This window comes from Lytechinus variegatus, chromosome 17 (assembly GCF_018143015.1).
Source record: "Lytechinus variegatus isolate NC3 chromosome 17, Lvar_3.0, whole genome shotgun sequence".
Classification (NCBI taxonomy): domain Eukaryota; kingdom Metazoa; phylum Echinodermata; class Echinoidea; order Temnopleuroida; family Toxopneustidae; genus Lytechinus; species Lytechinus variegatus.
The window spans coordinates 18,632,317-18,737,053 of NC_054756.1; the positions used below are offsets into that span (position 1 = coordinate 18,632,317).

General features: G+C 36.1%; 1 protein-coding gene across 1 annotated transcript; it reads right to left on the reverse strand.

Annotated features, from left to right (window-relative positions):
* Window positions 1-20,660: 20,660 nt before the first annotated feature.
* On the reverse strand, window positions 20,661-90,270 carry LOC121431356 (neurogenic locus notch homolog protein 1-like). The gene is made up of 66 exons (XM_041628896.1): window positions 89,844-90,270; window positions 82,589-82,702; window positions 81,777-81,905; window positions 80,083-80,202; window positions 78,932-79,048; window positions 78,484-78,597; window positions 77,612-77,722; window positions 76,802-76,912; window positions 75,447-75,557; window positions 73,357-73,470; window positions 72,799-72,918; window positions 71,238-71,348; window positions 69,865-69,978; window positions 69,251-69,364; window positions 67,128-67,241; window positions 66,685-66,795; window positions 65,791-65,922; window positions 64,631-64,744; window positions 63,806-63,919; window positions 63,184-63,294; window positions 62,503-62,634; window positions 61,554-61,667; window positions 61,060-61,176; window positions 60,233-60,349; window positions 59,341-59,457; window positions 58,703-58,816; window positions 57,697-57,807; window positions 56,267-56,377; window positions 54,891-55,001; window positions 54,189-54,299; window positions 52,672-52,782; window positions 51,919-52,029; window positions 51,031-51,156; window positions 50,508-50,624; window positions 49,746-49,871; window positions 49,114-49,242; window positions 47,459-47,578; window positions 45,698-45,811; window positions 45,109-45,228; window positions 44,548-44,667; window positions 43,590-43,703; window positions 42,932-43,051; window positions 42,167-42,286; window positions 41,119-41,238; window positions 39,757-39,876; window positions 39,454-39,573; window positions 38,808-38,915; window positions 38,245-38,358; window positions 37,583-37,693; window positions 36,729-36,842; window positions 35,866-35,976; window positions 34,763-34,873; window positions 33,904-34,014; window positions 33,137-33,247; window positions 32,700-32,810; window positions 31,782-31,901; window positions 31,169-31,282; window positions 29,890-30,006; window positions 29,034-29,153; window positions 28,032-28,133; window positions 27,390-27,506; window positions 24,989-25,381; window positions 23,669-23,779; window positions 22,790-22,900; window positions 22,278-22,391; window positions 20,661-21,881 (listed from the first exon to the last, which is right to left on the reverse strand). The coding sequence occupies exons 1-66, from the start codon at window positions 89,911-89,913 to the stop codon at window positions 21,220-21,222; spliced, it is 8,412 nt and encodes a 2,803-aa protein (XP_041484830.1). The 5' UTR covers window positions 89,914-90,270; the 3' UTR covers window positions 20,661-21,219.
* Between the last annotated feature and the right edge of the window lie 14,467 nt (window positions 90,271-104,737).

Genomic DNA, 104,737 nt, shown 5'->3' on the forward strand with positions numbered 1-104,737 from the left:
TGAATTTTGATTGGGATTATTTATATTCCCTTTCTTGAATAATTATTTGGCTGTCAATGAACAACTTGGTTCAAATTTTGAATGATTGTGAGGTGAATGTTGCACTTGAGTTTACAGGGAAACAAATAAAAATATGTATAATTACGGTATATAATACAAGTTAGTCGTAATGAATAGTCATTTTGTCTGGTCTCTATGGCAACGCTACGTCATGTACGTGTTGGAACAAAACTGAAACATGTAACAAATAAACATTACATCAATCCCTTCAACGCCTACGCTAATTTTGATTCGGGCAACAATTTGTCTTGTATCGCGATAGAACTTAAATCTTTTTTAGCTAAAATCTTTTCTCGAGTCAATTTCGAATATTTCAAATGATTTTTTAGGTGAAATAAATGTAGCCGAACAAGTCTGTTGAGAAAATAAGGATACAAGTAACGCTTTAAGATTATTTGGCTGATGCAAATTTTGATTTGAGACCGATTCATGTCTATGTTTTTAGATCTATTGATGATTAAAATTTTAACGTTGCGTAATAAAACAAGGATGCCATTAAACACTAATCGACTATCAATATACAGTTACTATAAGAATTTATGCATTTATATGGCTATTTTCTCGGGCCTTAAATCTTTTATCGAGTCAATTTTGAAAATATTGAATGATTTTCTTGGATGTATTGATTTTGGCTCAGAGCCTTCTCCCTCTAGTTCAGATACTAATCATGGCATTCTAATATTCACCTACCATTCAACAATTTGCTAAATCAACAGCCTAAATCGAATAAGTCTTATTCGCCCCTGCCCTTTCCTTTTCACATTTGATCCACGATATGAGCACAAGGGGGGCTAGCAAAGTGGAAAAATGTCCCCAAGGTTTTGTGATTGTTTTAAGACATTAGTGGTAGGCGGAGTATAGGGATTTGGGATGTTTTTAATAACAGCAGCTCCGAGGCAAAGCTTCAACCGCAGATAGGCGGCCAATCACGCCGGTATAAACACGCAGAACCAGCCTCGTGTACTAATCCCAATTAGAAGATGGTTTGGAGGTGATGGGGACTGCTCGAAGGAAAACATGAAACCGACAATTTCCTCGGGAGATAACTTGACGAAAAAGTGATTGAATTAGAGGAATGAAGAAGGTATGGAAAAAATGGGGTAGAAATCAGTCAAAATAGGATCTAAGGATTGGGAATTCTAGAACATGGTTAGAGAGAGGATGTGCTGGCTGCGGAGAGCCGGGGGCCTTTTGGTGCGATCGTTCGCGCAGTCCGCTCACCGCAAACCAGGCGTGCAAATGGCGCCAATTTGCGGTGGAATCCCACGTCGAATCCTGTACGATGACAAGTTACCATTTCAACATGTTTATCTGCCGCGTTCACTTACCATGTCAACATCTGTCTTCTACGAACGCAAGGAAATTGCGATTGTTTCACTTGTTTCGAATGTTCCTCCTCACCCGATATAAAAACAATTTTCATCAATCTTTTGTAAAATATCAAATCTCATAAATCGATGTTAAACGTTCAATATCACTTCTAAAAACACATGTACTTAGTAAGACCAACTCTTACAGTAGAATAATTAAATAGACAATCTAACTACTCCAACGCTGTTTTGAAGTCAGAGTTTACAAAACGTTGTGTCATGTCAAGAATAGTTTCTTTCGTTTTTCCATGTTGACTTTAATTATGCCTATAGCTTTCGACTTCCAGTTAGTTTAAAAGTTGGTTCCTTCATAAGAGTGATAATGATGATAATAATCATAATGACGATGATAATAGTTTTGATAATGATGATATTAATAATAATAATAATGTTAATACTAATGTTAATAATAATGATAATAATAATAGATCAATAATAATAATGATAATAATAATAATAGCGCCAGATATTTACAACGCGCTTTTCAAATGGCTCAAACCCCTCAAAATTTCAATTAACCTTATACATGCAAAACCATATAGATATCTTAATTGGTTCATAGACTGTTTTGTTTTCGTTTAGAAAGAATGGAAAACATAATTAAAATATTTAGAATTAAATGTATTTTTCAATTATTTTATTGCTTTGGTCTCATTATTTTGCTTTTGTGAGAAAGAAACAAAAATGACCAATATCTTAAAAGGTCCTTTTATTAAATGTGTACACATTCAGATATCGATTATTACCCCCCCCCCTAGATTTATAGTCTAGCAAAAATGTTTTTCCTTTTCAGTTTGAAATTTCGGTATCTATTAGATGAGGGTCAAATTATAGACTTGCTATTCCATGAGAAAAAACAAAAAGTCTGGAAAGAAACGTACAATTCTTTTAAAAATGGTGCAACCAGTGGTTGCTGTACAAAAAAAATCGGGGAACATATCGCCCCTACATCCTTGATCACTGTCGGTGTTCAAGAATATTGCTTATTGCTACTAAAAACGCTCTTATGAATATAAATAAGACATCTTTTAGTTAGCGTGTTTCCGACAAAATAAAGGCATAAATGTCAAACGCAGCCAATTCTGTTAGATTCCCTCACCAATGATTTTGCATCTTTATCAATTATCGTTAGGATTTGACACATATTATTCGCCTACACACAGGTTATTTAAAAACAAATGGGGACATTTATATCAAGTTGTCTTTTCAATCTCACCCCGGAATACTCATTCACATCCTCACAGTGATCATCCGACATCGCTTTCATCTCTTATTCTTTGTTTTTATGATACTAATAGCATGACAGATGTTAAGGAAAGTGATGCCAAGGTCAGCCAGGGCGCCACAGACTACCCTACCCCCGAAGATACGGCATGATACACAGAAAGTTTCTTTATCCACCGCGAACACGCTGGTTAAATCCCCTATTCGTCATTTGTTTTGGCGTTGCATATTTTGTGTGTATAATGCGTCGGTTATTTGAACATATTAGGAAGCGCACTGATGATTTTTATTTCATGGGGAGACAGCGAGCAGTGGACATGGTGGAGAGCTTTTTTTTGTTGTCCTGTGAACTCCTGTTTAACAGTTTTACGATCTTGTAATGCAAGTAAGATCAAATGTATAATTTGCGTGTTACAGATTCCAACAAAATTTAATATTCCACCTGATTCTTTCTTGTTTTGTAAACTTCATAATCATAAAATCACATTGTGCATGCTGATGTCTTATTGTTCATTATTGCGATGAAGCTTTGATAGAATATAACGCTGTATCGGATCTGCGTAGAAGAAAGATCTAATTATGCAAAAGAAAATAACACAACGATCGGTATTAGACATCACAGAGTAATTTTAGATAATAAATGGGAAAGAGAGAGAGGGGTAGACAGGGAGAGAGGAGGGGAGAGATAACGTGACGAAGAAGAAGAAGAAGAAAAAGAAGAAGAAGAAAAAGAAGAAGAAGAAGAAAAAGAAGAAGAAAAAAAGAAGAAGAAGAAGGAGGAGGAGAAGAAGAAGAAGAAAAAGACAAGTCGATAGAGGGTGGATAGATAAAGTGTCAAACAGTGTGAGCACAGTGTGTTCACATAGTGGACTATGACTGTGAAAATATTATTCACACTGTTAAAATGTTCAAATTCAACAGTGTGAAGATATGTTCACACTGTGGACACCTCGATAATGTGATTGTTCACATGGTCGACTATGTGGATACGTAATTTACAGTGTTGAAATGCTCAAATTTAACAGTGTGAAGATTGTTCACACTGTGGAAACCTCGATAGTGTGACTGTTCACATGGTCGACTATGTGGATACGTAATTCACACTGCTGAAATGCTCAAATCCAACAGTTTGAAGGTGATTTCACAGTGTGTTTCACACTGTGGCACCACACTCCGGGACACCATGTGCTTTCCAGTAGCGCGCGTATTTCCACTGCGTCAAATTAGACTCTGAATGGCGTCGGCTGGGAGCAAATTACATTCTGAATTGAAGTGACAGAGATTTTGAATCAATTTTACCCATAATGGTGTGGCATCAGCCAAGATTCACTCAATACTGAGTCAAAATTACACGGACTCGAAAACGAGTAATTTTATTTGACTCGGAACAGAGTTCACTCCCAGCTTACGCAACACCGAGTTAAATTTGACATTGTAGGGAAGAAAGAAGTGTGGGATGATGGCAAAATGAATTACAGTGAGAGTTACAAAGAGGGTTAAGTAAAATGCAAGGAGTTGATACAAATATGATACACGGAAAGCTGAGAGTTGTTTAATATCTAACTATGATTGGACGAGCTAAACTTCATCATGTTTATCGTGTTAAGGACACAATTTCTCTTCTCTTTCTTGTGTGTGTGGGTGTGTGTGTGTGAGGGTACCATGAATATTTACATGTTCATGGTGCTTTTTACACCATAGGAATTTGTCATGCCATAGTTTCATGCTTTTAAACGGATGAAATCGTGGCATTTATTCTGCTGAAGGCATGGCAATTCTTAATGTTAGACATGGTGTATAAATTATGATATGGGCTACCTCAAACAGGATCATGCACTGTTAAAAACCCCTGATTTTATAGAAAAAAAAGGGAAGAATTTGCAAAAATCAATAACACTATCATTCTGCAAATTCATAAAACAGGAATTTTGCCGCAATTTAACAGAACAGGTCTGTTTAAAAAGGGGAAAAAGATGTTTTATTTAAGGAAATTTGTAAGATTCCATACACCAAATACCAATTTCCTGTAAGATTGCGCAATCTGGTAAGATTACAAGTAATCTCGAGAATTGCTGCAGGAACTCCTTTTATTTTAAGGATGATTTTTCTAACAGAGTGCGTTTCAAAAGACACAAAAGGGGAAATGACTAATTCAAAAGCAGTAATAACAAAAGAAAGGTTTTGGTCGAGTTTCTCGTCATATACTCTCCATCTCTTCTCTTAATCACACATCGAGACGCATACGTACAAACTTTACATTTTCCAGATTGCTTGTTCCGATTTAAGAAAAAAAATATACAAATTTATCATGTTGATATTGAGAGGATGTCTTGTATAGAAAATATCAGAAAAAACAATGACATCAGTATTTGTATAAACTAACACACATTTACCCACTATTTCAATTACTTATATATCATGTATATTTTCTTTTCTTTTTAGCTCTTCTTCGTCTTATTGTTCTTATTTGTCCTCTGTCTTCTTTCTTTATTTTTCTTCTTTCTTTCTTTTTTCTTCTTTCTTTCTTTCTTTCTTTTTTTTTTTTCTTTCTTTCTCATGGCATTCACAAGATGATCCGTCAATCAGTATAATCTTCATCTTCTTCTTCTTCTCCTCTTCTTCCTCCTCCTTCTCCTCCTCGCCATCCTTTTCCCTTTCTTATTCTTCTTGATTCATTATAGTATTATTTCACTAACTCTTCTTACATTTCTTTCTTACTCTCTCTTTCCCTATCTCCCCCACCCGATGCATCCAACCCCAATATATTGTCATCTCTCCAAGCATTACGATGATGGAGAGATATTGACACGAGCTCCTGTACAAACCCATGCCAATGACTCCACAAGATGAAGGGGATAAGCCCCATCATTATCACCACTGCGCCTGGACACACTCGAGCCTTAGACAAGTTTACTTAAGTTAATACAGGCTACCGATGACAGATGTGCCCTTAAAACACCCAGCCACCACCGACCCACATTCGCGGGTATGCACTGCGTAGGGATTCCTGGCGCCACGACCATTGGCAGTGTGTTAACGCTTTCATTCAACTCCTTACACTCTAGAAACACAGAGTAAAAGTTTATCCAATATTGGTTAGAAAGGGAACATGCATATTTGCTGCTGGGATTTTTTTAAAACCCCATAGTGGGTTAAATGCATGTTTTAAGGGTAAATTTCAACGCAACATTGCATAAAATTTACAAAAGTATTCGGTATCTTTTTACCCAACTAACATACATGTTCCCATTTTACCCCTTATTGGGTAAATCTTTTTTGAGTGTATACAATATGAACCAGGTTAGCAACCATATGAACACCTACATCATGTATGAAGAATCAGGTTATATCCAAAGTTTAATTTGCTCTTATGATGTGAATAGTTAAATTATGAATTAGAGCATATATATATATATATATATATATATATATATATATATATATATATATATATTAATCCACAATGTGCTGCACTCAACCCAGGTGAGGTAAATGGGTGCCTGGCAGGAATTTATTCCTTGAAACGCAGCGCGCGTAACAGCTGCATTGCTTAAGCCAGGGTAATTATGCTGCATATACTGTAGCGCGCTTAAAGACTTCTGACAAAGTAAGTATTAAGCGCTATATAAGCAAGTATAATTATTATATCATAATTATCCCCTGTTATCGCTGATAAAAATATTGCTTCCTCCTAAATTATGTACAAAATTTTTCAACAGTGCCTGTAGTATCCTTTATCAATGTGTCATGTAGGTCTATACAAAAATTGTTGCTTCACGCGTGGGGTGATGCAATGTTTTAAAAAATTCAACTTGCAAATCTTTAAAATGCCGCAACACTGAGGTTTATATGATACAGTGGGGGGGGGGGGGGTCTTTAAGGGCACGACACCACAAAAATAATCATGACAAAGACAGTCTTTGAGATTTGATGCACCCTTAACAAAAATGAAGGTGTTTTATTTAAAGGATGTAGGCCTATGTTTGATCTTTGTTGCTTTTTCACAAAACCTAAATAGGCCTATTCCTTAAGAAGGATAGTTTTGTGTATCAAAGTAGATTTGTTTTCGTAAAGGCTACACATTATGCAAAGAGGAAATGAAGAGAGAGAGAGAGGGAGGGGGGGGGGTCTCTGAAAAACTCTACACGCTGAATCAATCTTGGGAGGATGATGTTAACAAATATTTCCTTACAATCTAGATTTCGATATTGCACATTTTTTTATACTTATAATAATTATAAAGATGTTACTTAAGAACTATAACCATTTCGTAGCTTATCGGATATCATTAGTGTAAGGGAGAAAATTAATTATTGCAATTGGTGACTCTAGTTGTACGAATGTGCGGAATTGCAACTTTTGCGTGCCAAGGTTTAAATAAGTAAAGTAAGGGGGGGGTAAATCACTGTTGTATTGCCGTGCGAAGTAATATGATTGATCATGTGACTGATATGGCGCACAGCTCAAACAAATCCTATTTTGTTTCCAATCAGTATTCCTTTCTTCGTAAATATCACGGAGATGATAATGAATGGATGTGTCTCTCTCTATATCTCCCGATTCTATATAAACAAGGCTTGATGACTACTTAGAGCAAATTAGCGCCATGTCCTTTCGGAATTAGTCGCGATCGGCTTACTTCGACAAATTCGTGATCGATTGGGATGTAGTCTGTGTATTCAGGCACGGCCGCTACTTTGCTGTACGGAGAGATACTATTTGATGACTTGACAGATAATTGTAAGAATATTTTTCCAGTGAATGATCTTTTTTAACTCAGTTCATATGAACTGACTCATTCATGTATATTACTTTTGGTAGAATTATATTGCTAAATTGCATTACCACACAGTGACATCAGGGGAGCGTTTCATCAACATTTTTGTCCGACAAGTTGTCAGATCTGACAACTTTCCCTGATTCTCATTGGCTGACAGGTACTGTTACTATGGTAATTGTCGGATAAAACAAGACTTGTCGGATAAAATCCTTTCATGAAACGCTCCTCTGGGGACAATATGGTTTTAAAAATTTATCTTTTAAATCTTTAAAATGCCACAACACTGACGTTTATATGATAGGGGAGGGGGGTCTTGAAGGGCACGACACCACAAAAATAATCATGACAAAGACAATAAAGGGTGGTGGGGACAGGATGAATTCTAATGAAAGTTTTTCCAAATGGAATGTCCAAAAACTATCGACAAATTTCAAATCTGACGTATTTGTATAGAAGCATAAATATATAGGAAAATCGTCAAAAGAAGAGACATAAATAATAATTTTCATGCCTTGGGCGTATTTACCTTCATGCTCATTTATACCAGTACTGACACCGCTATGTTGTTTACATTGCCATTGCTCTTGTATTTATGTCATTGTGAAATATAAGTTGGCTTCGTTTGAATGCTTTCCTGATCATTTTTCCTCCCCCTCGTTCGAAGACATCTGCTCGAGGGTATGAAATAAGACTATTTCTGTCAGACGATGACAAAATACGTCACGTCATTTCACATCCGACCCGATCAATCTCGCATAGCTTGTGTGTCAACTAATTTCATTATTCCGGAAAAGCTACGGTAAATAATTTTTTGGAAAAAGGGGATTTCTTTTTTTGATGGGGAGGCGGGAAAATTGAGTCAATGATAACAACCCCTTCTTGCAATGTTTGTTGTTGGAGATTTGCTCGGATTTCCACCATGACGGCGTGATCTGCCGAGGACGACGGCGCAAGTGTCAAAACGCTCTCCGTCAGCACCGCGAGCGATGATGTCAGATTTGATGTATAGTCTGAATCCACAGCTCAGAAGACCCACAATTCTATCATTAATCGGACAGTGAACATTCTTAGAAACATTTTAAGTAACAGCATATTTGCAAGATGACCGAAACCGATATTTTTTTTTTTTAAATGGGGCTTAAAAGATTTGAAATCCTTAAAATGTTAATGTATTTTGGAAATATCGCCGATAACTTTATTAGGGCTGATATAGCGGTATGAAAAAAAAATCAAAATGACTTTATATATGAGGACCAAGCATCAAGTAAAATGATATAAAAGATGTTTTCTGTGTTACTATTTTAAGAAAGCTGGATAGTGCTAAAGACAAAGAAAGGTGGGAGTGACTTTTATATCTCACAGTGTCTCATAAGGTGTTTTCGTCATTACGATGCAGAACACTCTCAATAAGATAGGAAATGTATTGTCAAATACCCTGTATGAAGAGCAGACACGAAGTCTTTCTCGAAATGTTAAAATTAAAACAGTAAGTTTGCCCTGGACTAGGGATAATCGAAAAATTTTCAACTATTCGTCAGTTCCGATACTTAGGACGAAACTGCTGCTCCGGTTTTACCAACTTTCGACAAAGATCTCCCAGCTATTCATTGTTTTGACAGGCATTTTAATACATTTATTGTTTCTTTAAATCACTCTGCATGACGATGCGAAGACTCTATTCACCTTATAGAAACATTGTCAATAAGATCTCTGCCTATATCGCATAAGGCAAGCAATATGGAGGTTCAGGTAATTATTTATAGTTTGATTTTCGTAAAAATTATACCGAAACGCTAATTATGATTTGTCTTACACTCTGAAAAAAAGGTGCTGATCAGAATCTTTCTTTGTCCGTATTTTGGAACCTTTTTCATGGCCCTGGGAAGCGGAGGTGTGCTGCATGACTAGGAAGCACCCCCTGGTATGGGGTATGACAAAAGTAACACCCCCTTTTTTTGCTTGTCAAATTATTCGGGATCGAAACCACCTACATTTTGTAGTGAAACCCCCATTTTTGCTTGTCAAATATCCAGGTCAATACTTCAGCACCCCAGTAATAAAAAACCGTTTAAGGTCCTTCAAAGAAGAGAAATGGGCTCTGAACAATCATTTTGATTTTTGTTTTCATTCTACAAGAAACCCTTTATTTTATACAACTTATGGGCCCTGTAAAAATCTTGGTTTCACACCATCAACAAACACATAAAGAACCTTAAAATGTTTATTGGAGAACCAAAAAAAAAAACCCAAAACGGTTCCCATGGACGATTTGGGGGTTTGGAAACCTTTATGATTCTTTGAGGAGGTTCAGAATACTGGGCGAAGAAAAATTCTACAATTTCTAAGAGCATGAAGAGGGTACTTTTGATGAAAGTAGAAAAGGGAAAAGGATAAAAGATATTTCTGCAATTGGAAGCTCAACTTTCATCTTCGGTATTCACATCATGATAACGAACATTTAGAGAACCTTCCAAATATTTTCCATATTAAGCCACATCAGGCTCTTTCCAAGAATTCTGCAAACAAATATATTCGTTGCAAGCAATTTAAAACCAGTGAAAATATCATTTAAAATTATAAACTAATGAAAGTTAATCCTGTTATGTGGAAAACACGATATACACCCATGGCACAGAAATGTACTAATTCTGTGATTCGAAAATGTCAATGTTATATCCCAGATATAGGAGAAATAGGATTGATCTTTCTTTTAAAACAGTTACAGAGCCTGAATAGTCTCGTGACCGATTTCACTTGGGCCCGTGTATAACAATTTAGATGCTCTCTCTGGTCAGCTCTATGCTTTGGTGTATAGATGATAGATGGGAGCACTAGGGGGCCAGCCCCCCCCCCCCAAAAAAAAAAAAAAATCACGACCAAGGAAAAAGAAAAAAAAATCAAATTTAGATAATATAGAATTTTTTCTTTTTCATCCTCTTATATCCGTAGATGATAAGCGAATTCTTCAGTTCATTTCTTATATATACTTGCTTACGAGCCCTTCCTGTGTTCAGTCATGAACCGATCATCTTCGGTGGTATTACGTATGGTCGGCACGCGCCTCTGATAATGGGCGGTTCGACTATAAGTCTGTGGGGGCACATCTCTTTTGAATGAAAGAAACACAAGTGCGTGTATTTCAATACCCCTCCACCATCATCGGATCACGCAGACAGGCATCGTTCTTACACCAATTTAACAGCGCTTTAATCGGGGAACTACACTCAAACCAAACGACGTACACACAGGAAATAATATCATAATTATGACAATACCACAATATTGACTAAGCAGAAGCGCCGTGTATTATTGTCAAACGCATAATGCGCTCACAAATTCCATGGGGGAAACAAATCACTAGTTTTGGTAGAGGAACGCCTAAAGGTCCCGACGACCGTCGTCTTTTGGAAAGGTTAAAGTGGTGTGTAATTGCGTTAGACTCGCTGGAATAAATTCGGCCCATTATCGGGCTACTTTCCAGTGCAAATTACCATCATATCGTTTAGATGCACCTCGTGTGGCTTACAGAAATCAGAAGCTTCAACAGCCTGCGCTAATGGGAAAAGACAAACAGGAGAAGTGCCCCTATTCAGTTTGTTTCAGACCATGGGCTAATCCGAGATGAATAGGTAGTCAACGATATTTTAGCTTCATATTTATCTGTTTGCTAAAGTATATATGACTAGCACCATTTTTTAAATGAGGATTTGTATATTTTATTTAAATATTTACAACCTCTTAGACGAGGCCAGCTTTCACTGAATTACTGTTCCATGGAAAATGTACAAGTTGAGGAATTAAATCATTCTCTTTTTTTTCCAGAGGAGTAGGCATATGATTTTCTCTGAAGATAATGATTGTTCCTTCATTTCTCCTAATGAATTATTTTAAACAACTCATTTCATTTGAATACTCCAAAAGCACCACAACAAAAGACTACAAATTACCTGTTTATCGCCACCCCCCCCCCCCCGTACACAAAATTACATTTAAAAAAAAATCACACAAAAATTGTTCAGAGTCTCCCATTGCGTTTTTCGGACTTTTCTTTTTTTGTTTGTTAGATGAATTTTTCCAGTATTCAAGCTTGATGCCCTTTCAAGTGTTTTTAAGATCCCAAACATCTTTGATGAGATCTTATAGCATGATTTCTTCTTTCGATATCAGGTCCAAAATCATATAATGTCATAACATAAAGTAAGACAAAAATCAAATAAATTTGTATTTCAGATATTCCAATTACAGAAATTAGAGTCTCCATCAAAACAAAAACATGCACAATTTATACAAAGAGGAAACATGTCACATTGAATGTATCAAATATATTTTATTCATTCGGCACGCATAATTTCAGCTCCAATTCCCTCACACATTGAATAAGCAAAATTTGTAAGAAATAAACATATTTCAATAAAACTCAATAATATGACAGCAAATAATAATAATAAAGTTTGATCGGGATCTCATTTTGTGGCATATTTAATAGTTCCGACTGAATAAATGATTTAATTGCTCTTCTTTTATACAAGTTTATGAATTTTGATTGCTACTCAGTAGTACAAATTAAATGATGATAAATATCATCACCACTAAAAGCAAGAAACGATTCAAAGTAATCATTTCAACTATAATAGTTGAAATGGATCACAGCATACTAATAATGATAGTAATTCATAAAATATAAACAAGTAAAAAAAGTACTCATGATATATTATATGCTTATATAAAAATGGTACAATAATATACCTTGTATACTGCAAATTGCTTCCCTTTGATTCAATCTTTGGAAGACCATTTGCTGTTTAATACAGCTTGAATTTTGCTTATGTAAATGCATGATTATGTTTGATTTGTATCGTGTAGCGAAATAATGAAGAAATGAATGATCTTTGACTTTTAAGTTCATAAAGTTCTGAGAAATACTTGCAATAAAAGATCCGTGTAATGGGTTTTCAATACGAGGATAGTTCATCTCGTCAAAGTAAAGACAATAGGGGAAGGGGATAGCATCTAAACTAAGTCAATGTGCCACCTTCTGGATCAATAGTCTTGACATATATACACTTTTAAAGCAAGTCATGTGAAGTTTAGCAATAAGTACAGCACAACCTACAAATAAAAGATTGGAAGTGTAAATGGTAAAGAGTGACAGATACGCTCTAAATGCAAGAGCTAATCTGGTTCGTAATCACACTCGTCTCAGAGTGAGACAAGGGACCAGTCATTTTTGGAGTGCAATGTAGCTCCTTTTTGGAGTGAACTGTGCATATACAATATTTTTAAAACATTTTCACTCCAACAGGAGCTATAATCCACTCAAAAAAGATGCAAAGACCACTCCAAAAATGACCGGTTCCTTGTCTCAATCTGAGAAGAGGGTGACTAGGGACCAGATTAGCTCTTTTGCATTAAGAATGTAAATAACTCGGTGGGCATAGATATACTACAAGAATACAATATTGGAAAATTTCACCCTGGGTAAGGAGGGTGGGGGCAATTTGATTAGTTCACCATGGACCTACGTGTCCACGGTTTCACAAAAACATTTTCTCATTGATTTCATTTCATAAATTTGGTCTCAGCCAATCAGATGCAAGGACAGCAGTAGCTTAAAACAGCTGAGAGCAGATGACAAACTGTCTTATGAAATGCTCATTAGGGTATCAGTGGTAACACAAAGCTTATTGCTGAATTGTAATGGCAGACTTTAATGCATGATTACATTGATCATTATGTGCGATCATCAGTATCAATACATATGAACTGTGTGATCAATTGCTGAGCTGTGTGTTATATGCGCACCAGATCTGGGGTTGATGTTTACAAGGTTTCTGTGGTGATAGTCAATAGAGGGCGAAATCTGCATACAATTCTGGTTACTGTAGACAAAATCATAATTATGAAATTCAAAGTAGAATGAATTTCCAGAATTTAGTAAAAATCGAAAGCACAAATTCTGAACTAAAGACAATCATAAAAACACCTATTAATTTTTAACATAAAAACAGATTGGAAATTCTTCAGTGCTTCTAATTCAAAATTAAAGGCAAATTACAGCCAAATGCTGCCAAGTATTTTTGCCAAGTATTTTTGCTGCCAAGTATTAATTGTCATATCATCTAATATATCATTCACGTCAACTTAATGAGGCACTAAAATCAACGTCAGCTTGTCAGTATTAGCACCTGAAAAATATAAAACATTCAAACAATTATCCCGCCATAAAAGTTGTGAAAAACCCCTAAGAGATAAAGGCAACCGAATAAAAAACATGGAATTTGTATGAAATCAAAATACACATTTGCATATCAACTAACTATGAAAAGCCTCATTTGAAAAAAAGATGCAAGGGTATTCTTCAAAATAATGAGGAATGTGTAGATTTAATTTTATATGATTTGTAAACATTTTCTTCCATTTTTTATTAATCTTAATACTTATTCAGTATTTTGAGTGTGAGTCAAGTCACAATATCTGTTTGCAAAAATTAGATAATTGATCATATTACCAATCTAATACTCTTCAGTATTATTCAATCATAACAATGCATTCCAATAAATATGTAAATAATACTGGTTTAATGTAACTATAAATAGGAAGATCATTTGTTGGGCTATGATACTGTAAATTATGAAAATACTTACCTGATTTTCTTATTTACGAGATAACTCATACATCTACTTGATTTGCTAGTTCAGCCCTCTGGACTGCCATACCCGAAAAGAACTCCCAAGAATTTAAAAAGCGCGAGCGCGCCCTCTCCCGTTCAGGCTTACTACCCATGATCACCGCGCAATTAGCGTCCATCTTCCTCACCTTTCGCAAGCCCATACGTTGAAACATGTTGCTGCGCAAGGCGGAGGGTCGGTGGGAGGGTATCAAGTAGATGTATGAGTTATCTCGTAAATAAGAAAATCAGGTAAGTATTTTCATAATTTACTTCAATAACTCCATACATCTACTTGATTTGCTAGACCAGCACGGACTCAAACCGTAGGGAGGCATGTTTTCAATTGTAAGCCTAAGAAAATTTGAAAAAACAAAAACAACGAAATTTAGGGAGAGGGGGAAAAAGCCGCAGCTGCTTTAAGCGCCGAAGCAGCAAATATCGCCTCGCTGGACGGAATGTCCTTCAAGTAGAAAGAAGTGAAGGAGTTAGTTGAGCGCCAAAAGGCGGCCCTCAAAAATGTCCTCGAGAGGAAAGCCCTGTATACTCAGGAATACTAAGTATCATGGGCCCTCGGCCTAGTGTCAGGAGAACAACATCACCTGCTGACTAGAGCGTAAGAATCGGAATTTGTTGAAAGTTTCAACAAGAATCGTGATCGGAAAACTGAAGCTTTTAAGGCTCAGTAAGTGATCAATCGACCAATCTGAGAAGGCGAGATATCTCAGAACCCCTGCAGAAAATTAAGCGTGCCGCTTGCTAGTAACTAGCATGCGACTAGCAGGGCGCTCGCTTAATAAGCGAGTGCCTGCTAGCGAACAGTCCCTGCTCGTTAAAAGAACGCTTAACTATTACTCTGCACGCATATCACACGCTTATTAAGCTAGCCGCATGCTAGTTACTAGCATGCCGCAAGCTTGCGCAAGCTAGTCGCACGCTTCCCGCAAGCTTGGAAATTTCTGTAGGGGAAGCCTCCGCGTGGGAGAAAGCGCCCAGAATTCGATATCTGTCTCAAATGCGTGAGGGCAGAAAATCTGCAGAATTCTGATAGAGAGCTGTGGTAAAAAGTTACTAGCGGTCCGAAGGGGACCAGGAACGACGGAGAGTAGGGATTTAGGAAGAAAACCACTCGTAAGGCAGACAAGGGTCGAGAAAGCGACTGAGTGCCATCCTGTTAATAAGGAATGCCGCGGACATGTTGCCTATGTAGAATAGAGCAGTCTGGTCAAAACAGCTCAACCGGGCGTGTCAGGGAAACGGCGCGGTACACATCACGACAAAAGTGTGTTAGACCGAGTGATCGAGAGAGAACTCAGGATCCCCTTTCTCCCATACTGATTGAAGCACCCATCTGAGGGTGCAGTGCCCGCGGTGGAAGAGGTGGCTTGGCTCAAGCCACCATCGCCGAGAGAGCCCGTGAGGCTAGGCTGCGATGGCTGTCCGCTGGGCGGGGGAATCCCTAGCAGCAGCAAGCGTACGCCAGAGGGAGCTGGCGAAAAAAAATCTGTCACGATATTACGTGTAAACGACCATCAAGAGATGCTCTAGACGAACAGACATCGCCAGATATGATACCTCAACCGTTACATTCCCAACGGAATCGAATGAGGTAGCAACGGCCCTGTCCTATCAAGTTAGGGACGGAAACTGGCTAAGAGTGTCGAAGTCCTCGCTTGAAGAAACAAGCGAAGGAGACTTGAGGAAGTAATCACAAAATTTCCATCAGTCTGCGGTGAGAACCAGTTGTTTATGAAAACAGTCACAAGGCCTGTTTCTCAGGTGATCGTAAGAGCAAGCACCGCCGGTGCCGGTTGCGGCAGCGTGGAACAGTCCGATATCGGTAAGATAAGGAGCTCCAAAAAGCTGCGGGGGGCGGCAAAAATGACGCCCTAAGCAGCGGGGGATGAGAATCTAAATTTCTAAAAGAAGAACTCCAGTGAAGTAAATCACTTACATGGAGAGGCTCATCCACAGTCGGCCCGAGAGAAGGCGGGTCGTAGTGATCGTGGTTAGGAAGGCATAAGCATACATCCATCCACGGTTACATCATCCTCGGTCGTGCGGTGACCCTGGCCACATGCATTGCATGGAAGGAGGATGAAAGCAGCATGCGGGGCGACTCGAGTGTGCCGTGAAAAAATTTCTAAGAAAGAAGCCGATTCGACAAACGGGCACGGTAAAGACATCCACCGTAGACCACTCCGCACAAGGAGGGAACGGCGGAGACGCCCGCAAGATTGACCCACATAGAGGGCAGTCTATAAGATAGACAGTTAGAGCTCGACCGATGGTCTGGCGGTGTACAGTTTGGTGTGAACTCGCCGACCCGGTACGGTGGGTGTGCCCAGAAAGTAGGCATAGAATGCCGACAGAGAATCCTGGGGCTTTAAACAAGTTTGAACGCACGTACATAGCCAACAATCTCATGAGATGTACGGCGGTTACTTTCCTCCGAGATGATGTTTACCCAACCGGGAAAGACTCGGGGAACAGCTGTGAATGTCAACAGGAGGGATATCTAGCATATGAAAAGCTGATTCCTTCCACGTATTCGGTGCGGGTGCTGCCGGCGGTGTCCGGGGGGACGACCGGTGATGGCAGCTCGGGCAGGGTTCGTACGAGCCGCCCGAATACGAGACAAATAGGTTAACATAACCATAATGCACCGGGTGGTGAAGGCATAGCGATTATTAAGCACAGGAGAACTTTTAATCGCCGTGACATTCAGATCCGATATACATACTCATAAGCTCGGAGAGCTATGAGATAGTGAGACATACCGCTGGGCGGTGATGGTGCTCATATCAGAGTCGCCCTCTCTTCAGCGGCGATCGCTGGAGAACGGGTATCTGTACTAGCCCTGACTCTGGCGTTGCAAGGGTAGGAGCTAAGTAAGACAGGGCACCCTTACTTTCGAATAGAAAGTGAGGTTCAGGCCAGAAAAGCGACGGTCTCGTCGCCTGGGCGGACGGTCCGCGGACGTGATAGGTTGCCCTCTCAAAGCAGTCAAACATTCTCACGAGAGAAGTGCGGCATGCGGTATGTAAGAGATTCATACCTCCAATCTACGGGCCCGCTTAGGGGGAAGAATGGAGAGAGTTACCGCTGAAGGAGTCGTCGCCGTATGTGAGCTTGACGTAGAGGGCGAATTCGGGAGTACCTGCATAATAATCGCCCCCCCCCCCTGCCTCTGCCTTCTCGCTAGCCTCGAGAGGCTTGAAAATTTCGAGACGGCGGCGCCGGAGCCTGGCGCTTCCGGGCAGCAGCAGAGCGGGGGTGGATTTACACCCTCGGAGCTGGCGGCTTCCTCGTCGTAGGAGCCGCCTCGTCTAGAGCGACCCCGTCACTCTCCGAGACCCCCAATTCGGCCGATTGAGCTCGGGGCGCCTGAAGAGGCGGGGCGAGAAAATATGGACTCCCTTGCTTCATCAATACCCCCGCTCGGAGGGTAGATGTGAGGTAGATACTTGTCAAGCAGCGCCTGAGCGCTTACTGAAAAGTCGACCGCAGGATAGGGGTTGTCCTCGCACTGTCCGCCTTCGAGAGACTCCTCGTAAAGGGAGTCTCGCTCTATGGACTGAACCGGGGGGTTGTCCAGTAAGCGCCGGGGTGGCCCCGTGTGTCGGCTGGGACACGTGCTCTGAGATCGACGAAAATGCTGGAAAGCACACGCGATCTTGGGGCACCCGGTTAGTCGGTGCACTGGCTGGCAATTTAACAGAATCGCTCGAGGATTTCCCGGGTGTCTGGTGGTTATTGCCCACTTGTCTCGCTTGATGCTCAGGGGCATCAGCGGGGTGAGTAGACGTCGAGGGTGGGGTGAACCCGCACTGCTCGAAAGCAGAATGTAGCAGCATGAATAGCTGTGACATCTGACCACCGACACAAGGGTCTGAAGGAGGGACGCCCATGGCAACAGGGCTGGCCGACCTCACCTTCGACCTCTTCTTCTTCGCGGCCTCCGCCGGCGTGGCCGGGGCAGAAGAAGGCACAAGAGGCACGGGTGATTTCTTACGATTTGCCGCCCCTGGCAGGGCGGCCGCCGGCAACGAAACTTCACCCGAATCTGACGGGGTCAGATTGTGGTCACAGCCTGATGTGTGACGCCTCTCGCGGTAGCAGAATATAGCAGCATAACATGTATGACTGTAACATCTGACCACCGATACAAGGGTCTGAAGGAGGAACGCCCATGGCAACAGGGCTGGCCGACCTCTCCTTCGACCTCTTCTTCTTCTTCTTATTTTGCGGGCTCCGCCGGCGTGGCCGGAGCAGAAGAAGGCACAAGAGGCACGGGTGATCTCTTACGATTTGCCGCCCCTGGCAGGGCGGCCGCCAACAACGAAACTTCACCCGAATCTGACGGGGTCAGATTGTGGTCACGATCAGATTGTGGTTACAGTCTGTGTGACGCCTCTCGCGGTCAGGGGCTGGGCGATCTCTCCCGATGCTGTCAACGGAGGACGACTTATACGGCAGAGATCCTGACCTGTGCCGGGGGGAGAGAACCGCACTCTCCCTCCGGACTTCTGGTGACCCGGTAGCCGGTGGGTCGCATAGCCCTATGGGTGCTGCGGCGGCAGGACCTAGTTTAGGCTTGGAAGCCTTGGCTACCACTTTTTCCTTTGTCCGAGACCGTGGCACCACAGTCTCGGCCTTCCTTCTCTTAGCATCCGACCGCAAATTCGGAATGCTGATCGACGCACCCTCATACTCACCGCCGCCGGGCGCTCACCGCGGCGTCCCTCCTACTCGCCTGGAGGCGGCCGACTTCTGTAACTTGCAATCGGGACGGTCCCCGTGGAGGGCACCAGGTCCTCTGGGGCTGTGTTAGTCCCATTCAAAGGTACCTCTCTCTACCCTGAAAAAGGAAAAACAAGAATTTTTCTTTTTTTTTTTTTTTTACAAAGATCTCGCTTAGATTAAAAGTGGAGACCGGAGTGGTCTTTCCCTCCTCCTAAAAGGAGTTTGTTTGAGCAAACAGAACAAAACAAGAGGGGAGGGGTAGGGAGGAAGAAGAACCTAAGAATAGTTTAGGTATCTGCCTGTAAGAAAATAAAAAGGAGGTCGGAGACTTTGAAAAAAGAAACTCCTACAAGGTTCCCCTACTATATTCTCTTTTTTTTTTTTTTTTTGTGCCCGAAGGAAAATTCGAAACAAAAATTCAAAAATGAATGCAAGTTCAGAAGAGGACGAAGTTTCCACCTGCGAAGAAACACAAGAACAAGCATTTCAGAGCAGGAAGAAAAGGGATTGAGAGACAAATAATTCCAGATAAAAGAAATTTTACGATAATTTCCAAGAGGAAAAAAGTAACCTCCTGTGGAAAGGTAAAGAAATTCAGAACAGGAGGAAGGAGGAACGTCTCTAGTAACGATTCCAAGAGGAAGAACGACACAGTAAATCCTCAAAGGGAAATCGTAGAGCCCGCCTGTCGAAGTAAAAAAATATAAGACTAGGAGGGAAGAGGGAATTGAACGAAGAAAACAATTCCGGGAAAGGTCAAAAAAAATTCTAACAGGAAGGAGACCCCACCTGTAAAGAACAAAAATTTTTTTTTTTTTGAGGGGGGGGATTGAATAACCAATCAATCAAGGTATAATTAAACAATCCCCGAAGCGTCTGTGAATAAAATATTAATCAAGAATTTTATTCAGAACAGAAAGGAAAAGGAATTGAGCTTTAAGATCCGCCTGTGAATAAAATATCAATCAAGAAATTTATTCAGAACAGAAGGAAAAGGAATTGAGCTTTAAGATCCGCCTGTGAATAAAATATCAATCAAGAAAATTATTCAGAACAGAAGGAAAAAGGAATTGAGCTTTAAGATCCGCCTGTGAATAAAATATCAATCAAGAAATTTATTCAGAACAGAAAGGAAAGAGAATTGAAGAATTAATCAATTAATAATCAATCGAAAATCTTAATAAATCAATTCCAGAAAGCAAGGAAGGAACAGAGTTGAAGATCCCAACCTGCAAAAAGAAATAACAATAACACCCTCGACAACAAAGTGTAGAGGCTGTCTAGAATTTAATTCAAAAACGGCACCAAAAGCCACCACGCTTTGAACGTGAAGAACAATAACCATGACAGGTGGTGAAGGCTTGCTGCCACGTAGGCAGGCCAAGCCCGGTGCCTCGCGAACGCGCTAGCGATGCGGCGCGACGAGAACTCAAACGTTAGAAAAACAATTTAAGTGTCACCAAAAACACGTCTAAAAAGTCACGCCAGGTGTAAATTCTGAACACAATCTTACACACAAATGGAAAGATTGAAATTAAAAGGGAGAATGCACCACAGATAAGCGAAAATAATATACCACAGCTCAAAAAAGATTTGAGCTCTTAGGAGACTTATCTGAGCACGTCTTGACAGGTGGCTTGCCGAAAGCAAAAGAGGAAGATGGACGCTAATTGCGCGGTGATCATGGGTAGTAAGCCTGAACGGGAGAGGGCGCGCTCGCGCTTTTTAAATTCTTGGGAGTTCTTTTCGGGTATGGCAGTCCAGAGGGCTGAACTAGCAAATCAAGTAGATGTATGGAGTTATTGAAGTAAATTTTTCAATATGTAAATTACATTTGCTAGAAATATTTTGTTCCTTTGTTGGCTTTTAATTCTTCTTTTACTTTATACAGTGAATCACAAGTACTGTCTGCTGAAATGTGCATATTAAATAGATCCACTTTTTATACTCAGCTTCAATAGATTCTGTTTGGTATAAAACAATTTGATACTTTGTCAATTGTAAAATGCTTATGAATAAAAAAATTAATTATAAAATTTGCATAAAAAATGTTGAAAACGTATGTTGTTCAATGACTCTTCTAAAAATGTCAATGGGCCAATACCCTATAATAATTTCAATTTTAATATGAGAAAAAGTTTCGAAAAAGAATTTCAAGGTCAATCTCAAGGTGATACATGTTGTTGCATAAAGAAATCTAAATGACATTGGCAAACTTATATCCATTCCAACGATATATACATACAATCTTGAACAATTGCAAGTGATTGCCCGCATCAATTACAAATGCACATCATTCAAATCATTACACCAATTTGCGCTGGAACGTCTTTCAGTCAATCAATCACTATCATTATAGTCTGTTGTCATGGTTACTGGCTAGTATTATTCATTGCCATACTGACCATGTATTGTTCGAGTTCAGCGCTTGAAATACTATAGTCATCACCATCCCCCGTGCTTTGTTCAATTCGAGTTGGGGAGTAATCCGCATCGTCTACAAAGTATCCAGAGTTCTGTACCCCTTCTAGACTGTAGGAGCGACTATGACGGGTGCCCGAACCCCCGGGCTTGGATGCCTGGGGTGTACTCGTAAGCACTTGTCCATTACGGACATTTCCATTTTCAATGTAACTACGATGTTGGTAGTGTATCGCCCGTGACCCTGGACGTGATGATGATTCACCTTGCCGAGGAATCGGCGTTGCGCCTTCAGCCACCGCTCGGGCACGTTGTGAAGCTTGTAGCGATCCATACGTTGGCGGTGGAGATCGACTGTCATCATGCGTCCGTGCATGTCCGTTTTGTTGTGTTCTTGCTCGGGCCACCATGGGAGTGATGAGGGCGCCATTTTTCATTTCCCAGTTTTCGCGGTCTGACAGTTTGGGTGTCTTTGAGCGCCTCATACAGAAGAGACCAGTGATCAGGACACTGATTACGATGAGGATGACGACCGCCAGGACGATGATGACGATCAGCCAGGTCTCCATTTGGAAGCCGCCTGTGCGTGGAGCTTCTGTGGCTCCAGTGATACCTTTGAATTATGAAACAAATTAAATACATGGTGCATAAATATCCTAAAAATAAAAAAGGCAAAAGTACAATAATTCAATTAGTTTGATGAAACAATTATTTAATATGTAATACACTATAATATAACCTCTCTATGCACTTCTAAATAACTTGGATATCATGACCCCGCATTAGCCTGGCAGACTCTTACATCATGCCAGCATTTTAATATGATATGAATGCATGAGCACAATTTATCAAACATAATACGTTTTGGTGGGTCAACGCAGTGAGCCCCATATAAACGCTAAGCTATCCATTTAATTTCACTAGTAGATCAAAAAATATTTATAGTTTCATTATAAATAATGTTCATATTTTCTTTTCCTGATTTTACATTTATCTATACCATACTTACGAGATTCACACTGTTGTCCCGTGAAATTTGCTGGGCAGACACATCGGTAGATTGCAACATAGTTCTCACAAGTTGCTCCATTCTGACAAGGGTTGCTCTCACATTCATCAATTTCTGTTGCAGGATAGTATAGAAGAGAATGTTTGGTATTATCTCCTTTCCAACATGCAGTAAATATTTTTGTAATTGTATCCTTAGTGTCTTTTATTAAATGATTATGGAGTCGATGACCATAAGTGGGAACGTGTTCCCTATTTTATCCATTAAAATCAAATCCGATAGTATTTAATATTTAGTCAACGGGGAAAAAACAGAGCTATATCATATGATAAATGGGTGAGAGACAAGAGCTATCACTAACAATAATGAAGAAAATAAGAATAACAATAATAAGAAGAATAGTAAAAATAGTAGAATGGCAAGAAAAACGTAAATAAATATATGTACACATTGTTGAAGATAAGGGGAGGGGGGGGTAGAAGAGGGGAAAGAAGAGAGATGTGAGTGCTCACCAGTTTCGCACATAACACCTGTGTATCCAACCGCACACAGACACGTTGGGTCACCCAATAACTGTGTGTTACACGCACCTCCATGATAACAACCACTCTGTGTGCAATCAGCTGAAAATCATTCAAAAGAATTTGGGAAAAAATGCATTTCAACACGATAATTTGTGAAACAACTCTCTACGTTCATATTCACCTCAAAAATTCACGACAAGGTGTAGATTTTATAGCTTAACAGACGTTACATTTTCAATAAAAAGAAGTTTTTAGAATTCACCAGGAAAAAATGTTTGTGGACAAATGAATGTTCAAATGTTTTATTCCACATCTTTTAAAATAGTAAAAAAAAGTACAATACTTACTTAAAAAGTTACTTAGTACAATCAAGAATTATACAAATACAAAATAGAAACCAACGAAATATAATATTTTGCGCAAGAAAAGAAAAGCACAGCACTAATAATAATGCAATTTGAAAAGTGCTCATATCCACTTCGCACATTTTACTCAAGGTGCAAAGTGTCAAACGAAACTATGGCAGTAAACCGTCTATGATACTCTTTTCAAATAACAAATGGTTGATTTTTTCTCATCAAAGTCACACAGTGATCTTATCAAACAAAACGAAATGTCACAGCATGAACTGATGAATATACTATTTGACATGTTGAACATATTAAGGAGTATTTCCAAAAATGTGAAACATGTGTGTGATATTCTAAAAACTACACAACAGTGTGCAATGTAGACTCTTGTACATATTCTAGAAACTGTACAAGGTCTATATCTGTGAAGTTTGAATAGAGTATGATATAGGATGCTGTCTGAAACAGAATCCTTTATGGTAATAGTTATAAGCTAAAGATCTGAACAAATTCTTACCATATTGGCAATTTTGACCAACAAATCCTTCTGGGCAGTCGCAGCTGTAAGTATCAGCATTGATCACAGTACAAGTGGCACCATTGACACAAGGTTCCGCAGAGCAGGAATCTAAAACAATAAAAGAAAATCACAACAATTTAAGTTTTTTTCTGAACTAACTACAGACAAAGGTTTTTTTAAGGCAATTCAATTTAGTTCATTCTAGTTGGTATGCACTCTAGATAGATTGTAAAAATAAGTACATTTGTTTTAAAGACACATCCTGTATCATCAACAATTAAAATATTCTCTTCATCTTGGTGATAATATTAAGTCAAGTTTGAATCAGAATAAGGATTCAAGCTGATGCTATTTCAGTTAAATCTCTCACTTTGATACAGAGTGAATCCTTATCATGAAAGGTGCATCAAATACACCTCAAGTCTTTCCCATTAATTACTTTCCTGAGATTATCAACGAATATCCTACTCTTGACAATAAAACAACCAAACTAATCAAGTATAACAACAAACTAGTGCAGATTTTGCAACCTCAATTGAAAATCTTGTATAGAAACTAAATTGTGAAAAAAGTGATGTAAAAAGGCCATATTCTCACAAGTGTTCAATCATTACAAAGCAACCAAAGCACAAAATGAATATCATCATCTGTGTAAACAAACTTTGTATTCTTCATTCATAACAGTGTCACAGGAAAAGGCTTCACATCAATAGTGACATAACTTACCTCGTCGGATTGTACGTGATCTCGTAGTCCGACATTCGCAAATTTCTTATGAGAGAGAGTGAAATATTTGTAAATGAGTTTGTATTCTTTGTTTTGAATCTTATATTCACTTGACCAAAATATATACTATTTATATATTTGAAACCCAAATTTCTTTTGTTTTCAATATCATTCCTCTATACTGATACCTAATCATATGCTTTGTTCAGCATACCAAGCAAGGGCTAGAAATTTACATAAGATTTTTTTTGGGAGGATGTTTACAATATAAATATCAGTATTGTCTGAGCAAGTTAATGAAACCGTTATCAATACAGCCCTTGGCACTTTCCATCCAAACATTGAAATATATTTCAATATTTATCATCAACTCACATAATCAATCAATATTACAAAAAATACATAAGATGATGATATAGTATACTTTCCATATTAAAAAGATGCTCAAGGCGGGTGAAGAACTTCCAAATAAATATGGCATATCATAACTTTAAATGCCCTATACATTGCATTTAAATGGTTTGGAGTGGTTTGAATGTCCCATGTTAAGCATACATAGACCTACATTGCAGATGTATATAAAGTACTCACCTAGATTGTTCATTGCTGTAAACACCAAAGAGAAACCACTCCCCTCATCTGCAGAATCAGTGATCATGACCATGGTCACAGAATTACTGGTTGACACGAAAGTGGTATTTGCGAGGCTTGCTTGTGGACCCGTCAAATGAAGGAGCAAGATGGCTCCTGCTGGCGCCGCCCGCCTCCTCCTGCCTTCCAACGAGTTGGTGTCATAGATGTCCAGGTAGTCATTTGGAGCAATCATGTCAAAGGATGAAATGACACCCTGGATGAGCTCGCCTTCCATGGCGGTTACGGTCCAGGTGACTTGGAGGTTTGGTGGGTAGGTACTGGGAAAGTTTGGGGAGTTCACCACTTGAGGATCGTTGGCAGCAACGTTCATGTCAATACCCCATGTCGTTTCTATAAATCAATATGAAAAATAGAATAATTAACTACTTTTGATATACACAATATATTGTCTACTTTTTCGGAAGAGTAAAGTATTTACACTTTTGACGAAACATGGTTTCTTGTGATTTCAAATCTATAAACAAACAATAGTTCAGTATTTGAAGATTTGGAGTTCCAAATTTCTGTACTTTCTTAAAGGGGAATGAAACCTTTGGAACAAAGAGGCTTACGTAGAAACAGAAAAATCAACGAATAAGAATAAAGAAAGTTTGAGAAAATCGGACAAATAATGAGAAAGTTATGAGCATTTGAATATTGCAATCACTAATGCTATGGAGATCCTCCCATTGGCAATGCAACAAGGATGTGTGATGTCACTGATAAACAACTTTCCCTTTGGTGGACTATAAAATACCTCAAAGTGTCTCTTTTTACTTTTTCTTATGATGATACAAACTCTTTATCCAAGATGTTTTCTCAAAAAATATGTATTGCATGACCTCAAGTAGAAAGAACACATGATCTATGGATAGATGTGATAAAAGAGGCAATATCTCCAAAGCATTAGTGATTGCAATATTCAAATGCTCATAACTTTCTCATTATTTGTTCGATTTTTCTAAAACTTTTGTTGATCTGTTTCTTTGATTTTTCTGTTTTCACACAAGCTATCTTGTTCCGATGTTTCATTCTCCTTTAACTGATGATCATGTTATCTTATTCTGTAAAAAATATGAGAATATTCTAATCATCAACATAAATCATTGTCATCATCATCATAACTACCCTCATCACCTTCATGATAAGAATTATCATCATAAAGATAATCTCGGTCAAAATATTTTTTTTCATCACCAGCATCATCACTGTCATCATTTTCATAACCACAATCCACGTCATCAGCATTTTTGTGACATACATGCAGAGATGCCAACTTTTGGAAATCAGAATTAGGGAGGATTTGCAACCGCCACCAAATTATGTGCGCATAGCGCACATCTCGAGCGCGGAGCGCTCGACCCTTGTGGCCGGGGTCCAGGGCCCGCCTTAGGGCCCTGGAAGCTCTGGGTTTCTAGATGCTCTCTGGTGCAATCTGACCCTTATTTTGGGGCATTTCACATGTTTTGAAATAAACATTGTTCCCACTTTTTTAACATTAAAAATATCAAATATGCATTTTCACATGTAAATAAAAAATGAGGGAACAAAAGAAGTACCTGTTCAACAACAATAATAAGGATGCATTATCACTATCGGCTATGGGCAGGTTATGTTCCACTATAAATCCAGTAAAGAAAAGCTCAGCGCTGGTCCCTTGCTTGGTGAAATAAAGACAACAGGGTACTAGTGGAGCTCGAAGATCTTGCCATCGCAATGTCCGTAGGCCTGTGCCGTTTGCTCCCGAACGTTAAGTGCCTCCGAATTATCATCACGACCTCCCTGCTAAACTGAAATGTCCACGCTGCAAATTGCGCAAAATGCATGGTAAATTCCTCTTTCCGACTTCCGAACACACAGGTACTGGAGACTGTATTCAGTCTTATACTTCTCACACCATTTCTTGGTCTTCTTTTGTTGATTTTCCGCCATTTCGTGTCAATATCAACCCATCAATACGCCGAAATCACACAACGATATTCCACCGCACGACTCGACAAATCCAGTGGCCGCGAGCACACACGCCTCGCGAAGCTAGCCGGGCCTACCGGCCTGGTGCACAGTGGATTCCCGTCGGGCATATCACATGCACCAGCTTTTCGCTGCTCCGTATTTGTCTACTTTTCACACAGAATTTAGTAGCAGCGAACGTAATGGAGTTACTACATGCTAAAGTTAGCAGACGATACATGTCCTTCCAATCCAATTTGATCAATGCAAAAAAAATCGTAATTTCGGGAGGATAAGGATGGTAATCGTAAGGGCGGGAGTTGGGATGAATTTTCGGGAGCCTCCCGATGAAATCGGGAGGGTTGGCATCTCTGTACATGTATAAGGTAAATTACAAGCGAGTACTAACCAAATTCACAGGTAGCACCATGGAATTCCTCGGGACATGCACAGTAGAACAATGATCCAGCTTCATTACATGTTCCTCCATTTGTACAAGGTGCAGCAGCAACACAGTCATACAAATCTAGTAAATACAAGATATACCCATAATCCTTTCAGTAATTAATGTGACTTACACAATGCAAACCTACATTGTACAGTGCTCTAGGTGCATGGGGACAAATAATCTGGAATAATCCTGATGTTTTACAGGAAGCGGCAGTAATACATTTAAGCATAATCTTTGTGAACTTCAATCTTAACATTGAAGATGAAGGATTTAATAATACCAAGGGCAAATGAAACTTGAAATAAAAAATAAATTCATATTCCAGAGTGCTCTAGGTGCACAATAATGAATTAAGTAAAATATTTTTAAGTTCTTTTGGAAAGACCTTGCTGACAGACAGAACAGCAGAAGAGATTTCCAAGCATGTGGCCAGTCATAAAGAATGATGAAACATATTTTAATCCTACATGTGGTTCAGAGTAAAGTTATTCCAAGGGTGAATTTGAAGTACTTTACATTAGGAAAATAAATAAATGACATTAAGACGGAATATACATTTCTAGAATTTACTTTTCATGAGATAATAATGTTCAAACTTACTGCAGAAAGTTCCTTTCCATCCACTGGCACAGGTACACTGAGCACCGTTCAGGCCAATAGAACAAGAACCACCGTTAAAGCATGGGTTTGGCTCACAACCACCTGTTTAAAGAAAGGCAATATTGAATGTAAACCAGATAATTTATATGTAATGTAGTTGAGGCAAAGAATCTTTCATACAATAAGTAGATCTTCTCCTCTGCTGAATTAGGGTGTCGAAACTTTGTACATAATTATAGCAACTGATCCAATGGTAGTTATTATTTTACTTCAGCGGAAGAGTAAATATATATATATATATATATATATTTATATATATACATATTTAGATATTTGTAGGGTAGTATGCATATGGGAGATCCCTTTTACATCATGAATGTGATAAAAATGATACCATACAAAGAAAATCGACCATAGGTGTAAAACAACTGATTACCAGAAGAGAAGACTGCCATTCAACCAACTGAAAAGACGTATTAAAGATCTTACCATCTTATATTCTCCAATCAACATATCTAATTAAATAGATGTCTTGAAATGCCCAAATTGGTAAATACACCTAAATCGAAAATGACTGTAATGTCTCCAGCATGATTTGATAAATCTGCCTTGCATTTTATGTTCATGTGGCATATGCTCTGTAATTTCAAAACATTTTTATTAATTTCTGATGACTTTCCTTAATGAATAACATTTAGAGAATCACACACATAAGGTATGTACAACTCTGCTGTGATTATTTTGAGATGATAAAATTTTCCTTCTTCGAACATTCGTAATTGCCAATTAAGTCTAGGTTTCAATGTAATATGCCACTGATGTCAGACTTCCTATCATCATATTATCCCAATTATTAAAACCCTTAGACTTGGCATAGAGATCAACTGCTTCCAATAGACAAGGGGTTCACATATCCAACTAAGTACAAACAAAGTATATCTTGCAGGAATATCAATAATTAATTTCCAATAATTTGCAATTAAATTCAATAGATGATCTTACTTAGCTGACAGTTAGCTCCACTGTATCCTGATTGACACTGACATGAATAAGTATCTCCATTCCCCGGTGTACACTGGGCATTGTTCTGGCAAAGGTTTGGCGTGCATGGATCCATGTCATCTGTATTGGGTAACCACATCAGAGGAAATAACAGGTGAAGGGAACATTCAATTGTAAATGAAATCACGGTACATGATGTAAGCAGTACATGAATACTGTGGAGCTGTAGTATGATCCCAAACATGCAACTGTGCATTCCTCAAATTCCTGTGTGATACTCACCACAGCAGCATAAAGGCCAAAGCTTAAAAGTATATTTATCAAGTGCTATACCAATGTTGCCTAAGTTTGGCATTTTTTCTGTTTTAGTTAGATATACTGAGTTTTATTTGATCTCATACAAGGAAAAACCTACATCATACTTGTAAAACAGCTAATGGATCTAGCAAACTCAAATTCCTCTGCCGGGTCAGACTATTTTCATTAAGATATAGTGAACTTGTGTTCTCATCGTTATTTTTAAGAGGAAGTTTCCTTTGGCATTGCCTCAATCCTCTGAACCATAAAACACACAAATGATTTCATCACAAAAGGTTGATAAATGATTCTCGTAATATATCAATTAAAAGATATCCCAAACATTATAAATTAGACAGATGATACAAGTAGATTCATATGAAGAAAAAAAAGGTAGCTGAAGCGACCCCTAAACAATCACAGGTAAACAGAATATTTCCCTTCTTAATAGACAGCTACAAAAGTGATTAATTTGGCTCACTCGATTAGCTGGATATTAGAAATCAATTTTTATGGTGTCAAAAGGAAATTTTCAATTACTAAAAACAAATGTCTTTACCAAATTGGCAATTGACCCCCAAGTAACCTTCAGGGCAATCACAGTTGTAGGAAGTCACACTGAGGACCATGCAGGGTGCACCATTTTGACAGGGATCTGGATCACAAGGATCAACATCTGAAAAAATAACAACAACAAACCATCAATATTACTGGGTGATAGGCACTTGTAATCAATGTCAATAATGATAATGAAGATACACAGTAGTTGTCATACCCATGCTGATTCATGTTATTGTAATGCTCATTGTAGTTGGTCATTTCTACCTTGGTAAAGGTCAAAGTGACTACCACTTAATACATATTACATACCCTCTACACCTGGGTGGAGAAAGGAAAATAGAAATTGATAACCATAGGGAATTAGCGTTGGGTGTTAAGACATTCTTACACTGATTCTATTTTAAAGTTTGTAGTTTAGTGTCCTGATTGACATTTAAAAACTGATTGAAAAAAGAAATGGATTTTCTAAATACATTACCCATGTTAAAGAATGCCATATATTCACACGTTCAACTTTCACAGATTAGCCCAAATCACATATGATTGATAAAATCTTAAAGCATTCTACAATATCTCTATTCAAAACACACAACCCAGTCCTGAAGCAAGGAATGCTAGTAGATGTTTATTCATGAACTATTCTCAAAAGAATATGAGAAACCACAATACTAATGTAGATATCCCGGGGGGGCCACTTACATTGGCGAGTGGATACCATGCGCGACCAAAAAAACACGTAAAAAGGATGTCTTTTTCACGATAAGGCACGTTACGTACGTAACGTGATAAGGGTGTCAAAAACACAAAAATAATGAAAAAAGGGTATCTATTTCGCTAGGAAAATTACGTGTTTAGGGTCGAATATGCGGGGATGATAAAACAAAATTAAAATGTTTTATAAAGGATGTCTTTTTTCCCCAAAACTTCGTGTTTAGAGTCCGATTTGCGCGAGGTGTAGAAGGTGGGGTCGTACTAAACCAAATAAGGTAAAGCCGACGACCGAAGGACCCGTAACAATAAAACATTCCTGTACTTGTTTAGGGGTTCATTTCAGGGAATATTACCAATAAGAGTATCGTTTTGTTTCCAATACTTGTTAAGGGTAGGGTTTCACACACCAATACTTGTTAAGGGGTGCATTTTCAGAAAGTGGAAATTACGTGTTTAGGGTGCTTTTCGAGACTTCATGGTCGCGCATGGTATCCACTCGCGAATGGAAGTGGCCCCCCCGGGGTAGATATCAAATTCTCTTCTTATTTAAAGTGAACTTAATTCACCTTGTTCACACTGTGTTCCTGAGTATCCATCCAAACATTGACAGGTATATTCAAGACCAGAAGTTACCAGACAGGCCGCTCCGTTTCGACAAGGGTTACTAGTACAAGGCAATTCTACAGAATACGGGAAAAGGGTACCAAATATGAGTACACATGCCAAGTGAATAATGCTGGTAAAAATGAATTCATGAAGGTAATTCTACAGAACGAGGAAATCAAGTATGAGTTAATTTACAAATTAAAGGAAATACATGTACAGGTTTAAATGAAAGTGACAAACATGGTAATATATTTAGACCAAAACATAGATATCACACACATAGCCAGTTAAAATTCGCACAGATTCTCTCAAGATATCTGTCGCTGAAACTCATCATTTATTTGTCTTATGGTGAGTCTCATTGTAACACATGCAGTATATGAAACAAAATTTAGATTGCATTTCCGGTCACTTTACTATGACTTTCTGAAGCACTAAATATTGGATTTTGGGCACAATTTATTCAGGGCTCCATTTTTCAAAAAATACCGCAGACACAGGTGACAATGGAACCTTACAGCTCAGATGTTTAAAATTCATATTAATGGTTAATAACCCATGCCTTTATCTCACCTATCTCACAGTTTGCACCCAAGAAACCGGTAGGACAGGTGCATTCGTACATCCCACCTGACAGGACACGACAGGCTCCCCCATTCTGACAGGGATTAGCAATAGCACACGGGTTGACCACTAGGATAGATAAAAATGATAATAGTAATAAATCGATATTAATAATACTAATAATAACGATAATATTGAAATGATTAATAAGCAGTTTTTGTACAGCACGTATCACAATATGATCAAACATTTATCAAAGAAACTTGATAATGGATCCTTGATTGATCACAAAGATAAAATCTATTAATAGAATAACTAATGGATGTAAGGGACATATGGAATATGACAGAGGCACCTGAAAACCATTGTGGATTGCCAAGACGGAAGTTTGACAGACAACAGTAAGATTAACGGCCATTAATGAATGATATACAAGGAATCTATATGATGCATAGCAAGACAATGTATTCAAGCTCAGCTTGAGAGTTGTACAATGTCGGTCTAATAAGATTGAATATTTCTTTTTAAACATAGATGTAAATTTGAAAATGGATATTGAGGACTATCCTTATTGTCGACTCATCATATTTTGGGCGGTTAACTATTTTTTTCATAATCTTGATCCTAGAAGAATCCTTCACAAAATTTATGTCAATTGGCTATGTCACACCCTCAATTGCACTGCAGTTTCTTGGATATCCCATTGGAATGCCCAAGTAAAAGATGGAGGATTAAACGCAAGAGGAAATGGAGCTGGAGAGCAGTTCATGAACTTTTGTTGGTTGTCTATCACTATGGTAACTGTTGGAGTATACTGACTTTGCCAGATGGAAAATCTGGAAGACGTGGAAAGAAGTGGCTTACACATTTGTTTAAAGATACAAACAATTTTTACAGTTACGCACTTGATTGAGAATCAATACATACCTTCCAAGCAATTAGTTCCAGCAAACCCAGCTGCACACTCACAGCGGAACGTATTAGCCTGGTTGATACAAGTGCCTCCATTGTAACAAGGTGAGGACCAACATGGGTTATCTGTACAATGTAGTGAAGAGTATGTGTTTTAAATTAAATAGGATATCCATTTGATTTGGGTCCTAGCGGCTTTTTTTTTTATTTAAGCATGAGAAATTTGTTTACCGACCACCCTTTTTAAGTTTTGCTAAACTCATTCCGTTCCTCTCAAAGTCCTGCAAAGATATTCTACTTAATTTTATGTCAATGGAAATCTTGGTGTTTTGTCATGCAAAGAAACTAAATCTTCCCTTTTCATCAAACTTTTTAATAGTCAACTTATGGTGACAAGTTTAAGAGCAAATACAGCTATTAATTTTTTAAGTTCATGTGAATGATGGACTTACATGTTTGGCAGTTGCTACCAATGTGATCGTCTGGACAATCACATCTGTACTGGTCATTGATTGTTAAACATATCCCACCATTCTGACATGGCGAAGACCAACAAGGGGCAGCTATTGAGAAATAAAACAAATAAAGAACGTCAACATTTAGAATGAAAATGATAAGCATCCTAAAGTCATATTAAAGTACCACGATTACCAATGAGACCTATGGAAAGAACATACATTTTCACAACAAATCAAGAAATTTGTACAATGAAACAAAGTTTCAAATTATATCATCCATGTAACTGCTTTAGGGCATATATAATTTAATATTTAATTTTTGATAGTCGGAGGATTTTTTTTGGGGGGGATACGAAAACCAAAATAGGCTCTGAATACAATGACAAATTAATTACTAAAATAACTAATGAATTCATGAAATAAAAAGTGCCTATAAGAGAAATGTGAAAGGAAACATAAATTTACATCAAAAGTTACAGCTGAGCTGCAAATAAAAGATATTGGTAGGGATAACTTCAGATAAACTTTTGAAAACATCTTCATAGAGAAATAAGATTACAACAGAAAAAAATGCAAGATATATGAACTAAAGAATATAGATGAGAAATAAGAGTAAATAACATGTTATATCAATGTCTGCAAAAGACAAGCCATATATTGATCATTAAGGCGTGTGAATTATCTGTTGATTCAAAGCAAAATCTCTCATATACTCTTTAAAAAAAGAAAATGAGGAAGAGTCAATGATGAGTAGAGTTTACCTTGTGCACAAGTGCTGCCAGTCCAGCCATTAGGGCATGTACATTGATATGTTCCACCTGTATTGTAGCAGGCCCCTCCATTAAGACAGGGCGAAGATCCACATGGGTGATCTGTTATAAAAGAAATGAATAATAAAATTGAACACTACAACCCCATTTAATACATAAAAGTCCTCCCTTCATGATTATTCTGGCAATAAACTTGGGCAAATTTTTTTTTAATGATACCAAATCGGATGGGTCTATCAATGCTGGGTGCTATATCCTTTGCGCGCTGACGTTGCAATCTTGCACATTCGTACAATCAAATTCAATAATCGTAATAATTAGTTTTCTCTCCTCCCTTCATATTATATAATCTAATAAAAGACAATAGTTCTTGAATAGCATATATATGATAATTCTAAGTATCAATGGTGAAATATAGAAATCCTGAATTAAAGTAAATAACATGGAAACAATTGTCATTATTGTGAATTCAATTCTGTCTGAGCCAATCACGTGGCAGGATTTAAGTAGAAAGAATAATACTAATAATAATAGGTATTTATATAGCACCATCTATGTAGAAACATTCTATTCCGAGGCACATTGTTATTATTATCATTATTACCCCGACTTTAGCTCGAGCTGCCTTTCAGCACTCATGCATTCAAGGAATTAATCCTGCTGGGTACCCATTCACTTCACCCGGGTTGAGTGCAGCACAATGTGGATAAATTTCTTGCTGAAGGAAATTATGCCATGGCTCAGATTTGAACCAACGACCCTTTGATTCAAAGTCCGGAGACTAATCCACTGGGCCACAACACTCCACATATATAACAATATAGATTGTAAAGGGTTATGGTTTACTTACATTCAGTGCATGTCTGTCCAATCCATACTGATGCACAGCTACACACATAATTAAAGCCACTCACCGTACAAACGCCTCCATTCTGGCAAGGTGATGTGTAGCATGGGTTATCTATGCCGAAAGAAAACATTAAATATCAATCAGATATGTTTTAATCACCTATTTCATGACTTTATATCCATCTCGAAACATAGATTACCTCATATGAATAGAAAGCAACCTTTATTATTAATAAATAGACAAAGAAACATATCATCTCTTTGAATACATTATATATTTTTTTGTTTCAGATTGTTACAAATAGGAATAACCCTTCTCTTGAGGATATTAAGATGTTCTCAACTTCCACTGGGAACTTATGCAAAGAATCTATAAAGAATTGAGGCCTATAAACTACCTCCTAAATAATACTGATTAAACTAATAAAAACAAAACATTAATTCTAAAATGTTAAGAAAGCATATTTTTGTTATCTGTAGAGATAACATCAAACATTACATTGATGACCATATTCACAGAAGCTTATTCAAAGAGAAATACGATTATTATGGGAAACGGAGCACTTAGAGACAAGTTCCGCAACAGACAACCTTTATACCACTATAGTAGCAATAAATATGCAAATCACAGCGCCACACACAAAGGTAAATTAAGGATATTGAGATGTTAAGGATCTATGAAATGACAGATCATGCAATGCAATAGTAGGCATCATTCTCTGGCATCCTTCTATTTATCAATTTCATAATTTGTTATGTAATTGGTGTCTTTTATATTTGCATGCATATTATTTTTGTCAAAATATTATATGCAAAATTAGGAATAAATGAAAACAATCTCTTTATTTCACAGATTGCTGCTAACTATATGAACATGTTTGAAATAATTGTGCAATGGTAGTTAAAGTGCTTACCAACGTTGCAGGTTGATCCAGTGAAGGCATTGGATCCTTTAGTGTCCTTTATATTTATATGCATATTATTTTTGTCAAAATATTATATGCAAAATCGGGAATAAATGAAAATGATATCTACATTCACATGTCGCTGCTAAATATGAGAATATGTTTGAAATTATTGTGCAATGATTGTGAGAGTGCTTACCAACGTTGCAGGTTGATCCAATGAATGCCTCTGGACACTGACAGGTGTAACCTGATCCTGCAGGGGAGCAGGTTCCTCCATTCAGACAAGGGCTGGTCACACACGCAGTCGCTAGAGGGACAAAGACAAACAATCATTAATTCTTCACAGGGAGAACAGAATGTGCAAAATGGCAGAATGCAGATACGTAGTATCTTTGGTTTGGGGACTAGATTTCTGACCATCACAGTTTATTTCAAATGAAAGATGTATAGATATTTTGCTTTCATGGATATTATTTCTCACAGTCATGTATCATTACTTTTTAATGATGAGTGTAGATGTATTTTAATTTCTATTTTAGGTCTTTTCAGTCATGCCCCCCCCCCCAATATGATATGCACTCAATAAACTCTCAGGAGTGAAGAATGAACCATAAATTAGTGCAGGGCTCACTGAATCAGAAGATAGGGACAACTAATACCACATCCCTCTTAAAGACTAATATATCCTGAAACTTGTTGAGTTCTGTACATTATATAAAGGAATGTCCAACAAAAGTAATTTCTTTACATTAAACCGAGTTTCATCAAGAAAAATATCAATCACATCTATGTAAAATTAATTTGTAATAAATCCTTGTTTAACTATTTCCTTGCAAATTGACAGTCTATATATATATACTGAGAGCAATATTACCAATCTATCCGTTGACTGATCACAGCACATCCAATGTCATACGAAAAAACTTTTCTATTAGTATTGGTAGTTTCTATAACTTTCATTGATCAATATCTCCCATTTTCAGTTAAGATGATATTTAATCAAAACCAACACAATATTTAAGGGACTATATGTCTCTTATTAAGATGTTATTGCCCTACCTTGCTCACAGTCGTCCCCTATATATCCCTCTTGACAGACACATGTATAGTATGTTATTTGGTTGATACAAGGAGCTTCGTTCTGACACGGATCCGGGGAGCAAGCATCATTTGCTGGTTAAATGGTAAAAATGCAATAAAGTGGAATAACAACATTTAAGACAATCACCCAAACTATCCATTAACAAAAGCATAAAAAAGAATCAAAATGAAAATATATCATGTCAAATCTAAGTGATGACTAATTTTAATGTATACAATGCAATGAAGGTATACAATTAGTAATTGTAAACGATGCAATATATATCACAAAGAAAAAAATAGTAGAGATATAATTCTAAGGATTGAAAATAATGGCTAGTAAATTCCCTATAGGAACATGTCACATGACAATCACTACAAAGAACAGAAATGGTGCACAGGTCAAAATATTTCATAATTCTAATGACTGAAAGAAGACCAATATATCATCATCATGAAAAAAAAAAGTATTTTTCCAAACCACTGATGAAATGATAAAGAGCTAACATTATTATAAAGCCATAACAAGGCATTGCATGTTGTCACTCAGATTTTAAGCTAATTAGGGCTTTGCCTTTTTAACACACCTAATTGCAATCAATTTCAAATTCTCTTAAGAAATCAATAATTAGTACATAAATTTTACCTGAAAAATGAAATTTATGCATTAAGTAGCAATCCAGCAACCATTTAAAGACCTAAAATATATATGTCTTTATTTTGGTATAAAGAATTTAATTGAAATTGAAAAAAATTCTTTACACCCTTCTTAAATCCTCGAATGAAAAAAAGACATCAAATATTGTTAATGGAGATTGAGACTGTTTGTTTACCAATTTCACAGTTGTCTCCACTGTATCCGTCTGGGCAGTCACAGAAATAACCAATTTGAAGGGAAAAGCACTGGCCTCTTTCACATGGGTTACTAATACATGCTCCAGGGGCTAAAATAGAACACATACAAGTTCAAAGATCAAAGGTCGTCTATAAAATTTATATGTTTAGAAATCCTTTAACAAGCACCTACTATATGGCCACTACGCTCCAAAAAATGGCGTCCCTCCGAATACAGCTTCTGATCTTGCACTAAAGACCACCTAACTGTGAAGACCAAGAAAATTCTACCTTTTGTTGTATTTACACAATATAGTTATATTTTAAAATTTGAGCATTTCTGCGGTTTTGTGCAGGAGAAATGTATTGACTAGACTCTTCAGCAAAGTTGCAAGTTTTAGACTTGTAAAATGAACGTGAATACTGAGACAGCAATCGGAATCAAGCAAGAAAGCTTCATCAAATATAGAAATAAATATCAAGCATATAAGAAGATATCAATTATATATTAAAAAAACATGCATAATGCTTCTGCAGTGCTGTAGACTATGAATGAGAAGTCACTCAATCAAGTATCAAACAATTTTTTGTGTGTGTAATCGTGAAAATAATCATCTACATGTATATGCTACTCATTAATATTCATAAATAATTTCCTTACGTATCTCGCAGTTAGTTCCTAGATAGTCTCCAATGCAATCACACTGGTATGAACCTGATCCTAAGTCACTACACAAGCCACCGTTCATACATGGGCTATTTGCACAAGCATCAACTGTTGATATAAAGCATAATAAAAGATGGTCAATATACAATGATAATCAAAATGTCATCAGTCATCTTTATTACTATCATCATCATCATCATCATCACCATCATCATCATCATATCACTTTTATCATATCATCATCATAATCATCACCATCATTATCAACATCATGAACACCAGCATTGTCATCATTTTCATCATAATAATCATCATCACCAACATCATCATCACCATCAATATCATTATCCCCTTGCCCTTATGTTCATATCCAAATCATTATCTCAACATCCTATTTCCATCCTCCTCCTCCTCCTCCTCATCATTCTCATCATCATCCTCATCATTACCATCACCATCATAATCAATATTCAAAATCATGTGCACTAGTATCTTGCTTGAATTGCAGATTTTAAAACAACAGATTGCTTCTAAGTAAAACAATTATGTATACTCACTTTCCTCACAATTCGACCCTCTAAACCCAAAAGCACATTGGCAGCTATACGTTGAACCTGATACTGTGCAGAGGCCATTGTTAAGGCAGGGTTCAGATGAACAAGGAGCTAGAAAATAGATTATTGAAAAAAAACCATACTCAAAGAATACTGCAGTGTATGATGCCTGATCATCAGTCAATTTTGAGATCAATTTATTAGTTTTAAGGATTAATTGGGCATGCGTCAGTGCTCTCAAAAGAGTACTAAACACAAAGTGAGACAAAGGAGAAAAACAATTATGCATAATCTTAAATCATATGTCCTGTAGCATTATGTGATTTACATCTTCTTTTAAGGAATAATGTTTATGTATTTACCTTCTAGATCTTATATAAAGATATTATATGAAATTCAATGATATTGACTCAATTATCGATGTCTCTCTTTTCAAATATATAACAGTAAGATATGATGCTAAGGGTTATGAGGTATATGAAACATTAGTTTGAAGTCATGCTACAAAGGGCTCTCATAAGTCACTCTCCTGAGAGTCCTATAACCGCTATCAAACTTTATACTTCCGCACCAAACCAGCTTTTATACCGACACATACCTACACAAAGGGATATGTGATATAGTTATTAGAAATAAGACTTAAACTTACTCATTTCACAGAATTCTCCCCCATAGCCTCCTGGACAACTGCAGATAAAGTTGTTACTCGTTTCAAACGGAAAGCAAGTCCCACCATTTATACACGGAGTGCTGTCACAAGGATCCAATACTGTGGAAAAAGACAGAAAAACATCAAAATTGATCGTTCTTTTGTGTACTTGACTTGGAAGAGATCAATGTATTACTGGAAGATCCTCGTTTGAGACAAGTTGACATTACCACTGTATAGTTGGCTCCTGAATATTTACTTTTGTAAATTAATAAAAACGACCCTAGGGCTCCACGAACTAACCTGTCTCACAGAATGTTCCCACGATTCTCTCATTAGGACAAACACAAACGAAGTGGCTTCCGTCCTGGGCTTGCACACAAGGTGCGTTGTTCTGACATGGGTTACTGTTACATGGTGCAGCTGTTAAATGAAAGCGAGACAATAAGATAGTATAATAATAATTCAAAATTGACATAGCACCTGTCAAAATTTCTCTAAGCGCTTTACATCACAAAACCTGACTACTTAACTTTAAACAAACTAAACTCAATTACTTATCCAATGAATTCCTTTAAGCGTTCTTTTTGTACGTGTTTGTTTAATAAGTATACTGTCACCAGTGAAATTCACTTGTAAATCATCTTTCGTGGTTGAGAACTGGTTTATTCTGTAGAATAAGTATGCTTTTGAATCATCTTTCAAGTTTTTAGTGTGTTTACTGTGTTTAATTTTGATAAGTAATGCTGTTAAGATGATAAAATAGGCAATTTGTTGACTCTAAATTACAAGAATGTTATGGATTGTTGAATATGAAACAATAATCACGTACATGTGCTCTTTCTTAATGTAGATAGCTACATCCAAATTGCCTTTAAGAAGACGTTTGTTCCATCACTTTCACAAAACAATAATTTACGTAATATCCATAACTCCTATTACTTCTGAATTTTCTACCGCTACTCATACAACTGCCTGAATACAATATAGGTAGTATTGTAGCTACAACAATGACAAATACAACTTTTTATACCTACTACTGCTATTACTACTACTTTTACTACAACGACTACTATTACTACTACTACTACTACTACTACTACTACTGCTATTACTACTACTTTTACTACGACTACTATTAATACTACTATTAAAGGTATTGTTTAACTTTTTGAGCAGCCGATTTAAAAAATTCTCAAACCAAGATGAAACATGTGTACAAGTGCATGTATTAGAAGTGATAAACCCTGAAAACAACCATTATTGAGAATGAAAAGCTAAAACTACAAGGCAAACCCCGATTTTGTAAATGGGCGTCTTATAGACACCTAGATAGTACACATAAGTGTATGGGATGAAATTAAGATGGTGTTTCCGGTCACTTTATATTTCAATTTTTGAAGCACTAAATAATTATTTTCAAATGCAATTTTTTCTGGGCTTTATTTTTGTAACATATCACAGACACAGGTGACAAGTGTGACCTTCTCGCGCAGATTTTTTTAAATTCAAACCAATGTTAACCAATCACTTTAATATAAAACTACAAATACAAGTGGCACTACTTCTACTACTAGAATCCCCACTCTAAGTATTACTTGGATTCAATTCTTAGTCTTACTAATAAAACATGAACTAGTCATTTTTCTTGTAGGAGAAACCTACCTTCTTCGCAATTGGTTCCTTCATAGCCAACTGGACAATTGCACACATACTGGTATGCATTGTTAGCTCTAAAACAGTTCCCTCCATTCACACACGGAGAGCTTGCACAAGGATCCAACTCTGAAAATCAAATAATAAGGAAAACATGAAAATATCAAAATGAGAACACTTTTATTTTAAGCACAGATTATCTAATGAAAATTTTGAAATTGCACTGCATGAGTTTGATCCAAACATAAGCCTATTTGATATCAAGACACCAAATGATTTCACATTCCACATTTTAATGCATTTTACTATGGTTTTTACTCTGTATTTAATTGTGCCAGCACCAACTTGTAAACATGATTTGTCCAGCTCTTGCTGTTTTTCATGTATGATTGTTAACATGTTTGACTATCAATAAAGACAATTGTTTAATTGAATTAAATTGAATTTGATTAATTTTCTTCATAAAAATGTAAGCCATTTTTTCATAATCGGAGACCACACCTAAGTAAAGAATACTGATTTAGCTGTGCTGGCCTCTCTGCATCTTACGAGTACCTTATTCGCAATGAGAAGCAATCTAAAATCGAGTGATAGAATAAACTTTCTCAGTGTATTCTACAAAATAAATGTAAACACCCCAAATTGCATAGTGGCATAAAGGATACAATTACCCAAAAGGCCCTGTTACATACCTCCGTTCATACATCAAGATTCTAGTCTTACAACGCATTGTGATTAATTTCATAGAAAGTAAAATTCTTGATATGATATAATTTGAAAATGAATCAAGCTATTGTAAATCTTTGTGTGAGACTGGACCATGAAGTTTCGACACATTTGGTATCCATTTTAGCATTGAAGTAAATATTGATATGGAATCAGATGGCACTTTTAAACCTTAAATAGTAAGTGCGGGGACCTTTAAGGTAGTATGTCTAGTGCAAACTGTGACTGTAAAGCTATAATTGATCACAAGACTGACTTTAAAAATGTATAATACAGTGTTACATACATACGTATATTTCTACTGAAAATTATTGCATGCAAAAGGGAGTACCTGTTTCACAGTGCGTGCCTGAAAATCCATCCTTACAGAGACAAGCATAAACATAAGATGACTGACTCGCAACACAGGTTCCTTCATTTTGGCAGGGGCCGCTCACACATGGATCTAAAACTATATCGCAAAGAAAGGAGAGATTAATAAATCATAGTTCAAAATTTCCATGCAGTCAAGTATTGGAGCAGAAAACGGATGTACGCAGGTGCAGTGGCATGGAGAACTACTCCCTCTCATTTGTCCAAGTGAAAAAAATGGAGAAAAAAGAGGAGGAAATTGACAAATAAGAATATAGATAATACGTTTACTTTTATTCTGAAAGATATGAAGGCATCTCTAGATGAACTCTCCCTCTTTCAAATACCCTGGTGCTGCCAAGATGTGCATTACACCCATGACAACAAGCAGCTACATTAACTGGTTTGGAATACACATACAGCACGCAGAAAAAATAAATGTATATGTAAAAAAGTGTATAATGATAATAGAAATCAAACATCTCCTCACTTGCCATCTATACATATTTAAAAAAAAATAATGGATTTGTTGTTAACTAACTTTTTTGTTGTAGTGCCATTTTATTATGAATCAAGATAAACTTTACATGAAACATATATTCTTGACACATCAATCGTACAAAGTAAAAAGATCTAAAATCATGTAACATAAAGTCGTTTGTGTATTGTGATATTCATTGTGTGACATGAGAAAATATCAATGTTTAGAGAAGACATATACTTCTTTGGCATATTTAGTACTTACGTGTTTGGCAGTTAGGACCTGTATAACCCAAGGCACATTGGCAGACGTAACTATAGACATTTGATAACCGGTAACATGTTCCGCCAAACAGGCATGGTGTGCTTACACATGGATCAAGCTCTGAAAATCATCAAGAATTAAAACATACCATCAGTTATTGATTATTTGTCCATAGGAAAATGTGTTCACACTTTATGTGTACGTTTTTCATAGAATTCAATTTTTTTTGTTGTTCTTTTCATAATTACTCTCCCTATCATGACTATTATGATCATTATTATAAGACAATTATCATTTCGTCATCACCACTTTTCATTATACAAAACAACGAACCTGATTCCATTCCATTAGGCTGTTCAGCTTATTATGCAAAGCTTTACTTAAAAACCTACATCCCTTTCTTTTCCCTTGTTAAATGAAACATGATTTAGAATAAGAAGGGTTCACCAGTCATAAGCACATATATGATAAATTTGTGTATAACTCATTAACATCTCCATGAGCACCACTCTTTAATGATTATACAGGAAGATGGACTGGTCAGAAATGAATGTACAGGGCAATCTTAGCATGTTGTTTTGTGAACAGTTTGTCCCCATTATTAAGAAAATTAAAAACAAAATAAAGAAAATATATTCAGGTATTGTTTTTTTTTTACCTTGATCACAATTTTTCCCTGTATATCCAGGTTGACACTCACAGGTATAGACTGTTACAAAGTCTGTACATGTTGCTCCGTTAAGACAAGGATTCGGGGAACATGCATTGTTAACTGCGAAGAAAATAAAAGAAGAAGAATGGATTTGATGAGTCTGACCTTGAATTGACTTTTAATATAATGATTCAATCAAATATAAAGACGACAATCTTGATAGTCATATAAACTACTAGGGATTCTACTACCCATAAAATATGGATACACTTATGCAAGTGAGGCCTTAACACTGATCTACATTTTTAGAAAAATGTGCACATTGGGTCAAGTTCTTCACATTCTAATAAGAGAGAATGGAAAAAAAACCTTGAACGATTGACTTTGAATTGGCTACATTTAGAATGCAGGTATGCTATTGCAGTCCATGACATATGTAACATACATGAGATCGTAGGTAATTATAACGAAGAGACCTAGAGCTATTATTGAATTTGGACCTATATGAAACTGTTTCAATACGGGTATCTATGAATTTGCGTTTATTTCTCAATTTCAAAACTAAATTTTAAACATTAATATATATAGCTAAATATAACAAAGACATCAGGGAATGCTGTAAGCATTTAATAAAGAAAATTCATGTTGAGATTTTTCCTTATTCAAGATTACTTTCTTGTACTCAGTAGACTCATTAGACTGATTAGTAATGTCTAACTTCAATGTTTATACTGTACTCAAGTATTAAGATGAGCTTAACAGTCCAAGATGGTAACCACAAACGTAGACAATGGTTGGTAATTCATAACACTTGTTGATATTAATAAATTTGACATTCTGATGACAAAATTTCCCCAAGCCACTAAAATACCACAATTTTAGAAGCTTGTAACAATGACATTAACTTGGTAATTGAAGCTATATTGGTTAAACCGGACCCGGATACTAAAGCCAGTATACTTACCTATTTGACAATTATTTCCACTGTAACCATCAGGACAGTTACACTGGTAGGAATAGGATGTGAGACTTGCAATACACACCCCGCTATTCTCACATGGATTGTTAAAACAAGGGTCCAGTACTATAAAAACAAAATAGAAATAAATTTAATTATAAAAAAAGAGGGCTAAAGATGGATCTCAATTTTGAACTTACTTCTTTGGATGAATAATTATCACACAAATTCAATGATGTAATAGAAGGGAATGCAACATCAAACCAGATCAAAGCAGGGAAAAAACTTTCCAGGTAGTAATAAATGAGAGTGCTCAATAGTAATTTTGAAAAAAAATAATACTGTAACAATTTTTTTTAAGCGCAACCTAAAATGCACAATGCATACTAAAATGTGTGAAATCTAATCTGCTCTCAATTAAAACGATGACTAACTCCAATTGTCAAATTATAACATAAGTCATCAAGAATGAGACTGATAATTCTGGGAAAGACAAGTACTACAATGTTAGCATGATTAATTGCATAAAATTCCATGCTATGTGCGGTTGGAACTTTTTCTACTCACAAATCTCACAGCGACTTCCAACGTATCCAGTTGGGCAAGTGCAGGTGTAGTCATATACCCCTGTTACCTTCTCACACGTGCCTCCATTGAAGCAAGGCCCACTGGAACAAGGGTTAATGGCTGCAAAAGATGTAAATTTGTAGAAATCACATCAAATAAAATGGAGACAAATATTGAGATGAGAGAGGATCAATTTTTCTCAACACACTTTTTTAATGCAAGGATTTATATTCATTGAATTTAAACTCTATACTGACTAATGATAAAGCAGAGAATACTCTGAATTTTCCGTTAATCTGTCTGAGTTTATCAGCAATCGTTGAATTATTTATGTAACGTAACATAAGAGGAGAGAAGAAAAAGAGAAAATAAGAAAAATAGGGGAAGAAGAGAGAGAGAGAGAAAGGGAATGAGAAAGAAAAGGAGGTGGATTTAAAAAAATATATGAATATAATCTTAAAAAATTTAGTAACAGATTTTGAGACATTGGTGATGAAGTGATATCACAATGCTGATAGAAAAAGACAGGGAAAAGTGGAAATAGAGACCAAAGAGAAAATCCTTAGAACTTTAAGTTAGATCTACTTACCAAGCTCGCAGTTATCACCAGTGAATCCTAGTTGACAGTCACAGCTGTAGTAAGCTCCAAAATTCCTACAGGTCCCACCGTTTTGACAAGGAGAGCTACTGCATTGGTTTGAAACTGTATAAGATGATAAGATATATAAAGAAAAAGTTGAAAAAAAACTATTTTATCATAAGTATTGATGAATATAATTAGAAAGAAACAGGAGAAACACTTTGAGCACACTGTAAGGGCACAGACCTTGACTGAAACAAGTGGGCTTAAAGATTAGTCAAGCCAAAATACACATTGCTGTTTGAAATGTCGCAAAATAGAGTTCAATTCAACGCTAAGGAAGGTTAAGATCCGGGCTACCCTAGTGTGTTTTGATATATCAATGGATTATGGCTGCCAGCTATATAGGACCACCAGTAAATAAGAATATTGATGCTGCAAGATATTTAGACATATATTTTCATTAAACATTCAATAGGGCCGTCTGCACCATCCCGAGTTTTCAAATTAGCGCGCTATTTCTGATCCGGCAAATTATCCCGATCTGAAAAATCTCGAGATTGTTTGTAATGCAGACGCAATTATCGCGCTAGTTCGTAGGATTAATCTCGAGATTGCAATCCCAAGTCAACTTGGGTTTATTTGCAAAATAGCGCGCTATTTACGAATTATCGCGCTAATTCGTAGGTGCAGACGCACTCGGGTTTGGACTCGGGTTAATTTATTCATGACCTTCAGTCCATAATGCAATTCGTGTTCCATTTCCGCCTTGGTAAAAACATAAACAGCGATTATACCGAACGCATGCGAAAGTCAACTTTATCATAGCGTTCATCAATTCCCCAATCAGCAACGATGGTGTCAAGCCCCCCGTGAATGGATTTTGGGAGAGACCAGACCGATGGGGGAGGCGCTCATTATCGACGATGGTCATAGTCAATAACAATACTGACAGCATTGTCTTATTCCTTCGCAAAATGTGAGCAAATAGCATTTCTTCCCCCCCCCTCTCTCTCACCCCCTCTGTCGTTGCCTCGGAGTCCGCCATCATATTAAACGAAGAATACTTCACTCGCTTATAATTATAGCGCGGCTGAGCTGAGAGGATTGTTGCATAACAACGGTCGAATTCGGCACATCGCGGGAAGTTATTCAAAAGCGCGGGCCGTTGAAACTCCAAGATCGAAAGTGCGCATGCTCGGAATATCGGCTTGTTGCCTCGCTCGAGCAAGAATCGCTCTTCGTGCGATGGTGGAGACGGGGTTTCTTGAATCTCGAGATTAATCGCGAAGAGGGCTGATCGGGCTAAAATCTCGAGATTGAGCAAACTCGGGATGGTGCAGCACCGCCTTATGTGAGAAAACTTGGTTACACTTTAGAAATTGGGTATGATCAGATTAATTTCATTTTTTTCTCAAGCATTGAATTAGAATAATGATACAAACAAAAACAGAAAATGTATAATGGTCTATAAAACAATAAGAACCTTGCTTTTCAGAAATATTCATAGTAGTTTCTGACACACTAGGTATTTAAAGTAAATCATTATTACTGAGGCTGGATTAAAGAATGCTTTGATATACCTGCATAAAAGAAAGATGCTATTTATTTCTAAGGAGCTTATTAACCCTCTAAGTTTTTTAAATTCAGTATAAGTATTGACACAGGTCTGCATATACATACAGAGTTGAAAAAATATCTGTCACATTCTGCTCTTTTACTATTATGACAGATTAGCTCAAATATATTTACTTGGGGCTAGAGACATACCTGTTAGGCAACGGTCACCTTCAAAACCAGGAAGACACTGGCAGATGTAGGTATCATGAGTGCCCAGATTATTACATGATCCTCCATTATAACAGGGGTTGCTATCGCATGGATCAAACGCTTAAAGTAAATAAAATGATGCAATGTAACATATTATTACACTAAGTGAATATTTTAAAAATAACACAGCCTGATATCCAGAAACGTATCAAATTGAGATATGAGAAGTATTGATCATTATAGTGTCCACATAAGTATAAGACTGTCCATTAGAACAAGGATTGCTATCATGTGGATCAAATGCTGGCAATAAATAAAAGATGCAATGTAAACTACAAATTACAGTAAATATTCTTATTTTAGAAAAAATACAGCTATTCATTTTCATTTATTCCTTGTATGAATGTCAAGAATTTCAATATTGCAGTCCTGTTTTCCAATATGTCGTACAGTAATTTGAAAACAATGTACAATATTTTTCTTTCAACATGATTTCTGTTTAAAATTCATTTTGACTGCGCATGAGGTATAATATGAGATAACGTATGTGAGGAACTTTTGCAATGTTTAGTCATGTAATCACGTCACATTACGCTATTGTGTATTGAGTACATTCTTTAAATAAATCCCCCTAATCAACAAAGTGTTAGGTTATGTTGATTAAAGGACAAGTCCACCCAAACAAAAACTTGATTTGAATAAAAAGAGAAAAATTCAACAAGCACAACACTGAAAATTACATCAAAATCGGATGTAAAATAAGAAAGTTATGGCATTTTAAAGTTTCGCTTATTTTCAACAAAATGGTTATATGAACGAGCCAGTTACATCCAAATGAGAGAGTTGATGACATCACTCACTCACTATTTCTTTTGTATTTTATTATATGAAATATGATATATTTTGATTTTCTCATCATTGTCATGTAAAATGAAGTTTCATTCCTCCCTAAACACTTGGAATTACAATATTTTAACATTTTGTGCTTCAGGCAAGGAGGTCCTAATTGTCAAATTCGTAAAAACTGAAATATTGTATAATTCAAACAATAAAAAACAAAAGAAATAGTGAATGAGTGACGTCATCGACTCTATCATTTGGATGTAACTGGCTCGTTCATATAACTATTTTGTTGAAAATAAACAAAACTTTGAAATGTCATAACTTTCTTATTTTCCATCCGATGAAATTTTCAGCATTGTGCTTGTCTGATTTTTCTCTATTGATTCAAATCAACATTTCTCTGAGGTGGACTTGACTTTAATTTAAAAAGTGAGACTTTCGGACTTTCATGTTTTGTTGCCCACATACATTACGATCTTTGTAAGGGTGCATTTTGGTGTGTAACGTCATGTAAAATTCACTCATAAGTTTCTTCAGTGATTATTTCAAACATGCTTCAATATTGATTATCTTTTACCTGCCATGCGTTAATAATTTCATTTGCTTCAAACTTTAAGGAAGAAATTTCAGTTACTATTTCTATCAAACTGGAATCAAAACATTTTGATGATGGTAATATTTATCCATCAAAATCAGGTTAAATTATTTCTTGGTTACACTGTAGAGTAGATAACCTTGAGACTTTGAAAACATTCAAAATGGTATCTACTTGAAATAAGGACTAAAAATCAATTAGGATTATCATAACTTACTATAGATTTCACAGTTAATGCCTTCATAATAAATAGGGCATCCACAGGAGTAGGAATATAGACCCTGATTGCTGATATTAATGACACAAGTACCTCCTGCCTGGCATGGATTACTGTAACATGGATCAACTGTAAAAGTGAAAAATATGGAAATGAAAAATGAGGTTTTAAACACTGGAAGTCACTGGTGATCGAAGATGCAATGTGATACATTACACATCAGCTGGGCAAACTTTATATCTAAAAGCAGTAACATGTTCGTGACACTGAATATATGGCTGCCATAATCAATGAATCCAGTACAATGGTGTTTCTTTTACATGGTAAAGTAGCCCAATTTCTTGAGATAGAAAGCAGAAATTAGGACAGACATTATTGGATTATAAGGCTTTCAATTCTTACATCAAATACAAGATCTTATTGATTACTTTATTTAAATTTATAGTATTGCATAATTTATTTTTGATTATATGACATGATTTGTAGAATTTGTACATGACACATCCATCAGTCGTCGGACCGTTACTCATTTTAAAAATATTTCTAATTTAATGGAAACTAATTACGCCAGAGAAAATAATAGAAATGTAAACATTATCCCACCATGAGCAATTAAATAATAGAGTTATTACCAATGTTGCAGTTGGGTCCAAGGAGACCGGTTGTGCAGTCACATCGGTAGTTGAGTTGGGCAAAGCTGTCAACAATCGTGTTACAGGTTGCTCCATTTAGGCAAGGGTCACTGTGGCATGGACTCACTGCAAGTGGAGAAATCAAATATCATACTTTATAATCATATTCTAAATTATACAGAACCAGGATCCAATCATAAAAGTGTACCAGCGAGTTTCATTACTCTTTTTTAAGTCACAGACACCTTTTAAGTCCAGATTCATGATGGCAAGGACCAAGAATCGGTAGTGCTAAAATTAGACAAAAAGTATTGCTTAAAAAACAGAATGTGCATATACTCTTTAATTGTGTGTTTAACCTGAAGTCAGAAATATAATGGAATTTGGGAATCAATTCAGATAGCATTGGTGTCATACTACGGTTACTCAGAAGCCAAATAAACATAATGTTGATTTAGAAATTACTCAGAATTCCTATGATTATGACACAAATTAAATGCAAGTCAAGTTCCATGCAATTGCTGGTCTACAGCTCAAATCTCTTTCTCTCTAAAAAGAAAGCATGCAACCTACAGGAGGAGAGATGGGCAGTAATGAACCCTCATAAATCTGAATGATGTACAGGTCACAATAAAATATCCTATCCCACTTACACCTGGGATCTAAAGATATTCAAGTTTCAGAACTTTTTGTAACAGACTTGTATTTCCAATGAAGAACCACCCATGACATTAATGGGGAAAGTTAAGATGATATACTTACAAACTTCACAATTCACTCCATAGTGAGACGGGGGGCACTGACACAAATAGAAAGATGGATAACTTGTGCAGTTGGCGCCATTCAGGCATGGATTACTCAGGCATGGATCAAACACAACTGCAAAGTAAACGAAACCATGAGCCGATGTTTTACCAAACATTTAAAACCGAATTCTATTATGGTGTTTTTTATTGTGTTGTCACAGCAATATAGCTGGTTTATTACATGCGCTAGACTCACAAATAGATGTGAGAAAACATTTGCAATCGACTGATTACAGATTGTGACATGAATTAGATTATAGTTAAGTTGAAAGCATGTTCATTATACCCTTCATAAGACCCTCTTACACAACATGGCGATTGCTCGTATTATTAATTGCATTCAACATTTGTTCTTGTAATACAAAATTGATCTTGTAACGAGTACAACCAATCACAAATATCATTAGAATAATAAATTACTAAGCTTTGTGATAAGGGGCCAAGGCAATTAATTACATTCAGCTCTCTGTGTTACTTACATGGTGTCTCGCACTGATACCCGGTCCAGCCAGACTGGCATATACACTGAAACGCGGTGTTCTGGTTGACTAACGTGCAATTTCCTTCATTCATGCAAGGGTCACTCAGACAGGGGTTGTAAAATCCTTTTGATGACAAAAAATATTCATATTATTTATTCAACACTTTCATAAAAGGTAACAAAGTGCTGTATAAACCTCTACTTTTGAAATTTTATTTCACTGATTATCTTTTTTTTTAACTAAACATGATTAAGGAATTCCTGAGGATATATTTTATTTCAAATACATGCATAATCTATTCTTGAAGTACATTTTTTCTATAACATTTTTTTTTCACAGCTTACAGAGATACAGTTTATGATAAAAGTGGCAATGAGAATAAACTATCAAAGTCAATAAACCGTCTTATTTTCTAAAGCTTGAAATTAACTTTTGTTAGGAATTCAATTGTTATAATACAAGACATATATCCCCGTAATTCACAAGTCTGTGAATAGGAAACTTGAAATAACACTTTTTGGTATTGTCTCCCTCAATTTAATTTTGGTACTTAACTATGACTTGCAGGTAATCAGTGAAACCCCCTTTCAATTGTTTATAGTATACCCTGAGGCCTGAGAAATATGATTCAGATGACATGATGAACTCATTTTGTTATATGATGTATGCTGGTAATTGATTAAGCCCCAATTAACTTAGAAAGATGGCAGTAGCAACCCAGAGGAGCAATCATTCTAAGCTGAAATTCTTGGAATCATGGTGAATCGCATTTACAGTCTGCAACAGTTCTGCAATTGCTGAATCAAAATTATCATCCAATATTTGCAATTGATTGCCAATCTTTGTGACAATCGACCCAGTCTTTAATGGTTTTCAACGTCTCACCTTGCGAGCAATCATCACTTGTAAAGCCAGGTTTACAGTTACAGATGAACTTGGCTCCATTAGGAACACAGGTGCCTTCATTCTGACAGGGGTTACTATCACATGGAATAGCTGAAGAAATATATGTAGACTGTTATATATCATCGTATAATGACTGGCCATGATAAAAGCACATTTCATGCTACATAACATTTCAATTGGGGGATATTGTCATCTGATAGCTAGTTTACAGTGCCTTAATTCACGTTCTTCTTACACCTATATGTGAAACAACATGCAATCTCACACTAATTCTTATTATAATCATTTCATTTTATTCATACAATAAGAATAATAACATGCCTAATATAATCAAGGCAAATAATAAATAGCAATATCTTGCTGAACCTCACACATCCAACCGGTTAGCCTAGCTAGAGAAGCAATCAACTAAATTCGTTCTTCCTTTCTATATTATATGGGGTAATAAAGATCTTTATATAAACGTGTGAAATGTGATTACAAGTCAATTCTTTCTAAAAATGTATTTGTGTTACTGTACAAAATTTGGGGAATTAGATGAGGTTGAAAAACCAATGGATCAACAATAATTAGATAAACATCATTAACCAGGAGGGCAGCAAAAAAGGGAACAGGTAACTTTTACTGCATAAAAAAAGGATTATAGATGGGAGTCAAGATTGTGATATGCCTTATGGCGTGGTTTAATGATCACCAAACTTTATGGATTTGTATTGATGAGACCTTACTTACGTATTTCACAGTTGTCTCCCACCCAAGGCCATGGGCAGGTGCAGTTGTACCCAATAGACCCCAGTGAACATGATCCACCATTCATGCAAGGTTGGGAGTAACAGAAGTTCTCTGTGGGAGTGGAATGTGATGAAGGATATGAAGGGAAATGTATTAGTTAACCTGGGGGAGGGGGATGGCACAACATTATGCTCCTGCGTTATTTGCTCCGGGTCTTAATATCTCAGAGGGCATAGAGTTACAGTTAGGGTTTTAACACAGTTTTAGCTCAGAATAAATGTAAAAAGGATTGGGGTTTATTTGGTTTTGAAAGTAGGTGTTATGTTGCTGCAGAAAATGCCATGGTATAATTCTCTAAAATAAGAGAAAGGTGTTATTTTGGCCTCAAATATAAGAGTTTTATCTGTGAGCTTATCTCAAAGATATAACTTTTTTGTTTTGCCTGATATAAGAAATTGATATTTCAACTAAAAGTAGGATCAAAACATTATTTTGGATTAATTAAACGTTCAATGAATATATGACAGAATGAAGTATGTGATCTTTGCGCTTCAATCTTGATTTCCATCCGTTATGTAAAAGTTGGTCATTGAATAAGTCTGCATTAAATCAAGTGCAGTAATGTGGGTTTCAGTTGATTGAATATATTTTAGATATTTTTTCAAAGCTTACAATACATGTACATATCTTTCCAAAACGTATGAAACCTAGGGACTTGTTTTGACTGACTTATTGTGGATTTTTCGGCTGGTAGTGACCTATGAATTAGTAGGTAAATGCTGAACTTCGAGGTACAAATTAGTGCTCAATATTTACATCATATACATTACAGTATGGGTTGTTAAATATGACATAAAAATGCCATAATCAGTCATCAGCTTTCTTAATCCAAACGTCGAAATCTGTCTTGGACTAAGTGTCCTTTAATATAAGAAAATTTCTATTCCACAACATCTTTGTTGCCCTAAAAAGCCCTTTGATATTTGACAAAATGTTGACTCAGAAATTCTCTAGGTATTGGATCCAACAAATGTACATCTATAAGAAACGTACTAGTATATACTGTTTTGTTACAATTGACAATTGATTCAGCCATTTTAAACAGAGGTTAACTTACGTTAACGGCCATTTGCTATAGAAATATGGTGATTTCAAGCATAAAATCAATAATGTAATTGATAAAAAAATATATGTGTCAAAATATACCACATGATTTAAAGTGATGTAAAAATTAAGGTTAAAAAATATGAATGAAATGGGACTTCCAATGAGCACATAATGTAATGAGAAAAGTACAAAATATAATTATTTTAGGAATAATATGAACGCAGCAAACCTCCCTCACCACCTTTCAAATGGTTTTAAATGAAATATCTTTACAGTAATAAAATAGAACCTATTTCCTCCAGCAAGGACAATGACATATCATGGGGTTTTATTTCGTGTGGTATTGATGATTAGTATTAAAAACTTTTGGCAATTATCATGTAAGTGGAATAGTGATACCAATGACAAACCTATTTCACATCGCTCTCCTAGAAATCCAACTTCACAAACACACAGAAATGTTTCATTTCCAAGCTGGCAGGTAGCTCCATTTAGACAAGGGTTGTTCAAACAATAGTTTACTGCAATGGAATGAAACATGTTTACGATAATTAGTAGCTTTGTGGAAATGTGTATTCTTATGATTGTTGCATTTCCTTTTCTTCAGATGGGAAAGATTGAGTACCTCGAATATGAAGAATTTGAAACGAATTATCAATGCAAAGATATCTAGAACTGAGCAGTTGTATTTAATAATATGGTACTTTTCTACCATTATACTACATTTCAGACTATGAAGTAAAAACATTTACTATCACTTGCATTTTTAATTCATCTGAAATACATGGTGGTCTTAAGACATGATTTTTCCAGTGTTAGGTCTATTCTCTTCATAACATGCTTTTAGAGCATAAAAGTCAGGCAGTTCATATTTCTCAAGAGTTACCAATTCAATCCAATCACAAATCATTGTATACCCACAAGTAATTGTTTGTCTAAGAATGCCCATTTACCTATATACCGGTATTAATTATTTGATACCATGCAAGCTAATTACTCCCCCCAATATTTTTTGTAAAGAATGAACATCTATATGGTCACTTAATCTTCAAACACAAATTGATTTGTTCTGGATGATCGACCTTTTATTCAGAAGAGAGAAATAAACTTACCGACTTCACAATTTGTCCCGATATATCCCTGCAGACATCCGCATAGGTAGCCAACTCCTCCTAGTTGGCAGGTTGCATTGTTTTGGCATGGCTCACTCAAGCAATGGTCAACTGATTATTTGTTTTATTTTTAAACAAATATGTGAAATTGAAATAAATACAAAAAGCTTGTCTAAAATTGTAAAAGAAAATTTCAGCAATCAGATTGAAAAAATTAACACTAGCACTTAATATACAAATAGCGAATAGGCATGAGTGCGATGGTGCGAGATTTCGCATGAGGTGAAAGAAAGATGCTCTATTCAACGAGGCGTTAGCCGAGTTGAATAGAGCGTTTCTTTCTTTCACCGAATGCGAAATCTCGCACCATTGCACGAATAAGAATATTCGCTATTTGTGTTGTTGAACGCCTCGGAATCTAGCGAAAATATGAAAAAACAGTTTTTCCCTCCAGTAATCGATGAAAAGGGAGCAAAAATATTGAAAGCGAAAAGCAAAATCCCACAAGCCGGGCCCACAAGCCGACATGACCTTGGACAGCGTTGCGCATTTAGCCAGCCAGCGAGCTGTACGCGCATTGTCACCTTATTCAATTAAATCGCATTGTGACGTCACCTCCTAAAGCCGTGCAATGGTACATTTTGGATGGTACGTCTTGTGTGCAACGGTACGAATGTGTGACGTTCAGCCTCCCATTTGATCGCGTACAACTAGCTAAGTAGGCGTTGTACAATATTGCATAGATACAGAATTAAGTGAATTAAGATTTGCCTACATTTTTAAATTGTTATAATGACATGATATTCAATTCAAATTTTAATACAACTCTTAACACAGTGAAATCAAATGATGTTTCACACAAATACAATAAAAACTACATTTGATAATAAATATTGTATGTACATTTTTTTTTCATGAAATGCTGCAATATATATCTTGTTTCAATCTATTTTAATGCACAGGGAGCTACTAATCACAAGCTTTTATGAACTTTTCTGTAGTTTCCATTTTTCTCTCATATTACTTGTCATTCCTGTACACAAATACACTAACACATTATTCTGCTGAGAAAATAACTAACATTGAACTGAAGTGATTATGTATATCATAATCAAATGTTTTTCCCATCCTACGAAAATTAAGAGAAAATGACTTTAAGCCAATTCCTGATAACTAAGTAAATATAACACGCATATCAAAATCAAATGTATGTTCATAATGGAATACATAGTTTGTATTGATCTCAATAAAACTATATAATAAAAACATATCAATTATGTTCCGGGTGATTGGACTATTCACTGTTAGTTTCATTTCATAGTACATAAAACCCTTGAATATTCATAAATTTGTAAAATAGATAATTCAATATTTACCAAGACCACACTGTTGGCCGGTGAAACCCAGGGTACAATTACATTCATAGCCTGTTGGTGTAAGTTGACAAGAAGCATTGTTCGCACAAGGCATATCATAGCAGAAATCCTCTGTAAATAAAATGACCAGATATATACAAATCAAGTACGGGTGTTGAGAAACATTAAAAGACAAGTGGAATGCCTCTGGCCGTCTCACCTGCATTACGCGGTTCAATATAGCAGCAGTGCTCACTTTGAATACTACTCTAACTCGCACAAGATGTTCAGTGATACATGGTTACTCTTATTTCCCTTTTTTTATGAACTAGACCAATAAACTTACAGAGATATGATGGTTATTCAACAAAAAACCGCAACATGGCCAAAGTTCATTGACCTTACATGACCTTTGACCTTGATCATTTGACCTGAAACTCGAACAGGATGTTCAGTGATACTTGATTACTCTTATGTACAAGTTTCATGAATCAGATCCATAAACTTTCAAAGTTATGATGGTAATTCAACAGATACACCCAATTCGGCCAAAGTTCATTGACCTTTGACCTTGGTCATGTGACCTGAAATGCGCACAGGATGTTCAGTGATACTTGATTACTCTAATGTCCAAGTTTAATGAACTAGACCAATAAACTTTCAAAGTTATGATGGTAATTCAACAGATACCCCCGATTCGGCCAAAGTTCATTGACCCAAAATGACCTTTGACCTTAATCATGAGACCTGAAACTTGCACAAAATTTTCAGTGATGCTTGATTACTATTATGTCCAAGTTTCATGAATCAGATCCATAAACTTTCAAAGTTATGATGGGAATTCAACAGATATCCCCAATTCGGCCAAAGTTCATTGACCCTAAATGACCTTTGACCTTGGTCATGTGACGTGAAACTCATGCAGGATGTTCAGTGATACTTGATTAACCTTATGTCCAAGTTTCATGAACTAGGTCCATATATTTTCTAAGTTATGATGACATTTCAAAAACTTAACCTCAGGTTAAGATTTCGATGTTGATTCCTCCAACATGGTCTAAGTTCATTGACCCTAAATGACCTTTGACCTTGGTCATGTGACATGAAACTCTAATAGGATGTTCAGTAATACTTGATTAACCTTATGGCCAAGTTTTATTAACTAGGTCCATATACTTTCTAAGTTATGACATCATTTCAAAAACTTAACCTCAGGTTAAGATTTGATGTTGACGCCGCCGCCGCCGCCGCCGCCGTCGCCGCCGCTGTCGCCGTCGGAAAAGCGGCGCCTATAGTCTCACTTTGCTTCGCAGGTGAGACAAAAAATGCTTAGTATAGCACGGTGTGCTACATTACAGGTAGCATTAAAAAAGAAAACTGAAACACTTTGAAATACCTGATTCGTAAATGATTTAAGTTGGTATCATACATGTAATTTTATTTTTCCTTACCTATTTCACAGAAGTCTCCAAGGAAGATTGGAGGGCATTCACACTGGTAGCCATTCGCTTCGAGAAGACAAGTTCCTCCATTCTGACAAGGGTCACTGTAGCAATGGTTATCTATATGAAAAAAAAATATTACCAGGGTGGTTGACAGATGTCTTGTAACCATAAGATGATATATGTGAATAAAGATAATCTGTCAATAATGTTTGATCTAAGCCAGATGTCTTTTGTCACTATAAGACAAAACCCTTTTTTGCTTAACTCAAATTTACACCATGCCTTGTTATTTCATTGGTCTATCGAGGACAATAGGAATTCATCATCTTTCTTTTTTTCATTCTGGTAAAGGAAACCAAGAAAACATATATCAGAATGACATTATGATCATTTCTCCAAGTAAGTAGAAATCTTAGTCTGAAAGGGTATACCACCAAATATCTTAACAATAAAATTTTATTCTGCAAAAGAAAAGTATCAGGATTTAAAATAATCCTTGTAATCGTTATCATACTGACAATTTATTATACAAGTCAAATATCCTATACTTGGAGGTAGAAAATACTCGGCTTTGTCCTTGATGAGCAGTCAGACCGTAATTGACCTTGTCCTTAGCTTCCAAACCTTATGCACAACACTGCAATCACAGTTTAAACCCTTGCTTAAAGACATTCCAATACTTGAGTAGTAGTCTAATAGCAAGCACTTGATTGTCATATGAAAGAATGCAGTACTCCGTTTGGACTGTGCTACTCATGATGTATATATTAAAACATGTGTGTACATTGAATAATGGCCAAATATTTGTGGAAGATTGCAATTACATTCACCAAAGTTAGGCCTCCAGACACATTTACAATCCAATGGACTTTCAATTCCACTTCAGAAACAAGCTATACCTCCTACTTTATACCCTACTTTCCCCTACATATATGATACTATTATTTTGCTTTTTTTACATTGTGTATGACTCAGTAAAGATTTGAAAATCCATTATATACATGTTACACACCTTGTTCACAATTCCGACCAACAAATTTGTCGGTACAGATACACTCATAGTTGATGATGTCTTGGAGATTACATGTGGCATTGTTCAGGCATGGCTCACTATAACAATAATCAACTAGAGAAGAAAAAAGCGGAAAATTTTAAATTCTAAAATGATTCAACCATTTCATTTATCATTACAGGTACAATACATAACATATGAAGTATCAAAATTTTGTTAAGCTAAGTTTTGTTTATAAGTCATTCCTACTACATAATGGTGGTAGCTTTGTTCAGCTTCAAATACAATTTTATCTGTAATTGTAAATTTTATTAGTCAGACAATGTATTGAGGTCAAGAGAATGGGAAAATTCTGTAATGTCACTAGAAAATGATAGCTAAAGCTAAAGACCTTATTTTTCATTTCCCATTAATTTAAATGTCGTACTGCTCTCAAATTACAATATTGCTTCACAGAACACCAAGAGAAGAATGGAGAAAAATGACATTAATATTATTTTTCTATGGAATTGCTCAGATGATGAAATAAAGAATTAATCTACGATTCAAACAGTTAACTCAAGCTAAAATCATATCTAAAGGCTTTCATAATATTTGGAAGTAGTGATAAAAAATAGCGTTAAATGGGTTAAACTTACAATTTTCACAATGTATTCCAAAGTAGTCTGGAGGGCATGTGCAGTTATATCCAGCTCCATCAGGGGCAAGGTCACATGTAGCACCATTTTGACAAGGGTCACTGAAGCAAAAGTCCTCTGTAAATGTTATGAAATTGGATATGTAAGACTGAATTTAATAAACATCGCATTGTGCTTTTTGAAGAGTATGTGGGTAAGAGTGCAAAGATATATGTAAAATTGCTGTGTCAAATAGTGATCATTCCAAATGTGCATACGAATAGATTTTCATGACATGATTTCCTTTTCAGGATTTTCATTTTACTGTCATTCATATTTCTGTCTCTTTCTTTTTATCCTCTTCCTCTTTTAAATTCTCAACATTTACTCTTCAACCCCAAAGCCTAGTTAATATATATAATAATAATATAGAGTATTTCTAAAGCACCAAATCCACATTGATTATGTGCTCAAGGCACTGAAATATACTTGGTATATTACTATTACCCCGGCTGTAGCTGAGTGGCCATATAGGCGATAAAGCATTCAAGGAATAAATCCTACCGGGCACCCATTCACCTCATCTGGGTCGAGTGCAGCAAAATGTGGATAAATTTCTTGCCGAAGTAAATTACGCCATGGCTGGGATTCGAACCCATGACCCTCTGTTTCAAAGTCCGAAGACTAATCACTGGGCCATAACGCTCCACACACACATATATATATATATATATCACATTATTACATACATCAACAGAGTTGAACCTACTGAATCAAACTCTTCATCCTTCAGTTTTTGGCTCAAATACATATGTTTGCCTTTATATTACATCTAATTTCACTGTGGGCCATTACATGGTATCACAACATTGTGTTATAAATACATAATGATAAGATCACTAAAGAACCTCACCTATTTCACAGAAATCTCCAATGAAGCTTGTTATACAATCACACATATATCCATTTCCATTCATATCCAACAGACAGGTTCCTCCGTTTTCACAGGGGCCAGATAAACAGTAGTCAACTGAAGGACATGAGCAAACATGAACAGATGTTAATGCAACAATTATTTGGTTATGATTGCAATGATGGACAAGCTATAGTGATTTTTCACAACCACAGGGTACCCATTTACCCCTGGATGGAGAGTGGCAAAGTGCGGATTGACGCCTAGCCAAGGGCTGTCTAGGTCTACAAAATCTTTAATATGGCACCGAGTAAACTGACTGAAATTCTTATAACATGCAATTATCAAGGACAAATTGAAGAATGAACAGATGAAAAAGTAAGAAAAAAGTGAAATAGAAATTCAAATGAACCAACTGTGCCAGAAACTTGAAGCGCTAAATGGCTGTCATTTGAGGTAATGATCACATAATGTTACTAAATGATCAGTAAGGTGTCTGCATGTATGAAATGTATTATCATTATTATTTGAAAAAAAAATGTGTAATTGCCCTGTAATCAACAAAATAAGGTCAATTTGAAACAGATATTTTTGTCACAAAAAATAATTCATTTGAAAAGTGTTTTATCTGTGTTGGTCATTTTCAGCTACATGATCACTTTTCTGGCTAGATTTCATAATTTTACCTTTGCTAATCAAAATATGCCAGAATTCACCTTATGGAACCATAAAATAGATCCAATTCTGCAATGAAATGGTATCAATTGATTTTTTGAAAAAGACTTAATTGCTTGGAAACGAATCAGGTTTAATTCAGGTGTACTTACATAGTTCACAGTGTGTTCCGGTGTATTCTACAGTGCATTCACATTCATAACCAGCTCCATTCATGAGCAATGTACAAGTAGCCTCATTCTGACAGGGATTGCTAAAGCAGAAATCCTCTGGAATTAGAAATATCAATTGCATAAGATTTAAAATAGTAAATGGCGAGGTATTCTCGTAAGTCAATTTGACTTAATAGGATACTGTAATAAAGCCATTCATTAAATTTGAAAAGCAATAAATATAACTAAATAGTATACTACGAAAATGACAATATACAAATAGTACATATCATTGAGGGTTTTAGAAAGAATTATTAAGGGAGTTTACACTGTTTCTAACATAACAAAACCATGACCAGTCCAAATAACTATTCATTTTTATATTTTCTGTTAACTATAATAATAGCCTGGTCATGTGATGATTTTCTTTGTAGTCTATTGTCTCAACAGGATCCATGAAATGATTTGATGATGTGCAAGAAGATACTACATACCGATTTCACAGTCATCACCAATATAAGGATCTGGACAATCACATTGATATCCTGATCCAGGAAGCAATGAGCAGGCTCCTCCATTGCGGCAAGGTGATGTGAAACACTCATCAACTATAAAAGAAACAATAATTGATTTTAAACCAGAAGCCTTCATGAAGCGTACATATACTTGTATGTGTTACATATTATTGTCAATCAATTGTTGCTATCGATTTTTTATTTTGCAACAACTCACAAGGTATCATGGCCAAAATGTTTAAAATGACATCAGGGGACAGACATCACTTAAAGGATGAATGGAGAGAAGATAGGAAATTAATCTTGAATAGCCCTTTAGTTTGACATATGTTTGGGAAAGTTTCTTTAAAAACATGAACAGTTCAATAATAACATCAATGCTAACGTAGAAAGCATCCCTTGCATGTATGAAAATAGAATTTTATCAATAACTGTGTCCCTCAGAGCTGTGTGTTGTAAAGAAGATATAGATTCATTTTTATACTCTTAGTTAATATAACTATTCATAAAAAATTTGAATCATCATTTGCTTCAACACTCAAAGAGATCGAGTTTAACTTCTCCTTGCTTTTAAATTTCCAGTGACATGGGCCTGTATTCTGAAGTCGCTTTCTTCAGCATTCAGAACTTAGGAAAGAGCAAAGTAAACATTAGACATATACAATGTAAGGAAAATTTTGACATATTTGGCTGTTCATAATTTTAGTACAGAGTTAGACCATGGTCTAAACTCGACTTCAGAATACGGGCCATGGGTTTTACAACACATAAACTGATTGGTCAGATCATGCTCCAAGGATATGCACAACTACCACATATTTATGAATACCATACACACTTTAATTATCATGGGCTAGAGTCTCATAACTCAAAGTCACCCTAAACCCTTTTGTGAAACAGCACCAATTCATATAACACACGTACATACCTCTATCACAATTGTATTCTGTGAATCCTGGGACACAAGTACAGGTGTAATTTGTAATTCCGTTAATGACGTCATTCTCAAGTGTGTTACACGTGGCACCATTGAAACATGGTCCGGCAAAACACGCATCAACTGGAAAATATGAATAAATCATCAAGATTCAATTAATAATTACTTGTATATTGTACTCAGTTATGTGCGATTCCTTGTTAAAAAATATCTTATCTTATCTTTTGCTAAATTGAAGTTTCATGTGTGATATATCAAAAGAAAAATTGGTGTAGTGCCTGTCTGTAACAATGTGTGGGATTCATAAAAAAGATGACATAGAGAGTCTTTTGACTATTATGCGCTATATAAATTTCAAATATTATTATTATTATTATACAACATAAAGGCAGAAAATCCTTAACAAAGAATCGAATCGGCAAACTAGTTTAACCAATGAATAGTGTATATATGAAAGATGTAGTATGTAGCCAGCATGTGCCCTTCAATTTTTACCTACAGTTGTTCATGAATATAACAATGCAATACACATGACCCCCTTTAAAGGTTGAGTACCCCTCTTGGAAGCGAGGATAAAATCAGTCTTTTTTTAAAGTGGAGACCTTATCTGCGACCCTCTCAATTATGAAATCCTGGATCCACCCTTGGCCATAACAATATGTACATACATACCATTTTCACAGTGTGTCCCTAGGTATCCATCTGGACAGGTACATGTATAACCATTGGAGAGCAGGTTACAAGTCGCTCCATTTTGACAGGGATCACTGTAGCAATAGTCATCTGTAATAACAAATTATTATATATATATTATATAGGCTGCCCTTGAGTGGTATCAGATATATTGTAATAATATGCCATATGTACAATACTGGTCAGAGTTCACACACAAAGCAGAAAAGAAATATGCTAACATTAGAAAATGAGTAGTTTATGAACACAGTTACAATGTACTTTGTCCAATGAATTTCATCACAAACTACAAAGAGCATTAATAATAAAGTGAAATTTCTTGTAAATTTAGTAAATTTAATTGGTTGTCATGTGAATAATTTGATCTAATAGGCTGCACATGTCGACATACTTTACTAAAGTATGCTGTGTACTCTTAAAAATAGTTCCAAATTGTGTCATTAATATAGATATTCCACCTTTGTAACAGATACAATATTCAGATAATTTCTAATATGATTAGACAAGATCATATATTTGCTTTGCAGTCACTTGGAAAGAAACATTCATTCTTAAATCAAAACATAAATATGATGGCCATTGAGAGGGTAGAAATGCTCACCTTCACCACAAAATGTCCCTGTATAACCTGCTGTGCAGTTACATGTGTACCCAACACCTGGCTCTAGATCACAAGCAGCGCCGTTCTGACAGGGGTCACTGAAGCAGTAGTCCTCTACAATGAAAAAAAAAGAAATGCTGGCATCATCAGTGGTATTTTAGCAGAATTGGAGGGCCAGTTATCTTTCAGTTGAAGAGTAATCAGATATAACTCAATGGGCCTTGCATGATGCTTATTGTCGCTGTCGTCATATAATGATATAGTTAAATTGCTGGTGTTATTTGAGCATTGTTACCATGGTATTGACCACTGGATTGCTACAGTTACAATCAAACTAATATCGTATTTGTAATATTATCTATATTGTTCTCCCAGATCCCCTTTTACAAAACAAAAGTCACACTTGGTGATCGTACATTTGAACTTGCTTCCCAAAAGTATGGAATAGCCTGCTAATTGACATAAGAAGATCTTCATCATTGATTATTTTCAAATCAAAGTCAGAAACATATCTCTTTATTTAAGACAATTTGCTGTGTAGAATTAAGTAAAATTAGCTCTGAACAAGTGCATCTGAACATATTCATATAAAAAGCTGCACTATACAAATAAATGTTTTATATTTATATCTATCATTGTATTTGGGTAGGCCTGAAAATGAAGTGGTGAATCGTTTGCTATATGTAAGTTGGTATATGTTAGACAAATGTGACAGCCACTTTAGCTGTGTTTTCTTCTTTGACTGGAAAATTGGGAAATACTTACACATGTGGGAACCACATGTATACTTATCTATAGCATTAGTATAAGATAGCATGTTCTTACCAATTTCACATTTATCTCCAATGAATCCAGGCACACAAAAGCATTCATGGCCAACAGGGTTGAGAAGGCTACAGGTGGCGCCATTTTGACATGGTTTTAGGAAGCAGTCATCACCTTGTTAAATCAAAATAACAACTTTCAGGTTATGTTTGACGATTTGCATGGTCACATGGACAATCATGCCAGTTGTTTATGTGGCAAGTCAGGACTAAGGACTATGAGAAGTGGATAAAAAATAGAAGTGAAATGGAGAGGCGAGAAAGTGGAAGGTCTGAAAGGAGGGTAATCTATTGTGAATATGAGCGTTGTCCTTAAAAGGACTATCAACCAGTGCCGACCGCACAGAAACGTTGTTAGCATAACAGAGCGCCAGCAGTAAGCTCAGTCACATCTTTTGGACTGTTAAGTTCAAACATGTATTTCAACGTTAAGCAATGCATTGTTGCTACATTGGGCATCGCCGCCACATTACCAGTTGTAACAGGGCCTATGTTAGTGCATCGTTAGCGCTAAAAACATTTCTGTGCAGTCAGAACAAAAAGTTGAAAGTCTTGCGTATTTGGTTAGGTGAGAGAAGACTTTCTTGAATCCATGAGTGGAGTTGTAGAGCGGGAGAGAATACTTGACATTATGGGGTGGACTGACTGTCCATTTTCAGTCAGGTTCTTGATCTTCCATAATAACATGGGAAAATTGGACATTGGTTATCCATAGTTTTAGAATTTCAAGCTTGTCTAACATCTTGATATATACAGCAATACTGAAGGAGCGATCCGAGTCAACTTTCTTCTTTTGAGACTGTGGCATGAACACATTCTTATTCTTGTTTCTATTCCCTCTGTGTCAGTTGCCTTTTATTCGATTTTCAATTCTTAGTTTCATAGATTTGCCTATTCATATTATTTCAGAAATACATTTATCATGTATCAGTGTGTGGATGAATCTAAAACATATATCTATCTGCATATGTAGCTTCATCTTTCCACAATTCAATCTATTTACCCATCCATCTTTCCTGTTTTGTTATATATCAGTGAGTACTAACTATCCGAATAGCAAAATAATTTATATATTTTTTTAAATTCGCCTGATGGCTGTTCCCTGTGTTAAAGTGCATTTTATTACATTAAGTAAGAATTTAAAGTCAAATATTGTCTTACCTCTCTGGCAGTTAACGCCAGTAAAGTTAGCTAGACAACTGCAGTTGTAGGTTGATGTTCCATTTAGCTCATTATCCAAGTATGTGCTGCATGTACCTTGGTTTTGGCATGGGGTACTGGAACATGCATCCTCTGCAATAAGAAAATTTGATTTCAGTATTAAAACCGATTTGTTGTCATTAAAAAATAATAATAATTACAAATTGGATTACTTCCACTTCCGTAAAGAATGTCCCTATGATGAGAAACAGTGACTAAATATTTAAATCTATTTATCTATATCTTCTATACACTATCCAATCCTCTCTTTCCCTTCTATAGTAATACATTTATTTATTTCCTATCCTCTTCTCTTTTCCTCTCTCTCTATTTCTTCCATTTGTTTCTCATCCTCTACCATTTCTCCCCAAGTCAGCATCCTGTCTCCCCCATGTCACTCTCCTGCATCACCCTCCCTCTAATTTCCTTCTCCCTCTCGAGTCATTGTATCTCTCCCCTTTCTCTCCAACGTCTATCTGCCCCCTTCTCCCCTTTCCCCCTATCTTTCCCCCAGCTTACTGCTCAACCATCACAAAGTAGTTGGGCATAGGATATCCTCTGTCAAAACCATAGTAACATTGATGCCAATTAAACAAACTATAGATTCATGACAAAGTTGATTTGCACGCGACCAGTGTAATCAATCATGATCAGCCCTACAATAAAGGCTGATAAAGCCTGGTGTTATAGGCCATTCCTTGTACCCGAAATACAAGGGTTAGCGATTAATTGCTAAATGAATCAGACTTTTAAGTTCATCATTGCTTGCGTGTTTTCATCATCATATTTGTTCTTTCAAGTCAGCGATTAATTGTTAACTTTTGTGCGATGGGGGACACCTGGTATGATACTCACCTATGTTGCAGTTGATACCCAGCCAACCATCTGTGCAAGTACAGTCATAACCTGGGTTCGTTAGCATGCAGGATGCACCATTCTCACAGGGATTGCTTAGACATGCATTTTCTATAAGAAAGGGAAGACATTGTAAATATAATGTACAATTGATAATTGTTCAGTGCCATTAGTAGTACTAAAGAGATGTGTATGCATTCTTTTTTAACTACAAATCTGACTGACCCAACTGCAATTCAGAATATTTCAGCTGTCATCTAGTCTTTCTAAAGGTCTAGAAATTTCATGGACCCAAAAATAACATAGACTCAACTACATTGTAAAATAATTAAATCTCTCTGAATCAAAACAAAACGCAATAATTACTCTCCCAGTATGTCATAGAAATAAGATAAGCACATTCACAAGTTGATGACGATCTTAAAGAAACATAATGAGCTCACCTATCTCACAAAGATCTCCAGTCCAGTCGGAATCGCATGAGCATTCAAAATCAGTCAAACCGATATTGGTGCAGTTACCAAGGTTCTGGCATGGGTTTGGTAGACACACATCATCTGTAATGCAAGAAAATAATTTCATCAATGTTACTATTTGTACAAGATGACACACTTTCTAGACATCCTAGGGACACCCACTGTAAAACTACCTCTTGTATCATTCCCATCTTAAAGCTCCTGAGAGTTAAGAGCCAAATCAATCATGAAATGGGAAAAACCAATTGCAATTGATTATTGCAGCAATAGATTTAGATAATAACAATGTTTACATTGTTATTATCTAAATTTATCTGATTTGAATATAAAGAATCAAGTGTTATGGAATAACTCATTGATCAAAGTAGATGGGAAAGTTATATATAAACAACTTTGGCTTAAAAATGGGATCATCAGTATTAAACATTTCATGGATGAACAAAACAATTTTCTCTCACATACAAATTTTTTACAAAAATACAAAATTAATTGTAATTTTCTTGAATATCATTCATTGATTTCTGCAATACCCAATGAATGGAAACATTTTAGTCAACATCTTGTTGAGAGTAAAACAACTCAAGAAGATTTGTTGTATAATTTGAATAATGTTCTTAAGGTATGCAAGTTTATCCATAGAATTTCTGTTGATAAAATCTTAAAGTCCCCTACTTCGCAATCAAAATGGGCATCCATTTTAAATGAACCGGTTAATAATTGGAACAGATTGTATATGATTCCCTTTAAATGCTGTCTTTCTACAAAGCTCCGCTACTTTTAATATAAACTTTTCAATCGGATAATGGGGGTGAACAAACATCTTTACGATATTGGCTTGTGTGAATCTAATTTATGTACATTTTGTTCTTCCTCTGTTGAAAGTATTTCACATCTGTTTTGGGACTGCCCTGTAACTCAACAATTTATTCAAAACTTCCAAACCTCTTATTTGAACAATAACGTGTATTTGAATAAGAATTTATTTTTGTTTGGTTGCCCTGACGCTCAATACTCTACTTTAAACCGTTATATTCTTTATGCTAAATATTTCATTTTTTCGACACGTTGTAAGGGTAATCGGTTGTGTTTTAGCTCTTTTAAGAGTGTATTGAAATGCTATTGTGAAATTGAAAGGGTTCTCAGTCAAAAACATCATAATTTTGTCATTCATTAGATAATAGTACGCATGTACAGTTGTTGTAAACATGTTGGCTTCATGATTCTTTTGTAAATTGAATTGCTTTCGTGTTTGATTTCTGAATAATATCTTTCTATGAAAGAAAAAAAACAATGTTTACGGCTTGGTCAATCTTTTGCAGATGGAAACAAATATTCTTTGATAATCGTTTAATATTTGGTTTTTATTCAAACATGGAAGTGGCAGACTGGCTGATAATAACAAGCCCTTCTAAAAATCTCTCTTGATAAATTAATCATTTCAAGGAATTTGAAGCCAGAGGGTACGAGCTGAATTTTGTTTGACCTTTGTTTTGTTAGTGGTCTCAGTTATGAAATCTAGTTTCTACCAAAATATCCAGTAAAAAAAAAAACATCAAGACCAAGTCTTACAAAGAGTTACAGTCGATCCGATCAACCAACAATATGGAGATCCATTAATGTCATAATTATTTTCTACAAGAATTTAGCACAATGTCCTTTGTTAGCACAGAGAAGCACAATGAATTTCAAGAAAATGATAAATACATGAATATACAGTGTCTAGAAAAAAAATTGAAAATGCATAATAGATGTTCATGTTGCTGGCTATTCATAGTTGTGGTTGATCAGATCAATGGTAACACTTTGTAAGATGGGGCCCTGATCTGACCTTGGCATTAAAAACTTCTAAAACTTATATTGCATAATTCATGAACAATTAATTGTAAACTGTACATGACTGTGCATGGTTCACATCCTTGACTATCAAACAGAGAGTTTGAAAATCAAATCCCATCTGATACTAGCAAGAGACTTATCTACATTTGCCACTCCACATATACAGGAGTTAAATGGATACCATGTAAGGATTAACATTGATGCATTTGGAAATAATGTGACTGTGATATACATATGATGATTGAAGCAGTTACCTAGTTGACATTGGTCGCCCACCCATCCACTGGTACATTCACACCTGAAATCAGAGTCTCCTACGTATATACAGGTGGCTCCATTCATACAAGGAGTGTCAAAGCACAGGTCCACTGTGAAGAAAAGAATTGAAATGATATGTTAAAAAATATGCAGCACATGGATATTTACGTGCACAAAGTAACAAAATTGCATGAAGTGACAAGTGATATCTTCAATTTTCCATTAAAAGTTTCAGTCAGTGTTTATAAGACTTCATGTTTGGGTTAAATTCTCCTGATCAACTTTGAAAGGACGAACATACAGTTGAAAGTTTATCATAGCCCATTCATGATGAATAAATGTTAAGTCTGTCCTATTATCTAGTTTATTATTTAACCTTTTCATCTATAAACAAATATTTTCATTATTTTTTCATTCATTTGGCCTTTTAGTTAGGGCTATACAGTTGATAAATCATGATCAAACACTACACTCAGTGTTAGCATGGTTCGAGATCTTAATGAGACATCATTTAGAGCACGAGTGGTTTCTACATAAGAGATCCAAATGCTCATTTCTTTGAATACATCATGTAATACCAGATTCATAAAGGTTGTTGTTCGTTCCTTACCTATATCACAATCGAATCCCCTCCATCCGCCAATACACGTGCAGGTATAGTTGCTATCAGCAACGTAATTACATACTCCATTTACACAAGGGTTGTTCAGAATGCAAAGGTTTTCTAAGAGGGAGAGAAAAAAGATGAAAACAAAGGGAAAGAAATTTTAGTTATTTCTTTCCTCACAGGTTGGAAATTAGTAAAAGGTAAGAACTTAACTATAATGACATAGCCTATTATTGATCTTTAAGTTTCTTATCATATCACTCTTTGAAGTGTCCTTTAGAAATCGACACCCCATAACTGTTTTTTTATTTAAAGAAATGATCTATTGATCCCAGGAACAAATGGATAGTAAAAATCTAAGAAACCAACCAATATAAACTTCTGTCATTACTAGTAACATTAATAAAATCATACTCTTCCCCAACGCTTGCAAATAAGTCTAAATCCATTTTTAGAAAATCCCAAATAATGGTACACAGGGTGTTGAAAAGTTATCTCAGTCCATGGATTGTATTTGAATAGTCCTTTCTTCAAGTTGGGTTCTTAATGTTCATCTGGCCGGCGTTTTTGGTAAAGGATTTTTTTTTATTTCAACAACATCTGTTTTCAGCTAATATCCTTGCATCCGATTGGTTGGGAGCAAACTAGTGAGTGAAAATCACTGATAGGCCACCTTTTAATAGAACACTTTATTTCTTCCTTCCCTAACATGGAACATGTGTCTATTAAACTAACAAATAAAGTGGTAGATTTGGAACAGTTGGATCTTGGAAGCACACTGCACTTCAAACTGCTATGTATCAGCACATGGGGCCCATTTCATAAAACATGGTATGATAACAAGTTTGAAATAACAGTTTAAAGCTGCTGAAGTCTTTCAATTTGATTGGCTGATATGAAACTTGTAATATAAATTTGCATTTGTAATCATTACAAGTCTTTATGAAACGGAACCCTAAACTGCTAAAACAGAACCTTGTGTGCTTAATATAGCACTTAAAGTAAGGTTTAAACAAATCGAGTGCTGAAAATCAGCAACCCATATTGCAGTCACTGTGTAAGCCCCTTAGCGCGCTGATGTTGCAATTTTGCACATTCGTACAACTAAATTCAACAATCGTAATAATTTTTTTCTCCCCTACCTTCAAATTAGATAAGCTAATAAAAGGCAATAGTTCTTGGATGACATCTATAAAATGATAATAAGCACCAATGGTGCAATATGGATATCTTGAATTAAAGAACAAGACATGGAAACAATTGTCATTATTATCCCCTCAAATTTAAGTCAGCGTGTCTAAAGAGACCGTTTTCACGTACACCCTCAGGTGACCATAGAATCTTGGCTTGGTTTTGATATGATTTTTCTTACTTACCATGTTCGCAATTATCACCCAAGTAGCCAGAGGCACATGAGCATGTGTAGTTTAATCCATCTACTGTACATGTGCCCCCATTCAGACAAGGTTGATCCTGGCATGTATTCACTGCAAGAGGAAACATAGCCAAGCAATTCTGTTCAGACATTGGATATGTAGCAATATTTCATACTTGAATATTGTCAATATGCATAAAGTATGCCCCTTGCAAAATGAAAGTATTCTTTGTAAATTTGTGGGCTGCTTTAAGTTTTGCTCTATGTATAACTCACCCTCTCAATAAATTTCAATTAAAAATCAAAGTTAAAGTAGCTATAATGAATATGAATAATCAGACTTTGAAATATAATAAACATGGTTTAGGACCATAGATATACAATTAATGTAAATGATTTTTTTTTTCTTAATGAATATTTCATTGAAATTATGAAACTAAGCCCTATTGTAAGGCAATACCAAGCTTTATTAATTCTCTTGTAATCTCACAGTAAATATCTCGACTGGGGTTATTACTACTATTAAAATAAAATTTCATGCTATCTTTAATAGTTTGAACATTTCAAGTATTTCAGTAGTGCACACATAGAAAATGGCTTGTACTTACATTAACAATCTATAATTTGCAAAGAAATAATACTGCTATGCAAAAATCAGTGCATAAAGTAACGTGTACAAACTGAAATATGCAAGCACTTTCCCAAAGACCCAAAACATTGTGAAGAACGCAAAGAAAATAGAAGTGCTAGGCTGTGTTTGAGGAAGAATGTGAGTGCTTCATGAGAAATTGAACAGTGTTCCCAGCACCATTTGCAAAGCCAGCAAGCATTACTCTTAAGCTGTAGGATCTAATTTCCTAAACGCTGCAAAATATCCATAACAATGGCCATTGATATGGCCAAGGAAATACGCTGCTCTTAACATCTCTAAAATTCGGAATAACTGTATATATTAAAAAAAAAATCATATTTGTATAAACAAGTGTATCACTGAAAAATATTGATAGAAAAAGTTGATGGCTTTAACTTTGAAAAGACACTATATTTGAACAAAAATATTGATGAATAATTAATTTGAAATAGGAATTTAGAGCAATTAAATGTAGTTTACATTAAGTATGAAAATTGTAATAATAAAAAATACAGAGCGAGGTGATGATCCACTCCATGATATGCCTGTTGCTGACGATGCTGAAAATGAAAATTGAAGGAGCCAAATCCAATTACATGTTAATCCGGTTTTTCTTAATGTCTTCAAAGATCAATCTATTAATGAAAAAAATCAAGAGCATGGAATGATAAGAAATGTAATGATTGTCAGCACTCCGCTTGTCCGATCCAGGCCGTCGGAAGGAGGAGGCATGCTGGCAGGCCACTGTAAACGACACTGTTGGGGCAAAGTATTTGCAATTAAGGGCAGAGATATCCGGCCACTTTCTCCGGTTGGCCAGACTGAATGTTGAGAACCAGTTATTCCAGGATTGCCTGCTCAAGCTCTTCACATTAAAAAAAAATAAAACATACAAAAAAAAGTCTTTTGAACAACTTTTGTTGGTACTTACCTTCATCGCAACGTTGCCCCACCCACTCGCCGGTGCAGGCGCATGTGAAGTTCAGCGTTAAATCGTTCGCACAAGTTGCTCCATTTGCACACGGGTCGTAAATCAGACAGAAGTCGGTCACTGTATTCGTGAATGAATAACATACACAAAAAGATGTTTTGGGCTTCATATCAAGGCCTCTAATATGCCCAATTTGTTTCAACATTGTTGATGAGGAAGGGGTGTGGAGAGGTGAGCACTATTTTTAAGACTTAATAAACTTGAACTTGGTGCCTCCTTTTGGCTATATTTTCCATTACATTATTTGTATTCTTATATCAAAAGTTTTTTTACGTTTAGATATCAAATGAATACACGTAATGCCAGTCATATACACACTACATGCAAATAACATATGTAAAGTACCTTCAAGGCGTGCATTTAACAACGACTAATATAAGGTTAAAAAGGTGATAATACAAGTTATACATATCATTTTAGAATTCCATTACGTCAGAATTTTTTTTTTTTGGATAATTTAGACTTTGAAATTCTATGTAATGATCTTCTTTTCCTCACCCGATTCGCAACTAACGCCTCCATAGCCGTCTGCACAGTCGCATATGTAGTTACTTGGGAAACCGGTACATCCAAGAGCGTTGTTCAAACATGGGGAAGAAAGACATGGGTCCTCTGTTTCGTGCATGGGGTAATGTGTAACCATACAGTTTAGTATATTCTTATTCCTATATTAGATGAATTGATTCCTCATCTTAACGAGAAATATATTTAGTAAAGTATAGGGGTAATGTACATCCAGGTTTTATTCTATTCTAATTCTTGTTCTTAATATTGATTACTAATCTCGAGAAGAACCATATGGGCAATGAGCAATCAGGGTTTTTATTCTTATCAACTCAGTGATCACTAATCTTAAAGAGAAATGTATTCAGATGATTAATATTTTTTCTCTTATTAAACAATCAAAATCCAATTAAAAACACTTTGTTAATGTTTTTTTTCATTTGTTTCTATCATCTGTTTTCCAACATTATTTCTAATTGGTAATCTAGCTACTGCAGTTAAACTGGAACTATTTCTCATACCTAAATTATAAGAACTAGTTTGAATATGTTTGTTCGAGCGTTATCAATCAATGTATTGTTAGGGATTATCAGCATTAAAATGGTTTACTATTCTAGTGGTCTAAGAATAAATAAACAATTACTAACTGATGGTTCTATCAAAATTGTTATGAAAGTCAGTCGAAGTTGTGGAACACATAACAATGTTTTTTGTTAATTATTTTGTTAATCCGTAAAAGCTAGACAACGGAAATACATTGAGTTAATATCAGTTTTAAGTATAAAACATAAATATCAAACAGCCAAGGCATAACGTGATAAAGTTGAATTATTTATGATATCGAATGATTAAACACCAATGCAAGGACACACGGTTATAGATACCATTTTATGAAACGAATATTATGAAAGAACAAATTACATAATCATGCAATAGAAGGTTTCACTCTATTTATAACGGATCTGAAAGAAAGAATAAAATTATAAGGATGAATATGAAAGGAATCATTATTAACATGCATGTAAATAAATAGTTTTGTATATAAATAAAATTTAAATAGGTAAAGGAAGAAGACCAGCCGAACTTCTTCTCGATGGAAAGGAAGATGATGAATAAGGTTCATGATGACGCTGTTGAAACAAGAGTTTAATATTTAATGATGAAATATTGACGTATATATACAAGAAAAAAAAGGAGTATATGACATCATATGATTATAAAAAGCCGTAATACTGAAACTGGTAGGAGACAAAAACCGGTCCTTTCCGATCATTGATCTTCAAATTGGGATATCGGTGCAGGAGTTACGAGCCTGAACTGCAAGAACGAGACGTTTAGAACAACTTCATGAGCATTGAATTGATATTCAACAGAAAATTCCAAAACATAAAAAGGGAATGAGCCAATAGCCTACGTCTTGATATACATGTATTATGCAAGTCTGACATTTGTCAATGCGCTATATTCCCTGTAGCATGAGCCCCTAGTTTGCATTCTATTCGAAGAATTCGCAAAAAATGCAGTGTGGTGGCAATGTTAGCATAGAGACTTTGAGTGAGAGAAAAGGCACAACAACAAGGAAAAGAATAATTATTTATGCATTTTCGATTTAGTTGCCAAGTTGCAAAGATTGAAAATGAGCCCTTAAATTTTCGAAGCGCATTTTGTGAAAGCAAGTGCAGTGTGTCAAGTCTGAAAAATTGTGATAGCGGCATGAATTATGATATTCATAGTTGGCATGGACATGATGGAAGAAAGAGGCAGTCGCTGTGGCCAATGGTGGATGGGGTGGGTGGGAGAAAACTGTGAAACTGAATGATCAACTTATGGACACTCCTTGTCTTGATTATGTGTAGAGATTAATAGAAGGACTTATGCTCAAAAGTAAAAACGCCAGTGTGGAATACAAATGCGAGAAGGAAAACAGCAAAACACCAATGAGATCATATGAAAAATGATGAAAGATAACGGAAGTGGATGTGATGGGCAATGAAAGTGAAAGGAAACACTTGTCATGCTTGCTTGCTTGAAAAATTGATAGATGATAAAAAGGCTGGCACATGCACATGCTTATAGGTCTTTACCAATCTCGCAGGTGTCTCCAACGAATTCATCAGGGCATGCACACTCGAAAGACCCGACGCTTCCTGTACACACGCCACCGTTTTGGCAGGGAATACTGCCACATGGATCCTCTGATTACGACATTGAAATATAAAAAGGTTTTGTTTGTTGAATGATCAAGATGAAGGAAAGCACTGACCCCCCCCCCCCCCGATTAACCCAATAAATTCACCACAGGGGTCGCGGAACGTTTTTAAAAGTAGGGGGGGCTGAGCCAAAAGTGGTGGTGGGGCTGACCGTGCTAAAATCACAATCATATAGTCAATTTACGTTTTTGTACACGAATTTGTAAAGAAGTGGGGAGATGGGGCTGAAGCCCCCCCCCCCTCGTTTCCGCCGCCCCTGCACCATCATAACGTTAGTTTAACATTTTTGACCTCATACAAATTGTATGCCTTCACCATCACTGAGAAACAAATTGTTACTTAAAATAGTCACACATGGTAATTGTGAAGACGATTTTTTTTACGAAAACGTTGACAAAATACAAACAACATATAGGCCTAGATGATATTACTTTTTAATGATTCCTTGCTAGATGATGTTGTTGGATGCGCCCTTTGCAAATGGTTGATTGTTAATATTTTTCAGATTTCGAAATAACATCTGTGCAGCTCAATATACTCAATTCCTGTCAGAAAGATTATAAACCATGATCAGAATTGAGATCAATTTGTATTTTTTTTGCAATTTTTTATTTCAATGATCCATTCTGACAGTGGTTGTTTGAATTGGCATCTTTACTTTATTTGCACCATGGCCTAAATTTTGTTGGCCCGGTTCTAACAATGTTTATATATTCGTTACGCTGTGGTTTAGATTTGGTTGTCACGATTTTAAGGCCTGGTCACACCGCCCGAGCGTTGTTGGAGCGGTCGTGGAGCGGTAGGGAGAGAGGGTCGAATTTCGCTCACAAAACTTGGGGAAAAAAATCGAAAAAAAAACAATCGAAATCGAAAATGGTGAACGGTAGCGAGCGGTGATGATTTTTTATCTCCGCTCCACGACCGCTCCAACAACGCTCGGGCGGTGTGACCAGGCCTTTAACGTGGTTTATGATATTCACAGGTTTTAATTCAAATTAGTAAAAGATGTGGGATTTTTTTTATTTAACTAGCATCGAACCAATCATGGTGAAAGGTGAAACTACCACAATTGTCATATGCATGAAATGCATGAAGGAAGACCACTGTATGGATGGGAAAAATTAAATAAAAGTGGGCCGATTGGAAGATAAATGACACGATACAAAACAACCAGTTACACGGGGTTAATGGTAACATTAATTACGATCAAAATAGACAGAATACTGTACCATCAAAACACAGGTCACCGACCCAGCCGGTAAAACACTCGCAGGAGAAGTTAGTATCATTGTTGTGACATGTGCTATTCTCAGAACACGGTTGAGTTTCACACGGGTCAGCTGGAAGGACGGCAAAAGGGGTGCAATCGTTAGGAACAAGAGTGCAAGTAAAAATTCAAAGAAGGGAACATGTTTGAAAGGTCTATGAACATCTATATGAAGGAGGAGAGCCAACTATGTTTTCCTATCATTCTTCTTGGTCAATCTATGAATTCTAACTTGTTCTAAATTCAAGCAAAAAATCTCGACATGGTGTTCTATCGCGGACAAGCTACATTTAATGTTCCTCACCCTCGTAATTCATGTAGTTACAGGGTTTTGATAGAGAACCCTTAAAGCACAAGGTTTTCTCAATGTATAATTGATTCTAAATTATTTTACATATCAGATATTGATTTTCCCGAATTCGGAGTCTATTATTTGCATTATTTGAATTTAATGATATATACAACTCACAAATATGCTGAAAATGGATTTCTAATTTATTTCTGGTAACTAGTAACTATGGTAAAAGCCCGATCCTTACTATCTGCATATTTTCTTGTCTAATCATGTTCTATGATTTAGGATCAGTAAGGTGTATTCTTTGATTAGATGTCATTCATACACTTGTAGCAATTGCCATCACTTTATTATCTAGCGGGAGGATTGTATTGCATTTATGGGGATCTTATTTCCTATAAACAAGAATGAAACAATGAAAGCTATTTTATATACATGTATATCTAAAAAAAGGTTATTCAAAATGTAGATAATTACGTATTTCACACCGAATTCCATCCCAGCCGGCATCACAGGAACATGCGAAACTGTTCTCAAATGAGATACAGTTTCCATTAGGGATACATGGTGAGCTAATACAAGGATCCACTGCATTGAAATAAGTGAAGTGTTAGCAAAAAACGTGCCGAAAACAAAACATCAAAACTCACTCGTGGTGTTAGATTTTTATAAATCGATTCTAAATGGTGTAGAGGTAATAAAAACATTTCAAATTCACTCATTGTGCGTATTAAATTGAACTACATGTACTATGTTAAGCCCATCGTTTTCATTTCATAGGTTATAGTTATGAGTTATCCAGGGGCACAGTATATGAAAAATCGCCAAATAAAAGGTTCAGTTTCGAAAGTTTGTTTGAGAAAGGGTTCAATTAAAGCACTGCTTGATATAAAACGTCAAGTATACCTCAGTCAAGAAATAAAATTCTTTCCAAGGAAAGTGATTATACACATTTTTGTATTCGATATTTTTAACATTAACACCCCCCCCCCCCCCCGAAGACTATATTACCTTAAACATGTTACATTCCGTTAACAAACCTGTTGAGGTTTACGATAATATACTCTCGTTACTAGTATCAGTGAGCATCTCTCTACCAACAGTTATCAAAGGTAATCAAGTTTCATTTCGTCCATTTAAACATAAGAAGATTTGAACATTTGATGATATTATGTACCGTATGTCGTGTCAGATGTCAATGGCTATAGTTAAGCCTACAGAATACGTGTGTCTCTTATCTGGCTAAAGCATAATAATTCATTGAAAATAAAGCCTTTTGTGAGCTATAAGGTCGTTGCAATTCCTACATGGAGTTATCCCCTTCTTTTTTGCCATAAGACCAGACTCACCAATCGTACACAGCGTCCCTAACCACCCAATTGCGCATGTGCATTCATATTCCAACCCTCCATTTGTGTCCGTACAGGTCGCTCCATTTTGACAGGGGTCCGAACTGCACTGGTCTGTATAAAAACAAAAACAAATTGGATTCATCATTCATCAACTTTGATTTGCTGCACAGGCAGAGCATATGGAATTTGAATAATCTACTTTCTGATTTTAATGAATTCACTCTGAAAGTTTAAAAAATAAATCACCTCATTGAATGATAGCTGATAACCATTATTCGACTCATGCTTTTTCAAATTTTTTGGGACATCTTGATTTTCCTCGTCCCACTTCCTTCAAACATCAAATCATATTTCTCTGAATTAGATCACATAGAATTATTGGAGGATATAGTGATTGTGCACTCTCTCCTCTCCTTAAGAATACTCGAAAAATCACGTGACTTACTTAAGTCGCAGTTAGAGCCTTGCCATCCATTGATACAGGAACATGTGTAAAACGTGGGATTCTGGAAGCTATTACACACTCCTCCATTCTGGCAAGGGTTGCTTACACAAGCATCACCTGTAAGGAGAAGAAGACAGTAAAACACATTTTAACATGAATCACAACATTACACAAGGGATTCAACGTAATGACTGCATAAGAGCAGAATTACTTTGATCTCAGTTTCTATGAAGCAATTCTTGCTTCGAACGTGAATAATTTTTTTAGCTCACCAATTGTTTCTTTTTTTTTCTGGTTGTTTTCTAAATTCTGAAAGTGATGATATCTTTATTTATTTTTTGTACCTTATTGGACCAACTTCGGTTTTTATCAACCTGCCAAGGTCTTCATTTATTATCGATTCTCTTCAGGCCATCCTGCCAGAATCATGAAGAGAAGTTAGTAACTAACATCGAATTCATGTTGTCCAGTGGTAAGAGCATTGGAATCAAAATCGCCAGGTTGTGAGTTCGAATCTCCACTCTGCCATTGTCTCCCACTTAAATTAAAAAACAAAGACCCGAGAGTAATATCTGTCATCTATAAGTTCAGCCACTATGACTGATTGACCCTGACGAAAATGCTTCCTAGGTAGTTGATTACATATATATATATATATATATATATATATATATATATATATATATATATTGGCGTTTACAAGCGATACGCTGTCCTACTGAGTACCTACATGAGTTACCATTAACATAAACGAATATTCCAGATGAAAATGGAAGAAACTAGGTGAAAATCATTTTAACCATAACCGTATCTTCATACAGTAATTTTAATTTGTACGACGATAGTATAATTAAAATGAATGATCACACCGATACGACGTGATGTGATTGAAGAGTGAAATGGCTTCCAAGAAGTGGCATATAACGTATTTTACGATCTCGTTTCAAATTTCTAACATGTTTTTGACTGATTCGATCTACAAGTTGTGAGCCGTGGACCTTCAGTGGTGGACATTCATAAGCGTCGGTCGTATATCAATGAAACCGACTTTGACATCTAACAAGTGATCACGATATTTAATGCGATATACATGTAAATTAACATGATTAAGTGGATTCGCATGTGATTTTGTCACTGAAAAAAAGACTTACCTTCTTCGCAAGTGACACCTGACCATCCAGCTACGCATGCGCAAGTGTACGTCCCAACAAATTCACTGCAAGTTCCGCCATTTTTACAAGGTTCATCCTGGCACGGGTCCTGGGAGAACGCTGTGGGAAGAGATGAAGATAATGCATAGTTACGGTATACAAACATTTATCATGTTGGGTATTCACCAAGGCGAGATGAAAATGTGTCATGGAACTCTCTATTACCCCTGTTTTTCAATTGAGAGAGAAATAAACGGCTACGTTTAGGTCAACTTGCCCCAACTCGGTCACGCCCATGCAATCAGGCACTCTACATCGTAATTTAACATCATCAATATTTATATCCGTTTAAGCATGGACATTCCATGAAGAAGCTGTACTTTTCTATGATTTTACCTTATATTGATTACTGCAGTACATCTTGGGGAAGCAGTGCAAAAATACATTTAGATAAGATACAAAAACTTCAAAATAAATATGCCAGGATGCTTTTGAAAAAAGATTATAATACATCACGAATTTCTTTGTTGCAGTCACTGAAGTGGCAATCAGTAGATCAGCGTATAAAATATCAGTATTGTGTTCTTGTATATAAAATAATGAATTATTTAGTTCCAAATTATTTAAAACCTTTTGTATGTAAACGGCCCGTGAAATACAGGGCACGGTTTTCTTTGCGATGCCCCCTTCAGCTTCCCAAAGCTAGAATTGAACATAAAGGAAATCTTTCGCATATTTTGGACCCAAATTATTTAATGCACTTCCTTCAAATTTACAAGCCTGTACCTCCTTGTTATTTTTTTTAATTATGCAAAGCCTTTCATACGAATTGATAAAGAGCGAAATAATATTCCATTGATTTACAATGCTATGTACTTGTATGTTTAAATTGTCACTTCCCACTCTATATTTTTGGTGTTGATTGTTTCTGATGTTAAATAGTTTGTATTTTGTATTTTTGACATTGATTGTTTTTTTTTATGATATATTTTATAGTTATCTTGACATGTATTTTAAACTGCAGGGCGCCTTTGCAAAAGCAGTTTTAAGAACTGAACAGGCCTACCCTGCAGTATAAAATAAATAAATAAATAATAATAAGCACCTAAATTTTTATCAACTACACGCATCACAGAACTACATGAGTGTCGATTTGTGTTGTGAATATATTGTTCAAGGGGGATCTATAAAAGTTTCACCCCTCCCTCACTTTAATAGAATGGCGTCATGGATCGACATCAGTGCAGTATTTAGAACATTTATAATGGGGAGGGTAAAAAACACTCATAAAAAACGAATGTGAAAAAATAACATTAGCTCACATTATTTCCCTTCACCGTATGCTAATCCACAAAGAGAGCACATTCAAGGAGGGTGTCGATATCTCTTGGATACATAACACTGTTTGGTCCATCACTTTTCGTCACATCGGGTAAATTTTAGCAATATCTTTGAGAACCTGCATGATAGTGTTGTCTTGCCCGAGATAGCAACGAGCGCAGATTATGTTCAGAACTTTGCTGAACACACATGCAAGGTGATTCACAAACAGTTATAAATATATTTTTAGCAAGGTGGAAATAATTTCTACGAAATTTGATTGGCCCATGGAACTCTTGAAATTGATTATGGATGTTGATGAAGCTTGCCGATTTAACTGACAAAAACCCTTGGGTTTTATTCTGGAAACTTACCCGTTTGACAGAAAATACCAGTGAAGTCATCTGGGCACTGGCATGAAAAGATTTCACTACCAGTGGAACTTACGCCGTTGGTGCATGTCCCACCATTTTGGCATGGTGAGCTAGCACAAGGACCCGTTTCTAGAAAGGTAAAGAAAACAGTAAAGAAAGATCATTATATCACTCGACAATCAACCCCAATCAACACGCTAAACTGAACAAGTAGAGCGCCTCTGGCAGTCTCGATCGATCGCCTGCATATATTACGCGTTTCGATATACAGTAGCAACATTGCTGACTTTGAAAACAAAAGAAAACACTAATGTGATAATAAAACATTATATCCATTGATCCAAAATGACCTTTGACCATGATAATGTGACCTAAGACATGTGCAAATCAACCACTGATACTTGATTACCCTTATGTCTATGTTTCATGAGCTAGATCTATAATCTTTCCAAGTTGTGATGCCACTTCAACGAATAATCCACACATGTTCGTTGACCCTAAGAGACCTTTGGTCATGTGAAGTGAAACTCAGGCAGGCCTAGGATCTTCAGTGATACGCCAGTACCCTTATGTCAAAGTCTCATGAACTACATGTAGGTCCATATACTTTTTACGTTATGACGACATTTCAAAAACTTGGTTAACATTTCGATATTGATTCCCCCATCATGGTCTAAAATTCATTGACCCTAAATGACCTTTGACCTTAGCCATGAGACCTGGAACTCAATCAGCCAGGATGTTCAATAAAATCACTCCGCAGTTATTGTTCTATCAATGAATGTAGAAACTAAATGTACGAATAAACTTACGAAGTTCGCAGTTTGTTCCCTGGTAACCGGAAGCACAGAGGCAAGAGTAGCCAGACGTACCGGTTACAAGAAGACAGGTACCACCATTTTGACAGGGTCCACTATTACAAACACCTGGAAGTGGGAAGAAAATAGTTTTTATTGGAGAATATTTGGTAATTATGATAATAATAATGATGATGATGATGATAGCAATAATAATAATAAAGCCAAATTTTACTCAGAATATCCTCTTCACTTCCAAAAACTAGCTGCTCTGTCAGCTGGCGAAACATTTTACGAATTTCTAAAATGTTAAAATATGTTTATTTTCATATGGATTTAACAATAAAAATGCAAGATTCAAGATATATTTACAGAGTAATAAAAAAGGCTTATCATGTACATGTATATACATGTATAAAATATCATTACATAATCGGAAAGTTAGTATGAGAAGGATACCCCCCCCCCAAAAAAAAAATAAATAAACGCTTAATGGGTGTGGTCTTAAAACATTTTTTATTATTATTCATCAGCATTTTATCTGCGGTGGGTGGGGTGGGGGCATTCCAATACACCACTGCGTATGCGACTACTATCTACGATGCAAAGTTTCATTTGTCAATGTCGCATGTACTGTACATGTACATACTGTATATATACATGTATGTTCAATGTCAATTTACCTGTATGTAATCATGTAATATATGTCCATGTACATGTATAAGCGTATACATTGTACTTAAGTGATCTGGTTCGAGCATTTTCTCTCTTTTAAAACCTATTTTTCCTGACTTACTTTTCACCATGGACGCTCTTGAAAAATGGGAGAGCGGTGAAACCACCCATCCCCCTGTGTCATCTTGCCCCAAACCATGCATCCCCGGGAATAGATTGAATGCCACATTGCAATTTATGACAAACGTGTAGGCCTATCATGATTTAATCAATTTGGAAACATCTCAAATGTACATCGCGCAAACAATGAATAATGCAAATCATATCCAGCATTTGGCTGAACGACATGGTTGAGACTTTAAAGAGAAATTCCAGTAGTTGCAGTTAACACTGATTTCATGAGAAAGTCTGTAAAACAAGGCTTAATTGCCAGTATATCATCGAGGATCTAGATCTGGTACAGTTACATTAACTGGACTTTGTGAAATCTTGAAATCTACGCTGAAAATGTTCACACCGAAAATCCCCAACACAGATAAGCGCACGTGGGACAATGTATAATTATTGCTTAGGGCGTCGGGCCCGACGCCCTACCCGAATCTCGTGCTTATTTGCTGATTTCTCAGCAATTACACAATTTCTTTCAGAATCCTTTGGCACATGCGTTTTATTTATACAAACAGACACTTTAGTGGTCATTTCATTGGATTCTGTACGAACTCATTTTGATATCGTTACCAAAACTAGCATTTACCTTTAATTAAAATCATCCAATATATTGACACCAAAGACGGCTACCCTAAAGCATGCGCGCATGGGTTATTCTGAGCGAATGTAATTATGTATAGTACATTTCAAGTCAATCAGTAGATGATTCAATGTACATGTACCTGATGTTGACATGCTGTGTTGTATTAAGGATCTAATATTGCGAGACTTTCCTTTGCTTTAGGGAGGGGTTTCTTTGGGATGCGACGGGGGTACATGTATGGCTCCGGGATGCGGGGGTGCTGGGGGTGCTTCATAATAAATCCCAAGATGTTTCTAGGCCTGGGTGCGCACCCTTTGTACATGTACAGTAGTTTCGTATGCAATGTTAGACTTTGTTTATCAAAGTCATACATGTATATTCCTTTGGGGTGGACAAAATTCACCCTTTTCCGTAGTGAAATCCCCTTTCCCCCTCTTTAGAGGCTTGTCAAAATTTTCTTGATAACAATAATTACATCCTGTCTCGAGTGAATGCCATATTTTATTACCATCCTCCGTGTGTGCTTGCTCAGTGTTTTTGCACTTCTGTAAATATATTCATATACACTTCATATTATGTATTGGCTTTTTATCATACAGGTCATAGCGCTTTTGTCGTTACCGTAATCATTCGTTCGAAATGACTTTTATCATCCACCGTACTATACTGGTCGCTCCGTGGATTTCGAATGATAGATTTGTTAGTTAGGCTTATGAAAGAGATACAATAATTTATATTCATACTGCCTGTTGTTGAATAAAGAATACGCCATCAACATTTAATGACATGTTATTCACCTGCTGTCTGGCTGTAAAAGCAGATGCTTTTATCGGTGTTTTGATAGTCACGACGAAAGTTCAAATTTATCAAAGAGCTGCCAGAAAATAATGAGCATAACGGTTGCCTCTACTCTCCCATCATTATACATGTATTCCTTTTGCAAACAATTTCATAGGATTTAGAGCGATTCGAAATTTCCTTAAAGCACACGTGCTCTTTATCAGCGTTTTAATAGACACGCCAAAACTTAAAATTTATCAAAGAGCTGCCAGAAAATTATGAGCATAACGGTTGTCTCTATACTCTCCAATCACAATGTATTCCTTTTGCAAACAATTTAGAGCGAGTTGAGATTTCCGTACATGTATAGCACACTTACCCGAAAATTTTTACCCCCCCCCCCCCAAAAAAAAAAAACCAATCATATATTTCACTCTTTGACGTTGCTTTGAGAATTGTCATTTTTTACATGACGCGTCGTTCTACTTACATGTAACTGAGCTATAAACATGGTAAATGGAATAAATTCTTTATTTTTAATGATTGATATAATATAAATATTACGAGATGTGTGATAGGCTAAATACTTTTAACTTGATAGGATACCGCTTAGACCATCTAAATTACACGAACATTTTGGTCAAGAAAGGGCGTACATGTATGTGCAATACACAGGCAATAGTATTCTCAATTGTAGCCTACACACACGCACACTATGACTCTCTCCTCCATTATGAAATATTGATTAAGTGGAAGAATTGTTCGGGATATCGATTTAAGGCAGATATGCAGATCTCATTGTTTGCTTGCACCTCTGTACTTGGCGGTGTCGTTTAGTCTAAAGCACACACCCTTACAAATCAATAACAGGTCCCGCTTATCATAACAGGAATGAATTATTGATAAAAAACGGTAAAAATATGCTTTTCCATTTAAATTTCATTTTAATTGAATTAGTTTAAATGGCACAAGACATAATGAAAATGGTTTATTTTGGATGTTTGACCTAATGGCTAAATAAAGATTTTAGGTAGGTACATGTACATGAACATGTAGGCTTACTCTACACATGTACAAATGAAAATTCATAGTGAAAATTTATCGTCATGATCATGATCTTTGCAGCCGCAGCGGGAGTTGCAACTTTTCGTTTTCAATTGGTCTAATATGGCAACACGTCCAATCAACAACCCATAACTATCATTTGGTGTACCATAAGTTTGTCCGCTATCCATATTGTCTAACTGCCATTTCGTCCTCTCACCATTTCGTCTACTAATCAGTTGGTTCAATAGCCATTAGTCCATATACCACTACTTGGTCTACTTGGATTAAGTTGTAATTAGGCGAAATGAACTATAGAATGGATATAACACCAACGGGTTACGAGACGAAACGGTTATACACCTGTAGACGAACTGGTGATGAGACGAAGTGATGATTGCACCAAATGGCTATTGGACCAAGTGGTTATTAGACGAAATGTTGATGGACGTATAATTGCATTAGACTAAATTAAGGTAACTGTGTACGCCTAAATGAGTGGACGAGTTGGTAATAGACGAATTGGCAATTTGCAACGTCCATGTGTACTTTGTCTGGCTTATTACTGATAAGAACACGGCCAACGGCATACAAGTACAAATCAATTAGATTTAAAAATAAAAATAAATAAATCACATGTGTTTTGAAAGGTTGGATAAGGGAGATGGAATATGAAATCAAACTTACACGTGAATTTAAGCATAAACATCTTCATCACCATAACTACATATACATGTACATGCAAATTGCATCATCACCACCGACAATATTATCACAACGGATACCAAAAACGGCACTATCACCATCATGGCCGCCATTATTATCTTCATCATCATCATCATCATCACTAAGTAATCATCACCATCATCGCCATCAGTCATTATTATCATTATCATCATCTTCATCATCATCATCATCGCCAACATCATCATCATCATCATCACCATCATCGCCATCAGTCATAATCATCATTATCATCATCTTCATCATCATCATCATCATCATCTTCATCATCATCATCTTCATCATCATCATCATCACCATCATCGCCATCAGTCATAATCATCATTTTCATCATCATCATCACCATTATCGCCATCAGTCATAATCATCATTATCATTATCTTCATCATCATCATCATCGCCATCAGTCATAATCATCATTATCATTATCTTCATCATCATCATCATCGCCATCAGTCATAATCATCATTATCATCATCGCCATCATCATCATCACCACCACCACCATTATTCTCGTTATCACCATCATCACTAGCAGTAACATCATAAATATGATACCATCATCATCATCATCATGACCATCATCGCCATTGGTATGGATGTATTCCAAGAGCAGCTAGATTATTGTTTCGACATAAAAATAATACATGTAGCTTCCAACTGCAAATTACCATTACCATCCTCATCATTATCATCATCATCATCATCACCATCATCATCATCACCACCCTCAACATCGGCATCAATTTCATTTCCATCATCATATTATTATTTTTTGTTATTTCTATTTGTTATTTCTATTATTTTTTTCATTTTTTTTTCATCATCATCATCATTATTGTTATCATTTTTATTTTCATACTTTACCCTTCATGATGCTCAGTTCCGAAAACTGTTCTCCTATCATGCTTGATAGTGTTATATATGCTATCATCATCTTCATCACATCATTTTTTTACAAGCTGGTTCCTCTTTTAAAATGGTTGTGTCGTTTATATTTCAGCCTTCAACATAAAATTTCATTTCCATCTTCTATTATTATCATCATCATCATCACCAATGCCATATTTCATCCATCATCATCTCCTTCATGATGTTCAGTTCCGAAAACTGTTCTCTTGTCATGCTTGATAATGTCATATATGCTATCATCGTCTTCATCGCATCACTTTTTTACAAGCTGGTTCCTCTATTAAAGGGATTGTTTCGTTTATGTTTGAGTCTTCGACAAAAAACTCACGGTGAAGACTCAAATATAAACCAATTATATTCACAAAATAATATTTTGTGGCTCAAACGTTGAAAACAATTTCAAACTGATTGTAAAGTATTTATGAGTCATATTCGTACAAAATACAGTGTAATGTAAATAACACACTGAGAGAATACCGAGGAGATCACTTGGGTGTGGAAACCACCCCAAAACGAACAACAACAAATAACAAACGATATTATATGGAAGCTTAAAAGTGCCACCGAGATGTTGAGATAATTATCTCGGGAAGTCGACATCTTGATAGCAAAAGATAAGATGACGAGATCCCGGATCTCATCATGTCGACATCTTTAAGAAGAGATGATGAGATGACAAGATCCCGAATCTCATCATGTCAACATCTTTTAGAAGAGATGATGAGATGACAAGATCCCGGATCTCATCATGTTGACATCTTGTAGAAGAGATGATGAGATGACAAGATCCCGGATCTCATCATGTTGACATCTTGTAGAAGAGATGATGAGATGACAAGATCTTGGATCTCGTCATGTCTACATCCAGTGGAAGAGATGATCAGATGTCATGATCTCGTAACTCGTCATGTCTACATCTTTAAGAAGAGATGATTAGATGACATGATCATGGATCGAAGATCTTTTCATCTGACCATTTCTTCTAAAAGATGTCGACACAGTGACGAGATCCGGGATCTTGTCATCTGATCATCTCTTCTGAAAGATGTCGACATGATGAGATCCTGGATCTTGTCATCTGATCATCTCTTCTACAAGATGTTGACACGATGAGATCCGGGATCTTGTCATCTCATCATCTCTTCTAAAAGATGTTGACATGATGAGATCCGGGATCTTGTCATCTCATCATCTCTTCTAAAAGATGTTGACATGATGAGATCCGGGATCTTGTTATCTCATCATCTCTTCTAAAAGATGTCAACATGATGAGATCCAGGATCTCGTCATCTGATCTTTTGGTATCAAGATGTCGACTTCCCAAGATAATTATCTCAACATCTCGGTGGCACTTTTAAGCTTCCATAATATTACTACTTTACAATACAATACATGAAGATCAAGCATGGTAATATCAATCTTATTAAATTCAATTTAATTGATTGACATATATTTATTATCCACAGTGGATATTTGCTTTGTTTGTAAGTCAGTACAGAAATGAGTTTCGCCGATACAAAAATAAAATGAATAAATTGGATGTAATGCTTATATTAAAACATGATTTGTGAGAATAGCCAGTGTGTTGAATAATACTGAACTTGAACATATATGTTACCTGCGCCAACCAATATTGTTTATTTTGACATAATCCACATGTAGACGTCAAAATGGGTAGGTATACATGGACATACAAATATCAAAGTATTCAGAAACTTTTGAATTACACATGTTTGATAATTTCATACCGTTGAGTGTTATTAATATTTTCTGCATTTTTAAATTACAAGGTCGTGGGTCGTTCTTTAAAGATATCGTTTATGCCAGACTTACCATGCTTACCGCGCCTGATCATGAGGAACATCATTGTTTAGATAATGTAAATAACTCATTAAGTGCATGTTGGCTGGGACAGTAATTACGTGTAGGAATGAGCGTTCCAATGTGTTATTGGATGTACTGTACATGTGTATGAGAGTAATTTGCTTTAATAACATGGTGTAATTTAACGATGCCAATAAATAGGAGAGAGATATATATTTTTTTTAAATCTGGAGCTATTTAACATTGGTAATTTACGTTGAATGAAAAAATATACGTGTAGCAAGAAGAAAAAGGGACAGTTTGAACATTCCATTATGTAATACAATAACTACATTTCAAATATAAATACTTTATAATTATAGCACGCAAATACGTCCACTCTAAAAAAAAACTTCATCTTTTGTAGATTGGTGATTATTGAATAAAAAATAACACCGCCTTCTGGATTCAAACACCTCTTTTTCCTGGTGTACCAGGGCATATCTTGTGTATGCATATTGTTATATTCTTGCTATAGAATGCTAAACAAATTATACCTACCTTGTGCTAAACCATGTTGAACTTTTAAAATCACCACAAGAAAAGATATTGTAACCGATAAAAATCCCATCGTTTCAGCAACTCAAACCAGACAGCATGCTATTCCACTTCGCTTATAATCCAATAATCCTCAAGTTTCACAACAGACCCCGATGTTCTCTCAACTGTCCTGAGTTTAACAACTCACAATCATTTCACTCATGCGAAATTTTAAAACTATATACGTAGAGATTTTCACAAAATGTCTCTCTTTGTATTTTGTCAACTAAGATAAATACTGGTCGAAAGTTTACGCCAAGTGATATAGACAGTCCGGTAGAGTTACTGCGATAATATTCCAACCGTCCATTAACTAGGTAATATGTTTTTGCAGATAATGTGTATGGACGCCACGGTTCGCAGATCTTTGTGTAACACGCATACTGATTGATGATTCAAATCGGAGCTTTTTTTTGGAGCTATTGTGTAAAGACAAGCATTCTCTCGCTGGAGCGTCGTTGGTTGCATAGCGAACGATCGCTATTGTTATCTAGTCTGGTATTCAGACCCGAATAAAGGTCGTTGTGTTTTCGTGGTGGCATATATAATTCGCTAACAACATATCAACAGTTCATGCAATTTAAATTTATCAGCTTGAAGTTTATTTCCCAAATAAATGAATAGAAACAAGCATGAGCTTCAATCCTGCGATATTAACCCTAATTCTTTCAAATTTAAAGGGGATCCAATCCTCGATATAGAAACATGTGCGAATGAGTAGAAATCGGAAAAATACAGATTAAGGAAGGGAAAATCGGAAAATTAAATACAAATATTAAATGTCATGGCTGTTTCGAAAATGAGATCACTACAGTAGTCTATGTAAATTTCTAATTGGCGATTCGGTCAGTAAATTATACCAAAATAAGTGGGAGGGGCACCTTTCATATGCACTTTGACAAAACTTAATCATCAGGGATAGCTTTAAACAAAACATCAAAATTGTCTGATATTGTACGAACCTTCTCCTATCTGATTGTCTGAATTATTTCCCTCTAAGATACATTTGGCAAGGCGTTAATCCACACTTTGCCACTCTCCACCCAGGTGTTAGATGGGTAGCCTATATGTAGTATGCAATATGCAATTTGTTTCTGTATCAGGAATTGAATTTACTGGAACATCATTGGATTCTTCCAATATTCTATTCAAGACAAAAGTACAAAATAAAAGGCGAAAAATATGTACAATATTTGAGAAACATTTCAAGAAAAACAAAATAACACAACGTAAAACAACATTACAAACAAGTAATTTTGAATAGAATATTACTATACATGTACAAATACATGTGGTACTGACATTGTCGATAACTGTTATTATTATTATTATTATTGTTGAAGTTATCATGGCTCTTATTATCATTATGATGGTTTTAATCATTATTATTATTATTACTATTATTATTAATATTATTATTATTAGTAGTAATATTGCTATTATTATTATTATTACTATCATTAATGATGATATTGTTATTTTCATTATTTTGATTTTTCTTTATTGGTATAAGTAATATTGACCATCAGCCCTTGCTCAAATTTTCAATTTATAACATTCACGAATTACTATCTAACAGATAAACAACATAATTACGGTGTTGTATAAAAACTTAAGTCTACTTTCAATACATCTCTAAACATAATAGGAAAAGAGGGATTTTAGCATGCATGGGGAGAAATTAAAAGACTGTAATTGTTATTGAAACAAATTTGACTGTGTTTTGTACGGTAGACTAGTTTACATGAGATTGTGACAGTCCGGAGCGCTCTAGAAAAATCATATTAAAAATGTCAGAATAACCATTGCGAGCGAGATATTCTATCATGAAAGCGGTATCTATGGCAACGGGGTAAACTTGTATTGCCGGGGATGTAATGGTGATTTTTTTAAAATCTGTTTCATTACAATATTGTAAAGGAATTGCCGACTTGTTCGTCGTGCGCCTTGGAACGGACATGTTGGTTTGAATGATACAAAAGAGCAATAGAAAAGGGGCTAGTGGGTTATGCTTGTCAACGCATTGTCTGTGGGGGATCTTGTTGGTGGGCGGGGACTGCATTACTCATTCCCCTCATTCAATGACAAGCGGATATGAACAAAAGAAGGGGGGAGGGTATAACTGCTCTTGCGCAATAATCATTGATCGAAAAATCAAACATTATTTATGAACATTAATTGAAAAAAAATAATTCAACATCACGACAATATTTTAATTATTATAAAAAAACAAAGACAAGTTGAATAAACCTCATACAACATGTTAAAGATCAGTAAAGAACAGCTTTTTAAGGATTCGGCTCTATTCTAACTTCGGAATTGATGGATTACTTTCTGGCTTGCCATAATGTTCCTCAACTGAACTTATCTCATACAATTGAAAAAGCAATAAATAAATTCTGTAGAACAAAAGGTTCATCAGGTAGGATGATTTTTTTATATTTTGATAAAGATTTATTCCATATTGGCCCTATCAATAATCTCCATGAAAATAATGATACCTCGATAAGTCAATGAGACGAATGAATTATCCAAATCTGAACAATTATTAGAAGTGATGTTTTATGTCATATTTTATTTTAAAAAATGGGTTTTGTATAATCCTCGTGAACATGCAGTATGTGGTCTTTTCCCTTTTCTTATAATGCTAATTCCATTCATTTAAATCATAACTATAAAACATGTGTGGCCTCGATCATTCAGTTTTCAGTATCAGCGTTGCCTTCATGAGGCCAACACAGGAAGCAATCCTATTTTTGCAGTATTGGAAGAAGAAAAATAATAGACTTAATTTAATTCAAATCAAATCCAAAATTTAAATAAATAAATAATTACGAGAGATGACACCATCAGCTTGATCAGTAGGCCCTACTGATTCATGACGACACACGATAACTGTTGTGTGTGAGTGTGTGTTTGGGTGTGTGTGTATTACAACATACATGTACTGATAAACACACAAATTCATTACAATAACATTATCACTGTTCAAAGATTTTAGCTAGCCGGAATACCCCGTCAGGGCACTGCATGCATATGGGAACGTTTTTTTTTTTCATTTTTCTTAGGTACTGGTTTAGAATAAAAAGTCGACAGGCAAAAAGAAAAAAAAAGGATCTCACCACAAAAAAAGAAGTTTTGGTTAAATTTCCAACACACACACTGGCATCTTGGGGGTGCTAATATTATAATATCCCTTCCCATGTACCTGCAACATCATGTTTAAAGGGCGAGTCCTACTTAAGGTTCAAGTCCACATACCATCAAAACGTTAATGAAAAGAGACAAATCAAACAAGCATGCATACCACTGAAAACTGAATTCAGGAAGATCGGAAAACTGAGTTTTGTGACATTTTAATATTTCGCTTAATTTCACAAAACAATGAACTATATGCACACCACTAGCGTAGTTACGGGGGGGGGGGGAGGGGGCAGGGGGACTTCCCCCCTGACGAGTCACGACTCATGCACGGGACCTATCCCTGCCCCCCCCCCCTGACGAGAAGTTAAAGACTTTTTTGTCAATTTTTTTCTGCTGTGAATTTTTTTCTTGCTTGTCAATTTATTTTCTGGCACGAAATCCTTTATTTGTGGTTGAAGACACTTTTTGTCATTTTTTGTGGACGATTTGCGTCCCCTGTGGAAAATCCTAGGTACGCCACTGATTGCACACCCTGATCGTCAGTATGCAAATAATGACATCATCCTCTCACTCTTATTTTGTTTTGGCATGATATGCAATATGAAATATTATATTTTTTTCTTCATTGTAAAGTGAAGCAAGTTTTACTCCTCCCTGAACATGTGGAATTGCTACTGTTTTAACATTGTGTTGTTCAACGAAGAGGGTCCTTATATATATTGCCAAATCTTTTATAATTGAATGTGAAATTCAGACAATCGATATCAAAAGAAATAGTGAGGGAGGGACGACATCGACTTTCTCATTTTTATCATGACTGAGTTTGTGCATATTAAATGTGTTGTGAAAATAAGCGAAATTTTAAAATGCCATTACCATCATATTTTCAATTTTTGATGCAATTTTTAGCATTGCAGGGCTATGATTTTATTGTTGTTCTCTGACCTACATCAACTCTTTTCTGAGCTGAACTTATGACCTTAAACGTGAATCTTAATAAAAAGAGAACAAAGCAAACAATAAGCATATTTGCTGAAAATTAATCATAATTTGATCATAAAAAGTTATGACGTTTCGCTTATTTTTCACAAATCAGAAAAAACATATGCAACTGAGTGAGTTGCTAAAAATGTCAATCATTTACATGATTTTGTTTTGTATTCTGTGGCATGAAGTATAGCAGGGGTGCATGGATCCATGCAGGATTTGCCAATGGGGGGGGGGGGATTTCGGAGGAAATTTTTGACAAGCCAGAAAAAAAGGCTTTCAACCACAAATTGCGGATATTTCGTACCCAAAAAGTTAATGACATTTTTACATTAAAAAATATCATGTTTGCTTTTCAAATTAAAGGGGGGGGGGGGGGCACGTGCCCCCTGTGCCCCGCGCCTGAAGTATAGAATCAATAATTGGGCAGAATTGACAGCAAGGAATCTTCTTCTTAATTGCAGTAAGTAGCAACAATGGCAATCCCACACTTTCAAGGAGAAGTTGAATCTTGTAATAGGAAAACAGGACAGTTTTATTTTGGAAAAGATATTCTTATAGTTGCTGGTGTCAGCTGGAGAATGGCCCATAGAAATCTGCAAATCCTCCAATTGCAACGCCTAGAAATATCACGTGACAGGTTGCTACCCAAAATTGTTTGAAACCGGTGCAGGGTTGATGTTCGAAATCGTTGCATCTCTCTTTGATTACCCAGGTAATATTTCATTTTTCTCATTTATATTAGACCTTTCTTCGGTGAAATATTCATAATTAATCTAATTGATATATTCTTTTGACCTGCTTTTGTAATAAAACTATAATTTGTTGACGTTATTTTTGCCATTATTCTTATAACAGTCCCACATGCTGAATTTAATGTGTGTTTTAAACCTTTTGCTTGGTCCTGGGGAAAAGTTCAAACTCCCTGTCCCTGATAGCTCTGCACTCCGCCGCTCAAAAGGCACACTTAATTATCGGCATCCAGTGCTCTAATGCGTAAAACATGGTATGCTGAAAGTCATGAGATTTTTGTTGAAAATCACACCGATGCATAGCCATAGACAGCTGGCAGCCGTCTGTTTCGAGGAGTTTTTTAACATTTTATTTTTTTATTTCTCCTCGTACACAGACTGCTCGCTATCGTGCAGCCACCATTAGGGGACTTGCAATGCAAAATTCCCCCATCGGGGCTCTTCAATTCTTGTCTTTAATAAATAAAAATTTTTGAAGTTAACACAACCAAAATGCAAATTAATATTCCCTCTTTAAAATTAATAATAATTGCCAAAAAACAGAAAAATCAAGTTAAAAGGAACAAAAACAGTGACTTACCTCGGCTGTCGCGCAAATTCACTTCCCCGTTTTATCCGATCTTAAGTACATAAACATGGCCATTGAGTCCCCTGTACAGATCGCACTAGAACTTCGGTCTCTGTATTTGGTGAGTGAAGCCAACGGAGTTCAGCTGAACAACCAACATAAACAGAGACCGAAGCTTTTGGTCTAACCAATGCATTGAAACCATTGGCATTGCAAAATAAAATGGAAAACCAGGTGACAGTGTAGATCTAGATCTAGGCCCTATTTTCATTTGAAAAAAAAATAAAAAGATGTATCTCAATAACCACCCAAGGGTTCATTACCATCCTGCCTGTGGGGAATCTACAGGTAGGACCCACCCCACTCACACAACATGCGAGGTTAGCTAACCTCGCACAACGCATGTGATTTCATAGTGGACTTTGTCATTTTCATTCATCACATGAATGTGAGGGAATAAAACACGCCAAACCTTTCAGTATTTATCCACTATGGTAATCTTTATTGAATGATTTAAGTTCGTTTTAAAAAGGAATTGGAAATTATTTATAAAAGTGTTTTTATCGCTTACCTCTAAGTCTCAACCAGGATACTCCGTTCGATCCGTCCTTAATTATCTTTGATACTGCGGTGGAAAGTACGCAAACAACAATCGAAAAGCAATTTTTCCTACCGAACATTCTCGATTCAAGTCATCAGCGCATAATAGGAAATTGTACCAAAAATCAACAGGTTGCATCTCATGTATATAGGTCTACTTATTGGTAAAGTACGCCATCTTTTGACAAGATGATGATGAAAGTGGATTGAACGAACAAAATAATGCTGATTGCCCAGAATGCAGCTAGCAGTACAAGTTGCAAAACCGTAAACAAACTGGCTTGTGAATAATATCGCGCGCCCTCTTTAGGCAAAAATTGATATCGACGCTGAGCAGGAGGTATCTCCGTGAATATCATGAAAAATGCTCTTATTTTATTAAAATACAGCAAAGAGAAGTCAACAAACGATCCATATGGTTTGGTAAGTGTCATAGCACAATTAGAATTCTTAGCTATGATGTAAAGTCATAGTTATTTTAGTAAAAAGGGTGTGAAAGATTCGCGTGCGCCAGGTGCATATGAATCCTTCGCATGCGAGATGATTTAAAACCATGGGTGGACTCACTATTTACAAGCCGGTTTGTTGTATATATCTCTCTGGTTTGTTTACGGTTCTGCAGCTTGTACTGCTAGCTGCATTCTAGGCGATCAGCATTATTTTTTTTGCTCGTTCAATCCACTTTTTTCATCATCTTGTCAAAAGATGGCGTACTTTACTTATAAGTATCATGAGATGCAACCTGTTGATTTTTTGTACAATTTCCTATTATGCGCCGACGACTTGAATAGAGAATGTTCGATAGGAAAAATTGAATTCCGATTGTTGTTTGCGTAATTTCCACCGCAGTATTAAGGATAACTAAGGACGGATTGAAGGGTTGATATTTGGAGGTAAGGGATAAAAACACTTTTATAAATAATTCCTTTTTAAAATGAACTCAAAATACGAATGTAATTACAAAATTAACATATTAGAGAAATAAATAAAGGTTTGGCGTGTTTTATTCCCTCACATTCGTGTGATGAATGAAAACGTCGAAGTCCATTATGAAATCACATGCGTTGTGCGAGGTTAGTATTACTAACCTCGCATGTTGTGTGAGTGGGTAGGACTATGGTATGGCAATGCTGTACACAGCACAAAATGTAAAAAAAATCATTAAAATATCACTTTTGAGACCAAAAATACTAATTTTCATACGGTTTCAATTTATTTTTCATTACAACTTGGGGTAATTTTTGTATTCACCAGGGTACTCAAAGCACTGATCTCTCCCCTAACTGGATATGCGGGGAGGGTCCTTTGTTTGAAGCCGGCGAGTTCTATTGTCCGCCATACCAGTTCCCCCAAAAAGAACGCGATCGCTCCATTAGCATATGCATTGTGAGCGATACGCTAGCTGTCTGCACACTGAAGCTCTTGCTTTTTAAACAAAACTTCATATATTTAAGGTGCCAGAATTCGCAATTTTCTTGAAACCATGGTACTTTCCCAGTACATTTCGGAAACATAATTTTGAAGACGGGTTGGTGTTTTTCTCACCGGCCTAAGGAAGAATGGATGAAATCTTTGACTTGTCTAGGGGTATTTTGGAGGTTTGCCAAATAACCTCTTAGGATCGATAGGGCGACGATTTTCTAGGTTATGCAGGCTTATAACACTGGGCTTGAAACCCCCTTTAATTTAAGTCCACCCCCCAAAAAAATCAAACAAGTGTAACACCGAAAATCTCATCGCTTAAGTAAAACTTTAAAAATATAACTTTCATATTTTACTTCTGATTTTGATTAAATTTTGAGCATTATTGTGTGTTTTTTCTCTCTATTCAAATAATCGTTTCCGTGAGGTGGACTCGCCCTTTAAAGGACAAGTCCACCCCAACAAAAACTTGATTTGAATAAAAAGAGAAAAATTCAACAAGCATAACACTGAAAATTTCATCAAAATCGGATGTAATATGAAAGTTATGGCATTTTAAAGTTTCGCTTCATTTCACTTAACAGTTATATGCACATCTCGGTTGGTATTCCATTATTTTAACATTTTGTGCTTCAGGCAAGGAGGTCCTATAATCGTCAAATTCGTAAAATTGAAATATTGTATAGTTCAAACTATAAAAAAACAAAAGAAATAGTGAGTGAGTAATATCATCGACTCTCAATTTGAATGTAACTGGCTTGTTCATATCACAATTTTTTTTAAATAAGCGAAACTTTGAAATGTCATAACTTTCTTATTTTACATCCGATTTTAATGAAATTTTCAGCATTGTGCTTGTCTGATTTTTCTCTATTGATTCAAATCAATATTTTTCTGAGTTGGACTTGACCTCTCTCTCTCTCTCCTTCTGTCACATCGATCGACCCTCTTCAATTATCCTCTACCCAGTTTGTTCATATAGGCAGCGGAAGCGGGGGGGGGGGGGGGGGGGGGGGGTCCTGTCCCCCTATATTTTAGGTGGGGGATAGACCCCCAAAATTTATGTTGACAACTTTTTTTTGTTCTTTTTGCTTGTCAATTTTTTTCCTGCATCCCCCCTAAATTCAGGTGGACCCCCCTAAAATCATTGTGGTCCGCCCTAAAATTCTGGTTGATATCCTTTTTTCGATGCTTGTCAGATTATTTCTTTTGTTTTGCATCCCCCCCCCTAAATTTTGGGTTGATAACCTTTTTTTTTGCTTGTCAGGTTATTTTTCTTGCGTCACCCCCTAAATTTCTGGTTGATAACCCCCCTTTTTTTGCTCCACCGAGACATTTTTTTCTTTGAAGACATTCGGCATCTCAAAATAAGTTCTGTGAAATTTCTGAAGTCTGTAAATCCGTCTCTGTAGCTTAATGTCTTTTTTACATACTTTTGTTTAAAAAATGAGTTCTTGGAAAAAATAATTCGATCTATTGTTGACAGAGAAATATCACAAATTCACATGCCACAAGTTACATAACCCCCTAAAGTCCTAGTCCTACCGTACATGTACCTCTAGCTTGTAAATTTTATTGTCCTTTCACAAATAAAAGATAAAATAATTTTCAGAATACCTTGTAGATCCAGTCCTTGTCCCAAAAATCAGTCTATTTCGGTCAGGATCTATGCTTCGCAAATTTTTTTTTTAACTCCTCCGAAACGGCAGATTTTCAGAATACAGGCTACACGGTCAGTATTTTCGTGTCTCGTGATATTCTTCTGTCCAAACATGACTGATAAACTCATAAAACTTGGTGACATTTGTGAATATTAATAAACTGAATATTTATTAGAATCATGGTTTAAATTCATCACGCTTCCAGATAAATCACAACAATCGATTACCCCCCCCCCTGGAGTTTTAAAGTTTTGGAAACTTGCTCTGGTAATTTAGAATTACCACACATGTATTTGAGCACATGGGACTACATAAAGTCTACAACTATGCAGTTCACCAGCTTGTCTTATCTGTGAAAAGTAATCCCCTTTTCTCTGTTTCCACGGTCGTCACGATAAGTGCAATTATACGTGGCACAGGACGACATCTTAAACTTTGTATTAGGTATAAATTCACATTGAAAAGTGCTGTTATAAGAGTTGATCTGGTAAGTATAATTAAGATTGATACTATTGTCGTGAACCAGACTCTACTTCGATTTTGGCTCTTTTGGGGGAACTCGGCGTGCGGAGGTACCAACTTCCGGTGCTTCAACACGGAATAGGCCAATCAGCGTTATTGTTCCCATCCAGATAAGGGAGAGATCAGTGACTCAAAGACTTGAATTTTGGGCATATTTTTGTGTATGCCCTCTATTGGTGGAAAGTAAATATGGCACAACAATGGGCGTTGTGGTGTGTGCCTGTAATCCAAGCTGTGGGGAAGTTACAAATTGATGCAGAGGCTCGAGGTTCGAGCCCTGGTTACGTCTTTCGGATGGTGATGTTAAAGGTCGGTCCTAGACGTAAATAATCATATCTGATTGATACACGTCTGACAAAACTCAAATACACACACACACAATTGTAGTTTTTCAATCTCTATTGCTAATTAAAAAATAATTTAAAGAATCAAATTTACTTAAGTCATGATGAATAGCTGTAATGGAACCTGACAGTTTAAAAAAAAATCAGGCATTTGTCCCAAAGAAAAAGAGAAAATAAGCCAAACATTGCCAACCTTGTTTCACCACAAAGGGAGGAATAACACAGAACAAGGTAATATATCATAACCTTGTTCATAGATTGAGTGCTCAACAACAAGCAACAACAATTTGAACAAGCCTTTAGTCTTCTTCTTTCTGACTGCTGTTGGCATATCATCCTACTCTAGTTGTGCTTATCAAGTATCCAGATGAATAGTGCGAGTAACTAAAAAATCTCTAAAAAACTCCTGGTATGTGCAGCTAAAAACCGGAGAGGACTTTACTATTTAACTTTCAGCAGTTTAACAAAGCCTCCTTGGATTTTTGCTGCACCTCCTGCTTATGCTTGAAAGACATGAGGGAGATGGTGTGGACCATCTTTGCTGGGAGTGAGTTCCATATTCTGATGGCATCAGGAAAGAATGTCTTTATATATTTGGGTTTGGCAAATGGGATTTTGAACTTATAAGGGTTTCCACGTGTACATGGTCCAGTTGATCATGTTGATGGTATAAACTGGTCATTCCTTTATCTTGCGGTTTTAGAGGTCTACAGTGTAAATACTTTATTGTGTTGAACATAGCCAGGAGGCTCCTGGGCCCGTATTCCATAAACGAGATAAGCATGCTTAAGTCGAAAAATCTAAGCATTTTGTCTTATTTTCTGTCTAAGATAAAATTCTTAGCCAAAACGCGTATTCCATAAAGAATTGGCTAAGAATTTTGTCTTAGAATTTGGCTAAGAGGTTTTGCACAACTAAGACAGATATAGGATGAATGGCTAAGTAACTTTTCTTAAAAATGCAGATTCTGTATTCCATAAATACAACATGGCTAAGAATTTAGCCCTAACTTTAAGACAGCTGTGAGTTGTCTTAATTGTATTAGTTTCAAGGTAATTCAGCCAACAAAATTTTAGAATTTATACCTATATTGCATTTCGAGCTCCTGCCTCATTTTTTAAACCGATTTTCATGAAATTTTGAACACACATTGGTCTTAAGGTAAGGGGGTGGAAGATGTTTTTCTTTTTCAGAAATTGTGTTGCCATGGTAACAGTATATTATGGCCAAAATTTTGCCGTTTAAAATACTTCATTAATTTTCTACCAATTCTCATGAAAGTTGGCTCACACATTGGATTTGAGGAAAAGATGTGCAAGACACATTTATGCAAGTGTCGGAAATTGTGTTTCCATGGTAACGGTATATATTGGCAAAAATTATGTATAAATCTTGCTGTTCTAACTACTTCCTCAGTTTTGAACCAATTTTCATTAAATGTGGCACAAACATTGGTCTTGATGTGAAGATGTGCAAAACATATTTTATGCCTACATAAAAAATTGTGTTGCCATGGTAACAAAAAAAATACCAAAAATAAATGAAAATCTTGTGATTGAAATACTTTATCAGTTTTCAACTGGTCTATTCTCCTAAAACCTTGGCATACACATTAGTCTTGAGTTGAAGCTGTCTAAGACATATTTTTGCCTGTATCAAAAATCGTGTTGCCATGGTAACGAAATATTATATAACGAAAATCTTGTAGTTCAAACTCTTTCATCTTTTTCAACCAATGCTCATGAAATTTGGCTCACACATTGATTTTGAGGTATAGATCTGCAAGACATAGTCTATATTGGAAAATTTGTTACGTGAACCAATTTTTCTGTGGCCGGTCGAGACAAGTATTTCCTAATAAAACCAATATTTCGCAATTGGTAGCGAACTGATCTACAAATAAAAGAAATGTGATTAGACATGTGAGAATCAAAAACTATACCGAGATTGCGACAAGAACTTGACAGATTTACAGTGAGGCCAGAAAATGAGATTGAGTCGATGTGGATTTTACTAAGATGTACCAGTACTTTGGAGCTAAAAAGAAATTCACATTTGGCTGGATTCAACTTAATGCTAGATCCCTAGCCTGCTTCCTTTTTCAGGCCTACTGTAAGATGAATAGATCTAGACTATCCTACATTTACTATTTTTAGAACTAGAATCTATATTTTGATAGAGTCTACAAGTCTCTACTTTAGATCTCGACCTATAACTATTAACACCTAGATTGTTATAGTTCTACTTCTACTAGATCTAGATAGGGTCTAGCTTTTAGTCTTATTTTTCTTCTAGATCTAGGCCTACGTTAGAGATTCTAGACCAAACAGTAGACTAGTCTAACTAGATCAGCCAGTCCTAACGTTAGGACTACCGGCTAGGCTAGAAATAGAATCAAGAATGAATAGAAGAAAGTATAGCCATAATACTATAGGCTAGGCTGCCTAGACCTAAAAGTAAATTTTTATATAAATGTAGGCCTAGGCCCAAGTCTAGACTGAGCTGTTGGTCTAGGCTTTACTTTAGGCCTGTTTTCTAGAAACCTAGATGTAAACAAACTCCCCAAAATATATAAATTAAGAACTCCTCCAAACATTTGGACCAAAAAGAGAAGTAGACCTAGGCCTAGATCTACTTAGAATCTACATAGGCCTAGATGTCTAGGTCAGGACTAGGCCTAGATCTAACTTTAGGCGTAGACCGTAGTTGGCAAGCAATGCATATGCCATAGCGATAGGCCTAGCAGTAGCACTGTAGACAGGAATAACCGTAGTTTCTGGGAATTTATTTAAAAGTTTCTGACATTTACTGTCATATCACATTGGTGAGATTAGGGTCTAGTCCAACGTAATGTTGTTAGACTGTCGAGTGTCGTACGGTACTCGTAGTTTAGCAGAAAAAACAAAATACAGTCGGAGACAGAAGCTTTTGGTCTAGGGCTAGATCTAGGCCAAACTCTAAGTCAGATCTATTCTAGTCCTACATGTAAATCTATCCCTGTCCTAAGTAAGGCTAAGGCAGGCTAAGTCCTGAATGTTGTTCTAGGCCTAGACCAATACTATTATAGGTCTAGGTCCTATATGATGTATTAATATAGGCCCTACTATTAGCCTATATAGATTCAGTCTCGGTTGCTCGATCCATTATGGCATGCCACTACTAGACTAACAAAGTTACGTTTTGCAGCCTTCATGAAACTAGTACCGGTATTATTAGAAAAAAAAGTAAAAAAACAATGACAATGTTTAATACTCCTGCAAACAGACGAATATTTTAGATCTAGTAATTGGGCCTAGGCTAGATCTAGGCCTAATGTTAGACCCAAGACTAGTCTCAAAAGTTACAAAAGTTTTCCCTTAGGGGGCCTAGGTCTACTTAAACTGAAGATAGAGTAAAGATGTCGAGAGGAATATATTCAATTTATATTTTGACAAACAATACATGAAAAGTAATATATGGGACTGATACACAAAAAACTGTGCAAGTCACTTGGTTGGGGATTGAAATGTTTTGGTAATTAACAAAAATATAGATAAGTTGAATTAAAAATTCTTACCATTTATGTGTGATGAATGCTCTTATCTTACTATAATAGTTGTAATTAGTTTCAATAAAATCCAAATTTTTAAGAAAAAACAACTTTAGTCACATTTTTGCAAGTTTGTTGCAGTGACCTCTGCAGCAATTTATCATTAAGAAGGTCACTGAAGGTCATAGAATTTGAGAATTTGGCTTAGCCATATCGCCTGACTTGAGACAAATGTCTTAAAGTTTATAGAATATCGTTAGGGAAGATTTCTTAGACAAGCAAAATGCTAAGACTTAAGCAAAATGCTTATCTTGTTTATGGAATACGGGCCCTGGAGATTAACGTCATATCACTGACGTGCTTAATCTCCACAGAGCCAGGGACGGGATGCTATTACACTACACACATCAAGTATTTGTCCAACAATAAAATTGCTTTAAAAAATACACAAATTTTTAGGTTTTGGGTCCAAAATATGTAAATGGGCTACAATATCATTTGGACCCTTTTGGAAGTTTCAAAAGTGTCATATTTTTAAATAATATTAAACATAAAATGAATGAAAATATTAAAAGTAGAGGAGTGTGTACTCATGGTCTGTTATTGTCACCATCTTGCTGTCTTTGTTATCATAGCCAAGCTACAAGACGCATACCAGTATAGAGGGCAACAATATCATGAGCAGTTCTAGATAAAAAAAACTTGCATCAGCTGACAAATATCATGAATCTCAACTTGATGCTAAAGTATTCCACTCGCTATACCAGTTGAAGCGGATATAGCATTGAGGTATTAAGATTCATGATATTTATCAGCCGATGAAAGGTGGTACGCTGATTATATTATTTTATTATTTCGCCCTTTTTCACCTATCAAAAGTTGGAATGACACAGTAATCGAGGAGGGTATGCTACGGCACCATTTCTCCATAGATGCTGTAGTTATATGTAAGTGTCCGTTGAAGTGCCACCATTACGATGGCTGTCATCGGTCTATTGACGAAGGGGATTATGTGGAGCTAGACAAAGTCTCAACGGAGCATATCCCTGACAGAAATCGACCTATATATAAGTCTCATGCGGCCCAGGCTTATCATCACTCACTATGTACCCAATTTCAAATACTCAAAAGATAAAAAAATCCATGAAAGCCAAATCTTAATGCCATAAAAAATGCAGAATCTGGGTCAAGTCTTCCTCACTCTAGGTGGCATTAGCACCGTATTAAAAAGCTGCCTGAGTATTACAAGCACCATTGTACGAATTCACAGACATGACGACAGATAGACCCTACATGTATTTAATAAAAAAAAATTCTTCAGACTTC

Bases quoted from the DNA above. Each gene is read 5' to 3' on its own strand.
- LOC121431356 (XM_041628896.1), bottom strand. From the start codon at position 89,913: ATGGGATTTTTATCGGTTACAATATCTTTTCTTGTGGTGATTTTAAAA. The intron at 73,471-75,446 runs GTAAAGACCTAT...TGCACGAAACAG, and splicing joins TGGAGACACCTGCGAGATTG to AGGACCCATGTCTTTCTTCC. The intron at 42,287-42,931 runs GTAAGTACTAAA...TTTGCGATATAG, and splicing joins AGGTCCTAACTGCCAAACAC to TTTTAGATCCATGTGTGAGC.